We start from the raw sequence: 107,877 nt of genomic DNA on the forward strand, positions 1-107,877 counted from the left end.
ACAAGACCTTTGCACCCCTAACCCTTTAGAAAAAAGAACCCCAGGGGTGTTCAAACTTGACAGCTTTAAGACTTGTGGACTTCAACTCCCAGAATTCCTCCTCTCGCTCTTCATCTTGATGATGTGCAGACGGGCGGGGGGGGGGGAGCTAGAACCGGTTCTACACGGCACTGTAGATTTTTGGAACCTCTTCTCTAGAAGAGGTTAGAACTGGCAGGAACCCACCCCTGCATGGCTTGGTGGGCATGGCAGTGGGAGGATACTGCAAAATCCCCACTCCCTCCCCACTCTGGGGCCAGCCAGAGGTGGTATTTGCCGGTTCTCAAAATTTCCGCTACCGGTTCTCCAGAACCTGTCAGAACCTGCTGGATTTCACCCCTGACATAAGGTCTCCTGCTTGAACGGGGACGGGGGGCGGGGGGCGCGTCCAAGAAGACTTCCAAGGTCCCAGCGCTATTCTGATCCATCGACTCTTCGACACTCAATCACGTAAATTTGCACCCTGACATCGTGGCCTCATCAGTTCTTCTGCTAGACACCAGCGTGGGTGTGTTGGTTTTTTTGCACATTTGTGGTAAATCACACACTTAGTATAGTATAGTATAGTATAGTATAGTATAGTAGTTTATTTATATGCCGCCCTTTTCCCTGGGGGGACTCAGGGCGGCTTACAATTCGAAAGGAGGGGAAACAAACAAATTAACACATAAGACAGTACATCATTAAAAGCACAACATTCATACTATTCGGGTAGGGTTAAGGTCTTTGGCCCCAGGCCTGTCGGGACAGCCAGATTTTAAGGGCTGTGCGGAAGGTCTGGAGGGTGGTGAGGGTACGAATCTCCACGGGGAGATCGTTCCATAGGGTCGGAGCTGCCACCGAGAAGGCTCTCCTCCGCGTGGTTGCCAGTCGACATTGACCGGCAGACTTGCAAAAGAAAGAAAGCAATCCAGAAAACACACAGGGGAATTCCCCCCTCCCCACCCTCAATTCCATCTGGATTATATTCAGGAAGCTGACATCACCGAGGCCAGGGTGGCAAATAATTAACACCCACTATGACCCATAAGTGAGCAGCTTTCCACAGGGACCGAGCACAACGTAACGGCTGTTGCCAGTGGGGGGGGTTTTGTGGTGGTATTCTGGGACGGAGGACTAATAATGGTTTTGGCCGGCTGGCTGTGCGAAATATTGGATTTGTGGAGAGCCCTTGCCTTACAATCACTCATTCAAAGTGACAACGGCACTGAAAAATGACTTATGACCATTTTTTTTCAGACTTAGGACGGTGGCCGCATCCCCGTGGTCAGGTGATCCAAATTCAGAGGCTCGGTAAGTGGTTCCAAGTCGGTTCGAAGCCGACTCCTCGTCCCGATAAAACCCCCTTTATTTCGGTTAAAGGAAATTCCTCTCCAGCAAAGTCCCGGCCGACAGTCTTTCATAAGATTTCACAGCTAAAGACCTTTATCAGGCTTGGAGAGCTGCCAGGCCGATATCTTCTAAACGCCACGCTGTAACAGCAGCTACTTGGCAAGAAGTCAGGAACAGATCTTCACTCTGATGAATTGAACTACAGAATTACAGAGCCGAGGTGGCGCAGTGGTTAAATGCAGCACTGCAGGCTACTTCAGCTGACTGCAGTTCTGCAGTTCGGCTGTTCAAATCTCACCGGTTCAGGGTTGACTCAGCCTTCCATCCTTCCGAGGTGGGTGAAATGAGGACCCGGATTGTTGTCGGGGGCGATATGCTGACTCTGTAAACCGGTTAGAGAGGGCTGAAAGCCCTATGAAGCGGTATATAAGTCTAGCTGCTATTGCTATTGCTAACTAATTGCCTCCTGCAAACTCCACTCCCCTTTCGCTCCTATTTATTCCCCATGGGAGGGGCCATTCACCGTCCACCTGTGGCCTTTACTCCCAAGTCGGCCCTTGTTCTTTAGCTCTTCCTTTCGTCTGGCAACTCTGCACATGCGCACACTGGGAACAGGCTCCCGCTGTTCTTCTGCCTCACTGATGTCTGACTCCGAAGGCAGCTGATAACTGGCATACGGCCCTGGCCTCCTCTCTGCCTCCAACACAGAGCCCTCATCAGCCGAGGTGGCGCAGTGGTTAAATGCAGCACTGCAGGCTACTTCAGCTGACTGCAGTTCGGCTGTTCAAATCTCACCGGCTCAGGGTTGACTCAGCCTTCCATCCTTCCGAGGTGGGTAAAATGAGGACCCGGATTGTTGTTGTTGGGGGCAATATGCTGACTCTGTAAACTGCTTAGAGAGGGCTGAAAGCCCTATGAAGCGGTATATAAGTCTAACTGCTATTGCTATTGCTATCAGAGCCTTTCCCAGACTCCAGGACTGGCCCAGGTTCCTCTCCAACCTCCTCACTGTCCGAATCTGCTGCCAGCTCTCCTGGCGGGCCACAGTATAATGCTCCTCATCTAGATTGTGCAAAAGTTGTGCAAAAGCTGGTTTTGCTGCAAAGAAGAAGAAAAAAAAGGCCGAGGAGCGGATCTAATCAAGGAGAGATTCAGCCTAGAACTAAGGAGCAATTTCCTGGCAGTGAGAACAGTTAACCAGTGGAACAGCTTGCCACTAGAAGTTGCGGTTGCTACAACACTGGAAGCTTTTAAGAAGAGACTGGAGGACCGTTTGTCTGAAATGATACAGGGTTTCGTGAGCAGTGGGACAGCAGGTATCCTGAGCAGGGGGTTTCTTGAGCAGGAGGGGTTGGACTAGAAGACCTCCAAGGTCCCTTCCAACTCTGTTATTCTGAAGAATTGGGGGCGAGCGGGAACTTAGGGCTTGTATGTGTGATGCCGAGAGACATTTCCACAATGCAAAATCTGAGAAAAACAAACCTCTCTCAAAATAAACAGGCCCGGCATGGGAAAACGGGAGGGAGGACAGGAATTCAACTTACTGGCGTAATCGTTGGCCTCTGGCCTCGAGGCTCAAAGGAATATTTGATTTGGATAGGAGGACAGGAAGTTCCCTCCCCGGGCAGAGCGGCGGTGGGCCTGGTGGTCTCGTCTACAGCTAGTGCTCGCCTTATGACCACAACGGCGTTTCTGTCGCTAAGCAAGGCGGTGGCTGAGCGAATTTGGCCTAGTTTTACGACTGTTTTGCCACCGTTGTCAAGTGAATTATTGCAGAATAGAAAATAGAATACAGAATAAAACAGGAATAGAAAGAACATAATAGGGAATAAGAAATAGGGAATAGAATAGATTACAGAACAGAATATAGTTTATAGAATGTAAAATATAGAATAGAATAGAATAGGAATAGAATGGAATACATAATAGAACATGATAGGGAATACGGAATAGGGAATAGAATACATTACAGAACAGAATATAGAATAGAATATAGAATAGAAATCGGCACAGAATAGAATAGAAATCAGCACAGAATAGAATAGAAATCAGAATTATAATAGAAGTGGTCCTCGTATTAGAAAATTCGGATGCATGGCAACTGACTTGCACTTATGACGGTCGCAGTGTCCTGGGGTCATGCAATCCCCCTTTTTCCACCCCCTGACAGTCAACGGGAAAACCAGATTCACTTAGCCACTGTGTGACTCACTTAACAACTCCAGTGCTTTACTTAACAACTGTGGCAAGAAAGATGGCAAAACGGGGCACAACTCATCCGTCTCACTTAGCGACGGAAATTTGGGGCTCCATCACACTCGTAGGCCGAGGTCTACCCGTATTCCCCCACGAACTGCTCCGCAGTTTCAGCATATTTTATTTTTTTGGGGGGGGGGAAACCCACCCAACCCTACCTTTAATTTTGGTTCTTGACTTGTTTGATTTTTCAAAGCCAATTTATACATCCCAGGTTTGGGCTGGTGGCCCATAGAGGCATCATATTTCGTGGCTCGTTTGCAAAACTTTCACATCTGGGCATTTTCTTTTCCAGGGGCCCCAAAAGTTTGGAAAAATGTGACTTAAGATCCTTTCTTAGAGGAGAGAAGAAAGGAGGGAAGGAAGGAGGGAAGGAAGAAGAGAAGGAGAGAAGAAAGGAGGGAAGGAGGGAATGTAGGAGAGAAGGAAGGGGGGAAGGAAGGAGGAAAGGAAGGGGGAAAGGAAGGAGAGAAGAAAGGAGGGAAGGAAGGAAGGAAGGAGGGAAGGAAGGAGGGAAGGAAGGAGGGAAGGAAGGAGGGAATGTAGGAGAGAAGGAAGGGGGGAAGGAAGGAGGAAAGGAAGGGGGAAAGGAAGGAGAGAAGGAGAAAAGAAAGGAGGGAAGGAAGGAGGGAATGTAGGAGAGAAGGAAGGGGGGAAGGAAGGAGGAAAGGAAGGGGGAATGGAAGGAGAGAAGGAGAAAAGAAAGGAGGGAAGGAAGGAAGGAGGGAAGGAGAGAAGGAGGGAAGGGGAAGGAGGGAGGGAAGGAAGGGGAGTAGGAGAGAAGAAACAAGGGAAGGAAAGAGGGAGGGAGGGAAGAAGAAGTAGGACCGTTGTAAGATAAGATGGATCTATGGGATGTTAAAAAAGCAATCTTCAAGTGTATTGTTAACAGTAGGGAAAAATTGTTATAAATACATATTATTAATAACAGTTATGAGATCATATAATTGTGAATGTATATATGAAATTGATAAAATAAAATAAAATTTAAAAAAAATCCTTTCTTAAAAAAAAAAAGGAAAAGCACATCACTCCATCTGGGGCGTGGAGGGAAGAAAATATGCAGACTTTTTTTATTTGAGATCACGAGTCTTCACAGATATTTGAGCAAACTCCCCCCCCCCCACCGTGCTTCAATAAATTGGTATTAAATATTGAAGCTGATTTGAAGAGGGGGTGATGAGCCTCTGGTGAGAGGGGGTGTGTGGAAATCACATGCCTGATGCATGCCTGGTTTCAATTTATTTCCAGTCTAAACAATCCCCAGAAAGGAATTGATTGTTATTCTAAGTTGGCTTGGAAGAGATTTGAAAATGACAACCGTGTGTGTGTGTGTGTGTGTGTGTGTGTGTGTGTGTGTGTTGCCAACAACTGATTAAAGAGAACAGACCCAAGCAAGATTTGTGTTCTTTTTGAGGCTTCCCGAGAGCATGAAGCAAACTCCTGGTCCCGATACAAACTCCTTTTTTATTAACTTAATGTGAATTCTGCTCATTCCCATCCAGTGAAGTCTTTCGAGGGAGGATTTACAGTCACAGACCTTATCTGGCAAATAATCAGCGGAACAACTTGCCTCCAGAAGTTGCAAATGCTCCCAACACTGGAGGTTTTTTTTAGAAGAGATTATACAATGGTTTATCTCAAACGGTTTCCTGCCAGAGCAGGGGGTTGGACTAGAAGACCTCCAAGGTCCCTTGCGACTCTTGTTATTCTGCATCTAATTTATAGCAATAACAATAGCAGTTCGACTTATATACCGCTTCATAGGGATTTCAGCCCTCTCTAAGCGGTTTACAGAGTCAGCATATCGCTCCCAACAACAATCCGGGTCCTCATTTCACCCACCTCGGAAGGATGGAAGGTTGAGTCAATCTTTGAGCCGGTGAGATTAGAACCGCTGAACTGCAGAACTGCAGTCAGCTGAAGTGGCCTGCAGTGCTGCATTTAACCACTGCGCCACCTCGGCTCTCTTTAATTCTGTATAAGTGTTTCCACCCATGTAATCAAGATTCTCTTCATCGGCTTCTCCTTTGATGGATCTGGTGCTGGCTGGCCATCCTAATTTTTTTTGTTGGTATGAGACTCCAGTCCCTCTTTTAAATTATGCCTTAAAAAAACATCAATGGGGGACAGCTGGAGTTTGGCTTGTTCCTCGGAGGTTTCTCATTTTGAATGAATGGCTTGGGAGAAAAAAAAAAGACAACTATCAATCAGGATAATCAAAAACACAGCAGAAGAAGCAGCAATTTTGTGGATCCATATTGCAGCGTAAGATGGGTCTCTGATTTAAGAGCCAAAGGGACAGAATAGAATAGAATATAGAAAAGAAAATATATAAAGAATGTAGTGTAATAGAATAGAAAATAGAATAGAATAGAAAATAGAGAAAAAGTAGAGTAGAATAGAATATAGACAGAGAATAGAGTAGAATACATAACAAAATATAGAACAAATAGAAGAGAATATAGAAAATAGATAATATTATTTATTTATTTATTTATTTATTAGACTTATATACCGCTTCATAGGGCTTTCAGCCCTCTCTAAGCGGTTTACAGATTTTTAGCAAATTGAGTCAGCAAATTGCCCCCACAGTCTGGGTCCTCATTTCACCCACCTCGGAAGGATGGAAGGCTGAGTCGACCTTGAGCCGGTGAGATTTGAACCGCCGAACTGCAGATAGCAGTCAGCTGAAGTGGCCTGCAGTATTGCACCCTAACCACTGCGCCACCTCGGCTCCTCAATAGAGTAGAATAGAATAGAATATAGACAGAGAATAGAGTAGAATAAATAACAAAATATAGAACAAATAGAATAGAATATAGAAGAGAAAATAGAGAATAGTGTGGAATAGAATAGAATATAGACAAAGAAGAGTAAAATAGAATAGAATATAGACAGAGAATAGAGTAGAATAAATAACAAAATATAGAACAAATAGAATAGAATATAGAAGAGAAAATAGAGAATAGAGTGGAATAGAATAGAATATAGACAGAGAATAGAGTAGAATAAATAACAAAATATAGAACAAATAGAATAGAATATAAAAGAGAAAATAGAGAATAGAGTGGAATAGAATAGAATATAGACAGAAAGAGTAAAAAAGAATAGAATATAGACAGAGAATAGAGTAGAATAAATAACAAAATATAGAACAAATAGAATAAAATATAGAAGAGAAAATAGAGAAGAGTGGAATAGAATAGAATATAGACAGAGAAGAGTAGAATAGAATAGAATATAGACAGAGAATAGAGTAAAATAAATAACAAATAGAACAAATAGAATAGAATATAGAAGAGAGTAGAATATAGACAGAGAATAGAGTAGAATAAATAACAAAATATAGAACAAATAGAATAGAATATAGAAGAGAAAATAGAGAATAGAGTGGAATAGAATACAAAATAGAGAATAGAGTAGAAAATAGATAGAGAATACAGTATAGTAGAATAGAAAATAAATAATAGAATAGAATATGGAATGGAATGGAAAAGAATAGAATAGAAAGGAATAACAGAGTTGGAAGGGACCGTGGAGGTCTTCTAGTCCAATCCCGTTTAGGCAGGAAACCTGATGGAGAGTCTGGAGGCTAAATCGTATGATGAAAAGCTAAAGTAAGTTTAGCCTGATGGAGAGAAGATTGAGGGGAGACATAACAGCACATTTCCAATATTTGAGGGGCTGCCCCAAAAAAGAGGGAGTCAAGCTATTCTCCAAAGCTCCTGAGGGCAGAACAAGAAGCAATGGATGGAAACTCATCAAGGAGAGACGCAACCTAGAATTAAGGAGAAACTTCCTAACAGTGAGAACAATTAATCAGTGGAACAGAAGTTGCCGCCAGAAGTTGTGGGTGCTCCAACACTGGAGTCCTTTTAGAAGAGATTGGTCTGAAATGCTGTAGGGTCTCCTGATTGATCAGGATGGAGGGGGAGCGATGGCTCAGCAGTTAAAAGATGCTGAGCTTGTCAGTTCGAAAGTTGACAGTCAAGGTTCGAGTCCCGAGCACTCATTGATGGGGTGAGCTCCCGTCCCTTGCTCCGGCTCCTGCCCACTTTGCAGTTCAAAAGCATGCAAAAGTGAATAGATAAATAGGTACCATTTCGGTGGGAAGGTCACAGCGTTCCATGCGTCTTTTGGCACACAGATCACGGACAATGTCTCCGGCCGACGCTTGGCTCTCTCGGCCAAGAAAAGGAGATAAACATCGTGCCCTAAAGTCGGACAAAACCGGACAAGGGAATCTTTTCCTTTTTTTGAGCAGGGGGTTGGACTGGAAGACCTCCAAGCTCCCTTTTCACCCTATATTTATTCGTTCTTTGTTTTTTTCTGGACAGCTGACCCACCGTGACCGATCATCTGGCTGAAAACTGTCCTACATTTCAGAGGTGGGAGGGGGGGGAACGCCTTTTGGACACCATCTGAATGCTACAGATGTGCGAGAGTTTTCTTCCCAGCTTCTTTAGCTTAACCATGACGTTAAGCAAACTACTAATCTGTGCTTGTGCCAGAGTTTGTGCTTCGCCTTAAAACCAAATCAGCTTCCAGATAGAACACATGTTTGCTGAATCCAGCCAGCTGTTGGGAACCCGGTTCTTGCATTTTATAAATACGTTTGTTTTACAGTCGACAGCTGCTGTCCGTGACCTGACAATCTCCTCGCCCCCGTCTATATTCTGGGTCTCCAACCTTGGCAGCTTTAAGACTGCTGGGCTGCAACTCCCAGAATTCCTCCGCCAGTTGTGCCACTTGGCAGCTTTAAGAGAGGCGGACTTCAACTCCCAGAATTCCTCAACCAGCCATGCCACTTGGCCACTTTTAAGACTGGTGGACTTCAACTCCCAGAATTCCTCAGCCAGCCATGCCACTTGGCCACTTTAAGACTGGTGGACTTCAACTCCCAGAATTCCTCTGCCAGTTTGCCATTTGCTCCAGCTTTATGACTGGTGGACTGCAACTCCCAGTTCCTCCGCCAGCATGCACTGGCGGAGGAACTCTGGGAGTTGAAGTCTACCAGTCTTAAAGTTGCCAAGGTTGGAAAGCCCCTTTTCTATGCCTCGAAGAATGTCAGCTTTTGTAAGAGTGGATGATGGGCAGTCCTTGAGTTACAACAGTTCATTGAATGACCGTTTGAACTTATAACGGCGCCGAAAGAAAGGTGAGACTAGTATAGATCTATTTCAAGCTATTTAGCTCTCATCAGCTAGCCATACCCTTACTGGGATTTGAACCTGTGCTGTATTGCATCTTAGGCAGATGTCTTAACCATTAAGCCCAGTAAGGGTATGGCTAGCTGATGAGAACTAAATAGCTTGAAATAGATCTATACTAGTCTCTATTTATTTATCAGCACAAATACAACAAATGTAACAAGGGCAACAGTAAAAATATTGGGTTTCTGTCGTGATGGACTCTTGTGACGAGCCGATAGACAGATAATGGAAGCACTTAGCTTCCTCCCATAATTGGGGCATACCAGGGGTTGTGACACTATATATATATATATATAATATACTATAATATATATATATAAATGTTTTATATCAGAATTCGTATATGAGAGACGGCATCAAAGCCCATCCGAGGGCGCCCTCTGCAGGGAGAAGCAAGACACGACACTTCAAACAGAGTTTTTTTTTTGTTTCTTTTAGGTTTCAAACTTCAGCCAGTGGCGAATTCTGTCTACTGGTGGGTTTAATTATACAAAACACTAAAATCACAATATAAAAATATCGACACAAAATCGTATTAGAGCTTTCGAGGAGCACCTACTTAAAGTAAGCACTTCAGCACCGAAAACAAACGTAAAACCCAAACGGAACGGGAGAGGAAAATAAAATCGGAACAAGAACCGAACCGAGAAACGAAAACAGCAGTTCCGTTATGTACAAGATATTTCCAAAAAATCGTAAAATGCTTATTTATAATGAAATCTATACAAAAGCGATAAAAACTTCCTATGTACAGTTATTGTGTGTGGATACACATACATTCTCTCTCTCTCTCTCTCTCTCTCTCTCTCTCACACACACACACACACACACACACACACACAAACACACACACACAAACACACCCCTGTATAAAAGCGGTGTCTACATTATTAAGATTTTTTTTTGCCCCCCTTGTTTTCCTTTTAATCTGGACTTTTGAGTCACGGCAAACCCCACCCCACCACTTTGTATTAACTGTGCAAACTAAAACTATTCGTTCGGAGAAGGATCCCTTTAAATATACAGTCCAAACAAAATTATTAAAAAGGCCAAAAATGTACATTTTTTAAAGTCTCCCGCATAATCGTATGAAAAATTGTGTGGTTGTTTTTCTCCTTCTTTCTTTCTTTCTTTCTTTCTTTCTTTCTTTCTTTCTTTCTTTCTTTCTTTCTTTCTTTCTTTCTTTTTCTTAAAAAAACCCACCTTTAATGAAGGATTAGACGAGTCTAAATATTTATTCGGCTCGCACCCGAATTCTAGTCTCGGACGTCCGATGTCCTCCGTATTAGACCAATTCTCGTTTCACAGCTTAAATAGGAAAAGATACTGAACAGGCCCTGGCTCTGTTTCACAGACCAGGAGTGGAAAATTGAAAATATTCTAGATAAATAAAAAAGCAGGCTGAATTTGTGAAAAATTTCGTCTGTGGTTCATAAAAAGAAAAGACAAAAAAACAACCTGTGAAAATTAAGGGAAGAGAAGCATCGTCAGAGGGTGGCATCCAAAATTTGAGATTTTTGTGGAACGTGTATTTTGTTTTAAAGGCTAACATTTTGAAATTGACTTCGGTTTTGTTTTAAAGGATATTTTGAAATTGACTTTCGTTTTGTTTTAAAGGATATTTTAAAATTAACTTTCGTTTCGTTTTAAAAGCTAATATTTTGAATTAGACTTCCGTTTTGTTTTAAAGGATATTTTGAAATTGACTTCCGTTTCGTTTCAAAGGATAATATTTTGAAACTGACTTCCGTTTCGTTGTAAAAGCTAATATTTTGAATTAGACTTTTGTTTTGTTTTAAAGGATATTTTGAAATTAACTTTCATTTTGTTTTAAAGGATAATATTTTGAAATTGACTTCCGTTTTGTTTCAAAGGATATTTTGAAATTGACTTCCGTTTCGTTTCAAAGGATAATATTTTGAAATTGACTTCCGTTTCGTTTTAAAAGCTAATATTTTGAATTAGACTTTCGTTTTGTCTTAAAGGATATTTTGAAATTGACTTCCATTTTGTTTCAAAGGATATTTTGAAATTGACTTCCGTTTCGTTTTAAAAGCTAATATTTTGAATTAGACTTTCGTTTTGTTTTAAAGGATATTTTGAAATTGACTTCCGTTTCGTTTCAAAGGATAATATTTTGAATTAGACTTTCGTTTTGTTTCAAAGGATATTTTGAAATTGACTTGTTTTGTTTTAAAGGATATTTTGAAATTGACTTGTTTTGTTTTAAAGGATATTTTGAAATTGACTTCCGTTTCGTTTCAAAGGATAATATTTTGAAATTGACTTCCGTTTCGTTTTAAAAGCTAATATTTTGAATTAGACTTTCGTTTTGTTTTAAAGGATATTTTGAAATTAACTTTCGTTTCGTTTCAAAGCATAATATTTTGAAATTGACTTTTGTTTTGTTTCAAAGCATAATATTTTGAAATTGACTTTCGTTTTGTTTTAAAGGATATTTTGAAATTAACTTTCGTTTTGTTTTAAAGGATAATATTTTGAAATTGACTTCCGTTTTGTTTTAAAAGATATTTTGAAATTGACTTCCGTTTTGTTTCAAAGGATACTTTGAAATTGACTTCCGTTTCATTTCAAAGGATAATATTTTGAAATTGACTTCCGTTTCGTTTTAAAAGCTAATATTTTGAATTAGACTTTCGTTTTGTTTCAAAGGATATTTTGAAATTGACTTCCGTTTCGTTTCGAAGGATAATATTTTGAAATTGATTTCCATTTTGTTTTAAAAGCTGATACTTCAAAATTTACTTGGAAACAAAAAAGGCGAGAAGCAGCGTCTTTCTCTGCTTCTCCCTCCCTGCGTAAAACAGCATGTCTGAACGTTTCCTATGATCAATTTTAAGAGAAACAAGCTATACCTTTAAAAACAAAATCACTCTTTTTGATGAAAACGCGTTCACCGGCAAACTCTGGTTCGTGGCTTCGGGAGAGAATAGAGAAGGTTAGTTTGGTGGCTGTTGCCGTTTCCTTTTTTCTTTAAAAATAAAAAACCACCACAATATTCCAATAGAAAATCCAGGATATCGTAGCAAACGAAACTTCAATATACCATCATGGGAAAAATAATAATAATAATAATATAATAAAAAAATCACTGCGTGTCCTTTTTGCTTTCTTGCCTTCAATGAAAATACATTCTACTGTCGCCGGGTTGCCACAGGGCGGACGTGGGGGGCCTCGCTCGCCCAAACCGTTTTGCAACCCTGGTCTCCCCAATACTGTTGCCGTGAACGAGGCTGGACGTCAGCCTGCTCGAAGACCTCGGACATACAAAGTGCTTCTTACGACTGAGATAAGAGCTTTCCGGAAAACCAACAGCCAGGCGGGCCTTCGGCGGTTGCCTTAAAGTGCATCGCAACTTCCCGAATCGCGCTAGGTCTGTCCCGAACTCTGCGTCGGGCTGGGCTCCGTCCCGTCTTCGTTGCTGCTGTCCATGTCCTGCTCCATGACGGTGTCTTCCTCGTCAAGGCGTTGACTGGTGAAGTTGTTCATCTCCAGAAGACCGCTGGGCTCGACCACCACGTTGGAGGTGGAATGGCAGGCCACCGAATACTGCGGGATTGTCTGGGGAAAGGGAGACGAAAATACATTAGGAAAATACGTTGGGCAGGGGTGTCAAACACAATGTGAAGTTTCCAAAGGATGACCTAATTAATTTACCAGCCTCGAGACAAAGTTCAAAAGAAATCCAGTCCTTTATTAGGAGCAACATTATGGCATGTTCTTCTGCGGAGCCGAAACTGATTTCCGGTTAATGGTGTCTGAACTGTACCCCTGTGTCTCCCCTCCCCTCAGTCTGTGTCATAAATCATATCCACCAACCAGGTTCTGCAGCAGGCTGTGAACTTTGCGCCTCACGTGCCTGCTATAGAAATCTGAGATCCAACTCTGGTCGAAGGTATGCATGGAATTCTTCCTCCCATGACAACTTGATAATAGTCATGGAGACGCTTTACAGGTTGACCCACAAGGCCTGCGGGCTGAATCTGGCCAGCAATGTAGTCGGATTCAGCCTGCGGTGCTGTCCAGCGAAATGTAAGGGGCCAGGCCACGTCGCTTCGGTCCGGTCTACCCAGTGTGAACAGGCAACATGCTGTTATGGCCTGCCAGCGGCCAGCAAAGCTGGCAGCAGATTCAGACAGTGAGGAGGTTGGGGAGGAAGATGGGCCAGTCCTGGATTCTGGGGAAGGCTCGGATGAGGGCTCTGTGTCGGAGGCAGAGAGGGGGCCAGAGCCGTATGCCAGTTATCAGCTGCCTTCTGAGTTGGACATCAGTAAGGCAGAAGAACAGCTGGAGCCTGTTCCCAGTGTATGCATGCGCAGAGCTGCCAGACGAAGGGAACAGCTAAGGAAAATGAGAGCCATTTTCTGCCCATTCCGGGCATCAGGGATCAGAATGGACAGAAAATGGGGCACACGAAGGCTGAAAACGGGGCGATCTTAGGCGGCAATAGACAATGGCAATCCCTGCAGCCCGAAACAGCTGATGGTCGGGAGGCCAATCCAACCGACTATCAGCTGCTTGTGCTAATCGAGCTGAGCTGAAGTTGAAACCGGCTGTTTGCTGCAAGGAGGCAAATTGCTGGGAGGCAGAGGCAGATTTTCTTCCCCTTAATCAGGCTAAATTGAAACTGAAACAGGCAGTTTGCTGTTCGCTGCAAGGAGGCAAATTGCTGGGAGGCAGAGGCAGATTTTCTTCCCCTTAATCAGGCTAAATTGAAACTGAAACAGGCAGTTTGCTGTTTGCTGCAAGGAGGCAAATTGCTGGGAGGCAGAGGCAGATTCTCTTCCCCTTAATCAGGCTAAACTGAAACTGAAACAGGCAGTTTGCTGTTTGCTGCAAGGAGGCAAATTGCTGGCAGGCAGAAGCCAAAGGGTGGGTGCCGGCAGGTGGGTGGGACTACATTTGGTGTATAAGACGCACCCAAATTTTCACCCTTTTAGGGAGGGGGGGGGAGTGCGTCTTATACTCCGAAAAATATGGTGAATAAACAAAATAGAATAGAATACAATGAAATAAAAAGAACAGCATCGAATCAGCGGAAAGGGCCTCATCCCCGCCTTACCTGGATGAGGATTTCGGCCGCCAGTTCCTCAGCTTTGGGGGCAGCGACATTCTGGATACGGATGAATTGGCTGGCGGTGGGGGGAGCCGGGGGGTTCAGCTTCCTCTCCTGGAGAGGCAGCCCCATGCCAGGAGGGCTCGAATTCGAGTCCAAGGTTTTCACCTGCTGCAAGACGGAAGCCGTTCCCATTGGGGGCACCCCTCCCAGGGCCGCCTTCAGCACGGAGGTGGGGGTCGACTCCGCTTCGCCCGGAGGGTGGGCAGGGGGGCAGGCCTTGCGCGCCGGATCGCCTCCGGCGCTGGGCTCGATCTGGGCCTCCATCATGGACATCTTCAAAATGTCCGCCACCGCCGTCTTGGCGGCCAACTGGCCAGGAAACAGGGTGGGGAGGGGAGGGGTCACCTTGGAGACCGTGGGGGGCTGATGACCTTCGAAGGTGATCTTTGTAACAGACGATCCTTGGGTGATGATGGGCTGGTGGACCTGAAAATCGAAGGGAGAGGACACACGGTTACAGGCAGGGTCAATGCACCTCATAGGTAGTCCTCGACATATGATCGCCATGCTTGAGGCTTTCTTTTGCAATCTGGAGGCTGTGAGTTCAATCCTAGGTAGAAGCAAATATTTCTCTCTCTGGGCACAATGAGAATATATCCGCTGAACAAAACTCCGGATTGGCAACAGGAAGGGCATCTGGCCAGTCAACACTCAGCTCCAATCAGTTGCCCCGACTCCACCTTGCAAGGGATTACGGGGTCATTAAAAGGCGATGATGATGGGAATGCCACAGTCATTAAGTAAATGCGGAGGTTGTCAGTGCGAACCAATGGAGTGTCTGGTGTGTGTACAGACGTTTTGCGCGCAGTGTGATTATATACTCATTATACCAGGGGTCGGCAACCTTAAACACTCAAAGAGCCACAAAAGTCCTAACTGAAAGACCCCCATTCAATTCTGAAGCGTTCCCCCACCACAGAGTCTCCTCCTAGTGTGGCATCCTTTTTCCTCTGTTGACCGGAAGTCTGGTTCCCCCACCATAGAGTCTCCTCCTAGTGCGGCATCCTTTTTCTCCTCTGCTGACCGTAAGTCTGGTTCCCCCACCATAGAGTCTCCTCCTAGTGCAGCTTCCTTTTTCCTCTACCTCCTAACAGAAAGCCTTATCAACTGTGGAGCCTACTGGCGACAGGGAGCCACAGCAGAGGGATGAAAGAGCCATATGCGGCTCCGGAGCTGCAGGTTGCTGACCCTCTGCATTATACTCATATTTTCTCTTCTATCTTTTTAGGTTGGACCTGGAATTAAGGAGAAACTTCCCAAGAGCCTAACGGTGGTTGGAATGAGGCCTTGCAGGCAAACCCTGCCCACTGCCAGCAGTTCGATTGTGACCGACTCAAGTTCGACTCAGCCTTCCGTCCTTCCGAGCTCTGTAAAACGAGGACCCAGATTGTTGGGGGGCAAGAGCCTGACTCTGTAAACTGCTTAGAGAGGGATGAAAAGCACTGTATAGAAGTCTAAGTGCTACTGACATTATCTGTCAGGTGGATTAATTGGACAATTATTCTGCTTGGACAATTCCTGTGACTTCACCTTACGAGTCCTGAAGCTCCGACCACCAGATTTGGTGACAAACCTCGGTGGACACCCCTAGGCTTCGGGAGGGGATTTGGGGCTGTTTGTTTTTGGAACCTACTCAGGCAAAAACCTTGATTTCCAAGACTGTTTTTGGTTCGGCTGTAAGTTTGTTTCGCGTTTGGTGATCTACAGTCAATTACTGCACTTAGCTTGCTGCTGGGGGTTGTATTGTATTGTATTGTATTTTATTGTTTGTATGCCGCCCTTCTCCGGGAGGACTCAGGGCGGCGAACAATTCAAGGGGGAAAAAGGGGAACATAAAAAGACAAAATACAAATAATAAAAGTAGACAACAGTCGCACAACCATACATGTCGAGAGGGAACTCATCACCCCCAGGCCTGCCGGCAAAGCCAGGTTTTGACGGCTTTTCGGAAGGCCTGGAGAGAGGTGAGGGTCCGAATCCCTGCGGGGAGTTCATTCCAGAGGGCCGGAGCTGCCACAGAGAAGGCCCTCCCCCGGGTAATAGCCAGGTGGCATTGGCTGGTAGAGGGCACCCGGAGGAGGCCAACCCTGTGAGATCTAATGGGTCTTTGGGAGGTAATTGGCAGCAGGCGGTCTCTCAAGTACCCAGGTCCAATACCATAGCTGAAAACAACCCGAAATAGAACTGTGGGGGGGAACAGACTCAATAACGCTTTCTACACCAACCCTGACATGGGAGTAAGCGTGGGCAGCACACTTCCAAATAAGCCCAGGTGGGATTCGAGCAACAGGAGTTGTGGTCGGACGGCGGCCTGTGAAGCTGGCAGCAGATTCGGACAGCGAGGAGGTTGGAGAGGAACATGGGCCAGTTCTGGAGTCTGGGGAAGGTGGATGAAGGCTCTGCTAGTCGTAACTTATAAAGCCCTTCATGGTATTGGACCTGGGTACTTGAGAGACTGCCTGCTGCCAATTACCTCCCAAAGACCCGTTAGATCACACAGGGTCGGCCTCCTCCGGGTTCCGTCTACCAGCCAATGCCATCTGGCTACTACCCGGGGGAGGGCCTTCTCTGTGGCAGCTCCGGCCCTTTGGAATGAACTCCCCGCGGAGATCCGGACCCTCACCTCTCTCCAGGCCTTCCGGAAAGCCGTCAAAACCTGGCTGTGCTGGCAGGCCTGGGGTTGATGAGTTCCCCTCCCCTCTCGACTGGTATGGCTGTGTGATTTTCGTGTATTTTAATTATGTGTACTGTGTTTATGTCCCCTTTCCCCCCTGAGTTGTTCGCCGCCCTGAGTCCCTCCTGGAGAAGGGCGGCATACAAATAAACTAAATACAATACAATACAATACAGAGAGGGGGCCAGGGCCATCTGGGCATTATTTGCTGCCTCTGGGGTCTGACATCAGTGAGGCAGAAGAACAGCGGGAGCCTGTTCCCAGTGTGCGGATGTGCAGAGCTGCCGGAAGGCAAGAAGAGTTAAGACAAAAGGGGTGGCTCGGGAGTAAGGCTTGGAAGTGATTGGCCCCTCCCATAAGACACAAAAGAGGAGCGCATGGGACGGGATCCTTTGCAGGAAGCAATTAGTTTGTCTGGTCGGTTCAAGCTTTGAAAAGTTCTGTTTGGCTCTGTGTTAAGTTTGGCCTTGCTCTGCATTTGGCAATGAGGTCTCTGGCAGTGTTCCCAGGGAGATAAGGTTGGTGTTTAACAACATTCCCCTGAATGACCGTGGCAACTCGAGCAGACATCTGTCGGACTCTTCACAGGCTGTTTGCGAAGCCTTGCGGACTGGGAATGACCATTATAAAGCCCTTCATGGTATTGGATCTGGGTACTTGAGAGACCGCCTGCTGCCAATTACCTCCCACAGACCCATTAGATCTCACAGGGTTGGACTCCTCCGGGTGCCGTCTACCAGCCAATGCCACCTGGCTATTACCCGGGGGAGGGCCTTCTCTCCGGCCCTCTGGAATGAACTCCCCGCAGGGATTCGGACCCTCACCTCTCTCCAGGCCTTCCGAAAAGCCGTCAAAACCTGGCTTTGCCGGCAGGCCTGGGAGTGATGAGTTCCCTCCCCTCTTGACATGTATGGTTGTGCGACTGTTGTTTACTTTTATTATTTGTATTTTGTCTTTTATGTTCCCCCTTTTTTCCCCCTTGAATTGTTCGCCGCCCTGAGTCCTCCCGGAGAAGGGCGGCATACAAATAATAAAATACATACATACATACATACATAATTCACAGCCGTATAAATAAAAGAGGGTTTAGGGGATGAAGATTGTGATTTATGCTTTCTCCAGCCCTGGGGTGGACCCACATCCCCTCCCCCATCGTCTCGTGGGTCTCACCTGGCTTGTGGGCGCCTTCTCGGGAGCGGCAGGGAGCTGCAGCTGGCTCTGGGGCTGGACGTAGATCTTCTGCGCCGTGGGGGCCTGCTGAAGCTTGGGCAGCTGCTGGGTGGTCTTCACCGCCAGCACCTGAACCACAGTCTGTTGGGGTTGGGCGACCAAGGTGGGCAGCTGCCTCTCACGGGTGACGGAAGGGGCACCGGCCTGCTGCGAGTCCAGTTTGGCGGCGCCCGGATCCTGCTGGAGGGGAGCGAGTTTCTGGTGTCGGATGGAGAGCTGGGGCAGCTGGGGTAGCTTGGCGGCCAGGTGCTCCGCCTGGAGGTGGATGGTCTGCTTCTGCTTGGCTTGGAAGCACTGCAAGGTCTTGACTTGGAGCTGAGTTTGCTCCAGTTGGGCCTGGGTCAGCTTCTGCTGCTTTTGCACCTGGGTCAAAGCCGACCGGTAGAAGAGCCCGGTTTGAGGGTCCAAGGTGTCTTCTACTTCCCCTTCCTCGGTGCCCAGCTGCTCGCTGTGTTTGGTGAAAGCCGTGTGGCTGCTCAAGGCCTGGAAGGCAGGAGAGAGAAGACGCCAATCAAAAGTAGGGAAGAAAGAAGGGAAAGGAGAGAGGAAAGAAGGAAAGAGAGAAGGGAGGGAGGGAGAAAAGAAAGTGGTGCCAAAACAGACGAGGGATGGTAAACAAAACAACCCAAATGGAGTGTTGCCACCCTGTAAATGGAATGACAAATGTATAAGAACGACGAATGTAAAAAAAGAAAAACTACCGTATTTTTCGGAGTATAAGACGCACCTTTTCCCCTCAAAGAAGAGGCTGAAAATCTGAGTGCGTCTTGTACACTGAATACAACATTTTTCGCCTCTTGAAGCCCTGCCCCTTTTGCAAAAATGGCTGTGCATAGCCTTTAGGAGGCTTCCAGAGTGCTCCTGGGGGCCGGGGAGGGCAAAAATGAGTGAGAAACGGGCCAATTTTTGCTCCCCCCCCCCGAGCACTCTACAAGCCTCCTAAAAGTTATGCATCTCCTTTTTTTTGGACAAAAAACAAGCCATTCTTTGCTCATTTTTGGCCCCCCAGGTCCCAGGAGCACTCTACAAGCCTCCTAAAGGCTATTCATGCCCTTTTTTTTTGGAAAAAAAGGGCCAGTTTTCGCAATAAACAGGTCGTTTTTGGGAGGTTTGCAGAGTGCAAAAACCTTTTTTTAAAAAAAAAATTTGCCTCTTCAAAATCTTGGTGTGTCTTATACTCTGGTGCGTCTTATACTCCAAAAAACATGGAAAAACCTATAATTGTATATAGAGAACAAAAAAAAATTTAAAAAACTTTTCAAAAGAAAAAAGAGTAGGGTTTGAACCCGTGACTCATCAAAACCGCGGTCGACAAAAGCGCGCTTGGCGAAAGCGCGTATGTGACGTCATCACAGCGCGACGAAAAAAATTAAAAATTGAAATAAAAATAAAATTAAAGCAAGCCGATTCACATAAAGGTAAGGGTTAGGTTTAGGGTTAGGGTTAGGTTAAGGGTACGGGTTAGGTTTAGGGTTATGTTAAGTACATTTAGCGTTAGGTTAAGGGTTAGCGTTAGGTTTAGCGTTAGGTTAAGGGTTAGGTTTAGGGTTAGGTTTAGGGTTAGGTTTGGGGGGGTTAGGGTAAGGTTTTCGCTTTAATTTTACATTTACCGATCACAGCGCGATGTTTTCGTCGCACTGTGATGATGTCATATACGCGCTTTCGGCAAGCGCGCTTTTGTCTACCGCGGTTTTGTGGTGGAACCGTTTGAACCATCCTGGGGCCCTCAGGATCTGCTTAATTACCATCCGGGTCATTTTTAGCCAGCATGCCCCACAACCTCACTGGTGGGGCTAACAAATGGATGTCGTCAAAGGTTTGGTGTGGAATCCCTTGGCCCAACGGGGTCCCCAACCTTTCGGACGTCAGGGACCACTAAATTCATAATTTTAAATCCCGCGGACTACTAATATGATCTGACCTAATGACCGGCTTGGTGGGGTGAACTGTATTGTTTCTCTGTGTCACATAATATATTGGGGGGATGTCTATAATTTTTGTATTTATTTATTTAGTGGTGAGGCCCTTTGAGAGCTGGATGCAACGGCATTTCATCTTAATGTATGTCGATTAGCGTGTATTCAAAGTGACAATAAAGTTAGTAAAGTCGTTGCTTTACATACAGGGAGCTTGCTTGTAGAGGTTAGAGGTGGTCTGCTGGGAGTTTGGAAGAACCTCTAGCTAAGATTCTGTGCAGTTCCGAGAACCCCCAAATTCCCACTCCTGGCTGGCCCCACCCACCCCTCCCATACCCGCAGTCCCCACGTGGCCCATTTTGGATGCCGGTAAGGCGCGGGTGGAGGCTCGGGGAAGGTGAAAAATGGGCCTACTGGAAGTACAGGGAGGCCGGAAACGGGCCACCAGAGCCTGGGGCGGCCATTTTCATCCTCCCAGAGCTCGAGAAAAGCCTCCGGACCCTGGGGAGGCCGTTTTCACCATCCCGGAGGCTTGAATAAAGCCTCTAGAGCATGGGGAGGCTGTTTTCACCCTCCCGGAGGCTCGAGAAAAGCCTCCAGAGCCTGGGAAGGCCGTTTTTACCATCCCGGAGGCTCAAAAAAGCCTCCAGAGCATGGGGAGGCTGTTTTCACCCTCCCGGAGGCTCGAGAAAAACCTCCGGAGCCTGGGGAGGCTGTTTTCACCCTCCCGGAGGCTCGAGAAAACCCTCCGGAGCCTGGGGAGGCCGTTTTCACACTCCCGGAGCCTTGACAAAAGCCTCCGGAGCCTGGGGCGGCCATTTTTCACCCTCCCGGAGCTCGAGAAAAGCCTCCGGAGCCTGGGGAGGCCGTTTTCACCCTCCTGGAGGCTCAAAAAAGCCTCCAGAGAATGGGGAGACTGTTTTCACCGTCCCGGAGGCTCAAGAAAAACCTCCGGAGCCTGGGGAGGCTGTTTTCATCCTCCCAGAGGCTCGAGAAAAGTCTCCAGAGCCTGGGGAGGGCAAAAACGCCCCTGCTGCTGTGGTGCAGGAGGCCGACTAAGCCACACCCACCACGCAACTGGCCAGAGAACCCCTTGCTAAAATTTTTGAAGCCCACTCCTGATTAAACCTTTGGTCCCTTCTAGACCTGGTGATGTGACCTAGTTCGGTAATGAAAAGAGCAAAACCCTCCTCCTTCTAGCACTGATGGTATCACCTAGTTTGGTAATGAAATGTCTACAATGGAAGAAGCAATCCCACAGGGTAATGCCCCAGACGCTTGTTCAATGCTGGCAAGTCCGTCACCCATCAACGGAACACCGCCCACCTGCTGCATGATGTGCGTGATGGCGCCAGCGGAAGAGGTGGGGATGGATTTCACCACGACCGAGGTTTGCGTCGCTGTCTGGGATTGGGCCACGTGTTGAAGCAAGGTCCGGTGGGGCTCGGAGGATGGCTGGTGGGACTGTGACCGGTGACTCACTGGAAGAAGAAGAAGGAGAAGAGGATGAAGGGCAGGTCAGAGGTCACGCATTTAAGGAACACCCTCAAGCAGTGTTTCTCAACCTTGACAGCTTTTAAGATGGGTGGACTTCAACTCCCAGAATTCCCCAGACAGGGTGGGGAGAAACAGCATTCTGTGAGATGATCTCCACCCATTTTAAAGTCGCAAAGTTCAGAACTCTCCCTTTTTCTTCATAATATCTTCTAGTAATGATTTATTAACATTAAACATCATTATTCTCATCATACACATACTAAGTTTTCATTTATATTTCTATCTAAATGTATTATCTACTTATCTTTTTAGCTTTCTTCATTTCCAAATTCCTTTTTTTCTCTCTCCAACCATTGGTAAAATACTTCCCAAATCATAAAATATTCAGTTTGCTCTTTCTGCTTCACTGTGAATGTTAATCTGTTCATTTCTGCACATTCTAATATTTTCCTTATCACCTTCTCATCCATAGGAATCTCTACACTTTTCCAATGTTGTGCAAATATAATTCTAGCTGCGGTTAATACATGAATGATGAAATATACATTCTCTTTATTATATAAGTTTCAGCTGAAACTCCTAGCAGAAGAAAGATGTGGCAAAAGAGGAACGACGTTGCACAGAGATGTTTGTATCCAGACGATGCATTGCTTAAGGAAAAGATTTAATGTTTATTTTTGTAACTTAAAAAATAACAAAACTTTTAAAAAATCAAAAATAAAGTGGCCAAGTTCAGAAACATTACTATGTAGACACCGGCCTGGTTGAATGGATTTAAGCCAAATGCAGCACAGATGAAAAGAGGAAGAGGCCCGCAACAGATATTCAAGAGAGGCAATAATAAAGGAATGGAAGGGGGTGCGATGGGATGGGACAGAAAACCATCGAAAGTGCCTCTGATTGCATTTGCCGACAGGGTTAGCTTTGTTACAGAAGTAAGACGATATAAAATACTGTAAGAGAGCAGCTTTGATGTCGTGATTAAGTGACATTAACCCGGCTCTCTTATAGTCCTGGGCCAAGTGATTGCAACTTTCTAGTCTCCTCTATCCTAAAGTTCTCCCAAGTGACAGTAGGAACTGTTAGGAGTAACAGAACATTCTGAGGTCCTTCAGACAATGCATGAGAGAGTCTGCCTCCCAGAATGGCCAATATCAGCATTTTTCCTAACCCAACTCAATCCAACCCAAATCAACTCAATCCAAGCCCACTTAACTCAACCCAATTCAAGCCAACCCAAACTAATTCAACCTAACCCAAGGTAAGCCAATTTACCTCAACCAAACCAAGCCAATTCAAGCCAACCCAACTTAACTCAACCCAACCCAACCTAATTCAACTCAACCCAACTCAATCCCAGCCAATTCAAGCCAAGCCAATGCAATTCAACCAACCCAACCCAACTCAACTTAATTCAATCCAACTCAACCCAATTTAAGCCAAGCTAAGCCAAGTTAACTCAACTAACCCAACCCAACTCAACCCAACCTAATTCAATCCAATCCAGTAAGATCCCACAGGGTGGGCATCCTTCAGATGCCGTCAGCCAGACAATGTCGGCTGGCGGCTCCCCGGAGGAGAAATCCGGACCTTACCCACTCTCATGGCCTTCAGAAAAGCTGTTAAAACCTGGCTATTCCGACAGGCCTGGGGCTGTTGATCTCATTGTTGAGGTCCAGTCCCAATCAAAACGAATGGATGTTTGTTGATTTTAACCTGTTTCATTTCATTTTTTACTATTTCTTTTTTCCCCCCTCGTTGTAAGCCGCCCGGAGTCCTCCGGGATTGGGCGGCCTATGAATCGTATAAATAAAATAAATAAATAATAAATAAAATCCAACAACTTAACTCAACCCAACCCAACTTTACTCAACCCAACCCAATCTAACTCAATCCAACTCAACTCAACCCAACCCAACCAACCCAACCTAATTCAACCCAACCCAACTCAATCCCAGCCAATTCAAGCCAAGTCAATGCAATTCAACCAACCCAACCCAATTTAATTCAATCCAATTCAACCCAAGATAAGCCAAGTTAACTCAACTAACCCAACCCAACTCAACCCAACCTAATTCAATCCAATCCAACAACTTAACTCAACCCAACCCAACTTCACTCAACCCAACCCAATCTAAGTCATTCCAACTCAACTCAACCCAACCCAACCAACCCAACCTAATCCAACCCAACCCAACCCATCCTTTCTTAATCCCTCGTGTGTACCATAAAAAATAAAATATCTAACCAATGTGGTTCTGAAGATACTCCTCTGCATGCGAAGGAACACAGTGAAGCCTTCCAGAGTCTGCAGATTGACAAAAGGATTAGAATTATGAGAGGAAGCAAGGGGTGCGGCTCACCAGCAGCTGTTTCCAAACTAGGTGCCCTTCTGTGTTGGAGAGCGTTGCAACCCGAATCAGGGACACTCGCTCTCTCTTTTTCTTTCTGCCTCCCTTTCTCCTCCTCTCCCTTTCTCTCTTTCTCCCTCACTCTCTCTTTCTCTCTCTGCATCCTTTTCTCTCTCTCTCTCTTTGCCTCCCTTTCTCTCCCTCTCTTTCTCCCTCACTTTCTTTCCCCCCTGCCTCCCTTTCTCTTTCATTCTCATTCTCTCTCTCTGCCTCCTTTTATCTCCCTCCCTTTCTCTTTCCTTCTTTTTGTTTCTCCCTCACTTACTCTCTCCCTCACTCTTTCTCTCTCTGCCCCCTTCTCTCCCTTTCTTTCTCCCTCACTCTTTCTCTCTCTGCCACCCTTTTTCTCCCTCTTTCTCACTCACTCTCTTTCCCCCTCTGCCTCCCTTTGTTTCTCACTCATTCTCTCTCCTTCCCTCCCTTTATCTCCCTCTCCCTTTCTTTCTCTCTTTCTTTCTCCCTCACCCACTCTCTCCCCCACTCTTTCTCTCTGCCTCCCTTTCTCTTCCTCTCTTCCTCCCTCACTCTTTCTCTCTCTGCCACCCTTTCTCTCCCTCTTTCTCACTCACTCTTTCTTTCCCCCTCTGCCTCTCTTTCTTTCTCCCTCATTCTCTCTCTCTCCCTCCCTTTATCTCCCTCTCCCTTTCTCTTTCTTTCTTTCTCCCTCACCCACTCTCTCCCTCACTCTTTCTCTCCCTCTGCCTCCCTTTCTCTGCCTCTCTTTCTCCCTTACTTTCCCCCCTCTTTCCCCTTCCGCTCCCTCTTTATCCATCCATCCATCGAATAAAAAAAAATCTCCAACTGTTATACTCCCACCGTTTGCTAAGAAACATATGAAAAAACAGAGTTTTTTGTCAAAAAGGGCATGCATAGCCTTTAGGGGGTTTATAGAGCGCTCCTGGGGGCTGGGGGGCAAAATTGAGCAAAAAATGGCCTGTTTTTCACTCATTTCTGCCCTCCCCAGCCCCCAGGAGCACTCTGGAAGCCTCCTAAAGGCTATGCATGGCCATTTTTGCAAAGGGGGCGGGGTTTTGGGAGGCCAAAAATGGTGTATTCAGCATATAAGACGCACCCAGATTTTCAGTCTCTTTTTTGAGGGGAAAAAGGTGCGTCTTATACTCCAAAAAATACAGTAGATCCAGGTGAGTGGATCTCCTTCTTTCCTCCACGCATGCAGGCAGACCACTCGGAAACCCCCCCCCTCCCCCGGGCGGGAGTCTTCTCGCGTGCCCGTCTCCCTCAGGGACTCACCCGTGGTGATGTATTCTGCCAGAAGCTCAGATTCCACCACGGCAATCGAGGGACTTTCGGGAGAATGCTGCTTTTCCTGGGCCATCTGGATCGGGACGGCCATTTGGCTGAGGTCAATGGTGGCCTGCCGAGGCTTAGTTTCCAATTTCTCTTTGACTGTGGTGGCAAAAACGAAGGGGTGTGTGTGAAGTAACAGGCTGGGGGTGGGGTGGGGGTTGTTTTGTTTTGAAAAAAGTTTTTATTTCTATTTCTTGTATATACAGCCACAAATATACATTCTCATAGGAACGATTAGCATTTGTGTGTTACCTTTTAACATGTATAACAGTTCATTTCTTCCCCTCAATGTATAAAAATGTAATCGGGATTGCTTTCCTGCCATCTCATCCATCCATCTTGTTTTACAACAACTCTACTTCTCCTTTCCTCTCCTTTTCTCCTACCCTCCCTTCTTCTCTACTTTCTTCTTTCCTCCTCTCCTTTCTCTTTACTTCTTCCCCTTCCTCTCCCTGGGATGGGGGGTGTTGATGGTCTACAGCCGTTGTCCCCAAGGTGTGCTCCATCAAGACAAGATGGCGGCCGCCACGCATCCAAAACATGGGCGGTATGCGTATTGTATTGTTGTGATTTGCCATTTCGGTTTTTTTTTTGGGGGGGGGGGGAGGAAATGACACAACACGCCCTAAGGACGACACTCCTGTCTTATTTTGTTTAAAGGACTCGTCAAACCAAAAGGCTGGAAGAAGCCCTCCAACCCAGGTGTATGAGAGTAACCCCCCGTGTTATTCTCATTTACAGGACACGCTTTTCTGCTGAGAGGGGGGGTTGCTGCCTGTCAGCCATCTTTTCCGTTGGGCCTTCAGGCCTGCCATATTTTCTGCTGTGGGAAAATGGGAGGGGGATTATATGGAGTATGGGAGAGATATCGTCTAAATAAAATTCCGGTGAGGTTTCCGAAAGATGCCCTCATTAATTCATGAGCCTCGAGCCAAGTTTCAAAAGAAATCCAGTCATTTATTAGGGACACCATTTCGGCAATACCCCGTTGCAGTCAGATCCGACCTTATTTTAATTATGGCTGAGTTTTGCCTCTGTTTCTTCCCTCTCCTCAGTCTGTGTCACAAATCACATTCTCCAACGAGGTGCACGCCTCACAAGCCTGCTGTAGTAATCGGAGAGCAAACTCTAAGCTGAAGGTATGTGTGGAATGCGCCTCCCCCCTTTCCTCACTTTATGAGTTGACAATTCCTTTCTCAAAGAGTCAAGGACACCTGCACTTGGAGTGGCGTGACTGGGAGGCATCTCCGGTTGGGACGGTGCCTGATTGAGCCATGTGACGGACATGTGGGTGCTGGGCAGGGACTTGGAGCCGCAGAGTCTTCTTTTGTTGGGGTAGAGGTGGGTTGCTCCCGGTTTGGCCTGGATTGGGCGAACTGGTAGTAGCAGCGGTGGAGGCTCCGCCCGCCCGCCCGGACACTTCTGTGCATGCGCAGAACCCAAATCAGTTGCCAAAAAAATTGGCAACTCAGCCTGTGTTGGGGGTGCTACATGGAACCCTAACATCCAACTGGACAGTTCAGTTCAGAAAATCCATCGGACGATTCCCTGATAGGTTTGCGGCACTGGGAATATAAGACTAGCGCTGTTGAAGCTCCTCTGAATTCAGTCTTGGGTTTCTAGTGGCCAACTCAATGCTTCTAGGTTACTCAAAAGTGGAGAGTTGGAGAAATCTCCTCGTCCTGCCATTAGTTGTTCTGACCTGGGCTTCCCCAGCAGCACGAAGCCGAGTCCTCGTCCCGATCAACCCCTTTTATTTAATTGACAGTGAATTCCTCTCCAGTAAAGTCTTTCCTCTCCCAAAGGCTTTCAAGATAGTTCACACTTAATGACCTTTATCAGGTTTGGAGAGTGGCCAGGCCAGTAACTTTTAGACGCTGCAAGAATGCAAGGAATGAACTAATTGTCTCCTGCAAACTCCACTCCCCTGTCGCTCCTCTTTTATTTCCTCTGGGAGGGGCCATTCACCATCCACCTGTGGCCTTCCTCCCCAGTCGGCCCCTGTTCTTTAGCTGTTCCCTTCGTCTGGCAACTCTGCGCTTGCGCACACTGGGAACAGGCTCCAGCTGTTCATCTGCCTCACTGATGTCTGACTCCGAAGGCAGCTGATAACTGATATACAGCCCTGGCTTCCTCTCTGCCTCCGACACAGAGCCCTCATCGGAGCCTTCCCCAGACTCCAGGACTGGCCCATCTTCCTCCCAACCTCCTCACTGTCCGAGTCTGCCGCCAGCTCCACTGGCCATATCATTAGTTTCCATGCAACTGGTTAACTTGAAGGCATCTGCCCAACCTTCTAGAGTGAAACACTGAAGCTCACTGGCTCGCCTGCAATCCTAACAAGAAAATAATGGCAAGTGCCAAGGTAGCACAGTGGTTAAATGCAGCACTGCAGGCTACTGCTAGATCAGCAGTTCAGCGGTTCAAATCTCACCGGCTCAGGGTTGACTCAGCCTTCCATCCTTCCGAGGTGGGTAAAATGAGGACCCAGATTGTTGGGGGGCAATATGCTGACTCTCTGTAAACCGCTTAGAGAGGCCTGAAAGGCCTATGAAGCGGTATATAAGTCTACTGCTATTGCTATTGCTAAAAGTGGCATCGCGAATCCAACCAGGGCCAACTGATAACCTTTGGCTCTTAGAAATAACACAGAAAAGACAAATTCCAAAAGAGTTTCCTTGAGGCAACTGGGGGAAAAAGTGAGGTTTTTTTGCAGATATTCACCAGTCGTCTGCTGGAGCTCCAACAAGGCTTTAATGGTCGACCGTTGCCGACTGAGCTTCGCCAGAGACATCTTGGTAGATGATGGTGGGACTGGAATCCACGGAGATTTCATGTTCCGACCAATCCTGGCTCCGGGAAGCGATGACATGGACCACGGGCTGGGAATCTGAGACCAAGAAAGAGATGGATCACCTAAGTTGACCTCTTTCTTCACAAGAACCTCATTTACAGAGTCTCTACAGCCGTGTTCTTCTGCTGCGGCTGGCCATGCTTCATGTTGACATATCGGATGTGGGAGGAAGCCAAAACTAACTTGTTAACTAGGATGCTAGTCCAGCATGCATGTTCTGTTTTGATTCTATTCTGATTCTATTCTATTCTATCCCCGTTATTCTATTCCATTTCATTTCCATTATTCTGTTCCATATTCCATTCCATATTCCATATTCCATTCCATTATTCAATTCCATTCCATTATTCAATTCCATTCCATTATTCAATTCCATTCCATATTCCATTCCATTCCATATTCCATTCCATTCCATATTCCATTCCATATTCCATTCCATCCTACATTCTATATTCCATTCCATTCCATATTCCATTCCATTATTCAATTCCATTCCATACTCCATTCCATATTCCATATTCCATTCCATTATTCAATTCCATTCCATTATTCAATTCCATTCCATATTCCATTCCATTCCATCCTACATTCTATTATTCCATTCCATATTCCATTCCATTATTCCATTCCATATTCCATATTCCATTCCATTCCATTATTCAATTCAATTCCATTCCATATTCCATTCCATTCCATATTCCATTCATTATTCATTCCATTCCATTATTCAATTCAATTCCATATTCCATTCCATTCCATACTCCATTCCATTCCATTCTATATTCCATTCCATTATTCAATTCTATTCCATTCCATACTCCATTCCATATTCCATTTCATTCCATATTCCATTCCATTATTTCTATTCTATTCCTATTCTATTGAGCTAGCCAGCCTCCCCTCCCCCCCCCCTCAAGGTCAAACACAACCCTGATGCAGCCCTCAGTGAAATCGAGTTTGACCCCCTGAGCTAGAGCTTGGGTCTCTCCAAGCTTGGCCACTTTTGAGACTCGTGGACTTTAACTCCCAGAATTCCCAGCTGACCATGAGAATTCTGGGAGTTGAAGTCCACAAGCCTGAAAAGGGGCCAAGCTTGGAGAGACGCGGACTAGGACTTTCTCTCCCTGGGGAGACTGAGAAAAATGCTCCGAGGGAACCTTAAAAAGGAGTTCTCCAACAAATATCAACCCCCAATAGATTCCCTAAGTCAAACCTCTGCCCTGTTCACCTTGGGAACTTTGGATGGACTCCACCGAGGAGGAACTGCTGTCGGTGTACACCAGGGGCTCTTCCTTCACCTCTGGCAGGAAAGCGTTGCTGGTCTCCACCACGCGGGAGGCCTGTTGGAGGGTCTCCGTCACCAGCTGCCTCGCCTGCTCGCTGACCACCGTGGCCTGGAAGGTCACTGGCTTGGGTTTGATGAGGACCTACGAGGGAAGCAAAGTGTTCTGCCTTGACGGGTCACAACCCACCGGACGTCTTTCCCAAAGCCATAATGCAATGCGAGCATGCCGCCCCCATGCGCCCAGCCCCCTATGCATGCATGTGCAACACCTCTATGCTCCCCCACCCATGCACGTGCAACCCCTCCCCCCCCCGTTTTTGGCCTAGTAGGCCTCCCTGCAGCCTCCTGGGAGCAAAAGCAGGCCATGGAAGGGTACCCCCTCCTTTTCCCCATTTTGGGCCTAGTAGGCCTCCTGCAGCCTCCTGGGAGCAAAAGCAGGCCATGAAATGGTACCCCTCCTCCCTTATTCCCCATTTTGGGCCTAGTAGGTCTCCGTGCAGCCTCCTGGGAGCAAAAGCAGGCCATGAAAGGGTACCCCCTCCCTTATTCCCTGTTTTGGGCTACTAGTAGGCCTCCCTGCAGCCTCCTGGGAGCAAAAGCAGGCCATGAAAGGGTACCGCCCCCCCCCCCCCCCCTTATTCCCCGTTTTGGGCCTAGTAGGCCTCCCTGCAGCCTCCTGGGAGCAAAAGCAGGCCATGAAAGGATACCCCCTCCCTTATTCCTGTTTTGGGCCTAGTAGGCCTCCCTGCAGCCTCCTGGGAGCAAAAGCAGGCCATGAAAGGGTACCCCCTCCCTTATTCCCTGTTTTTGGCCTAGTAGGCCTCCCTGCAGCCTCCTGGGAGCAAAAACAGGCCATGGAAAGGATACCCCCTCCCTTATTCCCTGTTTTGGGCCTAGTAGGCCTCCCTGCAGCCTCCTGGAGCAAAACAGGCCGCAGGGGGCCCTGCACTGTCCCCCACGGCCTGTTTTGGGCCTAGTAGGCCTCCCTGCAGCCTCCTGGGAGCAAAAGCAGGCCATGGAAGGGCATCTTGCCTCATTTTGGGCCTAGTATGCCTCGCTGCATCCTCCTGGGAGCAAAAACAGGCCGCAGGGGGGCCTGCAGTGTCCCCCATGCCCCGTTTTGGGCCTAGCAGGCCTCCCTGCATCCCCCTGGGAACAAAAACAGGCCATGGGAAGGGCATCATGCCCTCTTTTGGGCCTAGTAGGACTCCATGCATCCTCCTGGGAGCAAAAACAGGCCGCAGGGGCATGTGCGGCATAGACCCAAAAATCAGCTAGCCAGCAGGAGGCGCGGCGGACGCATGCGCGGTGGAGCTGAGCTGGGGCGACCACTCGTTTGCCAGCGGAGAGGGCTCTGCGTGCCAACTCTGCCATAGGTTCGCCATCCTTTCTGACCGATGGCAGTCCCGTCTCTCCTTGAAAGCTTCCAGGGATGAAGCTCCCACAACCTCTGTGGGCTTGACCCCCCCCACTCCTCCCTGTCGGCTGTGACCAGGGGGGCCTTTGCCCAGGTTCGCCTGGTGCACCAGTTGCGGCCCTATTTGGACCGGGAGGCACTGCAAACAGTCACTCACGCCCTCGTCACCTCAAGACTGGATTACTGTAATGCGCTCTACATGGGGCTGCCCCTGAAAAGTGTTCGGAGACTGCAATTAGTCCAGAACGCAGCCGTGCGAGCGATACTGGGTGTACCTAGGTGTACCTATGTTACACCTATCCTCCGCGAGCTGCACTGGCTTCCTATTGGTCTCCCGAGCACGATTCAAGGTGCTGGTTATCACCTTTAAAGCCCTACATGGCTTAGGACCCGGATATCTTCGAGACCGTCTTCTGCCGCACACCTCCCTAAGACCAATAAGATCGCTCAGGATGGGCCTTCTCCAGGTGCCATCAGCTGGACAATGCCGGCTGGCGACGCCTCGGAGTAGGGCCTTCTCTGTTGCCGCTCCGGCCCTATGGAATGAGCTACCCCCAGAGATCCGGGCCCTACCCACTCTCATGGCCTTCCGGAAAGCTATTAAGGCCTGGGGCTGTTGACCTCTGGATTGAGGTCCAGCCCCGTTTAGATTGGGTGCATGTTGTGTCTTTTTAAATTTGTCGTGTTTTTTATCTGTTTTTAATTTCTCTTAATTTCTGTTTCCGTAAGCCGCCCGGAGTCCTTCGGGATTTGGGCGGCCTATAAATTTAATAAACAGTTAAACAGTTAAACTTTTTTGGGGAACCCCTCAAATACCGGAATATTGCTCTGGTGTTCCTCCCCCCTAGTCCTTTTTTTCTCTAGACTGGCCTAGCCCAAATCCTGCAACCGTTCTTGATATTTCTTTTTCTTTTTTTAAAATAATTTTTATTGAATGTTTTAATCTTTATAAACAATAAAGAAGACATAACAAGGGGAACAAAACACAACATACATAACAACATACAGTAATTTTACAGCTTTCTAAATCGGCTTTCCTGCTTAGCTTTTATATTTCTCCCTTCTGCATTGCCTTCCTATTGCTTTAACCTTGTCCTATAATGTAGCAAATGTACTATTAACACTTATAATAATATTCATTATTTGTATCGCCATATATTTATATTCTCTATTTTCTGTTTTGGCTTCTGACTTCTAGCCACTTATACATTTTATTCCATACTTTATAGAAGTCCGATTCTGGACTGTGCCGAAATGGATAAATTAACGAAAGAAATACAGGGAAAGGAAGAATCAGAATTCTACCAGACATGGGATAAATGGTATAGGTGGATGGAGGAAAGAAACAAAAAGCAATGAAAGAATATAACAACACTCAAAAATAATAGTTATGAGTAAAATAAGAGGGTTAAGAATGGTGAAACCTAAATGAAATACGATAAAGGGGAAATAATATAATGTGAGCGATATCGATTGATGATTGCTAAGATAAAAAACAGGAAGTTCCTGTTCGCACTGTATTATATAAATGTGGTGTACGTCTAATTAGGGTGTCTGTGTGTGATAGCAGTTAGACTTATATACCGCTTCATAGGGCTTTCAGCCTCTCTAAGCGGTTTACAGAGTCAGCATATCGCCCCCAACAATTCGGGTCCTCATTTTATCCACCTCGGAAGGATGGAAGGCTGAGTCAACCTTGAGCCGGTGAGATTTGAACAGCGAACTGCAGAACTGCAGTCAGCTGAAGTAGCCTGCAGTGCTGCACTCTAACCACTGCGCCACCTATGGCTCATTTGTGTGTGTATTTTACATGTTTATTAATAAAAATCTAAAAACAAAAAAGAAGTCCGATTCTTCTCTTTATTTTAGTTCTATTGTCATTTTATCCATTTCTGCGCCATTCGAGTATTTTCCTGATTATAGTTTCATCTGAGGGTATGTTGATTCCCCCCCCCCCCCCCAGTTTTGTGCGAAAGCAATCCTGGCTGCAGTGAGTGTGTGTATGATTATGTATTGAGATGGTTTATCCATTTTTTTTGGCCTAGTAGTTCCTAATAAGATTGCTTCTGGTTTGAGTTCTATTTTTCACTCAGTGATTTCTTCCAACCATTTCCGAATTTTGCACCAGTACTTCCTTGTGATGGGGCACGTCCACCACATATGACAGAATGTCGTTCTTCATATTTCTCATGCAACCTCTTGGGAAAATTAAGGACCCACCTTTGAGGTTGATTCTTTGCTCATCCAAAGACTTTAAAAGAAAAAGAAAAGAGGCTTACCTGAGTTTTCCCTTGCTGTCCGTATACAATTTTGGTGGGGATAATTTTGGTTGCTGGCTGGACGCCGGAGCCAATCCCTTTCGGCTGCGTGACGATCATTTTCGTAATGGGCCGGGTGGCAGTGATGATAGCTGGTTTGGCACCAGCTGGGACGCCTTGAATCGTTTTCTCTCCTGAAAACCACAGGAACAACAATTTAATGTCCTACGGGATTTTGGTCTGCAAACTTCCAGGGTTAGGGAATCAGGGTGGATAAAAATTGATGATTTTAAATATATGTATATTAAAAAAACAAGGTTTTTTTTTCAAATTTAGAATGCTTTTTTAAAATTAAAATGGGATTTTTTATATTTCTATCACATTTATTTTAATAAATAAAATTTATTTTATTTCCTTCCTTCCTCCCTTCCTCCCTTCCTCCCTCCCTCCTCCCTTCCTTCCTCCCTCCCTCCCTCCCTCCCTCCTTCTTCCCTTAATAAAGCATTTAATAAAATGCTTTGGAAGTAAAACTGTATCTTAAAGATAGTTTTCTACTGAAGATACATTCATAATGTAGTTTATTCAGCATGAAATGGAGCTTAGTTACGTAGCATGAGAGGCTGTAGATTCCGCAATATTGGGAGTCAACAGCGGGTCGTAGGAGAAGCCGCTGCGGGATGGAGATAACAGCTGCTCTTTAAAAATTATGGTTTAAATCGAGTTGATTTCAATCAAGCCTTTTTACTAGTGATTTAAATCGAGATTTAAATTGTGATTTAAATCGACTTGATTTAAACTAAATACACCCGGTAGGGTATACAGCTACTTCTCTACCAGTATAGGGAGTCCTTGACTTAACAATCTTTCATCCTTCTGAGGTCAGTAAAATGAGGACCCAGATGGTTGGGGGCAAGAGGCTAACTCTGTAAACCATTCAGAGGGCTATAAAAGCAATGTGAAGCGGTATATAAGTCTATTGCCCTTCCTTCCTTCCTTCCTTCCTTCCTTCTCCTTCCTTCCTTCCTTCCTTCCTTCCTTCCTTCCTTCCTTCCTTCCTTCCTGTAAGACACTGTGAAGCGGTATATAAGTCTAAGTGCTACTGCCCTTCCTTCCTTCCTACGTTCCTCCCTCCTCCCTCCCGTTTATAAAATGAGGACCCAGATAGTTGGGGGCAAGAGGCTGACTCTGTAAACTGCTCAGAAGGCTATAGAAGCAATGTGAAGCGGCATATAAGTCTAAGTGCTATTGCCTTTCCTTCTTTCCTTCCTTCCTGTAAAACACTGTGAAGCGGTATATAAGTCTAAGTACTATTGCCCTTCCTTCCTTCCTTCCTTCCTCCCTCCCTCCCTTCCTTCCTTCCAAACACTGTGAAGCGGTATATAAGTCTAAGTCCTATTGCCCTTCCTCCCTTCCTAACACTGTGAAGCGGTATATAAGTCTAAGTGCTATTCCCCTTCCTCCCTTCCTTCCTTCCTCCCTCCCTCCCTCCCTCCCTTCCTTCCTTCCAAACACTGTGAAGCGGTATATAAGTCTAAGTCCTATTGCCCTTCCTTCCTTCCAAACACTGTGAAGCGGTATATAAGTCTAAGTCCTATTGCCCTTCCTCCCTCCCTCCCTCCCTCCCGTCCGTTTGTAAAATGGTCTGTAAAATGAGGACCCAGATTGTTGGGGGCAACATGCTGACTCTGAAAAGCGCTTAGAGACGGCTGTAACAGTACTATGAAGCAGTAGATAAGTCTAACTGCTATTGCTATTAACAGCAGCCTCGCCTAGCAATCGGAATTCTGATTCCAATTGTAATCATACGTCAAAGACCTGTAAAAGTTTTGCCTCTGGATCAGAAATGCTGAAAATTAAAAAGCAGATTCTGTAGCTTGAAAAAAAAATTGAAACCCCTTGCTCTAGAACCCTAAAGGTTCCCCTCGGACATCTGTGCTACTCGTTCCCAACTCTAGGGGGCGGTGTTCATTTGTGTTTCAAAGCTGAAAAGCCAGCGCTGTCCGAAGACGTCTCCGTGGTCATGTGGCCGGCATGACTCAACGCCTTCGAAGGCGCATGGAACGCTGTTCCCTTCCCACCAAAGGTGGTTCCTATTTGTCTACTGGCATTTTTTACCTGCTTTCGAACTGCTAGGTTGGCAGAAGCTGGGACAAGTCACGGGAGCTCACTCCGTTACGCGGCGCTAGGGATTCCAACCGCCGAACTGCCGACATTTCTATCGACAAGCTCAGTGTCTTAGCCACTGAGCCACCGTGTTCCTTTCTAGAACCTTAAACAAGGCTAATTAAGACCCCCTGAACACACAAGGTCCTTTTTAGGGGCCCACCAGATGTTGGGGTTGCTGTTCTCGGGCAGATGTGGACTTACCCCCGCATTCAGCAACGTCGTGACCACGTTTTTCCCGGGAAGTCCTTGGATGGTGGTGCCTTTTCCCGCAGTTTTCTGCACGACAATGACGTTGGGCTTCGACGTCACCGGGATAGTGGTGATCTTGGTGGTCGTTCCTTGAGAGGAAGGAAAACAGCAAAGGTGACGGATGTGAAGGAGGAGCCATGCCTCACGGCTTCATCCCCTTGCACATTACAGAGAGTCCTCGACTTACGACCATAATGGGATCCCCAAATTTCCATCACTAAGCAAACTAGGTAAAGCTAAAGGTTCCCTTCGCACATATGTGCTAGACGTTTCCGACTCTAGGGGGCAGTGCTCATCTCCCTTTCAAAGCAGAAGAGCCAGCGCTCTCCGAAGACGTCTCCATGGTCATGTGGCTGGCAGGACTAAACACCAAAGGCGCACAGAACACTTTTCCCTTCCCACCAAAGGTGGTTCCTATTTTTCTACTTGCGTTTTTTACGTGCTTTTGAACTGCTAGGTTGGCAGAAGCTGGGACAAGTCACGGGAGCTCACTCCATTGCGCGGCGCTAGGGATTCGAACTGCCAAACAGCCAGCCCTTCTGATCGATAAGCTCAGCGCCTTAGCCACTGAGCCACCGTGTTCCTATACTCTTATCTATCTATCTATCTATCTATCTATCTATCTATCTATCTATCTATCTATCTATCATCTATCTATCTATCTATCCATCCCTATCTATCTATCTATCTATCTATCTATCTATCTATCTATCTATCTATCTATCTATCTATATCTATCCATATCTATATCTATATCTATCCATATCTATATCTATAACTATCCATATCTATCTATTCATATCTATCTATCCATCCATCTATCATCTATCCATATCTATATCTATCCATATCTATCCATATCTATCTATCTATCTATCTCTATCTATCTATCTATCTATCTATCTATCTATCTATCTATCTATCTATCTATCCATCCATATCCATATCTATCCATATCTATCTATCCATCTATCCATCCATCCATCCATCATCTATCCATATCTATATCTATCCATATCTATCCATATCTATCTATTCATATCTATCTATCATCCATCCATCTATCATCTATCCATACCTATATCTATCCATATCTATATCTATCCATATCTATATCTATCCATAATTAATATCTATATCTATCCATATCTATCTATCTATCTATCTATCTATCTATCTATCTATCTATCTATCTATCTATCTATATCTATCCATATCTATCTATCCATCTATCCATCCATCCATCCATCCATCCATCATCTATCCATATCTATATCTATCCATATCTATATCTATCCATATCTATATCTATATCTATCCATATCTATCCATATCTATCTATTCATATCTATCTATCCATCCATCTATCATCTATCCATATCTATATCTATCCATATCTATCTATCTATCTATCTATCTATCTATCTATCTATCTATCTATCTATCTACCATATCTATATCTATCCATATCTATCCATATCTATCTATCCATCTATCCATCCATCCATCATCTATCCATATCTATATCTATCCATATCTATATCTATCCATATCTATCCATCCATCCATCCATCCATCTACGTATCTATACCTCTCTCTCTCTCTCTCTCTCTCTCTCACACACACCACACACACACACACACACACACGCACGTATACAAGCGAAGTAGTTGGGAGAATTACATGGAACTACGACAGATGGTAGTGGAGTGAATTTCACCCTGTTTTTTTACAACCTGTCTTGTCACAGTTAAGCGAATCCACAGAGGCGGTTGAGTTAGTGACAAGGCTGTTCAGCGAAGGTCACCCAAGGGAATCAGGTGACCTGGGGACACTGCGGCCTTTGTAAAGGCGAGTAAATAATCAATTATCTGAATTTGGATCACCTGACCGTGGGGGGGTGCCCTGCAACGGTCGTTAAGTATGAAAACTGGCTGCAAGTCACTTTGTTCAGTGCTATTGTAACTTCGAAGGATCCCTTAAAGAATGGTCGTAAGTCGAGGACCACCTGTAGCGGGGCAATCACATGTGAGAACCCTGACTAAACTTTAATGTGGAGATGAGGAAATCATCAATGAGACCCCAGAACCCCTTCCCCATTGAGGGCAAGGGAGGGATGCAAACTGCCTAAAGACCCCTTTGATTTCGCCCCAGAAAACGTGGCTGCGTAGGAGCCCTGGTGGTGCAGTGGTTAGAGTGCAGTATTGCAGGCTGATTCTGCCCACCGCCAGGAGTTCGATCCTGACCGGCTCAAGGTTAACTCAGCCTTCGGTCCTTCCGAGGTGGGTAAAATGAGGACCGATGGTTGGGGGCAAGAGGCTGACTCTTAAGAGAGGGCTATAAAGCACTGTGAAGCGGTATATAAGTCTAAGAGCTATTGCTATTTTTTTCTTTCCTTTCTCCTTCTCCTTCCTCGTCTTCCTCTCTCATTTCCCCTTCCTCCTTCTCCCCTTCCTTCCTTCCCTTCTCGCTTTTGCATTCTCTTCTTTCCTCCTTCTCCCCGTTCTTTCCTTCCCTCCCTTTCTGTTCTCTTCCCTTTCTCCTTCCTTCTCCCCTTCCTCTTTTTTTCCCCTTTTCCCACTAACTAGCGCATCGCTGGGTACCTTTTTGCTGAAAATACGTCTTCATCAAGGAGTTACCTTAAAGAAAAATGAAAATAAAATAGGTTGATTTACAGACAAGTGTCATTTGCTCAGGAACTTAGGGTGGGAAGTTCCTGTTAAAACATCTGGCACGCCTTGCAACATCAAGCTCCGTTTTCGCTGGCGGAAGGATGGAGGCTGTCGCGGCCGAAAACAGATGTCGAGCTGGCCACGCCCACCCTGGCTATGCTTCCCCCACCCCCCAAGGTCAAATACAACAGCCCTCAATGACGTTGTGTGTTTGACACCTCTGTTCTAGAGTCTCCACATCTTTTCTACATCGTGGCGACCAGAACTGGATGCCGTATTCCAAGTGTGGCCTTTCCAAGGCCTTATAAAGTGATATTAACGCTTCACGTGATCTTGATTCTCTCCCTCTGTTGATGCAGCCTAGAACTGTGTTGGCTTTTTTGGCAGCTGCTGCACACGGCTGGCTCCTATTTAAATGGTTGTCCACTAGGATTCCAAAATCCCTTTCACAGTTACCCACATTAAGCCAAGTGTCACCTAGCCTGTACCTACAGTATATCACAGGAGTGTTTTGTAAATATTTAAGTATCTCTTTCGAACATTATCACTTAGGGGTGTACTCACTTTTGTTGCCCGCAGTTTAAGACATTAATGGCTGCCTGTTGCCTTATTTTGAGGGGACAGCACATTGACACTGTTATTCAAGCTGTGTAAGAGAGCCGAGGTGGCGCAGTGGTTAAATGCAGCACTGCAGGCTACTTCAGCTGACTGCAGTTCTGCAGTTCGGCTGTTCAAATCTCACCGGCTCAAGGTTGACTCAGCCTTCCATCCTTCCGAGGTGGGTAAAATGAGGACCCGGATTGTTGTTGGGGGCAATATGCTGACTCTGTAAACCGCTTAGAGAGGGCTGAAAGCCCTATGAAGCGGTATATAAGTCTAACTGCTATTGCTATTGCTACTCACTACTTTACATTTATGCCAAGTGTCATTTCTTCAGGGTTATCAAGTGAAAAGATATACTTAAATATTTACAAAATGTGAGAAGGGTATACTCACTTCTGTTATATACTGTATATATTTTTTTAAAAATACAATAGCAGAGTTGGAAGGGACCTTGGAGGTCTTCTAGTCCAACCCCCTGCTCAAACAGGAGACCCTATCCCATTTCAGCCAGGTGACTGTCCAATCTCTTCTTGAAAACCTCCAGTGATGAAGCACCCACAACTTCTGGAGGCAAGCTGTTCCACTGGTTAATTGTTCTAAATATCAAGAAATTTCTCCTCAGTTCTAAGTTGCTTCTCTCCTTGATTAGTTTCCACCCATTGCTTCTTGTTCTACCCTCAGGTGCCTTGGAGAATAGCTTGACTCCCTCTTCTTTGTGGCAATCCCTGAGATATCGGAAGATTACTATCATGTCTCCCCTAGTCCTTATAATACAATACAATACAATAGCAGAGTTGGAAGGGACCTTGGAGGTCTTCTAGTCCAACCCCCTGCCTAGGCAGGAAACCCTATACCGTTTCAGACAAATGGCTATCCAGCATCTTCTTAAAGACTTCCAGTGTTGGGGCATTCACAACTTCTGGAGGCAACTTCTGTTCCACTGGCTAATTGTACTCACTGTCAGGAAATTTCTCCTCCATTCTAAGTTGCTTCTCTCCTTGATTAGTTTCTACCGGTTCGGACAAGTCGGTAGTAACTTTCATTAAACTAGACATACCCAAAATTCCTGCAACTGTTCCTCATATGTTTTAGTCTCCAGTCCCCTAATTCTCTTTGTTGCTCTTCTCTGCACTCTTTCCAGAGTCTCCACATCTTTTCTACATCGTGGTGACCAAAACTGAATGCAGGATTCCAAGTGTGGCTTTCCCAAGGCATCATATTTCCTTGCCTAAATGTAAAACCTTATTTTTATCTACATTTGGTTGGATAGGGCCCGTTGTTCAAGTCTGTCAAGATCTTTTTGGATCCCGAGTGTGTCTTCTGGGGTGTTGGCAATTCCTGCCAGCTTAGTGTCGCCTGCAAATTTGATGAGTCCCCCTTTCTATTCCTTCGTCCCATTTCTAGTCCTCCATCACTACAGCACTCAGTGGTTTCTACTACCTTCCTTTGGGGTCTATTATGGCTGAAAGAGGAAACTTGCAGCAAAATAATCTCTAAATTTCAGGGTTTCTTTTTTCCTGATTGGTTTTCAATTAAAAGTGGCCTGTGGATCTTGTCAAATACTTCTAGTTAGGACTTCTAGTGTTAATATGGATAGTAATGGAGATAGTGGACAGCCTTGTCTTGTTCCTTTTTTTATATTAAAATTTTCTGCCTTCATCGTATTTATAAATTCTTCCGAGGTGGCGCAGTGGTTAGGGTGCAGTACTGCAGGCCACTTCAGCTGACTGCTAGTTCAACAGTTCAGCGGTTCAAATCTCACCGGCTCAGGGTTGACTCAGCCTTCCATCCTTCCGAGGTGGGTGAAATGAGGACCCAGACTGTGGGGGCGATATGCTGACTCTGTAAACCGCTTAGAGAGGGCTGAAAGCCCTATGAAGCGGTATATAAGTCTAACTGCTATTGCTATTGCTATTGACCAAAGTCCATCCATTTTAATTGTTGCAACATAAATTGGCAATTTACATTATCAAACACTTTCTGGCCATCCCCCCCCAAAATTAGTGCTAATTGTTTTTCACTATGTATTTCACAAGGAATCCAAAATTCATGCTAACGTTGTTACTAATTTGTCTCAGGTTAAAAAAAAGAACCATTTTGATCACAAGGTATAAACTCAACCAGAAATCTTTTAAAATCTTTCAGTGACGATTGAGGCAAATAATCTTTCAGCAGATTATTTGGGTGCAGGAATCTACATCTCTCTAAATCTCAGGGGGTTTTTTTCTCCCCCTGATTTGGTTTCCAATTAAAAGTGGCATGTGCCTACTTACCAGAAACAAGGTTGCTGCTGATGATCTTGCCTCCCAGCGTGGCGAGCGATTTCGGGACGACCGTGATGATGCTACCGCTAGTGGTTTTCACGTAGGTGGCTGCGCCAGGCGTGCCCGTCACCCGTGCCCCTATAGAAGGGCTCACAGTCGGACGGGTGTAAGTCGCTTGAGTCCCTGTTTTAAGACGGGGGGGAAAAAAGGGGGGAGGGAACAGAGTAAGATATCCGTTTATGGTTTGATTTGCGTGACATGTGGGAAGAGGAGGAGAAGGGAGTGGCTAAAAATTGCAAATTATTATTATTATTATTATTTAATGGATTTATTGGCCGCCCAATCCTGGAGGATTGTGTTTTCTTTCCAAGCTAAGCAATTCAGGTAGCCCAGGGGATTCACGACTTGGCAACTGTTAAGACTTGTGGACTTCAACTCCCAGAATTCCTCAGTAAGCCAAAGTCCCAACTATGGTAGGTCCTTCGTCAATGTGGGCTGCAGAAGAGAACTTTCATAATTGTCCAGTTTGGTCCAGTGGTTAAAGCACCACTCTAGATACTGGGAGATGGGTGAGTTCTAGTCCTGCCTTAGGCATGAAAGCCAGGTGGGTGACTTTGGGCCAATCACCAGGAGACAGTGAGTTCTAGTCCCGCCTTAGGCACGAAAGCCAGTTGGGTGACTTTGGGCCAATCACCAGGAGACGGTGACTTCTAGTCCCGCCTTAGGCACAAAAGCCAGTTGGGTGACTTTGGGCCAATCACCAGGAGACAGTGAGTTCTAGTCCTGCCTTAGGCATGGAAGCCAGCTGGGTGACTTTGGGCCAATCACCAGGAGACAGTGAGTTCTAGTCCCGCCTTAGGCACGAAAGCCAGTTGGGTTACTTTGGGCCAATCACCAGGAGATGGTGAGTTCTAGTCCCGCCTTAGGCACGAAAGCCAGTTGGGTGATTTTGGGCCAATCACCAGGAGACAGTGACTTCTAGTCCCGCCTTAGGCACGAAAGCCATCTGGGTGACTTTGGGCCAATCACCACAACGGAGTAAGTATTAATCCCGCCTTAGGCATGAAAGCTGACTGGGTGACTTTCGGCCAATCACCAGGAGACGATAAGTTCTAGTCCCGCCTTACACATGGTGGGACGGATGCTGGATGACTTGGGCCAATCATCAGGATTCAGTGAGTTCTAGTCCCGCCTTAGGTTTGAAAGCTGGTTGGGTGACTTTGGGCCGGTCATCAGGAGATGGTGAGTTCTAGTCCCGCCTTAGGCACGAAAGACGGCTAGACGTAGCTCACTTAACAACCACCTTTCTTAGCAATGGAAGTTGTGGTCCCAATTGTGGCCATAAGTCAAGGACTATATGTAATGGGGTTGCAAACTGGCCTGTTTTTTTTTTAAATAAAGAGATAGAAGTCGATCCCGTGAAGATCAGTTCCCGTGCCCCGTGAAGATCAGTTCGTGAGTTGGCAGGCTGTCACTAAGAGCCCTGCTGCCCCCCCAGTGGAAGAGACCACCTCCCACTTCTTCCGCCCGGCATGGAAACTGGCTGGGATGGAGAGGTGGACTCACCAGCGGGAGCCGTGACCAGCTTGGTGGTCATGATGGTCCCATTGCTGCTCACCACCATGATGGGAGAGTTGCTACTGCTGGGCAGTGTCGCCGTGACAGGCTTGGGAAGGATTTTGCTCGGCTGCACCTGCTGGGTGATGATTTTGACACCTGGGGAGGAGACGTTGAAACGGGGTGGCAGGGCAAATATAGGGAGGGAGGGGGGAAGGAAGGAAGAAGGAAGGAGAGGGGAAGGAAAGGAGAGAGGGAAGGGAAGGAGGGGAGGGAAGAGAGTATGAAGAAGAGAGGGAGGGGAGGAAGGGAGGAAAGAAGGAAGGAAGGGAAAGGGAGAGAGGGAAGAGAGTATGGAGAAGAGGAAGGGGAGGAAGGAAAGAAGGAAGGAAGGTGGGAAGGAAGGAAGGAAGGAAGGAAGAAGAAAGGAGAGGGGAAGGAAAAGAGAGGAGGGAAGGGAAGAGAGTATGAAGAAAAGAGGGGAGGGGAAAAAGGGAAGGGAGGAAAGAAGGAAGGGAGAGAGGGAGGGGAGGGCAGAGAGTATGGAAAAGAGGAAGGGGAGGAAGGAAAGAAGAGGAAAGGAGAGGGGAAGAAAGGGAGAGAGGAAGGGAAGGAGGGGAGGGAAGAGAGTATAGAGAAGAGAAAGGGAAGGAAGGAAGGAAGGAAGGAAGAAGAAAGGAGAGAGGAAGGGAGGGAGGAAGGGGAGGAGGGGAGGGAGGAAAGAAGGAAGGGAAAGGGAGAGAGGGAAGAGAGTATGGAGAAGAGGAAGGGGGAAGAGGGAGGAAGGAAGAAATGAAGGGGGAAGGAGGAAAGAAAGAAGGAAGGATGGAAGGAAAGAGGGGAGAGGGAGGGAGGGAGGAAGGAAGGAAGGAAGGAAGGAAGGAAGGAAGGGGAGGGAGGATGGGGGGAGGGAGGATGGGAAGAAAGAAGGATGGAAGAATGAAAGGAAGGAGGGAGGGAGAGAGGACAGAAAATTAGAGAAAATTAAGGACACAGCCGGGATTCTAGAGCAGGTTGACAAAACATTAACATTCAGAGATTATTGAAGTACAGAGAAGTCCTCGACTTACAACCCTTTGTTCAGTGGACATTCAAAGCTGCCAAGGGACTGAAAAACTGACCTTTTTGAACACTTACGACCATTGCAGCATCCCCAGAGGACCAAAATCCAGACTCTTTGGCCACTGGCATGTACTGACGACGGTTGCAGTGTCCCAGGAAACGGGGGGGGGGGAAGAGGAGGAGTCACACGATTCCCCTTTTGCGACCTTCCAACAAGCGAAGCCAATTGGGGGGGGGGGGGAGCCAGATTCGCTTCATACACACACACCCCATTCCTAACTTCACCACTGCAGCGACTCCTTTACCAAGTTGCAGAAGGGAAGGTCGTAAAACGGGACAAAGCTCACTTTAACTTGGCTTAGCGACGGACGTTTGGGGCTCCAGTGTGGCCGTAAGTCGAGGACTACCCTCCATCTATCCTCCACCACCACCCCCCATCGTCGGGACGATACAACCCCCGTTGTACAATACCTGATTCTTGCTTGATCTGGATGGTGGGCTTAATGTGGGGGGTCAGAGGGGACTGCTGGGGTACTGGGGGCGCCTGGGGGGGAGGCGGGGCGGCCGGAGAAGCGGACGTCAGCTGCTGTTTGGGGAACTGGGCGAGGATCTGGCTGGGCGTCCCCATCAGGCTTTTCGGAGATGGTAGCCGGGCGGCGGCCACCTTGATCGCTGAGGTGCAGACCCCTGGAAGAGAGGATGATGATGGTAGGGTGGGCGCCTCCCCCAATTTCATCAGCCAAAAGAAAGCTAACCCAATCACCGTTGTGTAAACATAGAATCAAAACCACGTTCTTATTTTGTTATATTAGGCAAAGGTAAAACTTTCCCCTCGCACATACATGCCAGTCGTTCCCGTCTCTAGGGGGCGGTGCTCATCTCCGTTTCATAGCCGAAGAGCCAGCACTGTCCGAAGATGTCTCCGTGGTCATGTGGCCAGCATGACTCAATGCCCAAAGGCACACGGAACGCTGTTCCCTTCCCACCAAAGGTGGTTCCTATTTTTCTACTTGCATTTTTACCTGCTTTCGAACTGCTAGGTTGGCAGAAGCTGGGACAAGTCACGGGAGCTCACTCCATTACGTGGCGCTGGGGATTCGAACTGCCAAACAGCCAGCCTTTCTGATCGACAAGCTCAGCGCCATAGCCACTGAGCCACCATGTTCCTATAGATATCTATATCTATCCATATCTATCCATATCTATCCATATCTATCTATCTATCTATCTATCTATCTATCTATCTATCTATCTATCTATCTATCGTGGGCGCTAGAGATTCGAACTGCTGAACTGCCGACCTTTCTGATCGACAAGCTAAGCGCCATAGCCACTGAGCCACCATGTTCCTATAGATATCCATATCTATCCATATCTATCTATCTATCTATCTATCTATCTATCTATCTATCTATCTATCTATCATCTATCTATCTATCTATCTATCTATCTATCTATCTATCTATCTATCTATCTATCCAAATTCTATCTCTCTCTCTCCATATCTATGTCTGTCTGTCTGTCTGTCTGTCTGTCTGTCTGTCTGTCTGTCTGTCTATCTATCTATCTATCTATCTATCTATCTATCTATCTATCTATCTATCTATCTATCGTGGGCGCTAGAGATTCGAACTGCTTAACTGCCGAACTTTCTGATCGGCAAGCTCAGCTTCTTAGCCACTGAGCTACCGCGTTCCTCCTTTATTAGATTAGTACCGCTTGACAAAGCCTCAGTAAAGCCACACCTGGAATCCCACGCCCAGTTTTGGTTGCCGCGTTACAAAAAAGATGTTGAGACTTTGGAGAAAGTGCAGAGAAGAGCAACGAAGGTGATTAAAGGCCTGGAGACTAAAACATATGAAGAACGGTTGCAGGGTTTGGGTTTGGATAAATCTACAGAAAAGAAGGACTGGGGGGGACGGACGGACGGACATGATAGCAGTGTTCCAGTATATTGTGGTCCACAGTCTGCTGCCAACAGAGCTGGAAGCAGAGTCGGACAGTGAGGAGGTTGGGGAGGAAGATGGGCCAGTCCTGGAGTCTGGGGAGGGCTCTGAGGAAGGCTCTGTGTCGGAGGCAGAGAGGGGGCCAGAGCCGTATGCCAGTTATCAGCTGCCTTCAGAGTTGGAGATCAGTGGGGCAGAAGAACAGCTGGAGCCTGTTCCCAGTGTATGCATGCGCAGAGCTGCCAGGAGAAGGAAACAGCTAAGGAACAGGGGGTCGACTCAGGAGTAAAGGCACAGGTGGACGGTGAATGGCCCCTCCCAGAGGAAAGAAGAGGAGCAAAAGGGGAGTGGAGTTTGCAGGAGTTCCATTCATCAGAGTGAAGATCTGTTCCTGACTTCTTTGCCAAGTAATTGCTGCTACAGCGTGGCGTTTAGAAGATATCGGCCTGGCAGCTCTCCAAGCCTGATAAAGGTCTGTGGTTGTGAAATCTCATGAAAGACTGTTGGCTGCGACTTTGCTGGATGTGCACGAGAGGAATTCACATTTGCTTAATTAAAAAGGCGTTTTGTCGGGACAAGGAGTCTGCTTCATGATTTGGCCCTTGGGTGGAGGGCACCTCCGGCGTGTGCCAGGGGAGCACCACGCATGACCGTAAGCACCCTCCATGTGCGCGCATTTGCCCTCCTCTCCCGTGGTCTGAGTTTGAACAGGCTACAGCCCGGCAGTGGGCAAGGGCCCAGGAGTTGGGGACCCCTGCATTAAGCGATAGGACTTTCCATTCTTACCCCAATCAGCCAGTCTCTTACCCTGCGCCACCGTCGACATAACCACGGAGGGCGTGGAGGACACCACGGTGGTCACCGCAACGGTGCTGGGCGTGGAAGAAGGCGTGGAACAGCTCCCTGCGGCGAGGCTGGTTGTGGTGGGGCTGGTGCTGTGGTTAAGCAGGGAGGACTGGGAAGCCGTAATGACCACGGGCTGCTTCTGGGTGGTGGACGCTATCACCGACGTCGGGACGAGTTTGGTGACGGCTGCGTAGTTGTGGGATTTGGAGAGGATGTTGGGGACGAACGTGGAGCTGGGTGAGGTGGTCACGATGATGACCTAGAAAAGGACAATGAGACACTTTGGACAACAGTTGAATACGACCGTTTTCCTATTTGTGTTTCCAGGACAATACAATACAATAGCAGAGTTTGAAGGGACCTTGGAGGTCTTCTAGTCCAACCCCCTGCCTAGCCAGGAAACCCTATACCGTTTCAGACAAATGGCTATCTGACATCTTCTTAAAGACTCCCAGTGTTGGGGCATTCACAACTTCTGGAGGCAACTTCTGTTCCACTGACTAATTGTTCGAACTGTCAGGAAATTTCTCCTCAGTTCTAAGTTGCTTCTCTCCTTGATTAGTTTCCACCCATTGCTTCTTGTTCTACCCTCAGGTGCCTTGGAGAATAGTTTGACTCCCTCTTCTTTGTGGCAACCCCTGAGATATTGGAACATTTCTATCATATCTCCCCTAGTCCTTCTTTTCATTAAACCAGACATACCCAGTTCCTGCAACCGTTCTTCATATGTTTTAGTCTCCAGTCCCCTAATCCTCTTTGCTGCTCTTCTCTGCCCTCTTTCTAGAGTCTCCACATCTTTTCTACATCGTGGTGACCAAAACTGGATGCCGTATTCCAAGGGTGGCCTTACCAAGGCTTTGTAAAGTGGTATTAACACTTCACGTGATCTTGATTCTATCCCCGTTTATGCAGGCTAGAACTGTGTTGGCTTTTTTGGCAGCTGCTGCACGCGGCTGGCTCCTATTTAAATGGTTGTCCACTAGGACTCCAAGATCCCTCTCACAGTTACTACTGTTGAGCAAGGTACCACCTATCCTGTACCTGTGCATTTGGTTTTTGTAGAACCTTACTCTTTTCACCATTGAATTTCATTTTATTAGCTAGTGTCCAATGTTCAAGTTTGTCAAGATCCTTCTGTATCTTAAGCCTTAAGTCTTCTGGAGTGTTGGCTATTCCTGCCAGCTTGGTGTCATCTGCAAATTTGACGAGTTCCCCATTTATTCCCTCATCCAAATCATTGATGAAGATGTTGAAGAGTACTGTGACAGTCCTAAAAAATACAGGGAGTCCTCAACTTACAACCATTCATTCAGTGACTGCTGGAAATTAGTGGACTTTAATGGACTTGGTTTGCTTGCACGGCCCAGTTTTTTGCATGCTGCAGACTAGTTCCATTGCTCAGCACGGGGGTCGGGGACCTCTGCTTTAACCCAAACCCAGGGGTCGGCAACCTTAAACACTCCAAGAGCCACAAAAGTCCTAACCGGAAGTCCCCCATTCAATTCTGGAGCCGACCGGAAGTCCGGTTCCCGCACCATAGAGTCTCCTCCTAGCATGGAGTCCTTTTTCCTCTGCCAACCGGAAGTCCGGTTTCCCCATCATAGAGTCTCCTCCTAGCACGGCATCCTTTTTCCTCTACCTGTCCTAACCAAAAGCCCTATCAATTGTGGAGCTGACCGGAAAACCCGCCCATTGCCAGAGAGTCTCCTCCTGGCGTAACGTGCTCCCCCACCCCCAGAAGGTCCTCTCAAAATTGTGGCCCCAGGCAGTGACAGGGAGCCACAGCAGAAGGATGAAAGAGCCGCATGCGGCTCCAGAGCCACATGCAGCTCCAGACCTGCAGGTTTCCGACCCCTATCCAAACTCTTTGATAAGAGTGGGAGAAGCTTTCCACCCCAAACCACCCCGATGCCACCTCGGACCTTCTGGGTGTTGGTGTTGGTGGTTTGAGTGGAGGAGGGCTTGGTGAAGGTGATCTTCACGGGAGACATGTGGGGCGGCAGGGAGTTGGCAATGCTTTGCATGATGCTGCTCATCTTGGGGCTGCCCCCCACGGGCACCGTGATGGTCTTGGTGACCGGTGGGATGGCTTTGGGGACCTCTTTCAGGAGCACCGGGGAGGAGCTGGAGGAGTTGGTGCGGCGTCTCTTGCGGGGCTTCTCGTCCTCGTCCGAACAACTGACGCCTGCAACGAAAAGCACAGATTTTGGGCGTTCTCACTCCATTCGAATCAATTGGGACATTTTACTGTGTGGTTAGTGATGAGCATATGATTGCCATAGTCTATAAAGTTATGACATATAAAAGGGGGACGCGGTGGCTCAGTAGCTAAGACCCTGAGCTTGTCGATCCGAAAGGACAGCAGTTCAACGGTTCGAATCCCTAGGTTTAGGGTTAGGGTTAGGGTTAGGATTAGGTGTAGGGTTAGGTTTAGGATTAGGGTTAGGTTTAGGAGTTTAGGTTTAGGATTAGGTTTAGGATTAGGTTTAGGATTAGGATTAGGTTTAGGGTTAGGATTAGGGTTAGGGGTTTAGGATTAGGTTTAGGATTAGGTGTAGGGTTAGGTTTAGGGGTTTAGGGTTAGGATTAGGTTTAGGATTAGGATTAGGGGTTTAGGATTAGGGTTAGGGGTTTAGGATTAGGTTTAGGATTAGGTTAAGGGTTAGGGAATAAAGATATCAATTACAGACAGTAAAATGTAGTACTAAAAGTTTATTTTGTTGCATCAAATGGAATAAAGATATCGATTACAGAATAAATAAATCAGTTTATTATGTCAGTAAATAAGATAAACAGTCAGCAAGTCAGCAGTAGAAGCATATTATGTCAGTAAATATACAGAATCAATAAATCAGTTTATTATGTCAGTAAATAAGTTCCACGCGATGGTTTGCCATTTGACAGCTTTGACAGTTGCAACGTGCACGCGAAGGTTTGACAGCGCGCGATGGTTTGAATCCTTTGACAGCTTTGCAACGCGCGCGCAATTATTTGACATTTGACAGCTTTGCAACGCGCGCGCGATTCTTTGACATTTGACAGCTTTGACAGCTGCAACATGTTAGCGCGATTGCGCCTGCGTGATGACGGCGCGCTAGTGTCCCATTTTGCTAATAGATTGTATGGAAAGGCGCGGATTTGCCCTAAGCCCTTATGTCTCCGCGCTATGGTCGATTTCGCTTCAGCGATTCTGACAGCGCGGATTAGACCTTCGCGCTTATGTCTCCGCGCCGAAGGGCTTCGCGATATTGTGGTGGAACCGAAAATAGTGATACATAAATATAAATAGGCGGTAATTTTTTTATATTATAAAAATATTCAGAATGAGGTAAGTGATTATATAAAGGCATATAGTTATTCAACAATCAAGAATGTAAGGGAATTAGGTTTATTGAAAAAAATATTAATCGTAATTGAATATACGTTGTACAATGAAAGTGAGGTATTTAGTTATATTAGATGGAAAATCTGTGATTGTATATGTAATTGAGAATATGGATGCAAAAACACTTGTAACCAAACGACAGGCTGTATGTAATGGACGAGAATTTTTTTTTTTTTAATGTTTAAAAATAAAAAATTTGAAAACAAAAGGCAAGTAGAAAAATAGGAACCACCTTTGGTGGGAAGGGAACAGCGTTCCGTGCGCCTTCGGCATTTGGTCATGCTGGCCACATGACCACAGAGATGTCTTCGGACAGCGCTGGCTCTGAAACAGAGATGAGCACCGCCCCCTAGAGTTGGGAATGACTAGCACGTATGTGCAAGGGGAACTTTTACCTTTACCATAAAGTGCTATTGAATTTAAATCTGGAAAATGAACAAGTCAAAGCATTGTATGATTCAGTGGGCAAGGAACTTTGGATATAATGTGTTGCTTGCATAGCGTGGGAGAATATGTGGAATCAAGGTTTAAAATTTACATTCAACTATAATTTAAAGGAAAATTTCTATAAGATGATGTATGGTTGGCATTTAACGCCAGATAAGTTGTCAAGAATGCATAAAGGTATTTCAAATGAACGTTGGAAATGTAAACGTAGAGAAGGGTTTTATCATTTTATCTTGCATTCTGAATACTGCATTCAGTTTTGGTCACCTTGATGTAGAAAAGATGTGGAGACTCTGGAAAGAGTGCAGAGAAGAGCAACAAAGAGGATTAGGGGACTGGAGGCTCAAACATATGAAGAACGGTTGCAGGAACTGGGTAGGTCTAGTTTAATGAAAAGAAGGACTAGGGGAGACATGATAGCAGCCTTCCAATATCTCAAGGGTTGCCACAAAGAAGAGGGAGTCAAGCTATTCTCCAAAGCACCTGAGGGCAGGACAAGAAACAACAGATGGAAACTAATCAAGGAGAGAAGCAACTTAGAATGGAGGAGAAATTTCCTGACAGTGAGAACAATTAATCAGTGGAACAGAAGTTGCCTCCAGAAGTTGTGAATGCCTCAAAACTGGAAGTCTTTAAGAAGATGTTGGATAGCCATTTGTCTGAAATGGTATAGGGTTTCCTGCCTAGGCAGGGGGTTGGACTAGAAGACCTCTAAGGTCCCTTCCAACTCTGCTATTGAGTTATATATGTTTTTATCATTTAGGATGGAAGTGTGATAAAGCAAAGAAATATTGGAATAGGATTCATCTCTTGATACAGAACATTCTTAAAGTGAATATAGAAAGAAAACCAGATACTTTTCTTTTGGGTTTAATGGAAAAAGCGAAGGGATTGTTAAGCAACTGATCTCTTCTTTAGCTGATTTTTTTTTCCAGAGCACTTCCATAATAGGTGCCAACCACAAGTTGACAAGCCCAGCCCTACACCTTAATTAGTCCACTGCAAACTGCTGCCTGTGACTGACAAGACTTTAATCAGAGCCACATCCTTGGATTTTGTTGGCTTCCCAGTATTTCCACAATAGGTGTCAATCGTAAGTTAAGAAAGCCAACTCTACACCTTAATTAGCTAGCTCCAAGCTGCTGCCTATAACTGACAAGACTTTAATCAGTGTCACATCTTTGGATTTTATTGGTTTTCTAAGCCGCTCTAGGCTCCCAGCCAGCACATGAGACAAACAGCTAGTGTGGTTACATTCCTTTCAATGGGTACGGGTAGTGCTCACATAGGACCACAATTAGCAATAGCAATAGCAGTTCAACTTATATACTGCTTCATAGGGCTTTCAGCCCTCTCTAAGCGGTTTACCGAGTCAGCATTGCCCCCACAGTCTGGGTCCTCATTTCACCCACCTCGGAAGGATGGAAGGCTGAGTCAACCTTTGAGCCGGTGAGATTTGAACCGCCGAACTGCAGAACTGCAGTCAGCTGAAGTAGCCTGCAGTGCTGCACTCTAACCACTGCGCCACCTCGGCTCTTGAGCCCAAAGTTTCTGGGGTTAAGTGACACATTTGTTACGTGGGTTTTGCCCCATTTTACAACCTTTCTGGCCAGTTTTTAAGTGAAACACTGCAGTTGTTAAGTAAGTAGCGCAACTGTTAAACAAATCTGGCTTCCCCATTGAATTTGCTTGTCAGAAGGTCGCAGAAGGGAATCACATGATACAGTAACCGTCATAAGTACAAGTCAGTTGCCAAGCGTCTGAATTTTCATCACATGGGGATACTGCAATGGTCATGAGTGTAGAAAGTGGTCACAAGTCTCTTTTTTCAGTGCCGTTGTAACTTTGCATGGTCACTAAATGAATTGTTGTAAGTCAGGACCACTTGTATATTCTACATTGTGTTTCTGCTTACTCTCCTATAATCCCTTCCTCTCCAGGGAATGTAAACATTGATTCCCTTCTTACTTATTGTTAGGAATATAATCTAACGGTTGGGTTGGCAATATAAAAATCATGTAACAATGCTGTACCTGTGTCTTTAAATCATGCTGTAAATGTGATTGGTTGCTGTTTCCTCAATCGGCCATAAGATGGAGCCAGAATCACTGTTAGATGCTGATCTGATCTGAGTGTTTGGAAGCTGGCTGTTAGAAGTGCCGTATAGTGATCAGCGTGAGCTATTGTAAGTTTTGCAACTGCTAGCAAACTTTGTGTACCGGACTGTTTGTATGATTATGGACTATGTTATTTGGATTATCCCTTAACTGAAAGACGTTGATGACTGAATGTCTTATCCGTGTATGACTTGGACTGTTTGATGGACTCTGATACCTCTGTTTCCATGAAAGTAAAAGCCTATTTAAACTGCAGTGTCTCTGTATGCTGGTTTGTGTGTTCTCCAACACAACTCTCACAACACTTCTCTGAACGCACTCGCTCTCCCAACGGGGAGCTTACCTAACACTTATTATCCCAGTACTGGAGTGTGTATTCCAAAGGGTGGGGGACGGAGGGAAACAGAAAGCTGAAGTAAAATTATAAGCACGCTCCGGGTCCTGTCATTGTCCATTTAGCAACCAAGTTGCCAGTTCCAAGTGTGGTTGCTAAGCGAGGACTATTTACCGTATTTTTTTAACTATAAGACGCACCGGAGTATAAGACGCACCAAGATTTTGAGGAGGTAATTTTTTAAAAAAAGATTTTGCACTCTGCCCGCCTCCCAAACCCTCTGCCCGCCTCATTATTAGTAAAAGTGTTTCTGGGGGCTGGGGGGGGGGGCAAAAACGAGCAAATAACAGCCTGGTTTTTTTGCAAAAAACAGAGCATGCATAGGCTTTGGGAGGCTTGTAGAGTGCTCCTGGGAGCTGGGGGGGAGAATGAGCAAAAAATGGCCCGTTTTTCACTCGTTTCTGCCCTCCTCAGCCTCCAGAGAGGATTTTGTAGGCCTCCCAAACCCTCTGCATGTCCATTTTTGCGAAGGGGGCGGGGTTTCGGGAGGCCAAAAATGCTGTCTTCAGGGTATAAGATGCACTCAGATTTTCACCCTCTTCTTGTGGGGGGAAAAGGCTGCTGTTGTAATATAGTTCCTTTTGTAGGTGTGGGTCACCCATGGTCCAGTTCATACCAGGGCATGCAGAGCCACGCTGAACCACACAGGAGAAAACAAACTCCTAAAACTCCATAACATCCTGATAGTTCATAACATAACATCCTGAGATGTGCCCTACCAATGACGCCCAGGATTTGACCATATATAGACTGAGCAGTAGATTAGAAATTGTACTTTTACAGGCTGTTTTTAACCACATGCTATTGCTCCTCCTGCCTTTGTCCTATCTCAATAAAAGGGGCTCTCAGACCCCCAATCTGGGTCGCTCCATCCCGAGAAAGGTCGTGTCCTGTCTTTTCTCCACATTGGCCTCATGGATGAACCACGGGAACGGTACAGGCTGCATCTTATACTCTGAAAAATACGGTCTCTGTGCAATCAAAACATTCTAAACTGCCACTTTGAAACGATCTTTTCCAAGAGTACCAGAAGCATTCTAACTTCAAAAATGAGATACTTGAATTTACCATTCCAAGAACTGCACCAGGATTGAAACAGTCTCCTTTGAGGTCATAACCAAGATCTTCCACTTTGGCTGATAACGCACTTACTTTTAACGTAAACAGCACTTCCGCTTGGGAGAACGACAACGTTGGAAGCCGGGCTGGCAGGTCTGGGGGACTTAACCGTTGCGATGCTACCGCTTGGTACGGGAGTGGACGTCGGCGTAGAGGTGGTAGTTGTGTAGGAGTAACAAACCACGACTGGAGAGGAAGTCAAAAGACACGTTTTAGTCGGGTTTTCAAAATAGATTCTGCTTTCTCGAATCATTTTTGAGCCCGACAGAGTCACACAAGACCTTCCCCCCCTGCCTTCAAAGGGTGCTAATCCCCAATTCAAGGCTTGTTCTACCCCAATGTGAAAACTCTCTCCCTTCCGGTCCTGCTTTTTCAAGAGTCAATCGAACTGTTTTTCCTTGAAGAGGTTTCGCTTCTCACCCAAGAAGCTTCTTCAGGTTCTGGTAAAGTGATGGAGGAGAGTCAGAATTGAAGAAGCTCCTTGGATGAGGAGCGAAATGTCTTCAAGGAAAACCAAAAGAAAGCCCAGTTGACTCCTGAAAAAGGGATGACGTTGACCTAGATCAGAGGTCGGCAACCTTAAACACTCAAAGAGCCACAAAGGTCCTAACCGGGGTTCCACCACAAAACCGCAGTAGACTAAAGCGCGCTCGACGAAAGCGCATACGTGACGTCATCACAGCGCGACGAAAACAGCACGCTGTGAGCGGTAAACTTAAAATTAACGCGTAAATCTAAACCTAACCCCCCCAAACCTAACTCTAAACCTAAGCCTAAGCCTAACCCTTAACCTAACCCTAAACCTAACCCTTAACCTAACGCTAAACCTAACACTAACCCTAAACCTAACCCTAACGCTTAACGTAACCCTAAACCTAACCCTTAACCTAACCCTAACCCTAAACCTAACCCTTACCTTTACGTGAATCAGCTTGCTTTAATTTTATTTTAATTTAATTTATTTTTAATTTTATTTGTCGCGCTGCTGATGACGTCACGTGCGCACTTTAATCGGGCGCGCTTTAGTGGACCGCGGTTTTGTCGTGCCACGCCTAACCGGAAGCCTCCCCATTCAATTTTGGAACTGACCGGAAGTCCAGTTCCCCCACCATAGAGTCTCTTCCTAGCACGGTGTCCTTTTTCCTCTACCTGTCCTAACCGAAAGCCCTACCACCGGGATGGCGAATCTATGGCACACATGCCACAGGTTGCACACGGAGCCATTTGTCGGGGCACGCAGCGCTGGCCAGCTGAGTTCACCCTTTTTTCAAGCCATTTTTCGCCCTCCCCAGGCTCCAGAGGCTTTATAGGAGCCAGGGGAGGGCGAAAAGAGCCCCCTCCCTCCCGGAGGCTTCATGAGCTTCCCTGAAGCCTCTGGAGCGCAAAAAACCAGCCCTATGGGCAAACAGGAAGTTCGGGAACGGACTTCCGGTTTGCTCGGAAGATCGTTTTAAGTGCTCCGGAGGCTTCAAAGAAGTCTCCTGAAGGTTGCTGAATCTTCCGGAGCGCTCAAAACGACCCTCCGAGCAAACCGGAAGTCACTTCCGGTTTGCTTGTAGGGTCTTTTTTTGCCCTCCGGTGGATTCAGGGATGCCTTCTGAAGGTCCCTGAAGCCTCCGGAGCGTGGGGAGGCTTTTTTCGCCCTCCCCAGGCTCCTATAAAGCCTCTGGAGCCTGGGGAGGGCAAAAAAAGGATGCAAAAAATGGGGGGGTCGCATCTGTAGTGCGTGCATGCGCACTGGGGGGGGTTGCACATTGCATTATGGGTGCGGCACACCCATGCAAGACCCCCGCTGCGCTCCCCCCACTTATGGCACGCGAGCCAAAAAAGGTTCACCATCGCTGCCCTATCAATTGTGGAGCCCACCGGTGATAATATAAATATGCGGTAAAATAGATTAACAACGATACAATGAAAGGCTGATACGTATATGAATTGAATACTTTAGAACTTTTTGTTTTAAAATGGATAAGGATAACAATGAATTTATGTATACTTGATAGAGGATTGGTGATATAATGTATAACCCTAAGAATATATTATAAAGATATCTTGTTGTTGATAAATAATTTTAATAAGGAAGTAATTAAAAATTGGTATACATATGAAGTGACTATTTAGAATACCTTGTTGAAAAATGAAGGAATAACATCTTTGTTTGAATGTATGATGTATAAGGACAATAATGAACACAAGCATACTCGATAGATGATTGGTGGGATTATACATAATTGAAAACAGTGATATACAAATATAAATGGTTGGTAAATCTCTTTCATATCAGGATATGTAATCATAATAAAGGTACATTGTTATTAAACAGACAATCAAGAAGGGAATTAGGTTTATTGAGAAAAAAAATATTAATTGTAATTGAATATACGTTGTACAATGAAAGTGAGGTATTTAGTTATATCAGATGGAAAATCTGTGATTGTAAATGTAATTGAGAATATGGATGCAAAAACACTTGTAACCAAACGACAGGCTGTATGTATTGGATGAGAATTTTTTTATGTTGGTTTTTTTATGTTTAAAAATAAAAACAAATTGCAGGGGGAAAAAATTGTGGAGCCCGCAATGACAGGGAGCCGCAGCAGAGGAGTGACAGAGCCGCGTGCGGCTCCGGAGCTGCGGGTTGCTGACCCCCGACCTAGATGCAGAGAACCCCTCATAGACGTTATCTCCCCAATCCCCAAGCTGTAAGAAGATAAAGGCCACTTACCCTCACCTTCTTTGCTTCCCGTTTCCGCAGGGGAAGGGAGTGAGGCGTTGTGCTGGAGAGCGGCGTTGGCCACCGCGTTGGCCGTGACGGTGAAGGCCGTTTGTGGAACCAACCGGGGCATCAGAGGAACCAGCCGGCGGCCTTCGATGGACCACTCCGAAGAGCTGTTAGGCCCAGACATGCTGAAGGGAAAGCCGCAGTGTTAGAAACAGCCTGATCACAACTTGCCTCCAGAAGTTGTGGGTGCTCCATCATTGGAGGTTTTCAAGAAGAGACTGGACAGCCATTGGTCTGAAATGGCATAGGGTCTCCTGCTTGAGCAGGGGGCTGGACTAGAAGACCTCCAAGGTCCCTTCCAACTCTGTTACTCGGTTCCACCACAAATCCACGGTAGATTAAAGCGCGCTCAACGAAAGCACGTACATGATGTCATCACAGCGCGACGAAAACGGCACGCTGTGAGCGGTAAATTTAAAATTAACGCGAAAACCTTATCCTAACCCCCCCAAACCTAACCCTAAACCTAACCCTAAGCCTAACCCTTAACCTAAACCTAACCCTTAACCTAATGCTAAACCTAACGCTAACCCTTAACCTAACCCTAAACCTAACCCTAACCCTTAACCTAACCCTAACCCTAAACCTAACCCTTACCTTTATGTGAATCGGCTTGCTTTAATTTTATTTTAATTTAATTTATTTTTAATTTTATTTGTCACGCTGCTGATGACGTCACGTACGCGCTTTGATCGGGCACACTTTAGTGGACCGCGGTTTTGACGGGTCACGCGGTTACTCTGTAAATACCAGTGTTTTAAAAAAAACAGAGGGAAGCTAAAATATCCTAATATTTTGGGAGTTGTGGTAGCATCATAGTTAAAGTCCCGTATTGCAGGCTGGATCTGCTGACTGCCAGGAGTTTCATCCTCAAAGGTGACTCAGCCTTCCATCCTTCTGAGGTCATTAAAATATGAGGACCCAGATTGTTGGGGGCAAGAGGCAGACTCTTAAAACGTCTTAGAGAGGGGCTGTAAAGCACTACGAAGCGGAATATAAGTGAAGCTGCCACTGATTGTGGGCTGCACAACAGTTACAACAAAAGCAGCCTACTGCTTCCCACCGTTTTTTTGGGGGGGAAGGGGGAGTACGACACTCAAGTATTGCTACTCAATGGCGTCATCATCACCATCTCTTATTTGAGATTAGATCTGCTCTTCACGTGGCCACATTCTGAAAAAACGCGGGGAGAAGATGCCCTGGAAAATGTTTGCATCGCAAGGTCACTCTATCTAACATTGTTTTGGGCGGTTTTAAAATTTTAGCCCTTCTATGTATAGGTTTAAAAAGGTAAAGGTTCCCCTCGCACATACGTGCTAGTCGTTCCCCAATCTAGGGGGCGCTGCTCATTTGGGTTTCAAAGCCGAAGAGCCAGCGCTGTCCGAAGACGTCTCCATGGTCATGTGGCTGGCATGACTCAATGCCGAAGGCGCACGGAACGCTGTTCCCTTCCCACCAAAGGTGCTCCCTATTTTACTACTTGCATTTTTTACGAGCTTTCAAACTGCTAGGTTGGCAGAAGCTGGGACAAGTCACGGGAGCTCACTCCATTACGCGGCGCTGGGGATTCGAACCGCCGAACTGCCGGCCTTTCTGATCGACAAGCTCAGCGTCTTAGCCACTGTGTCCTTACTCATAGGTGCACTTTTACCATATTTGTATGGTGTTAAAGGTCTAGTTGGATTGCAGGCAGGGTAAAAATTTAATAAAAGGAAGGAAGAAATGACTAATGTCAACCCTGTAGTGGAGACGAGGACCTCAAGGGGAAAGAGACACTCGGAAAAGTTTCCTGTGTGAGATCTGGTTAGAAAACGTTTGTAACACCTGCCAATCTTACTTATGTGCGATGGTTGTCAGGCGTTCATCGTTGACTGCCCTCCGAACTTCCGCCCGGTGTCTTTCCGTCGAAATGCTGTTGAAAAAGACATGGATTTAAATTTAATTTCTGGGATGGGGGGGGGGTTGAAACAAAGATTTATGTATTTTTTATTACATATTTTAACATATTTTATAAATGAAGCGTTGTCCCTTTTTTTTATTATTATTAAAAGTTTTAATGAGTTTTACAATTATATACCTTTCCCCTTCCGTCCCCCCCCACCCCGATCCCACATCCCCTCCCCCACTCCCAACCTCCCAGAGCAAATACAGGGTATAAACATTTAAATAAACTAATTAACTTTAGCATCATCCCTCGCTTGTACTTTAACTCCCCCTTTTTAAAGCTAACTTTAGATAAGTTGTAACATTCCTTGTTAGTTCATTCATAAGCTGTTCTGTCCCCACTTCTCGGCTCGTTAACAGACGACAGGCAGACAAACTTAAAAGGAACTCTCTTTATCAGTTCTCGGCTCAGACTGGTTGCGAGCCCCAAAATAAACAGAAATAAAGTCTCTTTCAAGCAGATAACAGAATAGAAAACAAAAACTGTTACAAGCAATGCACTTCTCCAAGTGTATCCTTGAATCAGGGTTACAGAAAACAAAGCACTTCTCCAAGTGTATCTTACATAAACCACGACCGATGATCAATCAATGTTGAATGAACCAAGGAACATTGACTCCTGCAACCAGGGCGTGGCACTATCCGTTCTTTTATCACCACAACCCCACTAACGAGCCCCAGCTGCATCGTTAATCTTGCATCCTGAAAAGTCTCACAGAAGACGTCTGCTGAGTCACAACAATAAGCTATCTGAAATTTCTTAGTCCCGTATTTATTTTGGATATAATCAATCCATCTTCTCCATTCCAGCTTGCATTTCTCATCTGAATAATCCTTGAGATATGCTGATATTTTAGCCACCTCTGCTAAATTTGTTACTTTTAACGTCCATTCTTGAATGGTAGGCAATTCTTCCTTCTTCCAATACTGCGCCACCAACAATCTTGCTGCCGTTGTTAAATTCAGAATCAAATTAGTCTCTATAACTGTACATCCATCCTATTTTCATTCCATATTTTCCCGCTTAACTTTAATTTCTTCTTAAATATATAAACAATATCATTATTTGCCTCTCAAATTTCAAATTATTATTCAAATTTCGCTTATCATTTCCATCCATTATTCTGTTTTACAATCAATAACATGCACTCTATTGCCTAAAGTATTCGCTCACCTGCCTTTACTCGCATATGAACTTACGGTAAGTGACATCCCATTCCTAATCCGAAGGGTTCAATATGACGTCGGTCCACCCTTTGCAGCTATAACAGCTTCAACTCTTCGGGGAAGGCTGTCCACAAGGTTCAGGAGTGTGTTGATGGGGATTTTTGACCACTCTTCCAGAAGTGCATTTGTGAGGTCACACACTGATGTTGGACGGGTTTACGTGGCCCGCCACTTCGTGGCTGAGTTGCTGTCGTTCCCAAACACTTCCACGTTCTTATAATACAGCTGACAGTTGACTGTGGGATATTTAGGAGCGAGGAAATCTCACGACTGGATTTGTTGCGCAGGTGGCATCCTATCACAGTTCCACGCTGGGATTCACTGAGCTCCTGAGAGCAACCCATCCTTTCACAAATGTTTGTCAAAACAGTCTGCATGCCCAGGTACTTGATTTTATACACCTGTGGTCATGGAAGGGATTGGAAGACCTGATTCTGATTATTTGGATGGGTGAGCAAATACTTTTGGCAATATATCCTCAAGTTTAATTTTTAGGCTGCAGGAGACTGTCGGTTTTTTTGCGTCTACCTCTGAACAAGTGGACTCAGCCTTCCTTAGCCGGGAGAAAAACCCACCCCATCGAAGGCTTATCAGGATTTACCTCAGCACTCTGGAAAGTTCCCCCAGAAGGTCCCGCTTCTCCTTGGTCAGGTCTCCCTGGGCCCTCAAGGCACTGATCACTCCGGCGTAGGCTTCCAGTTCTACACAGAGGAGGGGGGGACGGGACACAGGGCAAAGAGGAAGGAAAGAGAGGTTGAGATTCTCTTCTGATCTAGGCTTCACCAAATCACGAAGCACCCTTTTTATGAAGCTCATGTGAATTCCTCTCATTCGCATCCAGCAAAGTCCCGGCAAACATTCTTTCAAGGGGGAATTGCAAATACAGACCTTATCAGTCCTTGGATCGTTGCCAGGTCGGTAGCTTCCAAAAGGCAACGCTGTAGCAGAAAATACTTGGCAAGGAGTCTCGGAGAGTCACGAACAAATCTTCACACTAATTAAGCGAACTAATGGCCTCCTGCAAACTCCACTCCCCTTTCGCTCCTCTTTTATTCCCTATGGGAGGGGCCATTCACTGTCCACCTTTGGCCTTACTCCCAAGTCGACCCCTGTTCCTTAGCTGTTCCCTTCTCCTGGGAACAATTCTGCGCATGCGCACACTGGGAACAGGCTCCAGCTGTTCTTCTGCCTCACTGATGTCTGACTCTGGAGGCAGCTGATAACTGTCAGACGGCCCTGGCCCCATCTCTGCCTCCGACACAGAGCCCTCATCAGAGCCAGACTCCAGGACTGGCCCATCTTCCTCCCCAACCTCCTCACTGTCTGACTCTGGCCACTGGCGGGCCGTAACAGATTCACAGGAAGTTGAAGAAAACGATCAAGGGATGCAAACAGACGTCTTGTCACTTTTCCCCTTAAAAATACTGCAAGGGAAGATCTTGGGAACATTTCTGGCCTAGGTGGCTGATAAGGAAGAGGAGGAACAGCTGGGTCCAGTGCCTGAGTCGCGGATGCACAAAAGGCAGAGGAGAGGAGAGCAGTGGAAATATATGGGCTGGTCCTTGGGACGGAAGAGCCACCACTGCTAGCAAAGCCCCACCCTAGCTCTGGGGATGAAAGGCAGGGGGCGGAGATGAATAGATGTGGCAGAACAGAGGAGAGCAGTGGAAATCTATGGGCCGGTCCTTGGGATGGAAGAGCCACCGCTGCTAGCGAAGCCCCACCCTAACTCTGGGGATCAAAGGCAGAAGGGGGAGATGAATAGAGGTGTCAGAGGAGAGGAGAGCAGGGGAAATCTATGGGCTGGTCCTTGGGACAGAAGAGCCACCGCTGCTAGTGAAGCCCCACCCTAACTCTGGGGATAAAAGGCAGGGGGCGGAGGTGAATAGATGGGGCAGAGGAGAGGAGAGCAGTGGAAATCTATGGACTGGTCCTTGGGACAGAAGAGCCACCGCTGCTAGCAAAGCCCCACCCTAACTCTGGGGATAAAAGGCAGGGGCGGAGATGAATAGATGTGGCAGAGGAGAGGAGAGCAGGGGAAATCTATGGGCCGGTCCTTGGGATGGAAGAGCCACCACTGCTAGCAAAGCCCCACCCTAGCTCTGGGGATCAAAGGCAGGGGGTGGAGATGAATACCTGTGGCAGACAACTATTCATCTCCTGGACGGATGGACTTGTTAGCCTGAGTTAATAATCATTTGAGTTAACTTCAGAGGGTTTGTTGTGATTGAGGAGTTGGGTCAGAACATTGCTCTAGCGACCAATGGTGTAGTTCTACTCTGGAGGGGGCTGCTAGATTGACAGGTTCCGCTGCGCTCTTTGCTCCCGACACACCCCTCTTTATTGTACACTACCCAGAATCCTTCTAGGAGGGAGATGGGCGATTCTCAAATATGATAAACAAAGAAAGAAACAAACCCCATTTGGAATGGCATAAAACCTCTGGAATCAGAGAGGCATCATCTGACACATCGAAATCTTAGCACAGGTTTGGGGGGCGGGGGGGGGTCCCTTGGAGCCCCGACCAATTCCCATACTTTTTCCCCTCCCCTTGGTGCTTTAGCATGGGTTACGTCATGCCTACCATATTTTTCGGAGTATAAGACGCACCTTCCCCCCCCCACCCAAGGAGAAAATCTGGGTGCGTCTTATACACTGAATACAGCATTTTTGGTCTCCCGAAACCCTGCCCTCTGCGCAAAAATGTATGGGCAGAGGGTTTGGGAGGCCTGCAAAGTGGGGTTTTTTGCTCATCTCTCCCCTCCCCCCCCTGAGCACTCTACAAGCCTCCCAAAGACTATGCATGCCGAGGTGGCGCAGTGGTTAAATGCAGCACTGCAGGCTACTTCAGCTGACTGCAGTTCAGCAGTTTGGCTGTTCAAATCTCACCAGCTCAGGGTTGACTCAGCCTTCCATCCTTCCGAGGTGGGTAAAATGAAGACCCAGATTGTTGTTGGGGGCAATATGCTGATTCTGTAAACCGCTTAGAGAGGGCTGAAAGCCCTATGAAGCGGTATATAAGTCTTAACTATTGCTATTGTTTTTTGCAAAAAATGGGCCCGTTTTTGCCCCTCCACAGCCCCCAGGTGCACTCTACAAGCCTCCCAAAGCTTATGCATACCCTGTTTTTTTGCAAAAAATAGGCCCTGTTTTGCTCATTTTTGCCCCCCCCCAGCCCCCAGGTGCACTTTGCAGGCCTCTCAAACACTCTGCATGCCCCATGACGTCCAGAGGATTTGGGGGGGGGGGGGGGCTGTAAACTATTGTTTAGTTTACCTCTTCAACATCTTGGTGCGTCTTATACTCCGGTGCGTCTTATACACCGGAAAATATGGTACTTTCCACCTTGAGGTCCAGGATCGTGCCCTTTCCCTTCCAGGCTGCCCTTACCCAATTTACGGAGGACCCTTTTGCATTCATCCCTGCTGAGGTCCAGAAGTGTTGGCCACACCACCGGCATCGTTCCTCCGTCCGTCGGCTCCTGCAGAGCTCAGCCTCCCTGCGAAGACACGGAAAGCGTTAGGGGAGAACGACCTCCTGCGCAATCTTTTGAACGGCCATGCTGAGCCCACAAACGGTTCTGGGTCCCCGTAAACACCCCTCCCCATGGTGGCAGAACGAGACTTTCAAAAAAACAACAGGATATTTAACAAAAGCAATGAAAGGGTATTTAACAGAGTAACAGAGTTGGAAGGGACCTTGGAGGTCTTCTAGTCCAACCCCCTGCTCAAGGAGGAGGCTTTGTGGTTTTGTGGCCACTCAGGAAATAGTCAGGCATGGGAAGGGTTTTTGTGGCTCCCGGTGTTTTCTTTTCTGTAGGGAACGGATCCAAATAGCTCTTTGAGTGTTTAAGGTTGCCAACTGTTCTGACCCCCTCGTCCCACACCAACACATACTCCGAGCCAAAGAAAAGTTACGGCATTTAATTAACAGACAGACAGGTCCTTGGCAGCAAACCGGCACAGACAAGCTTGGGCAGCAATCCAGCACAGATAAACCGTGGCAGCAATCCAGCCTGCCAAGCTCACAATAATGTTCTCCAACATTAGTTCCTGCATTGACTTCTGCAAGAGGGGCGTGTGCACAAGCAGTCCTTTTATAGTCTAGAGAGGAGCCCAATTACCAGCAGCTGAGTGCAATTACCTCCTGTACTTGCGCAACTGTTCCTTACGCCTATTAGCTCTCTGGTGCCGGGCATCCAGGAACAACTCCCTTGTCTCCTCCCCACTGCTGACGTCAGGATCACACTCCCTTGTTTCCTCTCCACTGGTCCAAGGCTCAGGCGCCTCCTGGTGGCCAACCAGCCTCTCTGCGCCCTGCTCGGAGTCGGAACCCTGTCCAGGGTTCTCCACATCCTCCAGAGCCGACTCATAGGGCCCCTCGCTGTCGGAGACTGGTGGCAGCTCCAACGGCTCCTGCTGGGCCACAACACCAACCATTCGTAGAGAGCCAGTTTTCTGTTGCTGTTAAAAAGTTATTTTCCACCTTGGGGATTTGAGGACATCTGCGGACTTCAACTCCCAGAATTCCACAGCCAACATTATGGGCTCCATTAAGCTTATAAATGGAAGCACATTTAATAAGCGCATATTGAGAACCCATCAAAACAGATAGGGGTGTAATGTTTCAGCCCTTCCCACTGCAAGCAGGCAGGCACGCTGTTACAATACAGGGAGTCCTTGACTTACAACCGTTCGTTTAGTGACAGTTCAAACTGACTGAAAAATGGGAATTATGACCGTTTTTCATAGATGCGACCATTGATCAGGTGATACAAATTCAGATGCTTAGCAACTGGCTCGTATTTATGACCTTTGTAGTGTCCTGTGGGGTCACGTGATCCTCTTTTGCGACCTTCTTGATAAGCAAAGTCAGCGGGGAAGACAGATTCACTTCACAATCAGGTGACTCACTGATCAACGGCAGCAATTCACTTAGCAACGGTGGCAAAGAAGGTCATACAATGGGGGAGCAAAACTCATTTAACCCATGTCTCGCTTAACAACCAAAATTTTGGACTCCACTGCGGTCGTAAATCAAGGACTAATGTGGCAAATTTCAATAAGGTGTGTCTTTCTTTACTTTTGGATGCAAAAATACTGACAGGCTGCCCTAGTTAAGGCCTGGATCCCAAATATTTATGGTGATTCTCCGTCATCCAGGTCATGGTTGTCCCCAAGGTGTTTTTTCCCCAAAAAGGCAAGTGGACTTTCTTTGTCTTTTTTCCCCCTTGAAGATGTTTCGCTTCTCACCCAAGGAGTTTCTTCCGGTTCCGAAGTGAAGAATTGAGGAAGCTCCTTGGATGAGAAGCAAAACCTCTTCCAGGAAAGACAAAAGTCTGTGTGCCCTTTCGGAAAAAAGCAGCTTGGGGGACGACCTACATCCTAAAACTACCTGCCGTTTTTACATTCAGACGCTTCATTTTTTTTTTTAAAACCAGGCAATGGAAATTCTCTGAGGTAAAAAAAAAAAATGGAATGGAAATTCTCTGAGGTAAAAAAAAATGGAATGGAAACTCTCTGAGGTAAAAAAAAATGGAATGGAAATTCTCTGAGGTAAAAAAAAAAAAGCCGCTAGTTCAAATTTACCGCAACTGGTCAATTCCGCCCCGCCCAGTGCCAAAAGGCACGCAGCCGCACCTCCGGAGAACTCCGTAGGTGTGACTCAATCCGGGTTGCGTCCTCCAAGAGCTGTGCAATCTCAAGAGTGGCACACACAACCCCAGAGGGCATGGATATAATGAGGAGAGAAATTGGCACCCGCCGAGTACGAGTAATTGCAGGAAATGAAAGAGCTTGGAAACCCGGAAGGTTCCAAGCGCACTTCTTCACGTGCGCACGCACACAGACACCCAAAAGGTTGTTGTTGTTGTAGGCAATGGGATGCCACCCATAGAGCGGCAACGGCAAGTCCAGACACACCTCACCCGTTACTAGATACTCCTTTTCAACGTGGAAGGAGGCAAAGAACCTAAAACTCTTCCCTCCAAGAAGGGAATTTCAGCTTTAGGGCTGTTTCCCCCTCTAAGTTATGTTCGACTAGAACAGGGGTCAGCATCTTGCGGCTCTGGGGCCGCATGTGGCTCTGGAGCCGCATGTGGCTCTGGAGCCGCATGTGGCTCTTTCATCCCTCTGCTGTGGCTCCCTGTTGCCGGTCAGCTCCACAATTGATAGAGCTTTCGGTTAGGAGAGATAGAGGAAAAAGGACGCTGCGCTAGCAGGAGACTCTATGGTGGGGAAAATGGACTTCTGGTCGGCTCCGGAATTGAAGAGGGGCTTCCAGTTAGGACCTTTGTGGCTCTTTTGAGTGTTTCAGGTTACCGACATCTGGGTTAGAACAACATGGAGGGTACAGGCGTTCCTCAACATACGGCCACAGTTCAGCCCAAAGATTGTCTCTAAGCGAGACAGTGAGCTTTGCCCCATTTTACGACCTCTCTTGCCCCCGTTGTTCAGTGAATCACGGTAGTTGATAGATACATGGGTCTCTCAAAGCCACGGGGAGATGAGAGTAGATCAAGAGGTGGGCTGCTTCCGGTTTGGAGCGGTTCAGACGAACCGGTAGTTCCGATCACCGCTGGCCCACCTACCAGCCCTGGCGCTATCCCGCCTTATATATCTCACACTCTGGCTCGCTCGCCCCGTCCACGCAGCCCAGCTGATTTCTGCACATCACCCGCTCTACTCACTGCGGCTGCCCAAGAAGGTGTGCCGGAAGCCGCGTGCATGAAATCGCTGTGTGTTTTTTCCCCTCCCTTGGTGCTTTAGCGCTGCGCGCGCTCACATTTTCGGTTCTGCGCTATACAAACCGGTTGTTAAATTATGTGAAGCCCAGCTCTGAGTAGATCCTACCCTTTGATTCGTTCGGCAAAGAGCAGGTTTGGTCTAGTAGTGAAGGTACCAGATTAGAAACCAGGAGATCGTGAGTTCTAGTTCCTCCTTAGGCCTGAAAGGCAGATGGGTGACTTTTGGGCCAATCACCAGGAGACGGTGAGTTCTAGTCCCACCTTAGCCATGAAAGCCAGGTGGGTGACTTTGGGCCAATCACCAGGAGACAGTGAGTTCAAGTCCCGCCTTAGCCATGAAAGCCAGCTGGGTGACTTTGGGCCAATCATCAGGAGACGGTGAGTTCTAGTCTCGCTTTAGCTATGAAAGTGGCTGGATGACTTTGGGCCATTCACCAGAAGACGGTGAGTTCTAGTTCTCAATTAGCCTTGAAAGCTGGCTGAGTGACTTGGAACCCGTCTCTCTCTCTTTCTCTCTCTCTCTTTCTCTCTCTCTCTTTCTCTCTCTCTCTTTCTCTCTCTCTCTTTCTCTCTCTCCAACCCACTTCACAAGGATGTTGTTGTCAGGAAAATAGGTGAAGGAAGGATACATTTGCTGCCTTGAGTTATTGGCAAAAATAATAAAAGGCGGCATACAAATCAATCAATGAATAAATAAACAAATGCCTTCCGTAGAGGCTAAGCATCGAGTTTCAGCAAGCGCACGCATGCTCCAGGGAAGGAATGTCAATCCAGCAACTTCCGGGTGTGGTGACTGTCATTCAGCAGTAAACCACAAACCACTTCCTGTTCTAGAAAATCCATTTAAATTACTGGACCACCCTGGAATAGCTGGACCGGTATGGGAATAGGAATAGAATAGAATAAGGAATGGGAATAGGAATAGAATTAGGAACAGGAATGGAAAAGAATAGAGCAGAATAGAATAGGGAATGGGAATAGGGAATGGGAATAAGGAATGGGAATAGGGATAGAATAGAATTAGGAATAGGAATAGAACTAGGAAGAGGAATAGAATAGATTATGGAATGAATAGAAAATGGAATAGAATAAAATAAGGAATGGGAATAGGAATAGAATTAGGAACAGGAATGGAAAAGAATAGAACAGAATAGAATACGGAATGGAAATAGGGAATGGGAATAAGGAATGGGAATAGGGATAGAATAGAATTAGGAATAGGAATAGAACTAGGAAGAGGAATAGAATAGATTATGGAATGAATAGAAAATGGAATAGAATAAAATAAGGAATGGGAATAGGAATAGAATTAGGAACAGGAATGGAAAAGAATAGAACAGAATAGAATACGGAATGGGAATAGGGATAGAATTAGGAATAGGAATAGAATTAGGAATAGAATAGATTAGATTATGGAATGAATAGAAAATGGAATAGAATAAAATAACGAATGGGAATAGGAATAGAATAGAACAGAAAAGAATAGGGAATGGGAATAGGGATAGGATAGAATACAATTAGGAATGGGAATAGAATAGAATTAGGAATGGGAATAGGAATAGAATTAGCAATAGGAATGGAAAAAAATAGAACAGAACAGAATAGGAAATGGGAATAGGGACAGAATAGGAATAAAATTAGGAATAGGAATGGAATAGAATAAAATAGAATAGGGAATGGGAATAGGGATAGAATAGAATAGAGAATGGGAATAGAGATAGAATAGAATTAGGAATAGGAACAGAATTAGGAATAGGAATAGAATAGAATTAGGAATGGGAATAGGAATAGAATTAGCAATAGGAATGGAAAAAAAATAGAACAGAACAGAATAGGAAATGGGAATAGGGACAGAATAGGAATAGAATTAGGAATAGGAATGGAATAGAATAAAATAGAATAGGGAATGGGAATAGGGATAGAATAGAATAGAGAATGGGAATAGAGATAGAATAGAATTAGGAATAGGAACAGAATTAGGAATAGGAATAGAATAGGGAATGGGAATGAATAGAATAGATTTAGGAATAGGAACAGAATAGATTAGATTATGGAATGAATAGAAAATGGAATAGAATAAAATAAGGAATGGGAATGGGAATAAAATAGAATTAGGAATAGGTTGAACACCTTCCTGCATTTCCCAGAAACTTAATTCAACTGCTGCGCTTTGCACACACCCAGTTCCAGGTGTGCAAGGGGAGCCCCGGTGTGTGTGTGTGTGTGTGTGACAAAAGGCAATCAGATTCACAAAACCTGAGAATTTCTTTATTCCGGGTCCTCCTAATAGCTAGGAATTCAGGTTCAATTTGGCGATTTTGTTCCAAAATTCTTTTGGGAACCCTCTAAAACCAACCGCAGGCAGTCCTCGATTTACAACCGTTCATTTAGCGACCGTTCAACATAACAACAGCACTGGAAAAAAGGCAACTCAGGACCATTTTACGCCCTTGGTCGCCTCCCCGTGGTCGCGTGATCAAAATTCAGATGCTCGGCAAACGGGTTCATACTTATGACCGTGGCAGCGTCCCGGGGTCGCGCGATCCCCTTTTGCGACCTTCCGACAAGCCAATTCAAAATAGGGAGAAGCCAGATTCACTCAACGACCGTCTGACTAACTGATCAACTGCCGCGATTCACTTAACAACTGTGGCAAGGTCGGTCGTAAAACGGGGGCAAAACTCAACAAAAGGCCTCGCTTAGCAACAGAAAATCTTGGGGTTGCTTGTGGTCGTAGGTTGAGGACTACTTGCACACCCTCCTCACAATGTCACCTGAGGTTCCAGTTGATATCCGACTTGCAACAGTCCTACCCCAATGGGTAACTAGATACGCCTTGGCCAAAATTATGATCGGTCAATAGATAAATATTGATTTATCTGGCAATTTCATTCCCAGAATCCTTTGGAAATCCCCCCCTAAATTCTCATCAAGATCTATTAGATCACTTGAGGTTATCCTCCATACCCATCACACAACACTCCTGCACCAATGGGTAACCGGACCCAACTCGGCTAAAATTATAATCGGTCAACCAACACGGATGAATTCGGTTTTCCCTGGAAATTTCATTCCCAGAATCTTTTGGGGATCCCCTAAATTCCCATCAACATCTGTTAGGCCGCCGGTGGTTGCATTCAATACCCATCACGCACAGCCCTGCTTCAACGGGTAACTTAACACAGACTGGGCCAAAATGTATGCTCAGCCAATAGGCAAATCCTGGTTTATCTGGCAATTTCATTCCCAGAATCTGTGGGGAATCCCCTAAATCCTCATCAAGATCTCCCAGGAGGTCAGAAGGAGACCTTATATTAATAGAATAGGAATACAACGGGAATGGGAATAGAATAGAATTAAGAATAGGGATAGAATAGAATAAGGAATGGGAATAGAATAGGATAAAATAAGGAATGGGAATAGGAATAGAATATAATTAGGAATGGGAATAGAATTAGGAATAGGAGAGAATTAGGAATAGGAATAGAATAAGAATAGAATAAGGAATGGAAATAGAATTAGGAATAGGAATAGAAAAGAATTAAGGAATGGGAATAGAATAGAATTAGGAATAGGAAAAGAGAGAATAGAATAAGGAATGGAAATGGGAATAGAATAGGATAAAAAAAGGAATGGGAATAGGAATAGAATACAATAGGAAAATAGGGATAGAATTAGGAATAGGGAATAGAATAAGAATAGAATAAGGAATGGGAATAGAATTAGGAATAGGAATAGAAAAGAATTAAGGAATGGGAATAGAATAGAATTAAGAATAGGAAAAGGAATAGAATAGAATACAATAGGGAAATAGGGATAGAATTAGGAATAGGAATAGAATAGAATAAGGAATGGGAATAGAATTAGGAATAGGATAGAATTAAGAATAGGATAGAATAGAATAAGAATAGAATAAGGAATAGAATTAGGAATAGGATAGAATTAGGAAAGAATAGAATAGAATAGAATAGAATAGAATAGAATAAGGAATGGGAATACAATAGGGAAATAGGGATAGAATTAGGAATAGGAATAGAATAAGAATAGAATAAGGAATGGGAATAGAATTAGGAATGGGAATAGAATTAGGAATAGGAATAGAAAAGAATTAAGGAATGGGAATAGAATTAGGAATAGGAAAAGATAGAATAGAATAAGAATAGAATAAGGAATAGAATTAGGAAAGAATAGAATAGAATAAGAATAGGATAAGGAATGGGAATAGAATAGAATAGCATAGCAGAGTTGGAAGGGACCTTGGAGGTCTTCCAGTCCAACCCCTTGCTTGGTTTGGTTTGGTTTATTGGATTTATATGCCGCCCTTCTCCCAAGGACTCAGGGCGGCGTACAACATTAAAAAAAACCCACGCACACATATTACAAAAGTTAAAAAGAATTAAATAGAATATCCGAAACAAACCCAATTAGAATTAACAATGCTTAGGCAGGAAATTCAATGCCTGTCAGACACACAACTCCTCCAATGGATAAGTAGGCAGACGGGGCTAAAATTATAGTCAGCCAACAGACAGTGGACCTTAAAAACCTTCAGATGGTCCAGATGAGCAGTTGAGGGTCTCCTAAACACACATTTTCCGGCAGGCAGGCAGGCAGGCAGGAGGGAGGGAGGGAGGGAGGGCAAGTCAGAGGGAAGGGACCCCCCCAGGGTAAAAGCCTAGCAAAATGGCCATTGCACACACAGAAGCTGTGCCTGCACCCACAGAGGTGGGTCATCCAAGGACAAATCAACCACAGCTTCCTAATCCGGCTTCCTCGAAGACTTCCGGCGAGGTCGAATAGCCCCAGGCTAGTCATGGCACGATTTAAGGGCAAATACCCCCAATTAAGACTGCTGGGATCGCAGATATGCAGAGGATACCACTCTAATGGCAGAAATTGGGAACTAAAGAGCCTCTTGATGTGGGTGAAGGAGGAGAGAGCAGAAGTTGGTTTGAAACTCAACCTTAAGAAAACTAAGATCATGGCATCCGACCCTCTCAATTCCTGGCGAATCGATGGGGAAGAAATGGAGGTAGTGACAGGTTTTATTTCCCTGGGTCTCCAAGATCACTGCAGATGGGGACTGCAACTAAGAAATCAAAAGAATGCTTGCTCCTGGGGAGGAAAGCGATGGCAAATCTAGACAGCATCCTAAAAAGCAGAGACATCACCCTGCCAATCAAAAGTGCGTCTAGTTAAGGGTGTGGTTTTCCCAGTTGCAATGGATGGCTGTGAAGGTTGGACCATAAGGAAGGTTGAGCGCCAAAGAATGGAGGCCTTTGAACTCTGGTGCTGGAGGAGACTCCTGCATTGAGTCCCTTGGACTGCAAGGCCATCTAACCGGTCAGTCGTAGAGGAGATCAACCCTGGCTGCTCTTTAGAAGGCCAGATCCTGAAGAGGAAACTCAAATGCTTTGGCCACCTAATGAGAAGGAAGAAGGACTTCCTGGAGAAGACCCTCATGCTGGGAACGACGGAGGGCAAAAGAAGAAGGGGACGGCAGAGAAGGAGGTGGCTGGATGGAGTCACCGAAGCAGTTGGCATGAGCTTAAATGGACTCCAGAGGATGGGAGAGGACAGGAAGGCCTGGAGGAACCTTGTCCATGGGGTTGCGATGGGTTGGACACAACTTCGCAACTAACAACAACAACACCCAATGTAGGGCATTACAAGACAAATGGACCATTGTAAAGAATAAGATCAAGGTGGAATTTGATTGCATCAATCTCTATTAAAAGCCACCCATCCCAAGGACCAAATTAGTTTGAGAAGGACTGAGCTTTCAAAACTTCAACCTTCTCCAATCCAATGAAATCTTGACTTACAGTCACAGACCAACAACAAGAAGAGCGGAAACGCAACCATCACTTAAAAGCTAAACAACGCACGTAAAATACAGATATATAGACAAAAACCTTTTTTTTAAAAACCCCTACAAAGCGGGTAAAACATTTAACGCAAGGAAAACAAATCGCACACAGCTAATGCAATCCAAACACTCTTAAGTGAAATACTGAAAGAGGAACAGAATAACAAGAGTTGGAAGGGACCTTGGAGATCATCTAGTCCAACCCCATGTCACACGGTCGCCCAATCTCTTCTTCAAAAACCTCCCGCGTTGGAGCACCCACAACTTCTAGTGGCAAGCTGTTCCACGGATTCATTGTTCTCACTGTCAGGACATTTCTTACTTCTAAAGTTGCTTCTCTCCTTGATTAGTTTCCACCCATTGCTTCTTGTCTGGCCTTCAGATGTTTTGGAGAATAGCTTGATCCCCTCTTCTTTGGGGGCAGCCCCCCCGCAAATATTGATGCTACAGAAGAGATGGAACTACCCCCCCCATCCCAACAAAAGCTAAAACTCCCAAAATGGATGGAAAAGATAATGGGGGGGAAAGGAGGGGGGGCAGGTAAGAAACCCCTGGGGGAAGGAAAGGACAGAAATGGCTTCTACTTGATAGGGGAATGTGGGCTGCCACGAGACACACACCCCCCCAAAAGGAAAAATCTCGGCCAGAAGGAAGTTCAAAAACAAGAAGCCGATTTTAATTTCCTGCCCTTCCAAAAGATTTAAAATCGGGGGGGGGGGGAGCCCAGAGCAGGGGAAGGAAAAAACTCACCTGCAGAAAAAGTAAGCATCAAAAAGCCCCCCCCCCATGAATCCATGGTGCTTTCTTTTCTCTCTAGCTACAACTGCCTCCCTCCCCACAAATAAAAGGGGAAAATGAAAGAAAGAGAGGGCAAAAATAAGGGGAAGGGGGAATTAGAAGAGGAAATGCCAAAAAGGGGAAGGGGAAACTGGAAGGGGAAAGGGGGGGAAAGAGGAATTGGAAGGAAAAAAGAAGAAATTAGAAAGGGAAAAAAAGGAGGGAGGGGAAAGTGGAAGGAAAAGGGGGAGGAGGAATTGGGAGGAAAAAGGGAGGAAGGAGTAATTGGAAGGAAAAGGGGAGAGGGGGAAACTGAAAAGAAAAAAGGGAGGAAGGAGAAACAAAGGGAAAAAGGAGGAAGGGAAAATTGGAAAGGAAAAGGAGAAATTGGAAGGAAAAAAAGGGGGAAGGGGAAAACTGAAAAGAAAAAAGGGAGGAAGGAGAAACAAAGGGAAAAAAGGAGGAAAGGGAAATTGGAAGGAAAAACGGGGAAGGGGAAAACTGAAAGGAAGAAAGGGAGGAAGGAGAAACGAAGGGAAAAAGGAGGAAGGAAAACTAGAGGGAGAGATGCAAAAAGTGGGGGGGGAAGAGCAATCTAGAAGGAAAAGGGGGGAAGGGAAAATTAAAAGGGATGCCAACAAAAAAGGGGGGAGGGGAATCCAATGGGATAAAAGGGGGAACTAAAAGGAAGAGATGCAAAAACAAAAAGGGGGGAAGGTGAATTTGGAGGGGAAAGGGGGGAAGGAAAAAATAGAGGAAGGGAGGGGAAACTGGAAGGAAACAAAAAGGAGAGGGGGAAACTAGAGATGCAACTCCCCCCCCAAAAAAGCGGTGGGGGGGAGAAAACCAATCAGGGTCCTCCTGCAGAAATCAAGGGGGGGAGTGAAGAAGACACCCCCCCAAAAAAGGAGGGGGGCTTAATTGGGAGTGGGGGAGGGGCGGAGAAAAGCATCCACCTTTCCTGTTTTCAATCTCATCCAAAGGAGGAGGAAACCCCCCATCCAGCCCAATTATTCAGCTTTGACACCCCCACCCATCCCATCCAGGCAGGGCTCCCCTTGTCCCCAGCACCCTCTGGCTGTGGAGGATGGGAGTTGTAGTCCTCCCCCCACCCAACATATAAACACACACACACTTTCCATTGAATTCTTCTCTTTTCTCCCCCTCGGGCGGGTCCCAGACAGAGGCAGAGGATGATGGAGGGGGGACGAGAGGGCGGCCGGGGATGATGGGGCTGGTGGTCACCCTTCGGGGATGCGAGCAGAGTGTAAAGAGGAGGAGGTGGGGAAGGAGCGGCCGTGGCTGCTGGGAAGGAGAGGAAGGCGGCTAGGCTGAGGGAAGAGGCATCCAAACCCCCCCCCCACACACACCTCTTTCCCCCGGCTGGGGATGATGGGCTTTGCAGTCCCTCCTTGCAAAAACCACCCGACACCACCACCACCCATCATCCTCCGCCCGCCCTCCCCGCCGGCCCGGGCCCCCGCCAGGACCCACCTGCCAGCCCTCCCCGGCGCCACCATCGACCCCTCCGCCCCGCGGCGGCCGATGGGCTTCGGGCACCTTCGGCGTTTGTTTGGCGGCTCCCGCGGAAGCAGCCAAGATGGCAGGGGAGCGCGGGGAGTGCGCCTGCGCGGCGGCGCCCGTGGCACGCCGGGGGATGTAGTCCCCGCCCCCCCCCGTTGGCCTCCTCGGTGGAAAGGGAAGCCTCGTCTCCCAAGCAGAGCGGGAGGGAGCGCGTGTGTGTAGAGACGCGAGGGAATGGGAGCGCCTTCCACTTCCGGTTCCCAATCGCAGCTCCGGCTTGCGGGGCAGGAAGGAAGGAATGGTGGGCAAGGGGGGTTTCTACCGAACACAATCCACAGCCATGAACTGAAAAGGGAGCCAGCGAACGAATCCTCATCCCCGCTGAGTGGTTTTAGCCAAACGTGGAAATGAAGGAAAAGGGGGTTCTGCAAAACCACCACCACCCCCATGGGTTATTCAGCTGTGAGCCTTTCTCTGATCCAATCACTTTAATGATTCTATGAAACAATATGCACCCATCTCAGTTGGGTCTGCAAGCCAACCGGTTTGGCCTCCTTATTTTTCCCCCCTCTGGGACTCTGCTTGCAGGTAGAGAACTCCGCTACCGGAAATCAAGGGGCGAAAACGTGCACGACTGTACCCCTTAGGGTCAGATCAGGCGAAAAACGCGAGGTACGGCTAGCCAAGCGAGACACGGGGCTTCACTTCGCGTTTGGAATTCTGCCTCCAGGGATGAAAAGAGGCGCTTTAAGACAAAGAAGCAAGCGGGGAATTGAATGGCACTCCTACGCCTAGGGAGATCCGTTTGCTTTTATGTCATAAATAAACCTCATTGAGTTAAACTTGTTTCCTAGGAGCATTTTTTGCATTTATTTTTATTTTTTTCCAAAACTCAAGCCAAAGCAAAATGAATGAAACGCGTGTTGTGTAAACTCAGCTCTTTGTTCCTTGCAATGCACGCGGTTTGCTTAATTTAAAGGAAAAGAAAACACATTTCCCCCTAAAATCTTTCGTTGCAAGTGAATGGCAACTGCCACAATCGTTGCAAAGAACGAGATGATTAACTACAATATTTTGTTTCTTATTTTTTCCGGCCTCTCTTTTAATGCAAAGGAGAAGGAGGAGAGGAAGGAAGAAGCGCTGCTGGAAAAATTCCCAGCAGAAAACAGAATATTTGATTTAATATAAAGGGTTTCTTTGTTCAATCAGAAGAGTTTAAACACGTGTAGAAGCCAAATTAGATTGCAAGGCAAAAAAAATGCAAGCCTTTCCTGCCATCTAGTGGCCGTGTGGCATATTGCAAGCGCAGAGCTAACAACCCTGAATAATTCGGGATTCCTGCTATGTTTTGTTTTTCCCTGAAGAGGTTTTGCTTCTCATCCAAGAAGCTTCTTCAGTTCTGACGGAATGGTCTTTGTTTTTCCCTGAAGAGGTTTTGCTTCTCATCCAAGAAGCTTCTTCAGTTCTGACTGAATGGTCTTTGTTTTTCCCTGAAGAGGTTTCGCTTCTCATCCAAGAAGCTTCTTCAGTTCTGACTGAATGGTCTTTGTTTTTCCCTGAAGAGGTTTTGTTTCTCATCCAAGAAGCTTCTTCAGTTCTGACTGAATGGTCTTTGTTTTTCCCTGAAGAGGTTTTGTTTCTCATCCCAAGAAGCTTCTTCAGTTCTGACTGAATGGCCTTTGTTTCTCCCTGAAGAAGTTTTGCTTCTCATCCCAAGAAGCTTCTTCAGTTCTGACTGAATGATCTTCATTTCTCCCTGAAGAGGTTTTGCTTCTCATCCCAAGAAGCTTCTTCAGTTCTGACTGAATGGTCTTTGTTTTTCCCTGAAGAGGTTTTGCTTCTCATCCAAGAAGCTTCTTCAGTTCTGACTGAATGATCTTCGTTTTTCCCTGAAGAGGTTTTGCTTCTCATCCAAGAAGCTTCCTCAGTTCTGACGGAATGGTCTTTGTTTTTCCCTGAAGAGGTTTTGCTTCTCATCCAAGAAGCTTCTTCAGTTCTGACTGAATGGTCTTTGTTTTTCCCTGAAGAGGTTTCACTTCTCATCCAAGAAGCTTCCTCAGTTCTGACAGAATGGTCTTTGTTTTTCCCTGAAGAGGTTTTGCTTCTCATCCCAAGAAGCTTCTTCAGTTCTGACGGAATGGTCTTTGTTTTTCCCTGAAGAGGTTTTGTTTCTCATCCAAGAAGCTTCTTCAGTTCTGACTGAATGGTCTTTGTTTTTCCCTGAAGAGGTTTTGCTTCTCATCCAAGAAGCTTCCTCAGTTCTGACTGAATGATCTTCGTTTTTCCCTGAAGAGGTTTTGCTTCTCATCCAAGAAGCTTCTTCAGTTCTGACTGAATGATCTTCGTTTTTCCCTGAAGAGGTTTTGCTTCTCATCCCAAGAAGCTTCTTCAGTTCTGACAGAATGGCATTGTCTTTCCCGCTACTTTAAAGCAGGAGACATGCCGGATGCCCTCAACTTAATAGCATTTTGATCATTAAGCACTGCAGTCGCGGAAGCAGGAAACAATTTTGCAACCATTTTCATTGCAATCATTAAGCGACTCAGCAGGTCATTAAGTGAATCATGTGGTCACTGAGCAAATCCCAACTCCACAGCTGGGAAGGTTGCAAACTATGATCATCAGGTCAGCACAAGAAATTGCCATCGTCATAACTACAAGCTGATTACCACATACCCAAATTGCAATCAAATGACCTTTAGGAGTGGAATGAAAGTTGTAACTCCGAGGATCGGTCATAAGTCTCATTTTCCAAGGCTGTTGTAACACTTTGAACTATTGTTAAAACAAATCGTCGTAACTCGAGGACTATCTGAACCGGCTGCCCTCGATTTACAGCCACAATTGAACCCAAGATTTCTGCTACTAAGTGAGACATTTGTTAAGTGAATTTTGCCCTATTTTATGACCTCTCTTGCCCCGGTTGTTAAGTGAATCGCTGCAGTTGTTCAGTTAGTAATACAGTCGTTAAGTGAAACTGGCCTCTCCATTGACTTTGCTTGTCCGAAGGTCGCAAAAGGGGATCGCACGACCCCGGGACGCTTCAACCGTCATAAATATGAGTCAGTTGCCAAGAGTCTGGATTTTGATCCCGTGATCACGGGGATGCAGCAACCGTCATAAGAGTGAAAAACGGTCATAACACATCTTTTCCAGAGCCATTGAAACTTCAAATGGTCACTAAATGAACTGCTATAAGTCATAATATTATGTATTATGTAAACATCGCAATTATTTCTTTGGAAGCTTTACGGGATAGATGTGAATCCAATTAAATAGAATTTTTAATTACAATGCCAAATTTAGTACTTCAGGCCAAGTTTTATTTTACGCTTCCTTTTTAAATCATATTCTCAAGGCCTCCCAATTTGTGATCAAGAATGTATTAAGAAGAGTTAATTATTATTATTATTTCTTTGAGTGTCATGGCCTAATTAAAATACCCAAGCTTCTTCAGCAGTTATTCATCCTGGAAATTAATTAAAACTTACCTTGCGGGCAAATCCTCGCCAGGGAGGGAGGGAGGGGGAGAGAGAGAGAGAAGGAGAGAGAGAGAAAGATGGAGAATTAGAGACAGAGAAAGAGAGAGATGGAGAATGAGAGAGAGAGAGAGAGAGAGAGAGATGGAGAATTAGAGAAACCGACTCATCTTTATGACGGTCACAGTTTCCCGGGGCACCACGATTCACATTTTGCGACCAGATTCTGACAAGCAAAATCAGTGGGGAAGCCAGATGGACTTCACAAGCGTTGTTATTAACTTAAACAACCGCAGTGATTCATTTAACAACCGTTTCAAGAAAGGTCGCAAAAACGGGTCAAAATTCACTTCATAACTGTCTCACTTAGCAACAGAAACTTTGGGGTCAACTGAGGCGCAATTCAAGGACTATCTTTATAAGGTATAATGGTATAAGGTGTGTGTGTATATATATACAGAGACACATAAGGGATGCAGTGGCTCGATGGTTAAGATGCTGAGCTTGTCGATCAGAAAGGTCGGCAGTTCGGCGGTTCGAATCCCCAGCGCCGCGTAACGGAGGGAGCTCCCGTGACTTGTCTCAGCTTCTGCCAACCGAGCAGTTCGAAAGCAGGTAAAAAATGCAAGTAGAAAAACAGGAACCACCTTTGGTGGGAAGGGAACAGCGTTCTGTGCGCCTTCGGTGTTTAGTTCTGTAGTTTAGTAGGTCGAAGACGACCCGTATTTTCTTTCGCCAGATTTGTTGAGAAGGTATAAATAATTCATCCAGAGGACTAAGGAGGATGTTAACTAGTGTAATACAAATTGCAAAGTTGTACTTTTGTGTTATTTTTCACACTTGGTACAGACTGGAGGGGTTTAGGCCCTAGGCCCCACAATTAATTAATTATTGATTTATTAATCAATAATTAATTGAAAAATTAATTCATTTTTTAAGACATCCAATGTCTTTTCTTAGCTCACCTGAAGGACAGGATCATCTGATTTTGACTGGTCTCACAAAGCTGGACAGGGAGACTTGGATAGGGAGACCACCAGGCGATCACACGGATACTGAAAAGTTGTGGGGGGGGGGGGAGGAAATCATTCTGGGTTTGTCCGTCAAGTTATCCCGGATCAAGTTCGACTTATGAGGACGCTATTTTTTATTCTTTGCTGAATCACGTCTCGCTGCAGCTCTTTGCATGCGCAACAGCCTCGCTTGATGTTGCAAATTTATGTCCACTAAGACAGTGCTTCTTAGTCTCTGCATTTTTATTTATTTTATTTGCTATTAAATTTATTTGCTGTCCATCAAAGAAAACAACTCTGGGCAGCTTCTAAGATGTGTGGACTTCAACTCCCAGAATTCCAGTGTTTCTCAAGCTTGGCAATTTTGGTTGGGGCATTCTGGGAGTTGAAGTCTGTACATCAAGTCTGAGAAACACTGGAATTCTGGGAGTTGAAGTCTGCACATAAACATTGGCAAGTCTGAGAAACACTGGAATTCTGGGAGTTGGAAGTCTGGCAGTGTTGATGTGTGGACTTCAACTCCCAGAATTCCCACCTGGCTCGTTGAAACGCGCCGGATCAGCTTTGCGCAGGCGCAGCTCGTTCCCGCCTCGGCGACCTCGGAAGGCGCAGGCGCGCGGCAGACTCTCCCTCCCTCCCCTCCTAGTGAGAGGAGATGAGAAACCCCGCCTTTCATTCTTTCGAATCGTAGGGGCAAGTGCGCGTGCGCAAACTTTGTCAGCCGCCGCTTACAATTGCCCCCGAGTTTTTTTTCCCCTCGCTAACCGTGCAAAAAAAATAAAAAATAAATTGCATTTGCAAACTTCTGCTTCTGCGGATCGCTAGGTAGGGGAGGAAGACAAGGAATGCACGTGGATTTCCCCCCCTATTTTGTGTTTTTAGGGGATGCACTCAAGTTAAAATGTGATGGGTTGCAAATCTCAGGATTGGAAGGCTGTGTTCAGACGACAGGATGAGCCAATGGCTTAGCCCGTGCACTCAAAACACGCAAAATTGGGTTGCTTTTTTCTTTTTTTTTGCTATGGTGTGAATCCACGTTCTTTGGCCAGTAAATGCATCCATGCATCCTTGCAATGCCAGCATTTGAGCAAATGCAAAAATTATTTTTGGGGGGGTTTCCATGCAAGGAATATGGAAGGAGTACAAGGACGTGGTGGCTCAGGGGCTAAGACGCTGAGCTTGTCAATCTGCCAACCTAGCAGTTCGAAAGCAGGTAAAAAAAGCAAGTAGAAAAATAGGAACCACCTTTGGTGGGAAGGGAACAGCCTTCCATGCGCCTTTGGGAGTTGAGTCATGCCGGCTACATGACCACGGAGATGTCTTCGGACAGCGCTGGCTCTTCGGCTTTGAAACTGGGATGAGCAGCGCCCCCTAGAGTCGGGAATGAATAGCACCTATGTGCGAGAAGAACCTTTCCCATCCGTCTCCGTAGGAAACGCGCTCCTTATTCTGAAATTTGCAAGGCTCCTTCAAAAAGCCTGGACTCTAAGCCCCATCTTCCCCAGCGGGGATTTCAAGCCCATAGCACCTGCGTGGAGTGTGCCGACGCTGCCTGAGACCCAGGCGGCGTAGCCAGTGGCAGTGGTAGTACGGGTAGTCCTTGACTTACAACAGTTTGTTTCGTGGCCGTTCAAAGTTGCAACGGCAGGGGAAAAAGTGACTCATGACTGTGTTTCACAGTTACGACCTTTCCAGCATCCCTGTGGTCACATGATCAAAATCCAGACACTTGGCAACTGACTCCTATTTATGACGGTTGCAGTGTCCCGGGTTTACGCGATCACTTACGCCCTGACAAGTCAACGGGGGAAGAGAGATTCACTTAACAACCATGATTAACTTAACAGATGCAATGATTCACTTAACAGCCAGGTTACTTACTTATCAACTGTACTGATGGACTTAACAGCTGAGGCAAGAAAGGTCGTCAAATGGGGCAAAACTCACCAAAGTGTCTCACTTAACGACAGAAAGTTCGGCCCAAATTGTGGTTGCATGTTGAGGACTACCTGTGCTTACTTAACAACTGAAGCGATTCATTTGACATCCCTGGCAAGGAAGGTCATCAAACGTGGCAAAACTCATGTGTCTCACTTAACAACGTAAATGTTGGCCTCCTTTGCGGTCGTAGAAAGCTCGTCCAACAGGGCAACATTCTCTTAAGTGTCTCGCTTAACGACATAAATGTTGGGCTCCTTTGCGGTCGTAGAAAGCTCGTCCAATGGGGCAACATTCCCTTAAGTGTCTCGCTTAACGACGTAAATGTTGGGCTCCTTTGCGGTCGTAGAAAGCTCGTCCAACGGGGCAAAATTCCCTTAAGTGTCTCGCTTAAGGACATAAATGTTAGGCTCCTTTGCGATCGTAGAAAGCTCGTCCAACAGTGCAGCGTTCCCTTAAGCATCTCACTTAATGACGCAAACATTTGGCTCCTTTGTGGTCGTAAGTCCAGGGCTGCCTATGGTTCCTTAACAACTGCAGTGATTCATTTGACATCCCTGGCAAGGAAGCTGATCCAACGGGGCAACGTTTCCTCCAGCGTCTCGCTTAACGACGCAAACGCTGGACTCCTTTACGGTCGTTAAATCCAGGGCTGCCTGTAGTAGTAGAAGTAGGGGAGAAAACGGCGCCCGCGGGCGCCCTATTGGGCGCGGCGGGCGGCGGGGACGGACGCATGCGCGCCTCCGCCTCGATGGTGGTTGGCGGAGCGGCCGAGGAGCGGTGCCTGATGGGAAGGAGGCGGTGCGGCGGCGAGTCCTCCTGCCGCCGCTGCCGCTGTTGCGCGGGCTCTTAAAGGGGCCGCCGCCTCCGCCGCTCCCGAGGATGCCGAACTTCTGCGCCGCCCCGAATTGCACCCGCAAGAGCACCCAGAGCGACCTGGCTTTCTTCCGGTTCCCGCGGGACCCCGCGCGGTGAGTGTGCAAAACGCACACGCGAGTGGGGAGGGGGGGGTTGCGTTCCCACGTGACGCGCTTGCAAACCCGGGTCGAGCTCTACCGCGCGTGCATCGCGGGGAAGCCCGAGCGCGTGTTTGGGGCGGGCCGGGGGGTAGTGTTCTTTTTCCGGCAGAGAGCTCGCTCTCCGAAAAAGGGGCGGGGTTTTAAAGGGGCTGGACTACAAAGCCCATCGGGCTGCGGAACGCCCGGAGTCGTTTTTGCAAAGGGTTGACCCACACCCTCTTTGCACGTGCCCCGGCTTGGACTCCCAGGCTCATGCTCCTTGTTCCAGATCTTGTGGGACTGCAGTGCCCGTGTCCGTTCCCAGAGCAGTTGCACTACAAAGTCCATTCCTCCCATTCTGTCACCCTGGGGATTTCCAGCATTGGCCGACTACAATGCCCATTGCTCACCGCAGTGTGGTGCTTTCCAGAGACAGTGACATTTCCCTGCCTGACCAGTTTACAGATCTGTTGGACTACAGTGCCCATTCCCATTTCCCATGCCTGTTGGACTACATAGTCCATTTTCCTGCTCCTCCCCACCCTGCTGATTTCTAGAGCTGCCCAACTACAAAGCCCATTTCTCACGCTGATGATTTCCAGATATATTCGGCTATGGTGCCATTTTCCAGCTTGACCGGTTTGCAGATCCGTTGGACTACAGTGCCCATCCCCCTTTCCCACACCTGCGGGACTACATAGCCCATTCCTCCTGTTCCCCACCCTGAAATCCAGAACTTTCGGAGTACATTTGCCACCCTGATTTCTAGACATATCCGACTACAATGCCCATTTTCCACTTTGAAGATTTCCAGATCTGCTGGACTACAGTGTCCATTCCCCTTTCCCACATCTGTTGGACTACATAGTCCATTCCTCCTGTTCCCCAGAACTTTCAGAATAGACTGCCCATTGCCTACCCCCGATGACTAGACGTATCAGACTACAATGCCCATTTCCCACCCTGAGGATTTCCCAAACGGTTGAACTACAGTGCCCATTTGCAATTCCCCGAGCTGTTGGACTACATAATCCATTCCTCCTGTTCCTTACCCTGGTGTTTTCCAGAACTACAGTGCCCATTTCCTAATAAGGCCCCAAGATCTGTTTCTCACCCAGGTGGCATGGGTCGTGGTTCCAGGCTGGAGAATGGGCATTGTAGTCCACAATCCAGAGATCTCCAGGGTGGGGAACAACAGAAATGGGCTTTGGAGTCAAAAATCCCTGGAAATGTGGGGCAAAGCTATGGGGGGCAGGCCCCACCCCCTTTTTCACAGGCAATAACATGGTGCACACGTGGCAATACCCAGGCTGGCAATGGGTATTGTAGTCCAACATAGGAACTTGACATTAGAAAAAGATCTCGTGGCCCATTCAAGTTTTTTTTTTAATTTATCCTTTATTATTTTTTAATTATTTTTATTTTACACATATCTAAAACCCCAAAGAGAACAAGATAGCTCAGTGGTTAAAGATGCTGACCGTGTTCGAGTCCTGCATGCTGCAGGATGGGATGAGCCCCCGTTACGGGTTGTTCCTCCACTTAATGACCAGGATTTCTGTTGCATTTGTTATTCTGCCCCTTTTTAACATTTTTTCTTGCATCGGTTGTTCAGTGAATCATTGCACTTCTTAAATGAGTGACATGGTTGTTAAGTGAATCAGGCTTCCCACATTGAATTTGAAGGTCGCAAAAGGGGAATCATATGACCCGGGACCCAGCAACGGTCATAAATACGAGTCAATTCCCAAGGGTCTGAATTTTGATCACATAAGCACGGGGATGCTAACGATTGTAAGTGTGGAAAAACAGCCACGAATCGCCTTTTTCACGGCTGTCGTAACTTTGAAGGGTCACTAAGCAAAGTGTTGTAAATCAAGGACTACCTCTACTTACCCCAGCTCCTGCCCTCCTCGCAGTATGACCTGGTTTCACACTTATGACCGTTGCAGCAACCCAGGGTCATGAGATCCCAGGTAGTTGGGGATTACATATATTCATACAGAGGTTTAACCATTAGTCCTTTTGAGTAGGCTCACTTACGTGTAAGTGTAACCTTTACTTAGGACCACAACTGAGCCTGGAATTTCTGTTGCTAAGCCAGACAGTTATTAAGTGAGTTTGGCTCCGTTTTACAACCTTTCTTGCCGCAGTCAGTCAGTGAATCGCCATTAGGGTCGTTAAGCCAGACAGTTATTAAGTGAGTTTGGCTCCGTTTTACAACCTTTCTTGCCACAGTCGGTCAGTGAATCACCGTTACGTTCGTTAAGCCACACAGTTATTAAGTGAGTTTGGCTCCGTTTTACAACCTTTCTTACCACAGTCGGTCAGTGAATCGCCATTACGGTCGTTAAGCCAGACAGTTATTAAGTGAGTTTGGCTCCATTTTACAACCTTTCTTGCCACAGTCGGTCACTGAATCGCCATTACGGTAGTTAAGCCAGACAGTTATTAAGTGAGTTTGGTTCCGTTTTACAACCTTTCCTGCCACAGTCGGTCAGTGAATCACCGTTACGTTCGTGACAATTGTTAAGCAAATCGGGCTTCCCCGTTGACTCTGCTTATCCGAACGTCGCAAAAGACAATCGCGTACTACAACCGTCATAAATATGAATCCATTGCCAAGCGTCTGAATTTTGATCACACCACCATATGGGGATGCTGCAGTGGTCGTAAGCGTGAAAAACGGCCGTAAGTCAGGTTTTTTTCAGTGCAGTGGGAATGCTGAAATGGTCGTTAAGTATGAAAAACGGCCGTAAGTCCCTTTTCCCCCCGCACTGTTGTACTTTGAAGGGTCATTCAGCGAACGATTGTAAGTTAAGGACACCTCCACGCCCCCGTACAAAATTAAACCCTCCTGTTTTAACACCCAGCTTACGAGCTGTTGTTCTGTGCAACTTCCAAGGAGCTAAAATATATTTTACTCGCTGGTTACCCGCCCTTTCCGACAAAGCTATGTGATCGGGCTCTGCAGGAGAAGTTCAGTTCAAAATCCGTTGGCTCAATTGTGGTCGGTGATTGTACAGCGGTAGAGATTAACTTGATTTTGCACTTAATAACGGCAGCAAGGCTGTTGGTGGCGCAATACTGGAAGAAGGAAGACTTGCCTACAACTCAAGAATGGACATTGAAAGTCACAAATTTAGCCGAGATGGCTAAAATATCTGCATATCTTAAGGACCACTCAAACGAGAGATATAAACGAGACTGGAAAAAATGGATCGATTATATACAAAATAAATACGGGATTAAGAAATTCCAGATAGCTTATGCTTAAGATCAGGAATGATTTAAATTCTTTAAAGTTAGCTTAGCAAGGAGGAGCTAAGTTCAAGGTAAAGATGTTATTAATTTCTTATTCTTTTTTCCAATAGATTTCAGACTGTGTTTGTTAAAAATCTATACTGGGAAGTCGGGGGGGGGGGTAGGTTGTTGGGGGGAGGGGGGGAGGGATACTTGTTAGATTTTAATGTGATTTGACCCCACATGTATACTGTTTTTTTCCCCTTATATTTTCATTACTATTATTACTACTATTTTTTTCTTTGAAACTAGGATATGTTAAGCATATTGACATGTAGCGGAAATACACCGAGGAGAGGAGGAGTGGGAAACCGAAGGGAGAAGAAAGATGGGAAGAGAAGGATAGGAGAGAGGGTAAGGGGGGAAGATGAGAAGGATAAGGAGGAGTGGATTGTAGAGAGAGGAGTAGTAGAAAGGGAGGGGAAGTAGAGTAGAAAAGGATGATGGAGGGAAGATAGAAAGTGAAGTACCGACGTTTAGTACTGTAAGGAGCCCCAGACCGCTCCTGAGTGAAGGAGTAGAATGATCGCCAGTTTCAACTGAGGTAACGGAATGTGAGGCAACTTGCAGTTGGAACAGAGTTCTTTTCAGATGGGGAGGGGGAGTAGAATGTCTAACTCCTTAACATCAGATTGTGTTAATATGGAGACAGGAGCTGACAGAGGTCCGAGATCGCATTCAATACTTTTGCTGCTGGACGGTCCTTTTGGACCTAAACCGTCCCAAAGCAACGGTGACAGGGAAGAGTACCTCTTGCTGATCTCAGGGACATTGCAAAGTCCCTGATTGATCCAAGAGAATCTCTTCTTGCTGGCGACAGAAGCGCAGCAAAAAGCTGCTGAAGTTGGGACAGCTCCTCAACAGGAGGAAAGCGGAAAGAGAAAGTGTGTCCATCTGGTGAGGAAATTTTATTGTTATAAAAGAGACTGCCCCCCCCCCAAAAAAAATCAAAGGTAAATTAAACTTGCAGAGAAATGAGAATAAGCGGCGAAATTAAGCTATATTGGACAGTGTGTTATCCTTTTTTTTTTTTTCATTTTCTTTTATGGATGGAAGTTTTGCGAATATTTCCTACTTTTTAAAGTGAAAGTATTGGTTTTTCTTCTTCTATTTCTTTTTTTTTTTTACTTATGGATTAAGTCTTTTTCTTTATAATATTGGTTTGGATGGGTTTTTTTCTCTTTATTTTGCTCCATTTAAGAATTTTGGTTTTTTTTTTAAGCCTGGAATATAAAGAAGATATAAAAGGAATATAAAGAGGGTAGTAACATTAGAGGGGAGAATAAGTTGCACTGCCACTTGGAGGTTGGAGGTTGAGTCCTGGAAATACTGCTTTCTCTTTTTTCTCTTTGATCATGTTGACTTTGCACTTCAAAGGCTTCAGCTTGTTTACAGAAGAGATAAGGAGAAGAGCATGAGTTGTTTATACAGGTGAATGCTTCTTTGGCAGCTGGACAGAAGTGAAAACAAAACCTTGTTTTGAAACCAGAGTGGCAGTGTTTACTAGTTGGAAGAATGGCACAACACCAAAAAGAAACCATAACATTACAACAGACTATGTTGGAAATTCAAAAATTATTAGAAACAACAGAGAAAATTGAGAAAGAGATTGGAAAATATAGATTGCAATGCAGTAAAATTCGATGGAAAAATTGAAGATAGCCAGCAAATGGAAAACGTGGAGGTTAGAGTCCTAAAAAACCAAGGGAAAAATGAACAAAGAGGCAAGATAATTGTGGATACTGACAGCGAACTGAGTGTGGTTGGAGATGGAAAGTGTGGAACATGGATAGATGGAAAGGAGCTCTACCCCAGATTTTATAGTTTTAGATTTATGTGAATTAACTGTTTCTTTTTTTTTTGCAGGTGCCAGCGATGGGTTGAGAACTGCCGAAGAGTTGATCTGGAAGATAAGACGCCCGATCAGCTGAACAAGCATTACCGGCTGTGCGCAGAGCATTTCGAGACCTCTATGATATGTCGGAGCGTAAGTGGGAGGAAGGGTGTCCAAACTTGGGAACTTTAAGACTTGGGGACTTCAACTCCCAGAATTCCCCAGCCAGCCAAGTCCATAAGTCTTAAAAGTTCCCAAGTTTGGAGTATAACATGAATGAAAATGGAAATTGGGAGAGCAAATTAAAATAACAGATTTCCCAAATCTCTCCTCTTCTTTCCCCTTCCCTTCCTTCCTCTCCCTTTTCCCTTCTCTTTCTTTTCCCCCCTCTTTTCCTTCCTTCCCTCCCTTCCCTTCGTTCTCCCTTTCCTCCCCTCTTCTCCCTTTTCTCTTTCTTTTTCTTTTACAGAGCCCCTACAGGACAGTTTTACGGGACAATGCCGTTCCCACCATATTCGACTTGACCAGCCATTTGAACAACCCGCACAGCAGGCACCGCAAAAGGATTAAAGAGCTGGTAAGGTTTGGCTCCGGCTGCGTTGATCGCTGACGGTAAATTCTCAAAGTGACGTCTGTCTTCTAAATCTGATTTCCCCCCCCCCCCCAGTGTGGCGATTTTAAGATGTGTCGACTTCAACTCCCAGAGTTGAGCTCTACATTCTAACTATCAGGTCTCAAAGAATCAGTCCGTCCTTCCTTCCTTCCTTCCTCCCTCCCTCCCTCCCTCCCTCTCCCATCTGTACATCCCTTCTTCCTTCCTTTCTCCCTCCGTCCCTCCTGTCCGTACATCCTTCCTTCTCTCTCCCTCTCCTGTCTGTACATCCCTCTGTCCCTTCCTTTCTTCTTCCCTCCCTCTTCTGTCTGTACATCCCTTCTTCCTTCCTTTCTCCCTCCGTCCCTCCTGTCTCTACATCCTTCCTTCTCTCCTCTCTCCCTCTCCTGTCTCTACATCACTCCCTTCCTTCCTTTCTTCTTCCCTTCATCTCCTGTCTGTACATCTCTTCTTCCTTCCTTTCTCCCTCCGTCCCTCCTGTCTCTACATCCTTCCTTCTCTCCTTCTCTCTCCCTCTCCTGTCTGTACATCCCTCCCTTCCTTCCTTTCTTCTTCCCTTCATCGCCTGTCTGTACATCTCTTTTTCCTTCCTTTCTCCCTCCGTCCCTCCTGTCCGTACATCCTTCCCTCCCTCCCTCCCTTTCTCCCTCTCCTGTCTGTACATCCCTCCCTTCCTTTCTTCCCTCCCTCTCCTGTCTGTACATCCCTTCTTCCTTCCTTTCTCCCTCCATCCCACTGCTGTCTGTACATCCTTCCCTCCCTCCCTCTACTGTGTTTACATCCCTCCTTCCTTTCTCCCTCCCCCCCTCATTCTCCTGTCAGTCCTTCCTTCCTTCCTTCCTTCCTTCCTTCCTTCCTTCCTTCCTCCCTTCCTCCCTTCCTTCCTTCCTTCCTTCCTTCTGATCCAAACAGTCAGTGTTCAGAAAATGCATACAGAATTTCTTTGAATTGTGCTTTGATTGCTTCTCAAATGGGTGAATTTAAAAACATCTTCCTTTTCATTCCCCAGAGTGAAGAGGAAATACGAACATTAAAACAGCAAAAGAGTAAGTTTCAATTACTTGTTTTTTTTTTTTTTTAGAATTGGGTTAGTACATCAGTAACAATGGGCAGTGAAATGGTTTTAGGATCCAATCTGGGTCGGTCACCGGAACGAGAAGTTTAGCTTTTTGACCTTTCAAACCTGTTTCCCAGCTGTCAAATCATTTCCCTGGCTGTTTTTGTACCTGCTTGGCCAACAATCTTCCTTTCCCACTTTTTTCTCTCTTTTCCCTTCCCTCCTCCCCTGGTTGACTCTCGGCCAATCCCCAGTGAGACAGTGAGTTTTAGTCCCGCCTTTGGCATGAAAACCAGCTGACTGACTTCGAGCCAATCTCTCTCTCACCTCCCCTCTCCCTCCCACTCTCTTCCCCCCCCCATCTCACAAGGTTGTTGTGGAGAAAAGGAGGAAGGTGTAGTAAGCACTGTATGTCGTAGCCACCTTGAGTTACTTTTATAGTAATAAGGTGGGATAAAACAAAATAAATAACACAACTGAAGTGCTTTAACATCTCAGTCATTTGAAGAGAATATTTTGGTATCCTTAGCGGGTCAGTATTAAATAAACTTTTTCTTCCCATTTCCCTAGTTGATGAAACTTTTGAACAAGAAAAGACCAACTCCGAGTCCAAGAAGGACGTCCAGAACCCTGCCTCAGAAGAAGGCCGAGAAGAGCCGACCAACGACGACCTCCCGTTAACCCAAGAAGAGCGGGAAAACAAGGATTACCTCAAATCGTTATTCGAGATTTTAATCCTCATGGGCAAACAAAACATCCCTCTGGACGGCCACAACGCCGACGAACTTCCCGAAGGAATTTTCACCCCGGATAATTTCCAAGCCCTCTTGGAATTCCGGATCAATTCCGGAGACGAAGTTCTGAGGAAACAATTCGAGACCACGGCCGTGAACTTGGCCTACTGCTCCGAAACCCAGCAGAAGCAAATGCTGGAGATTTGTGAGAATTGTGTGCGCGAAGAAATGCTGAGGGAGGTGAGGGACTCCCAGTTTTTCTCCATCGTCACCGACGAAGTGGTGGACTTGGCCGGCGAGGATTACTTGCCCCTCCTGGTGAGATTTGTGGACGATGCTCACAACTTGCGGGAAGAATTTGTCGGCTTCCTACCTTATGAAGCCGACCCGGAAATCTTAGCAGTGAAGTTCCACACCACCATTACCGAAAAGTGGGGCTTAAACATGGAGTATTGCCGAGGTCAGGCCTACTTCGTCTCCAGCGGGTTTGCGTCTAAAATGAAGACCGTGGCCACGCGGATTTTGGAAAAGTATCCTCAGGCCATTTACACATTGTCTTCTTCATGTGCCTTGAACCTGTGGTTGGCCAAATCGGTCCCCGTTCTGGGCATTTCGGCGGCGCTGGGAACCATGGAAGAGGTCTGCTTGTTCTTTCTGCAATCCCCTCAGATGTTGGATGGGCTGGACAACATTATCTCCGTCCTCTTCCACAACAGCGAGGAGAAGGGGAATTTGCTGAAGGAGATCGCCCGTTCTCACTGGACGGGACGCCACGACAGCTTTGAGATCATGGTTGACCTCCTCCAAGCTCTGGTGCTCTGCTTGGATGGCGTCAACGACGTGTCGGTAGCATGGAACAGCTCCCTGGTGGGACAAGCGAGCATTCTCTCCATGGCCCTGGCGAATTTTGACTTCGTGGTCACGGTGGTCATCATCAAGAACGTTCTCTCCTTCACCAGAGCTTTCGGGAAGAATCTCCAGGGCCAAACGTCCGACGTTTTCTTCGCGGCCAGCAGCTTGACCGCCGTCCTGCATTCCCTCAACGAGGTGATGGAGAACATCGAGGTGTATCATGAGTTCTGGTTTGAGGAAGCCACCAACTTGGCCTCCAAGCTGGACCTCCCCATTAAATTGCCCGGGAAGTTTTGCCGAGCCCAACAAGGAAATATGGATACTGAGATCACTCCGGAGAATTACTACAAAGAAGCCCTCAGCATCCCGACGGTGGAACACATCATCCAGGAGTTGAAGGACATCTTCTCAGAACAGCACTTGAAGGCCCTCAAGTGCTTGTCTCTAGTGCCTTCGGTCATGGGGCAGCTCAAATTCAACACCTCCGAGGAACATCACGCCGATATGTACAAGAACGACCTCACGAACCCGGATACTCTCTCCGCGGAGCTTCATTGCTGGAGAATCAAGTGGAAACACCGCGGGAAGGACATCGAGCTGCCCACCACCATCTACGAGACCCTCCACCTGCCGGACATTAAGTTCTTCCCCAACGTCTACTCGTTGCTGAAGGTCCTTTGCATCCTGCCCATCATGAAGGTGGAGAGCGAGAAATTCGAGATCGGCCGACGGCGTTTGAAGGCCTACCTCAAGAACACGGTGACCGAGCAGCGCTCGAATAACCTCGCCCTGTTGAACATAAACTTTGACATCAAGCACGACTTGGACTTAATGGTGGACACTTACATGAAACTCTATCCGGAGAAAGCGGAATTTCAAGAGGAGTTTCTTCCGTCCCGCGATTCCGAAGCGGCCCAAGAGACTTAAAACGAGCGAGGGGGGGGGAGCGGTCCGCCAGCGTGGTTGAGATACATCATTTGGCCTTCTAAAATAATAATAATAATAATAAGGGTCCATTTAGCGCCCCCGCTTGAAGTAAAACATCAGAATAGGCCCCCTTACATTGCAGGCCTGACTTGAAAGGAGCTGCAGATAATTTACCAGTTGAGGTCTTGTTCTCCGAGCATAAAGCCCTCCAGTTCGTCCTTGGTTTATTGCCAAGAAAAGCCAGTTCATTAAGAGAAAAAAAAAGCGTGTATTGATCGTTAATTTCTTTCCTCCGTCCCCAAATCCCAGGCCCAAAAAAGAAGGATGTAAATTCGACGTAAGCTATGCTGTGGAAATGTACTTTTCCATCTCTTCGACCCTTTGCTAAGAGCTGGGGGGAAAGGCCTGAGGGTCTTATAAGGATCTAGACAAAAGGTGTCCAATTTTGGCCACTTTTAAGACTGGTGGACTTCAACTCCCAGAATTCCCCAGCCAGCCACGGCTGAGGAATTCTGGGAGTTGAAGTCCACAAGTCTTAAGTCTGGGAGTTGAAGTCCACAAGTCTCAAAATTGACTAAGGTTGGACACAACTTGGGGACTGACGAGGTGGCACAGTGGTTAAATGCAGCACTGCAGGCTACTTCAGCTGACTGCAGTTCTGCCGTTCGGCGGTTCAAATCTCACCGGCTCAAGGTTGACTCAGCCTTCCATCCTTCCGAGGTGGGTAAAATGAGGACCCGGGTTGTTGTTGGGGGCAATATGCTGACTCTGTAAACCGCTTAGAGAGGGCTGAAAGCCCTAGGAGCGGTATATAAGTCTAACTGCTATTGCTATTGACCCAGTTGGCTGAACTAAGTTATCATTTCCACAAGGCTTCTAAAGTTATTTCAGAAAAAGAAATTCCGGGACTGTTTTCAGAATCGCAACCCACTTTATTAAATCGAGGTTTGGTTGACTTGTTCTCCTCGGTCTGTTTCCCAACCGAGTTCGACCCATACAGAAGACCGTGGAGGGGTTTTCCCCCCTTCCACAAATGAATTTTAAGTTCTCTTATGAAAACTAAGACTTTGCAAAGAGCTAATGCCGATGGCCATCTAGGTTTACTGTTTACGCGCAGTGATTTCCACGAAAACTTGGGCCAACGAGTGAACAACGGGCTCTGAAATTTGGGGGAATTTTTTTTTTTAATGTAGAATTGCTACAAAAAAAAACGTTTGGAAATATTTTTGGCCATAACAAGAAGAAGGAAGGGGGGGGGGGGAATGAATTTTTTTGGTATAGTTTCTTTCCATGCAGAAATAAAATGTGAATTTGCTATTTTGGTGTGCTTTTCTGATTGGGCTTGGAAGCTAAACCTGGGGTGTGGATGGAAGACCATGGTTTTATCTCGAAGTAAAATTTCCTAACCGGTGAAATCACTTCGATAATCCTCGACATACGACCATTACGGAGCCCAGAACTATGGTCGTAAGTTGTCGGTCATTAATTAAGTAGCTCACCAAAATATGGTTATGTGACTGGGAGGATGACTCAGCCACAGAACTTCAAATCTGGGTTGGAAATGCCTCTTTTTGGGTCCGTCGTAATTTTGAGCAGTTGCTAAGCAACCTGTCGTAAGTCGAGGACGATGCCCTGTATCGTTGCCCCCCCAAAACCAACAAAGATGTGGTCATAAAAATCATTTTGAAGTTGGGTTCAACCCCAAGAGGATTTCTTTTTTTTTTAATATAAATTTATTTTATCTTATCAATTTCATATATACATTCACAATTATATGATCTCATAACTGTTATTAATAATATGTATTTATAACAATTTTCCCTACTGTTAACAATATACTTGAAGGTTGCTTTTTTAACATCCCATAGATCCATCTTATCTTACAACGGTCCTACTTCTTCCCTCCCTCCCTCTTTCCTTCCCTTGTTTCTTCTCTCCTACTCCCCTTCCTTCCCTCCCTCCTTCCCCTTCCCTCCTTCCTTCCTTCCCTCCTTTCTTTTCTCCTTCTCTCCTTCCTTTCCCCCTTCCTTTCCTCCTTCCTTCCCCCTTCCTTCTCTCCTACATTCCCTCCCTTTCTTCTCTCCTTCCTTCCTTCCCTCCTTTCTTCTCTCCTTCGCTCCTTCCTTCCCTCCTTCCTTCCCTTCCCTCCTTCCTACCCCCACTTTCTTCTCCAAGAGGATTTCATTTGTAATAACTGTTAAGTCTTTTTGCTTCAATCTGGCCATCCTGCATTCTCAACCTGCGCTATTTCAAGACATGGGAGACTTCAATTCCCAGAATTCCCCAGCCAGCACATGCTTCCAATATTTAAAGGGACAGTCCCAGAGAATTGCGAGGGGAGGGGGGGTTCAACCTCCAAAGGACCTGAGGGCAGGACAAGAAGTAAGAGGTGGAAGATCATTAAAACAGACCCAAGCTAGAAATAAGGAGAAATTTCCGACAGAACAATTAATTCAATTGGATAACCACTTATCTGAAGTGGTGTAGGGTTTCCTCCCTAAGCAGGGGGTTGGACTAGAAGACCTCTAAGGTCCCTTCCAACTCTGTTAGGATGGGTGGACTTCCAACTCCCAGAATTCCCTAGCCAGTTGTGCATGACAGGATGAGAAATTTTAGGTTTTATTCTGTTATCCTGTTCAAATTTTCTGAATCTATTCTATTATTCTATACCTCCCAAGGTCCCTTCTTAATTCTGTTATTCTGATCTTGTCAAATGAACCACTAGATGGCACCAGAGTCTCATCTTTCTACTCACAAGCTGAATTGGTAAATTTCTCTCTTTTTTTTTAAATAAAAAAATCCCTTTTAAATAAATTATTTTTTTCCCCTTCTCTCCCCCTCCTCTAGGTTTCTGCTCACCACATTTCCCGTATTTGGGGACATGGCATAATAACAGGAGGGAATTCCAAGAGCAAGTGAAATAAAATGGATTTACTTTCGTGGAAAGTTCCAATGAAATATAAAACTTTCAAGGGAATTTTAGTTCAAAAACCCATCTGTTATCCCAAAGGAATGGGTCATATCCAGACCCTTTCTCTTTTATATTTGTTGTTGCAGCTCCTTTCCCTTTAGCTATTATCTTACAAGTGAATTATAGCTTGGTGCAGTTGGAAGGGAACAACCAAGATCATCTAGCCCACCCCTCAAATGTGGACCTATGAATATGAATATGAATATGAATGAATATATATATATATATATATATATATATATATATATATATATATATATATATATATATATATACACACACACACATACACATACACATACACACACATATACATACATACACATACATACATACATACATACATACACACACATATACATATATATACACGTGTTAATATAAGGCAACCGGCAGTTGGGACAGAGTTCTTTTCAGGTGGGAAGGGGGAGTAGAACTCCTTAGCATCAGAGCATGTTAATATAAGGCAACTGGCAATTGGAACAGAGTTCTTTTCAAGTGGGAAGGGGAAGTAGAACTCCTTAGCATCAGAGCATGTTAATGACTGTATAAGAAATACTAATGACCTGGTGGCCATTTCAACAAATCCTTTTTTGTGCGGACCTCCTATTTCAAGTCTCCATTGATGGAGGACTCTGCCTGTATCTGAAATTACCTTTGTTCAGTCCTTTTAATTCCTCCTGGGATTTTAATTATGATTGTACTTGAACTTTTCATTTCTAGATCAGAGTTTCGCAATCTTGCCCATTTTAAGAGGTATGGACTTCAATTCCCAGAATTTCCCAGCCAGCAAGGTTTTGATTGCCATGACATAACTAGAAAGTGCAGAGAAGAGCAACCAGGAGGATTAGGGACTCGAGGCTAAAACATATGAAAAACGGTTGCAGGAACTGGGTATGTCTAGTTTAATGAAAAGAAGAACTAGGGGAGACATGATAGCAGTCTTCCAATATCTCAGGGGTTGCCCCAAATAAGAGGGAGTCAAACTATTCTCCAAAGCACCTGAAGGCCAGACCAGAAGCAATCGGTGGTAACTAACTAAAGAGAGAAGCAAGAAGCTAGAACTAAGAAATTTCCTGAGAAATTTGAGAACAATTAGTAGAACTATTGGCCTCCAGAAATTGTAAATGCTCCAACACCAGATGTTTTTAAGAAGAAGCTGGATATCCATTTGTCTGAAGTGGTGTAGGGTTCCCTGCCTCGAGCATGGGGTTAGTCTAGAAGACCTCCAAGGTCCCTTGCAGCCCTACGATTCTACTTTCACTTACTAATTTGTCAAGCAAGGATTAGTCTAGAAGACCTCTGGAGGTCCCAGCCCTAAGATTTTTTTTTCATTCAGTTATTGCTTTGTCAAGCAAGGGGTTAGTCTGGAAGACCTCTTGGGGTCCCTTCCAGCCCTAAGATTCAGCTACTGCTCTGTCTTTCAACGATTGGCGATTTCCCTTTGGCCTCCCAAAAATCTTTAATCCCAACAAGTCAAAAAGTCCAGGTTTAACTTCTTGCCTTTCCCTCTTGGCTCCCATGGCAATAAATCAGATTAAAGTCCATTGTCCGGTTGACCCCAGGCTGTCGACCGAGCTGTTGGGGGTAAGGAGGGGAGAAATTTTGCCTGCCGATGACTGGTTTCTCGGCTAGCCCAGCTGTGAGAGACAGCTGGAAATTGGCCTGGGAAAGCCCTCCGTTTGCAGCCGAGCCTGGAATTTGAGGGATTTGATCAATCAGATTCAAATCAAGACTCAAAAGAAATCCGGTTACTCTCTCAAGGTCCTTACGGGGAATGGGATGCCCAGTTGTCCGAGGGGATTCTGGGAAGGGCTCACCCTGGGTTCAACGGCCACCCCACTTTTCACGCGCAGGGAAATCGGGGATCCTGCCTGGTTTTGAGGCTCTTTCGTGGATGCTTTTTGAAAAAGCTTTGCACATCGCTATGTGTAAAGTTTCCAGATTAGGTTTTGGCAGAGGAGGGAAAATGCTTTATTTTCATATGTAAGGTAAAAGGTTCCCCTTCCATACCGGTGCTAGTCATTCCTGACTCTAGGGGGCGGTGCTCATCTCCGTTTCAAAGCCGAAGAGCCAGCGCTGTCCGAAGACGTCTCCGTGATCATGTGGCCGGCATGACTCAACACCAAAGGCTCATGGAACGCTGTTCCCTTCCCACCAAAGGTGGTTCCTATTTTTCTACCTGCATTTTTACGTGCTTTCGAACTGCTAGGTTGGCAGAAGCTGGGACAAGTCACGGGAGCTCCCTCCGTTATGCGGCGCTAGGGATTCGAACTGCCGACATTTCTGATCAACAAGCTCAGCATCTTAGCCCCTGAGCCACTGCATCCCTTATGTGTGTCTGTATATACACACACACACACACCCCTTATACCATTATACCTTATAAAGATAGTCCTTGAATTGCGCACCAGTTGACCCCAATTTTTCTCTTGCTCAGTGAGACAGTTATGAAGTGAATTTTGACCCGTTTTGCGACCTTTCTTGAAACGGTTGTTAAATGAATCACTGAAGTTGTTAAGTTAATAACAATGCTTGTGAAGTCCATCTGGCTTCCCCACTGATTTTGCTTGTCAAAAATAAGGAATAAAATACAATGGAATAAGAAAGAAATAGAATATTGGAATGGAATGGAGTAAGAAATCAGAATAGAATAGTATATTGGAGTGGTTCCCAAACTTGGCAACTTTAAGACTTGTGGACTTCAACTCCCAGAATTCTCCAGCCAGCAGAGCAGAGCTGACTGGAGAATTCTGGGAGTTGAAATCCACAAGTCTTAAAGTTGCCAAGTTTGGGAACCACTGGTATATTGAAGTGGAATGGAACATAATAGAATAGAAATATGGAATAAAATAGAATATAGAATAGAATAATGAAATAAGGAATAGAATAGAATACAATAGAATAGAATGGAATAAGAAATAAAATATTGGAATGGAATGCAATAAAGAAATCAGAATAGTAAAGAATATTGGAGTGGAATGGAATGGAATAAGAAATAGAAATAAAATATTGGAATGGAATGGAATGGAATAAAGAAATAGGAATAGAATAGAATATTGGAGTGGAATGGAACATAGAATAGAATAGAAATAAGGAATAAAATAGAATATATAATAGAATACAATAATGAAATAAGGAATAGAATAGAATAAGAAATAGAAATAAAATATTGAAATGGAATGGAATAAAGAAATCAGAATAGTAAAGAATATTGGAGTGGAATGGAATGGAATAAATAGAAATAGAATATTGGAATGGAATGGAATAAAAAAATAGGAATAGAATAGAATATTAGAGTGGAATGGAACATAGAATAGAAATAAGGAATAAAATAGAATATATAATAGAATACAATAATGAAATAAGAAATAGAATAGAATAAGAAATAGAAATAAAATATTGGAATGGGGTGGAATAAGAAATCGGAATAGAATAGAATATTGGAATGGAATGGAACATAGAAATCAGAATAAAATAGAATAGAATAATTACAGTTCAGGGGTGTTCAGCTCCTGAACACTCCAGAGGATTAAAACCGGTCCTATGAGCAACCCAGAAATCACTTCTTGGTGTCGTTTTTTGCTTTCCGGAGCCTTCAGGGAAGCCCCCTGAAGCCTCTGGAGGGCAAAAACCGTCCCTACAAGCAAATCGGAAGTCCGTTCCCGAACTTCCGGTTTGCCCATAGGGCCAGTTTTTCACACTCTGGAGGCTTCAGGGAAGCCCTGAAGCCTCAGAGGGGGGGCGGGAAGGGGAGGGCAAAAAAAGCATGCCAAAAATGTGGGGAGCGCCGGTTGTGCGCGCATGCATGCTGTGGTAATGCGCATGGCATTATGGGTGTGGCACTCCTGCCCGCGACACCACCACCCCCGTGCTTCCCCCACTTTTGGCACACGAGCCAAAAAAGGTTCTCCATCGCTGCCCTATAACATTTCAGATGAATAGCTATCCAACCTCTTCTTAAAAACCTCCAGTGTTGGAGTATTCACCACTTCTGGAGACAAGCCGTCCCACCGATAAATCGTTCTCAATTTCAGGAAATTTCTCCTTAGCGGATAACCACTTTTGTTTGCCTCTGGTATGGCCGTTGGATGCTGAACCTTTCAAGAGTCGAATCCAGATGGGACCGGATGATATTACCGACCAATGTTGACGTAAGCAGAAGAGGGGAGCGTTAGGGAAGCATGGATGGATGATGTTTTACATGGAGTACATCCATGAAGTTCACGGATGATGTGTAGAAGGAGACAAAGGGCATTTCGGAGGCTTCTTTTGCTGGACAAATCATCTAGCTATAATAATAAAAAGAATTCCTCTGCCAATTCCGGAGTCTGTCCGGGCCTTCGGTTTCGCACGATTGGAATTCGAGCATCGAAATCTGGCAAAATCCACACCTGTATTCTGGTATAAATAAATAAATTTATTTATTTATTTATACTTAGCTACTTATGATCAAGTATTATTTACCTATATTGTGCTTTATATTTTTACTGTCATTTATTCTCTTACATAGAGATTATAGGTATACATTCACGTAGTTATTCTTTTTCTTTGCCATTCTTATATTATTATTATTCCATTTGGAAGGTTATAAGGTATAATTTGGAATGTATTGTTTACCATCCTTCGCACCTGCTATGACACCACCTTATTTTCTCTTTCTTTTCTTTTCTCCCTCTCTTCCTTCTCTACTTCCTTCCTTCCTCCTCTCCATCCCCTTCTTCCTTCTCTTACCTCTCCCCTACTCCTACCCTCTTTCTTCTCCTTCCTACCCTCTCTCTCCTTCTCTTTCTCTCTCTTCCTCCTCTTCTTCTCTTTCTCTCCCTCCCACCCACCTCTCCTTACCACTTTCTTCCCCTACCTCTCCTCCACATCTCACCTTATTTTCTCTTTCTTTTCTTTTCTCCCTCCCTTCCTTCTCTACTTCCTTCCTTCCTCTTCTCCTTCCCCTTCTTCCTTCCCTTACTTCTCCCCTACTCCTACCCTCTGTCTTCTCTGTCTACTCCTACCCTCTAATCTTTTGTGTTGGTGTGAAAGTTCTCTTTTTTCTTCTCCTCCTTCTGTCTCACTTTGGAACTTGGCGAGCATCTGGGTGAAGAAAAACTTTAATTTTCTAGCCATCCGCCGGGGGATTTTTCAGGGACAACTCCCCCTGATTTGGGCCAAGAATTTGAACTGCTCGGTTTTCAGCCAAAGAACTGGAAAACTGCACCGGTCAGTAGCCGAAGCCAATCTAGGCTTTCCATGGAGCCAAACGCCGTTCCTGCGAAGGGAGCAATCCAACCTTTGCAGTTAGGGATTAGCTACTCAGCATCCCCTAATCCACCCCGCAGCTGGTCCCTGATTTATGACCAGGATTGGGACTGGAACACCTGTTGCTAAGCGATGTGGTCCTTAAGCAAGTCATGCCTGGTTTTACGACCCTTCTTGCTGTGGTTGCTGAGTGAATCATGTGATTCCGATGGGATATTTTTGTAGCTCAGGGTTAAACTGCGGGAGTCCTTGGTGCTCTCTGAGCTGGGTGGTTTTCTTGCAGATGTTTCAGGACCCAACTAGGTAATATCATCAGTTAAAAGGGAGTCAGGGGTTTGTGGAAAGGAGGAGGAGGAGGAGGAAAGGGTGGTGGTGGTGGAGGAGGAGGAAGAGGAAGAGGAGTGTGAGGTCCTTGGTGCTCTCTGAGCTTGGTGGTTTTCTTGCAGACGTTTCAGGACCCAGCTAGGGAACATCATCAGTGCTAGAAGGGAGGAGTGTTTGTATAGACGAGGAGGAGGAGGAGGAGGAGGAGGAGGAGGAGGAGGAGGAGGAGGAGGAGAAACTGTGGGGTCCTTGATGTTCTCTAAGCCTGGATGTTTTCTTGCAGACGTTTCAGGACCCAACTAGGTAATATCATCAGTTAAAAGGAGACAGGGGTTTGTGGAAAGGAGGAGGAGGAAGAGGAGGAAGAGGAGGAGATGGTGGAGGAGGAAGAGGAGGAGGAGGAGAGGTGGTGTTGGAGGAGGAGGAGGAAGGGGAGGAGGAGGAGGAGGAAGGGGGAGGAGGAGGAAGGGGAGGAGGGGAGGAGAAAGAGGACTGTGGGGTCCTTGATGTTCTCTAAGCCTGGATGTTTTCTTGCAGACGTTTCAGGACCCAACTAGGTAATATCATCAGTTAAAAGGGAGACAGGGGTTTGTGGAAAGGAGGAGGAAGAGGAGGAAGAGGAGAGGGTGGTGGAGGAGGGAGAGGGAGGGGAGGAGGACGAGGGAGGAGAAGGGGAGGAGGGGAGGACGAGGAGGAAGGGGAGGAAGAGGAGGGGAGGAGGAGGAGGAGAAAGAGGACTGTGGGGTCCTTGGTGCTCTCTGAGCTTGGTGGTTTTCTTGCAGACGTTTCATCACCCAACTAGGAAACACCATCAGAACTAGAAGGGGATGGGGTTCAGGGAGGAAGAGGAGGAGGAGGAGGGAGAAGTGTGCAGTCCTTGGTGCTCTCTGAGCATGTATTTAGGACGATTGCAGTCTCCTGGGGGTCATCATGCGATCCCATTTTGCAAACCTCTGGTTGGCAAAGTCAATGGGGAAGCCAGATTCCCTTCACAGCAGGAGCCCTTAACAACTACAGGGATTCACTTGACAACTCGCTCGTCCACGGGAAGGTTGGCCTCCATGGGGAGCCAAGAACGACCCGAAAAAACTTGGGAGCAGCAGCCGCGCAGGAGAGGCGTGTTGTTGTGGTGCCTCCCGCATCCCAGGACTCTCGGCCGCGACTCCTTTCACCCGCGCTGCGGCTTCTTTCTCCGCCTGACATTCCAACCCGGAGTAAATGGGTTGCAAATGCCTGCCTCAGGCCGGCCTGCTTGGTCTGTCTGTCTGTCTGTCTGTCTGTCTATCATCTATCTATCTATCTATCTATCTATCTATCTATCTATCTATCTATCTATCTATCTATCTATCTATCTATCTATCTATCTATTATTTGTCTTGTATGCCGCCCACTCCCGGAGGACTCCGGGCGGCTCACAAAAGACAAGGGAAAGTGGGGGAACAAGACAAAGACAACATATTAAAAACAAAACCAACATTCACAATTTCCGTGGAGGTAGATGCTTCTCAGCCCCCCCCCCCCCCCCCCCCCAGCCTGCTGGAACAGCCAGGACTTGGTGGCTTTGCGGAAGGCCGGGAGGGTAGTAAGGGTCCGGATCTCAACAGGGAGCTCGTTCCAGAGGGCCGGAGCTGCAACAGAGAAGGCCCTCCCCCGGGGAGTCGCCAGCCGACATTGGCTGGCAGATGGAATCCGGAGGAGACCCAACCTGTGCGATCTAATTGGTCTGAGAGAGGTAATCGGCAGGAGGCGGTCTCTCAGGTACCCAGCTCCGATGCCATGTAGGGCTTTATAGGTAGCGACCAGCACCGTGAAGCAGATTCGGAGACCAATAGGTAGCCAGTGCAGCTCGCGGAGGATAGGTGTGACGTGGGTGTACCTTGGTGCACCCACAATCGCTCGCGCGGCTGCATTCTGGACTAATTGGAGTCTTCGAACACTCTTCAAGGGCAGCCCCATGTAGAGCGCATTACAATAATCCAGTCTTGAGGTCACAAGGGCGTGAGTGACTGTCTGAAGGGCCTCCCGATCCAGGTAGGGTCGCAATTGGTGCACCAGGCGAACCTGGGCAAAGGTCCCCCTGGTCACAGCCGACAGATGGTGTTCTAGAGTCAGCTGTGGGTCCAGGAGGACTGCCAATGAGGCAGGAACCACCCTTCTTAGCCTGGGGATTCCAAGCACATGGATTCTGACAAACCATTTTTTTGTTAATGGGTTTTTATTTTGCTTCCCTTCAATACGGAGCCGCTTGGGACCCAGTTTGCTGATCCTCTGCGGAGCGTATGGGCGTTCCGCCTGGTAGGAAGCCAAGTGAAATGGGGCTAAGTAGACGTTGGAAGCCCCTCCGAGTAAAATCGACATGGGGTGTGTGTAGGTGTTGTGCATTCTGCCTTTATACCGCCTCCCTCGGGGAGAACAGAAGTTGGAACCAGGAAGTGCAGAATAACAGAATAGCAAGAGTCGGAAGGGACCTTGGAGGTCTTCTAGTCCAACCCCCTTGGCTCAAGCAGAAGACTCGATATGGGTAATCCTCAATTTATGACGGCTATTGAGCTCAGAATTTAGAATAGAACAGAGCAACAGAGTTGGAAGGGACCTTGGAGGTCTTCTAGTCCAACATAGCAACTTTAAGAGGTGTGGACTTCAACTCCCAGAATTCCAAGCTTTTTCAAACTTGGCGATTTAAAGATTTGTGGACTTCAACTCCCAGAATTCAAGGTTTTATGAAGCGTGGCAATTTAAAGGTGTGTGGACTTCAACTCCCAGAATTCCAGGCTTTTTCAAACTTAGCAACTTTAAGAGGTGTGGATTTCGACTCCCAGAATTCCGGGGCTTGTCAAACTAAGCAACTCTAAGATGTGTGGACTTCAACTCCCAGAATTCTAGATTTTCTGAAGCATGGCAATTTAAAGGTGTGTGGACTTCAACTCCCAGAATTCCAGGCTTTTTCAAACTTAGCAACTTTAAGAGGTGTGGATTTCGACTCCCAGAATTCCAGGGCTTGTCAAACTAAGCAACTCTAAGATGTGTGGACTTCAACTCCCAGAATTCCAGGTTTTATGAAGTGTGGCAATTTAAAGGTGTGTGGACTTCAACTCCCAGAATTCCAAGCTTTTTCAAACTTGGCAATTTAAAGATGTGAGGACTTCAACTCCCAGAATTACAGGCTTTTTCAAACTTAGCAACTTTAAGAGGTGTGGACTTCAACTCCCAGAATTCCAGGGTTTCTCCAACTTGTGTCGATTTCAACTCCCAGAATTCTTTTGTTTCTCAAACTAAGCAACTTTAAGACATGTGGACTTCAACTCCCAGAATTCCAGGCTTTTTCAAACTTGGCAATTTAAAGAGGTGTGGACTTCAACTCCCAGAATTCCGGGGTTTCTCCAACTTGTGTCGATTTCAACTCCCAGAATTCCTTTGTTTCTCAAACTAAGCAAATTTAAGAGGTGTGGACTTCAACTCCCAGAATTCTTTGGTTTCTCAAACTTAGCAACTTTAAGAGGTGTGGACTTCAACTCCCAGAATTCCAGGGTTTCTCCAACTTGTGTCAATTTCAACTCCCAGAATTCTTTGGTTTCTCAAACTAAGCAACTCTAAGATGTGTGGACTTCAACTCCCAGAATTCCAGGTTTTATGAAGCATGGCAATTTAAAGGTTTGTGGACTTCAACTCTCAGAATTCCAATCTTTTTCAAACTTGGCGATTTAAAGATGTGTGGACCTCAACTCCCAGAATTCCAGGTTTTCTGAAGCATGGCAATTTAAAGGTGTGTGGACTTCAACTCCCAGAATTCCAGGCTTTTTCAAAGTTAGCAACTTTAAGAGGTGTGGATTTCGACTCCCAGAATTCCAGGGTTTGTCAAACTAAGCAACTTTAAGATGTGTGGACTTCAACTCACAGAATTCCAGGTTTTATGAAGTGTGGCAATTTAAAGGTGTGTGGACTTCAACTCCCAGAATTCCAAGCTTTTTCAAACTTGGCAATTTAAAGATGTGTGGACTTCAACTCCCAGAATTCCAGGCTTTTTCAAAGTTAGCAATTTTAAGAGGTGCGGATTTCGAACTCCCAGAATTCCAGGGTTTTTCCAACTTGTGTCGATTTCAACTCCCAGAATTCTTTTGTTTCTCAAACTAAGCAACTTTAAGACATGTGGACTTCAACTCCCAGAATTCCAGGGTTTCTCCAACTTGTGTCGATTTCAACTCCCAGAATTCTTTTGTTTCTCAAACTAAGCAACTTTAAGAGGTGTGGACTTCAACTCCCAGAATTCCAGGTTTTATGAAGCGTGGCAATTTAAAGGTTTGTGGACTTCAACTCCCAGAATTCCAAGCTTTTTCAAACTTGGCGATTTAAAGATGTGTGGACCTCAACTCCCAGAATTCCAGGTTTTCTGAAGCGTGGCAATTTAAAGGTGTGTGGACTTCAACTCCCAGAATTCCAGGCTTTTTCAAAGTTAGCAACTTTAAGAGGTCTGGATTTCGACTCCCAGAATTCCTGAGTTTCTCTCCAACCTGGCAACTACCCCTCCCAAAACCCAATCTTGGGCCCATGTCTTGTCACGTTTGAGGACCTCGCCAACTTTGGTTAAGGTCTGCTGCCTGCAAGAAATCCAGCATTTTTCCAGCCTTTGTAAATTAAAACTCAATCAAGTTCCTTCCATTTCCTCCCAGCCCCTTCTCGAGGGAGGGTCCTTTCCCCCCCCCCTTCCCTTTGCTGGACCTGTTTGATCAAAGGTGGGGGGGAAAGCGGGCCCATAATCCTAAGGCCACCTTGATGAAGATCACAGACTTCTGCTTACCGTATTTTTCGAGGTATAAGATGCACCTTAGTTTTTGGGGAGGAAAATAAGGAAAAAAAAATTCTGCCGCTGACTAACAGCATCCATCGCAGAGGTGGGATTCAGTCGGTTCTGACCAGTTCTGGAGAACCGCTAGAGGAAATTTTGAGTACCATATTTTTCAGGCTATAAGACGCACCAAGATTTTGAAGAGGTAAATTAAAAAATATTATTATTATTTAACTCACTGTCTCCTGGTGACTGGCCCAAAGTCACCCAGTCAGCTTCCATGCCTAAGGTAGGACTAGAACTTCCTGTCTCCTGGTGATGGACCCAAAGTCACCCAATCAGCTTTCATAACTAAGGCAGGACTAGAACTCACTGTCTCCTGGTGACTGGCCCAAAGTCACCCAGTCGGCTTCATGCCTAAGGGAGAACTAGAACTCACTGTCTCCTGGTGACTGGCCCAAAGTCACCCAGTCAGCTTTCATGCCTAAGGGAGAACTAGAACTCCCTGTCTCCTGGTGACTGGCCCAGTCACCCAGTCAGCTTTCATGCCTAAGGGAGGACTAGAACTCCCTGTCTCCTGGTGATGGACCCAAAGTCACCCAGTCAGCTTTTCATAACTAAGGCAGGACTAGAATTCACTGTCTCCCGGTGACTGGCCCAAAGTCACCCAGTCAGCTTTCATGCCTAAGGTAGGACTAGAATTTCCTGTCTCCTGGTGATGGACCCAAAGTCACCCAGTCAGCTTTCATAACTAAGGCAGGACTAGAACTCACTCTCTCCTGGTGACTGGCCCAAAGTCACCCAGTCAGCTTTCATGCCTAAGGGAGGACTAGAAACTCACTCTCTCTGGTGACTGGCCCAAAGTCACCCAGTCAGCTTTCATGCCTAAGGGAGGACTAGAACTCACTGTCTCCTGGTGACTGGCCCAAAGTCACCCAGTCAGCTTTCATGCCTAAGGGAGAACTAGAACTCCCTGTCTCCTGGTGACTGGCCCAAAGTCACCCAGTCAGCTTTCATGCCTAAGGGAGAACTAGAACTCACTGTCTCCTTGTTACTGCCCCAAAGTCACCCAGTCAGCTTTCATGCCTAAGGCGGGACTAGAACTCACTGTCTCCTGGTGGTGGGCCCAAAGTCCCCCAGCTGGCTTTCATGCCTAAGGTGGGACTAGAACCCACAATCTCCCTGTCAGGGCTGGAAGCCATTTTGTCGTCCGGTATCTTAACTACTAGCTGGGCCAAACTGGGCTCTCGATTACACTATTGCAGCGAATGAAAGGGAAACGCGGCTGAGGGAAATAGAGCGTATCCATAGTTTAAAGCGGCACCCGTCAGCGGACAGAACAAAAACAGATATTTGGAACCACCAAGGAGACGATTGAATGAGTCTTTAATCGGACAAGGAATCTCATCTGCACTCATCTGAAAGAAGGAAACGGAGCAGAACCGTTGCAAGGGGGCTGGGGTGGGGGAATACGCAATTAATGTTGCAGAAAACATTTGCTGAACTGGACCGGCTGGTAATTTGAGTCACGGGGAGATGAAATTCTGCGTGAAACATTTGTTTTACATTCGCTTCCGGAGATGTGTGGAAAAGTTGACAGCTTTTACATGTTATGGGAAGCATTAAGATGGCACCAGCCCTCCTCGCTTCGGAGAGCAAGGGCCAAACATTTGCACTGGACTGATTTTAAATTTTAAATTAAATTCAATCTCGATTGTTCATCATGACCATTTTGTTACCACTGGATTGCGGGCGCCCCTGCCGCCTTCTGCGCATGCGCTTTTGCTCCCATGTGCGCCCTCCGCAGATACATCCGGTCCAGTGGTGGGTTTCAAAAATTGTTCGAACCTACTCTGTGGGTGTGGCCTCCTTTGTGGGAGTGGCTTGCCGCCCATGTGACCGGGTAGGAGTGGCTTGCCGCCCATGTGACCGGATATGAAGATGCCGACGACACTTGTCGTCGGCATCTTAAAATTACCTCACACACAGCACTGGCATGCATAAGAATAGGATGTCAACTTGTTTTTTAAAAGGCATCTTTGGGTTGCGTTAAAACAAACACACACGCAATGTTCTGATTGCACCACAAACGCAGAAGTCATCCTTACCTTTCACAGAGGCACTGAGTTTTATAAATAGGAGCATGATTGTGTAGAATAATCATATCCAAGGACCAGTGGTGGGTTTCAAAAAATTTGGAACCTCTTCTGTAGGTGTGGCCTGCTTTCCGGGTCCACTGGTGGAACCTCTTCTAACCGGTTCGGTAGGTTCTACCGAATAGTTGCGAACTGGTAGGAACCCACCTCTGATCCGGTCTTAAAAACGTGCCTAAATAGGACGGTACAGAGCCGGGATGGGTGACAGGGCCCACCCACAATTTCCACTAACGGTTCGGGCAAACTGGTCTCAACCGGCTGAATGCCACATCTAGTGACCTGCAATCAAGTTGACGACAAATGAGACATTTCCCACACCAGGCAGAGGACATGAATCCCAAAAGAACTGAAATAACTCAGTTGCAAAATTCCACACGACCATTAGGGGGCACCCTAGAGATCCCCAAAGGCTAACCTTTTGCTGCCATCTGGTGGCTGTTTGAAGCAACGCATCAGAAGGACTTAGAAATTCCGGTTTCAGCGTTGTCATCGGCTGGAGGAGTGAAGAGTAACATTGACCTCCTTTTTCTATCGCCTACTGTCCCAACACCTTCATAAATGTGGGTTTATCGGCAAGATGGCAGAAAACCCGTCAGATGAAGAGGTTTTCCCAAGTGGGTATGAAAACTCCCAGTGTTCTCAAAATAGGATAGCATTTTTTAAAGGTGAAAAGGGCCTGTTAGTTTTCTCTAATCTGACCTTTCAGGAGCTGGAAGGCGAGAGAATTTCACCGAGGATCCTACTAGGCGGACTTGTTGAACTTATTTATCTCCTCGTACATTTCTTCCAGATTCCTTAATGGAATTTGAATTTTAAAAACCTGGTAGACAAGATACCTCTAACCAGTGATGGGTTTCTGTTGTGACACAGCAGAACTTGGCTGTGAGTTGAGTCGGGATGCAGGAATAATGCTCCAGCTGTTGCTCGTTAGTGTCGTCTTCTGGAGATAAAAGGACTGATGGTGCCACGCCCTGGTTGCAGAAGTCAACGTTCGTTCGTGGTTCGTCGTTCATCGGTCGTGGTTTGTTTGTGAGAGGCACTTGGATAAGTGATTTGCTTTCTGTAACCCTGATTCAAAGGGACACTTGGATAAGTGATTTGCTTTCTTTCTGAA

General features: G+C 46.2%; 2 protein-coding genes across 2 annotated transcripts; one reads left to right on the forward strand and one right to left on the reverse strand.

Moving 5' to 3' along the window:
• Window positions 1-9,306: 9,306 nt before the first annotated feature.
• On the reverse strand, window positions 9,307-74,619 carry EMSY (EMSY transcriptional repressor, BRCA2 interacting). Its single transcript, XM_087720982.1, is given in 23 exon segments — window positions 9,307-12,425; window positions 13,927-14,409; window positions 17,828-18,370; window positions 21,130-21,284; window positions 23,549-23,608; window positions 24,963-25,118; window positions 27,744-27,783; window positions 27,785-27,909; window positions 29,102-29,300; window positions 32,855-33,058; window positions 35,201-35,337; window positions 37,852-37,887; window positions 40,797-40,970; window positions 42,354-42,503; window positions 43,878-44,093; window positions 46,160-46,457; window positions 48,121-48,383; window positions 53,694-53,846; window positions 56,386-56,567; window positions 58,280-58,354; window positions 60,215-60,314; window positions 63,004-63,112; window positions 74,499-74,619. Coding segments are annotated over 22 exon segments (4,011 nt in total). The 5' UTR covers window positions 63,074-63,112; window positions 74,499-74,619; the 3' UTR covers window positions 9,307-12,233.
• A 7,120-nt stretch (window positions 74,620-81,739) lies between these two features.
• Window positions 81,740-91,718, forward strand: THAP12 (THAP domain containing 12). The gene is made up of 5 exons (XM_087720981.1): window positions 81,740-81,929; window positions 87,126-87,246; window positions 87,563-87,670; window positions 88,716-88,752; window positions 89,334-91,718. The coding sequence occupies exons 1-5, from the start codon at window positions 81,841-81,843 to the stop codon at window positions 91,274-91,276; spliced, it is 2,298 nt and encodes a 765-aa protein (XP_087577107.1). The 5' UTR covers window positions 81,740-81,840; the 3' UTR covers window positions 91,277-91,718.
• The last annotated feature ends 16,159 nt before the right edge of the window (window positions 91,719-107,877 follow it).

The sequence above is a fragment of the Thamnophis sirtalis genome, unplaced genomic scaffold (assembly GCF_051295495.1).
Source record: "Thamnophis sirtalis isolate CommonGarterSnake01/CBP01778 unplaced genomic scaffold, rThaSir2_p1.2 scaffold_8, whole genome shotgun sequence".
In the NCBI taxonomy this organism is placed as follows: domain Eukaryota; kingdom Metazoa; phylum Chordata; class Lepidosauria; order Squamata; family Natricidae; genus Thamnophis; species Thamnophis sirtalis.

Coding starts and splice junctions, on each gene's coding strand:
- THAP12 (XM_087720981.1), top strand. CDS start 81,841: ATGCCGAACTTCTGCGCCGCCCCGAATTGCACCCGCAAGAGCACCCAG. Junction 87,247..87,562: donor CCTCTATGATATGTCGGAGC/GTAAGTGGGAGG, acceptor TTTCTTTTACAG/AGCCCCTACAGGACAGTTTT. Junction 88,753..89,333: donor AACATTAAAACAGCAAAAGA/GTAAGTTTCAAT, acceptor CCATTTCCCTAG/TTGATGAAACTTTTGAACAA.